Genomic DNA, 110,237 nt, shown 5'->3' with positions numbered 1-110,237 from the left:
GGGGCACAAACGGGGACCCCCAGCAGGTCACCAAGGTTTGTCCCCACACGAGCAGCAGCACGGGCAGGTGGCTTCAAGGACAGAGAAATGAATTTTCCCCGGGGCTCAGTGGATCTCAGGTGCCCTCAGCGTGGCTGTGCCCACACCGAGCCATCCCCCTGCCCAGCCTGGGTGTCCCCACTCTGCACAGGGTCCCTCGATGCTCCCAGCCTGCAGGGACACCCCGTGCAAGGGCTCAGAGCCCGTGGGGAGCTGCCAACAGCCTGCAGTGCTCAGGTGAGGGAGAGCCCTGGCCACGGGGATGCTCCTGGTGGCCACCTCGCCATGCCAGCGCTGGCCCAGGCCCTGGGGAGACAGAGGAGTTAAAAATAAGAACATTTCCTTCCTTCACCCCTACTTTAAGCCGTGTGATAAATAAAAGCTGGGAGTTTCTGCCTCCCGGAGAGGAAGCGGCTGTGAGGAGGCCGCCAGTGAGTCAGGCCAGCAGAAATCATCCCTATTCCTGAGCACAGCCTCCATCCCATCCCTGGCAGGGCCGGGAGCCACATTCCTTTCTCATGCTGAAATTGCTCCTCTGAAGGAGCTGCAGGGTCCCCTCCCTGCCCCAGGCCCCCGCCCTGCCCACGGGATGCTCCCTTGGCAAAGCTCCCCTTACCTGCCCTCCCTTCCCACGGGGAGCCTGGCAGGGAGCGTTCCCTGCAGTTCCCTGCAGTGGGACGGGGTGGGATTCCCAGAAAAGATCACCCGGGGTTGTATCCTCGCCCCCAAAGCTCCACAGGATCCCCCCTGGAGCTCAACTTTGTCCGGATGCCCTGGGAGGCAGCTGGGGGGGATGGAGCAGGTGTGGTGTGGTGGCTGGGGAGGGCAGGTGGGTGCCAGTGCCCAAACAGCTTCCCAGCACCCTGCCAGGGCCCCTCTGGCTTCTGGTCCCCTCAGGAATCCCAAATCAAGGCTGGCAACTCAAGGGTGAAACCACTTGGAAGAAGAAGAAGGAGAAAAATAACTGTGGCTGCCTTTGTTTGGGGAGCAGGGAGGGAGACACTCGGTCCCTTGTGCCAGGCAGAGCAGGCAGTGAGAGGGCTCTGCTGAGGGTCAGGCAGAGGAGGGGGGTTCTCGGGCCAGGAGGGGAATTTGTCCCCTGGTCTGGTGGCTCTGGGGGCAGCAGGGGGGTCAGGGAGCACCCAGAGGCAGCACAAAGCCTGTGTGGAGCCTTTCACGCTGCTGCCCCGTCCTCCCACCCCAGAGAGAAGCAGCATCAGGGTTGGGATGGATGAAACCAGGACTGACCCCAGGCCAAAAAAAAAAAGGGTTGTTTCAATCCCATTTCTCCTTCTGAGTGAGGATTCCAGAGCACAGAGCAGCTACCACTGAACAAAACCACTCCTTTGGCACAGAAAATCCACAGGGATGAGGGTGAGACCCCCAAATCTGAGCTGCAAACCCAAACCTCCCCCTGCAGCAGCCGCTTGAAAGGCACCCCAAGGTCTGTGGGGGAAGGGCTGAGCCCCCTCGGGTGATTTCATTAACGGAGGAGACGGGAGCAGCTCCCTCCTGCCTGTCCCACCTGTGCCCGGCCGGCTCCGGCGGCGGCTGTGCCAGGGCTCCCGCGGGAGCAGCCGCGCTCCCCTGAAATAGCTCGCAGACTGGATGACTTTGGCCCACATCCTCAAAGGTGGCGAGGCTCCGGGTTACCTCGGAGCACCCCAACACCCCCCCACACAAACCCACAGCGGGGGCAGGAGGAGGCTGGGAAGGAGGAGATGCTCGGGGCGACCTCGTGGGTCTGGGAGAGGGAAAAGCGGAGGAATTGCTAGAGGGATATGGGGTGAATTCCTCAAAACCCACACTTCTCCTTGCCCAGCTTGCTGTGCATGCCTCCAAACCCATCCTGCTCCAAGCAGGAGCTGAGAAAAAGGGAAGAACCCCCCACACACACTCCTTTCCTCCCACTCTCCCTCCTGGGAAGGGTTAAACGGCGCTGGCGTGGAAGACACTTTGTACTTGGATTTAAAAATACAGCCAAAGCCCCGGTGGCCCAGCGCCATGCAAGGCACAGGTATATTTCCACACTCGAGCCAATAACCTTCCCCGAGGGAAATTTAGGCTTTTTATGATTAAAAGGGGAAAAAATAATAGTGGGGAATTAAATATAGTACAGAGAGCGAGAACAATTAGCAGTTGCTCTTAGCGACACCGGGCCAAGTTTGGGACAAACGCCGCGGTTGTGTGGGAGCAGCGGGGTTGGGGACAGCCAGCGGGTGGCACGGGACTCGGCTGTGGCAGGGAGGGATGCTCAGAGCCTGGCAGGTGGCCCTCGGGAGCCCCCGCTCGCCCCAGACCCCTGGGAGGAGCCACACCTCGTGGGCAGGGTTTTTTTCCTCCCTTGGCTTTATCGAAAGCAAATGGAAGTGTTTGCACAGGCTTGTAACTCCCCTAATAAGCAAACACGGGTTAATTGGGGGGTGGAGCAGGGGCTGGGGCTGCCAGCTGTACCCTCAGCCCGGGCCAGGATGGCAGGATGGGTGAGGGAAGAGCCCTGTTCCTCATTTCCCATCCCTTCCGTCAGCTGCCCAAGAGGTTTTGCAGTGCCCAGCCCTCCTGGCTCACCGGCCACCCCTGCCCTGCACCTCAGGTGTCACCTGTGTGCAGCCACCTTCAAAATCCTCCACAGCTGTGCCCCAAATCCGCTGCTTTTTTTGCCCATTACAGCTGTGCCCGTGTGGGAGCAGCACTGCCGGCCTCACTGGCTCAGCCCCCCACAATTTATATCCCAGGAAAAGCCTCCTTTATTCACCCAAGGCCTCCTCCTGCACATCAGGCCACAACCCAGGCCAGACTGGTCCCATCAGGGCTTGGAGCAGCCTGGAAGGTGTCAATGGCAGGAGGTGGAATGGGATGAGCTTTGAGGTCCTTCCCACCCCAAACCAGCCTGGGATTCTGCGACAAAAGGGCAAATTTCCCAAGCAGCTCCAGCAGCCCCGGGATCAGATCCCACAGCGTGCCCAGCCCCTGAAGAACCCCAGAGGGCTCCACCACGGCCAGGCACAGCCTCTCCTCCCAGCAGCAGAGCGGTTGCCAGGCCACGCCGCGTTTCCTCTGCTCCCAAGTGGGCCACGCCGGGCCTCTCATGTGGCCTGTGGTCAGCACACAGCCGTGAATGAAGGCACATCTTATCGGAGCCTGGCAGGAAATGTGCTCCGGGCACGCAGCCCGCCGTGCCCTGCCAGCCCCAGGGCACGCTCAGCTCCGTCCCAGCCTGAGCTGGGCTTTGGGGATGCTGCGCCAGGCAGATTTGAAGCAGGGGGTACAACAGTGAAGCTCATCTTGGGGGTGGTCTGCTCTGAGAGGGCTCATGGGAATGTCACAGAGAGAAGGAGGGACAGAGCCAGCCCTGTCCTGGCTCCATTTCTCCCAGTAAAATCCCACATAAAATGGCTGAGCTGTGGTTTCTCCCCTCCTCCCCGGCATTTTGAGGCAAGTTAGTGCCAATCAGCCTAATTACAGCCCTCGCTGAGCAAACCACAGCCTTGCCTTCCTTCCTGCTGAGTGGCGGGCTGGGAAGCCAGTGGCCCATGGCCTGTGCCTCCCTGGCTGGGCCAGGCCACCACCCCTGTCACATTGGGCATGTCCCCGAGGGGCAGGGGGACAGGTAGGGGCTGCTCCCCTCGGTGCACACACCCTGCCTGGGCTCCTCCAGGTGACAACGTCAGGACCGGGAGTGCCAGCCCTGTTCCCGCTTGGATGGCAGCGGAGATGCTCAGGGCAAAGCTGGAAGGGACCCCGTGCCCTGCTGGACCCCCATCCCAGCACGGCCAGGAGTGCCCTGGGCACCCTGCTGGGATAGGATCACGGATGGGTTGGGTTGGGAGGATCTTAAATCCCATCCCATTCCAGCCTTGCCATGGGCAGGGACACCTCCCACCATCCCAGGCTGCTCCAGCCTGGCCTTGGGCACTGCCAGGGATCCAGGGGCAGCCACAGCTGCTCTGGGCACCTGTGCCAGGGCCTGCCCACCCTCACAGGTGGGAATTCCTTCCATATTATTCCTTCTGTGCACATATTCCATCACCTCAAACTGGGGGCTGGGTGTGGGGTAACAAAGCCTCATCAGACACGTTTCCACCCTCGGGGGTGGGGGTGCCCAAATCCTTCTGAAGGAAACCTCACTCCCAAGCTCAGCTGAGAAAAATCCTCACTCCCAAATTCAGCTGAGGGAAATCCTCACTTCCAAACCCAGGGAATCCTGACTCCCAAACTCAGGTGAGGAAAATCCTCACTCCCAAGCCCAGGTGAGGGAAATCCTGACTCCCAGACCCAGCGAATCCTGACTCCCAAACCCAGCTGAGGGAAATCCTCACTCCCAAACCCAGGGAATCCTGACTCCCAAACTCAGGTGAGGAAAATCCTCACTCCCAAACCCAGGGAATCCTGACTCCCAAACTCAGGTGAGGAAAATCCTCACTCCCAAACCCAGCTGAGGGAAATCCTCACTTCCAAACCCAGGGAATCCTGACTCCCAAACTCAGGTGAGGAAAATCCTCACTCCCAAACCCAGGTGAGGGAAATCCTCACTCCCAAGCCCACTGCATCGTGCTGGAGGGTGAGGACAGGCTGGATGCAAACCCCAGCAGGGTGGATAAACCCTCCCAGCGTGTCCAAACCCCCTCTGGGGAGGAAACAACCCAGGCAGCTCCGGGAGGATGGGCAATATCCAGCCTGGCATCGGATTTCAAGCACCCGCACGGGGATGCGCGATGGGGGGAGCGCAGGAGGGGCTGGCCCGGCCGAGCCCCGCTCCAGCCCCGCTCCGGCCCCGCTCCAGCCCCGCTCCAGCCCCGCTCCCGGGCAAGCAGCGCTGGAGCAGCCGGACATCGCCTCCTCGGGATGAGTCACGCTGTGCCAGGGCGGTTCTCCGGAGCTGCCAGCAGCGGAGCAGGGCGCTGAGCAAAGCCGCCATCCCTGTTTGCCGGAGAGGGAAGAGTTAGTCATGTCGGGCTGAGTCACTGCAGCCGGGACAAGGGACCGAGGGACAGCGCGGGGTGGGAGCGACTCTGCATGGACTCCGCATGTAAATCAGCCGGGAGCTTGTGGCGATGCCATAAACCAGGACAGGCACGGGCGGAGGGGGAAGAGCCAGAACTGGGCAGAATTTACAGCTGGGAAAGAAAAAAGGGAACCACACAAGTGCTTTATTTTGCGGGGGTTTAAGAATTATAGGTGACATTACAGTGTATTTCACATCCCACCAGCAGACCCCAAAGCTGTTTGTTGTGCTGAGCAGGGCTGGATGTGTGGATGAAGCAGCTGGGGATGGCCCATCCCTGGAAATTTCCAGGACAGGTTGGATAGAGCTTAGTGATCTCCCAGTTCCATCCATCCTCTGCCATGGGCCGGGACACCTTCCACCAGTCCAGCTTGCTCCAAGCCCTGTCCAACCTCCCCTGAAACACTTCCAGGGATGAAATAGGTGCATCCGGATTCTACAAAAGGGTTCAAGTCATTCCCAAATATAAAGCAGGAATGATATCTGCCTGGAAAAGCAGCCCCAGCTCTCACTGCAGCCACGGCAGAGCTGCTCAGCCCATGACAGGAGAATTTCCTACCCACGACTCCTCAGCTGCCTGCGCCAGAGCTTGAATCATTTCTGTCTTCGAGGCAGAAAGTCAGAGGATTTCCTTGAAAATAGAGCCTTTGTTTGGCAAATATTTCTCCCATCTGCTCCGGGGCTGTGAGTGCCCTTTGCTGGTTTGATGATGGTCCCTTCCTCAGGCAGGGCAGTGCCAGCAGCACAGAGGGGACCCTGTGGCCTGTCTGAGCTGTCAGGGCAGGGAAGAACTGCTGCCTGTGTCAGAGCCCAGGTTTGGTGTGTCAGAAATACCAGGCTACATCCTTAGCGGTTTGGAATTTGGGGCACAGATCGTGGAGCTGTTCTGTGCTTTTAGAGCACCTGAAAAAAAAAAGAAAAAAAAAATGGGATCTGAAGCTGGAGGCGACCGCCTGGAGCCTCCCGGCCCCATCATCCTACAAATGGGTCATAATAAAAAATAAATTAGTGTGAGTCCACAGAAGGCAGCAGAGCTCTATCGCTTTCGCAGGCTGAGGATCCCCATGAATATTTCATTTAAAATATTCTCCTCTGCTGGCTCGGATCACCGGCATATCCGAGCGGCTCACATTTGTAATGCGACTTTACAGCGGCTTCATGAGCCCCGTGAATCTCAGCCTGGACGTTATTCCAGGCCTTTCTTTCCCTCCATGTTGGTGCAGCATCCTGCACGGAGGAGGCCACGAGCGGGGATTTGTGGAGGCGCAGCAGCAGCAGGACAAGCCCGGGTGGCTCGGGGCAAGGCTGCAGCCAGGAGCAGGGTGATGGAAATGGGATGGAGCCATCCCACCAGCCCACCCACCTCCACAGCTGGGACAGCTCTCCAGCGCTGGATCCCGGCTTTCCATCGGCGCAGGGGAAGCCAGCGAGGCTGGCAGAGGCTTTCCATCACGCCGTGAGCGGCTCCCCCTGCTCGCGCAACCACTGCGCTGTTTGTAAACAGCCGCCCTAAAATACCGCCAGCAGGATGTGGCAGCATCACGTGCAGCTGCGCCAGGGTGACAAGTGACCTCAGAGGGCACAGCAGCTCAGCCCGGCCGAGGCGTGTTCGCTTCCCACGGGGACAAGCAGCACGGTGACACTGTGGAAAGGCCCGGTTGGCCCTGCCAGGCTCCTCTCAGCAGATGACACCAGCTGCTTCCCTCAGAGGTGCCCAGAACCCCGCCAGGAGCTGCCCTGCAGTGACTCAGCTGGGTCAAACCCTTCCTCCCGACACCTCCGTGGTGTTTGACACTTGCCCTGGCACAGGCACAGGCGCTAATAATAACCCCCACATTTTCTGCAGCTTCGGGAAATCTCGGGCGGTTTTGCACAGCCTGGAGTCTATTTGGAGCTCAAGGCTTCTAAGGATGTGTCAAGGACGGGGAGTTTTGGTACCTGGGAAAGCATCATGGGAAGGGGTTGTTGCCAGGACAGCTCGGCTAAACTGCAGCAGGATGAAAACAACGCTGGCTGTGTGAATTTGCCACCGCCAGGGTCCAGATTAAACACCCTGGGGGTGCCTGGGGTGTGCATTTCTCTCACAGCCCCGGTTCCAGGCTGGCCAGGGCAGTTTGGGTGCTACATCCCCGTTCTGTGACGTTCCCCAGGGATGGGCAGGAGCACGAGCCGGCTGGGAGAGCATCCAGCAGCTCACGGCGTCACCAAACGCTGTCCCCACACCTGGAGCAGGTGCCCAAGCCCCGGGCAGGTGCGGGGAGGGACCAGGAGAGGCCCCGGGACGGCTCCGGAGCAGCTCTGGGGCGCTCGGGGGGAAGCCCGGGAGCGCTGGAGCGTGGGGAGCAGCCTTTGTCCCGGCTGGGTGTGCCCTTCCTGGCATACAATTCCCAGATTAGCCTGGGCCACGCTGCCAGCGGCTCCTCGGCCCGTGACCGGGCTGGGAATGCTCTGAGGGCTGGGAATGCTCTGAGGGCTGGGAATGGCCTGGGAATGTTCTGAGGGCTGGGAATGTACTGAGGGCTGGGAATGCTCTGAGGGCTGGGAATGGCCTGGGAATGTTCTGAGGGCTGGGAATGGTCTGGGAATGCTCTGAGGGCTTGGAATGGCCTGGGAATGCTCTGAGGCCTGGGAATGTTCTGAGGGCTGGGAATGGTCTGGGAATGCTCTGAGGGCTGGGAATGGCCTCGGAATGTTCTGAGGGCTGGGAATGCTCTGAGGGCTGGGAATAGTCTGGGAATGGTCTGAGGGTTGGGAATGGTCTGAGGCCTAGGAATGGTCTGAGAGCTGGAATGCTGTGAGGCCTGGGAATGGTCTGGGGATGCTCTGAGGGCTGGGAATGCTCTCAGATCTGGGAATGCTCTGGGGTTGCTCTCAGGTCTGGGAATGCTATGAGGGCTGGGAATGCTGTGAGGGCTGGGAATGGTCTGGGAATGCTCTGAGGGCTGGGAATGGTCTGAGGCCTAGGAATGCTCTGAGGGTTGGGATTGCTCTGAGGGCTGGGAATGCTCTCAGATCTGGGAATGCTGTGAGGGCTGGGAATGCTCTGAGAGCTGGGAATGCTCTCAGGGTTGGGAATGCTGTGAGGGCTGGGATTGCTCTCAGATCTGGGAATGCCGTGAGGGCTGGGATTGCTCTCAGATCTGGGAATGCTGTGAGGGCTGGGATTGCTCTCAGATCTGGGAATGCCGTGAGGGCTGGGATTGCTCTCAGATCTGGGAATGCCGTGAGGGCTGGGATTGCTCTCAGATCTGGGAATGCCATGAGGGCTGGGATTGCTCTCAGGTCACCGCTTCCAGCGCCCGGCACTGCCCAGCCAGGGCAGGCCATGGCTGGGGATGGATGTGGGGACAGGACGCTCCTGCTGCCCCCCAGGGAAAGTGAAGGGGTGTCTCATAAAGGTTTGGATTGGGAGGGACCCCAAAAACCTCTGCCATGGGGTGGAACACCTTCCACCATCCCAGGCTGCTCCAAGCTCCGTCCAGCCTGGCCATGGACACTTCCAGGGATGAAGCAGCCACAGCTTCTCCAGCCCACAGGGACAGGAGCCAACCCCTCTCACAAACCTCTGCAAGGCTTTAACCCCATGGGGTGGAGATCACCCCCAGCCAAAATTATCCCATTGATCTTTTTGCAGTGTGGGAGGGGATAGAGGCCTCTTCTTACCATGAAATTAATGAATAAAGCCCTTAAAAGCCACAGGGAATAAATAATAAAAAAGCTGGAGGGAGGAAGGGTTGGGAAAGGAGGAAAAATAATTCAACACAGAGCTGTTTAATAAGGAAAAGGAAATAATCAAGAGGGAGAAGTGAGAATGTCTTAGTCATACTAAACGCCTCATCTTAAAAAAAAAAAAAAAAAAAAAAAATCCAGGCCGTGGCAGTCGAGATGGGGGGAGACTCAAGGGTCCTTCCCCAGGAAGGGGAAAGGGGAAAGCCAAGAGAAAAACGTGGTCTTTTCATTAAGCCGAGGGAAAAGAAGAGGCAAGAGCCGGCCGGGCCCGGGGCGGCAGCACCGATCCCAGCTCCGGCGGGGGCTGCAACGCCGGGAGCCGCTCCCCGCCTCCCCCGGGAGCGGGACCTGCGGAGGGACGGAGGGAAGGACGCGCCTCAGGGCTGGCACCGGCCGGCACCGTGCCCCCAGCCGTGCCCCAAAGCGCAGCCCAGGGATGCCCAGCTGCTGGCACCCCGCCGCCCTCCAGCCCCTTGTGCTGCCCGGGCCGAGCCGCGCTCCAGCGGTTCCCAGCGGTGCGGCTCCGGGCGCGTCCCTGCTTCTCTCTGTGAGTCGGGATCTGTTCACCACAGACACCCCCGCGGCTGAAAGGAGCCTCTGTGCGGCTCGGCGACGGAGGGTTCACGCGGAGGAGCACCCCCGCTGCTTCCCAGAGCGCTCCGAGCCTGCCCTGCCCACGCACTGCCGAGCCGGGAGGCTGCGGAGCGGGCACGGAGGGGGAGGATCGCTCGGTGAAACTCCCGGAGACCCCGGGCTCCGCTTCCCGCTGTTCCTGGGGAGCTTCCCAGCGCTGGATGCAGCTGCAGAACGCGTCTGCTCCGTGCCGGAGGGAGAAGCCGGGAGCTGAGCGAGGGCACCGAGCGCCTTCCCCAGCTCCGGGCGGCTCTTCCTGTGCACGGAGCGAAGGAAATCGCTTTTTCCTCTCTCCCGCGCTGTCCCTGCCTGCGGGAGGAGCGTGCAGCTGGCTGAGGGCAGCCAGGCTCGGGAATTCCCCGCGGGAGTGGAGGCTTTCCATAGCCAGCGGGCTGATCCTGCCCAAAGCCCCCCTCAGCCTGAAATTTAGAGGCGTTTACAAGCCCGGCAGTGACCCATGAGGTGCTTTGGAGGGGAGGATCTGCCGTGCAAGCCCTCGCCAGGAGAGGGGAAACTGAGGCAGGGTGTGGTGATCCAACCTTCTCTCAGGAGAGACTCCAAGCTGGGCTCATTCCATAAAAAAATGGACTGAAACGTGCTGGGTTTGTCTGCAGGAGGCGCCAGCTTTTCTGAAAGGGATTTATGGACCTGGCACTGCCATTTTAAGCACATTGGCCCAGGTGGTGCCACGACGAGGTGGTGGAGGAGGCAGAAATGCAGCTGTGACCAGGGCACACCGTGGTGACAAGGCAGTGCCCACAGAGATGTCCCAGGTCGCAGCTCCAGTGTTTTTTTCCCCTCCCAGACTCACCTCAGCCATTTCCAGGGGCTCCACCTGCTCCCAGCTGTGCCCAGCTTCTCCCAAAGCAGCCAAAAGCTTCTGCTGCTCCATCCACCCTCAGGAAACCTCAGGGGGGAGAGAGAGAGAGACCCATCAGAGCCAGGCAGGCTGAGGAAAAGCACGTTGGGGTGGCATTCCCAGCGTGTCCTCCCAGCTGGAATCCCCCCGGACCCTGAGGGGGCTGCTCGGCCACATCACCACACACCTACAGGACCTTCCGAGCTTGTCCCACGGATCTTTCAGGACCTTTCCCAAGGATCTGGGAGCCCTTCCAGGCTGCTGAGCCTCAGGACTCGCCCCCAGCACAGGATGCCTTGGATTTCCTACCTGAGTGGATTTTTCAGCCCTCCCACAGCCTCCTCCTCTTCCCGTGTTTGTACAGCAGATTATCAAAGGTGGATTTGTGAGGAATTTTGTCCTAAACAGCCTGGCAGCTCTTCCAGTGCCTGGGAAATGCGAGCTGGCTGTGCTGGCTGCTCTGGACTCCCAAACCCAGCGTGATTAAGCAGCTCCGGGAGCTGTTACAGGAGCCAGGCCTGGATCTGGTGGGGGTTTTAATCAATTTGATAAATCTGCTGTGCGTGAGAAGCGCTTTGCTTTGCCCGAAGCCTCACGTTCTGTGCTCCTGCAGAGCCCAGAGCCAGCACAGGGTGACACCCCGGCGTGGGGACACAGGTGGGACCAGGGAAAGGTGCCCTGTCCCCCTCGGGACCCCCAGAGGGAACCGGGAGGAAACTCTGGGACAAACCTGACCAACAACAGGGGTTTGCTGGGTGGGGTTTTTATGATTCTGGGATTTGTTGAAAGTGCAGGAGGTGAATCCACCCACCCAAAAAAAACCCTGGAAGACCCCTTTGACCCGTGCAGAGCCGGTCCCTCGCTGTCCCATCGTGCTGTCCCCGCTGTCCCCTGGCTCGGAGCCGGAGCCAGCAGTGTCTGCGTCTCCCAGCCGGGTTAGCCCGGCTCAGCTCGGCTCGCTGGGAAGTCGGAGAGTGCCACCTGGTGCTCCGAGGAGATTCAGAACCACAGAATCCTCGGATGGGTTGGGTTGGAATGGACCTTAAAGCTCATCCAGTGCCACCCCTGCCATGGGCAGGGGCACCTTCCACCATCCCAGGCTGCTCCAGCCTGGCCTTGGGCACTGCCAGGGATCCAGGGGCAGCCCCAGCTGCTCTGGGCACCCTGTGCCAGGGCCTGCCCACCCTCACAGGGGGGAATTTCTGCTAAAATCCTGCCTAGCCCTGCCCCTGGCAGTTCGTTTCTCTCCTGGCTCGCCTCCTGAGCAGCAGCACATCCCGGGGGTTTGCAGGGCCCTCTGCAGCCCCACTCAGGAGCGACTCCTGCTCCCTTCCCATCCCACTGCCCGGGGCAGGAGCCTGCAGTGGAAACAGAAGTGGGAAGAGATGATGTCAGTGCTGACAGAGTGTCTGTGCCCAGCAGCTCCCTTCTGATGGAGCTGACACCAGCAGCTGAGCTGGGAGAGAACCTTTCCCTCTGCCCCCCGGGCCATTTCATCGCCCAGAGCTCCTGGAACGTTCCGTGGCACGGGGCAGATGTCCCCTGGCACCGATGGGCCAAGCAGTCCCAAAAGCCAAGGGCTGCCCACTGCTGACCAGCAGCACCCCAAGGTTATTCCCTCCTCAGCTGGGAAGGGCCATGGAGGGATGGAAGAACCTCCAGGACACCCCTGGGGGGCCACAGCCTCTGACAGGGCAGAGCTGGGATCAGTTTTGCTCAGGGTTCTCCACCCTTTCCCAAGGCCTGGGGGCCCTGGGACCCTCCTCAGCAGCATCCCCCACTCTCCCCATCCTCTCACCCACCTCACCTGAAGCCCTTCGCTGTCTGCTCGTGTTCCAGAGCCTCTTCCCCAGGGACACCTCTGCTTTTGGGGGCCCTGCACCTTCACCTGCTGATCAAAGCAAGTCCAAAAAAAACCCCAGTGACTCCCCTGAGCTGTCACCTCTCCTCCCTCGTGTGGGAATTGAACTTAGGAGTGGCTGAGAGAGGATCCCGTGCCAGCTCCAGATATTCCAAAGCCAAGGGACCCATTCCAGGCGTGCTGGACACTGAATTTGGAGAGTGCCTCAGCCTCCCACGCCCCCTGGGTGCTTTCCATGTCCACCCACTCCTCCGGGCTCCTCCCCCCAACCACCAGGCAGCCCTCGAGTCAAGGGTGAGGGGGGATTTTTCCCTTCTCTCTGAGCCCTCCCCTCACCTTCCAGGAGCTGCTGCTTCTCCCATTCAGCATCAGAGTCCATGGAAAGCGTTGGCTCAGGGCTGGCAGCACCTTCCCCATGGGCACCCGGAGCTGGCAGGGGCCCATCCCTGTGGGAACAGCACAGCCGGGGCGGTCTGGATGAGGCCACAGCACCAGAGTGCCCATCCTGCCCCTCCATGGCACAGCTGGGCACGGTCCCACCCCCTGCCTGGAGAGGCCACAGGCTGCCAAGGGCCAGAACTGGGGGCTCTGGGAGGTTCCACAGCCCCCAGGAGCCCCCCAGGCACCTTTGGGGAGGTGGGAGCAGCACAGGCAGAGGTGGGAGTGGAGCTGCCAGCTGTGGGTACAGGCTGTCCCAAATGGGGCCTTACTGGAAACGCTGGACTCGGGTCAAAGCTTGAAGGAAATCAGGGGAAAACTGGATTTTATAACATCCAACCGAGCAGCCTCCCGCAACCCCAACTGCTCGGGATCAGCTGCAGCCCAGCAGGCTCGTCGCTGTCCCTCCAGAGCCGGGTGGGGACACACTCCCTGCACGGGGACACTGCAGCCAGCTGGCCTTGTGGCCCCGTGTCACCCCCGGCCCACTCTTACATCCGCAGGGCTCTGCCTCTGGAATATCCCGGCGTGGCAATCCCCTCCGGGCTGCCCGCTGCCTGCTGGGCTGTGTCGCTGTCCCCCTGCTCGTCCCTGTCCCCCGCTGCAGCTGAGCACCAGGCAGCCTCTGATGCTCAGCTCCTCCAGCTTCCCCAGCAGCGCCTCCGTGCTCTCCCTGCTGGCACCGTCCCAGCGCTGCCCGGGGCTGCTGCGGCTCTCAGCCGCCCCCAGCTCCTCTTCTCCGGGCTTCCGTGTCCCCCACAGGCTCCCCAGGAGCCCCCTGAGGAGCTGGAGAGGGGAAGGACAGCAGGGAGCCCAAGTGGCCACGTGGCTTTTCCCCCGGGCATCCCCCCAGTGCTCCCAGTTTGGGGGATCCCCTGGGCTGCTGCACCCCTCAGATGCTCCCAGCTCCTCCACTCTGGGCTTCTGTGTCCACCATGGGACCCTCAAGAGACCCCTGAGGAGCTGGAGCAGGGAGGGCTGGCTGGAAGCTGGGGTGGCCGCTGGGGTGGCCATTGGTGGCAGCGAGTGGCTCAAACAGACACAAGGGACACAAACTGCCCTGAGCCGCAGCCCTGGGGCAGTGACAGGGGCTGGCACAGCGCTGGGGGACAGCACGGAGGGGACAGGACCGGGAGGGGGACACAGCTGGGAGGAGAACAGAGGTGAAGCCTCTCCCCCAAGCCAACAGCGGCTCCATCCTTGCCACATCCCCACCTCTGCCAGGGCCCAGCCCTGAGGCTCCCCCAGCACGGGGGGGGTGGGAGCAAGGGGCAGGCTCAGGGAGATGAAACCCCCTCCCACCCATCCTGGCACTGCTTCCTGCCACTGCTGTCACCGCTGTGTCACCCTGCCAGGGTGAACACCAGGACCTGCTGCTCCCTCGGCCCCTCAGGCACGTTCCCAGGGCTGTTTTCCCTCGGCCAGGGCACGGTTTCCCCAAGGTGGCTGCAGTGACAGGACAAAGCTGCTCAGGACCCCTGGGAGGAAGGCAGCCCCCTCGCCGCCAGCCTGGTGGGCACAGCCCCCACTAGCTGATTCCTCGCTCCATGATGATCTTCCTTTCCCCTGAAGGACAGCCGCTGCGGGAATCCCTTTTTTTCTCCCTCCTATCTGCTTTTCACCGTCAGTGCAGCCCCACCCTCAGCAGGGTGTCCAAGGCCATGTCCCCAAACCTCCGAGGGAGCCGGAGCAGGACCCTCTGCAGCCAGGGGCCGGTTTTCCCTGGAAAAGCTCAGCCAGTAAGCCAAGAATTCCAAACCCCTGGCTGCGGTGCAGAGGAGGTCCCGTGGGGCCCTCAGAGCGCTCCTGCCGTGGAGCAGACAGGTGATGTGATAATCAGCACTCGGGCTCTGCCCAGCCCCAAAGCTCTGCTGCTTATCTGGCATTTTCCAGCCCCAGCAGCGGCCCTGGCAGCGGCCCAAGGAGCGAGCAGAGAAAAAGCAGTTGGGGCAGATTGCTGAGCCCTCCAGGGCTGAATCTCTCTCGTGCTCTCCTCGAGCTGCTGGGATTGCCCCAAAATCTCAGCGGATTTTGAATTCCCAGAGGCACTTGGTGGGAGCTGCCTCTGCCACCGGGGACTTCTTTTTTTTTTTTTTTTTTTTTTTTTTTTTCCTGTTGGATCGACACAAGTTTCCCTCTCAGGAACCAAAAACTCTCAAATCGTTCTTTTAACCGGGCTCTCAGCCGGGGAACCTGGCAGAGGGCGAATCTAAGGTGCAGCCGTAAGGAAAAGGTCCAAAAACCGCTGGAGAAGCCAGGAGGGAGCCGAGGATCTCCGGGAGAGCCCGGCAGGAGGGTGCGGGGGGCGGCACGGGCTGTGCGGTGCCAACCCCGCACCCGGCACCCCCCGATCCGCTTCAGCGCCCCCCGAGCCCCCCGAGGAGCCCCCAGAACCCCCCCAAAAAGCCCCCGGTGCTCGGCGCTGCCCCACGCCGGGGTTGGTGCCTCTAGAGGGAGCTGAACTCTGCGCGGCTCTATCTATGGTCAGTGGGGTTGGGTTTCTTCTTGATTTTTTTTTTTTTTTTTTTTTTCCTCGTCTTTTCCCTCCTCCTCCCCGGCCCCGCGCGCTTCCTTTGGCCGCGCCGCGCTCCGGGCGGGAGCAGGAAGGGAGCGGCCGGAGGGATGGAGCGGATCCCGGCAGGGATGCGGTAGCTCCCGGGGTATCCCGACCCGCTGCACCCCGCCGGGACGCGGTGAGTGACGAGAGCAGCTCCGTTTCCCCCTGCCCAGACTCTCCTGGGATGGGTTTTCCCTGTTCTCCCGGCCCGGCCGGGATGGGCAGGGACGGACCGGCAGCCGCGGGGTGCGGATGTCCGAGGGTACGGGAGGGGTGACAGGAACAAAGTGCGCGGTGGTTCCTCAGGGGGACGCTTTGGGTGCGGGAAACTCCCGGGCCAGGGCTGGAGGTCCCGCTGCGGGCGGGTCGCTGCCCCAAAGAGGGAATTTACCTGCCCCAAAAAGGGAATTTCCCCTCGTTTAACCGTATTTTCTCCAGCCGGGCTTTTTACGCCGCGGCATCAGTCGCGCAGGGCCCGAAGGGCTCAGGGGAGGGGACATCGGTGGGCAGAGCTGTCCCCGCTGGGGAGCGGGTGACACCCGGGCTGTGACCTGGACACGGGCACGGCGCGTGTGGCTGCGCTGGCCCCGCCGGGGACCCCCGGCCACGGCCGCGGCTCGGGGGGGACCTTGGCTGGGTGGGTGCTGGGGGTCGTGTGCCCACCCTGGGGCCGTGCTGGGTGGGCAGACCCCGAACTGGGCACTCCCCAAACTGGGCAACCCCCCAAACTGTGCAGCCACCGAACTGTGCAGCCACCGAACTGGGCACCCCCCAAACTGGGCACCCCCCAAACTGTGCAGCCACCGAACTGGGCACCCCCCAAACTGGCCCAACTCCCCGTTTTTGCTGCCCTGGAGCAGGGGCAGGGGCAGGAGCGGCCCTGGCCCCGCTGGTCGGGCGGGGATGGGGTCAGGAATCCCTGCGGGATCTCTGGCCCGGGAGGGATCGCTGCCAAAGGCTCGTCCCAGGGGATACCCCATCGATTATCGATTTCCTGGCATTCATAACATGTCAGGGGGTGATTCCAGAGCCCGTGGCTGGGCTTGGATATAGGATTGCAGCTGCTTTTAACCCCTTGCAGCCTCCTACAGGACCCTCGTGGGGTGGATGAGGCCGTGCAGTTCCCCTGACACCCTCCCTTGAGCCCTGACTCAAATCTTGGAGGGTTTTCATTTCCTGCAGCCCCGGGCTGTCTCTGGGTGCTTGGGTGTCATCTCCTCCTTCACACCCTTCCCTGTTCTCCAGTGTGGCGTTCCCGGAACAAAGGGGGAATGGGGAAGCTGGGAAGCAGGAGGAGCACGAGCAGCAGCTCTGGAACCCAGAGAGGATGGTCTGAGGCACTCTGCGCCCTGCAGAGACAGGGAGATTTCCGGAGAATCGGCATTTGGGGCCGGCAGAGGGTGGGGAAAGCAGTGACAGGGCTGCAGTGTCATGTGTCACAGTGAAGACAGCGAAAACGGCGCCAGGGAGCAGAAGGAAACCGAAAACAAAAGTTCCTGCGCGGTTCAAAAGGAAATTCAAATGGACTTGAATCATGAGTCATCTTCCTCTGGGTTCCTGGGCTACAAAGTCCTTGCTGCTGACAGCCCTCACTCATTCCAGGCAGGAAAAGTCCCTGTCACCCCTGGGCAGCCCTGGGTCGCTGTGGGACACAGCCCTCTGCCCCACAGGCCGAGCTGGAAAAGCTCCAGAGGCTCCTGAGCTCTTTGCTGGGTGCGCCCACACCCTGCCCCGCATCCTGTGCCACCTGAGCAGTGGCACTGTGGGGTACAGAGGAAATTCCTGCTGATTCCACAGCTCCAAGGAGCTGCCCCCAGCTTGGCAACAGCTCTGAGTCCTCCCAGTGCAGGTGGGCTCAGCCATGGCCTGGGATGGGCAGAGGATGAAGCACAGGAGGCTCCTCAGTGGAGGAGGAGATGGACACCATCCAAGGGATCTGCACCATCCCAGGGGATCTGCATCACCCCAGGACAGGGAATTCCGTGAATCTGAGAGCCAGGAGAGGCAGCTCTGCAGCTGATCTGGGCGAGTGGCCAGCAGCTCTCCCCAGGGATTTGCCCCTGGTCCCAGCTGAGGATCCTCACTGCCTTCTCAGCTCCTCCTTGGATGGGAGTGTTTGAGTTTGGGGAGGAAGGGGGAAATCTTCTCCTCCCATCCTCGGAGTGTAGGAAAAACCAGCATTTCCATCCTGGTCAGCAGGCTCAGGCCCCTGAGTGCAGCTGTGCAGGACCTCGTGGTTTTCCAAGCTTTGCACTTCCAGGCCCCATCCCTTGGAAAACAGGCTGTACTTCCTGTCTCCCATTTCTTTTTCCTTCTGAACAATCTCCAGTGTGATGCCATGAGCTCGAACCTCGTTGTGCACTTCTCCCATACCCATGGGTGGTTATTTATTCCTACACAGCACTTCCTTTATTTTTGTCCAGGATGCAATTTAAATTTCGGGGTGTCAGGAATTGTGTTTCATCCGTGAGTTCAGGCTTGGTGCAAATCAGGAAGGCCCCCAGCTCAGGCCTGCTGAAGTGTGGGCTGGGAATGTGCTCTGGAATGTCAGACAGCAGCGAGGGGCTGCCCTGATCCCGTTAATCCTGACAGGAACTTTGTGGCCTTCGAGGAGCTCTGATGAGCCCTGAACTGCAGGTTTAGGATACCTGTGAACTTCAGGGGAAAGATGAGCTTTGTGTTTAGTTCTCATTTAATTTTCTTATTTTCTGAGAGGGGAAAGGTAAAGAACAAGTGGAGTCAGAGGAAACTGGAGTCCTGGAGGAAATCAGGGCTCATCTCATGAAGGTGTTGTCATGGCAGCTCGGTGTGGTCACAGCCGGGGAGCCTCAGAGGTGCTGGAATTTTTGTTACAGCTTTTTATGAAGCTCTGTGGTGTGGGCTGAGGAGGAGCTGGGGCAGCGCACAGCTCTCTTAGAACCAGGAAGGAAGTCTATTAGCATGTGTGCCAGGCGTGCGTGAGGTCCCTTTCTGTGGCAAATGCTATCAGCAATGAGATCCTCGAAGAGGGGGAACCCAGCGAGGTGGGAGTGGAGCCAGTGCCCTCAGAGCTTGATGAGATCCTCGAAGAGGGGGAACCCAGCGAGGTGGGAGTGGAGCCCTCAGAGCTTGATGAGATCCTCAAAGAGGGGGAACCCAGCGAGGTGGGAGTGGAGCCCTCAGAGCTCTCATTGGTACAGAGTGAGTGTGTCTGGAGGGAGGAGCCGCCCTGGCAGAGATAAAAGCAGAGGGCTCTGATCCTCGGGCTGTGAGGGACCACGAGGCTCCAGCCACTCACCATCTCCATCACCCTTCCAGGTGAAGCTGCCATTCCCAAACCTCTCTGCAATGGCCTCAGGGAATGAGGGGGACCCTCCGCGGGCGCAGGGGCGCCAGGGGAGCCAAAGGCGCAGGCTCAGCTCAGGTAAAGGGTTCTGGGGTGCTCAGGGGAGGGAGCAGCTTCAAACCTTTGTTTGCTTATTCATTCCCCTGCTGTGTTCCTTTGGCAAGATGGGATTTCCTGTCTCCAGGGCTTTTTGCAAGGCTGGGATAAGGAACTGGATTGAACTGGGAGGTGCTCGGTGCTTTTGGGACATGCCGGGGGGCTTGCAGCATCCTGTCTAGAGGGAGGTGTCCCTGGGTGGAACAGGGCGAGGTTTGAGGATCTTTTCCATCCAAAATAATCAAGGATTGCGGGCTTGGCATTGGATGGTCAGGGTGGGCAGCAAGGTGGGATTGAAGGCACGGAGAGAGCAAAGTGCTGGGAGCTGCCTGCTGTCGAGTATTTCCTTCCCGGAGCACGAGAGAGTGGGAGGTGTTTGGGGTTTGAATCACAGAGGAAAACACAGCTCTCAGGCAGTCTGCGTGGCCTTGGCGTGACATCAGGTCCCGTGTGCCCTGGCAGGGCAGTGGTGGCGAGCTGGGAGCAGGGTCACTGTCCCCCTGTGAGCCCAGCCCAGCCCTGCCCTGGTCAATGGGTGAAACTGGGAATGGGGCTGACAGGAAAAACCCTCAGCTCTTCCCAGCACATGAAACGTGGGGCACGGTGACTCCTGGTGCTGCTGGCCCCGTGAGGAGGGTAAATCAGCTGAGTCAGCTCTGTCAACACCTGGGCTGGAGCTGCCCTGTGGGGTGGTGGAGCTCAGCCCAGCCCAGGGCTCTGCCCTGGCAATGGGATTTCTGCTCTGCTGCTGCCTGGGCTCCTCTCCCTCTCTCAGTGCCAGACCCTGTGGTTACACTGGAAGGAAAATACCCCATCCTTGCCATGCCAGAGTCCAGGAGGTACAAAAATCCACAAACAGGAGCAGTTTGCTGATCTCCTGTTGAGGCCAGCAAAAACCAGTAAGAAATGATGTGAAAACCAGTAAGAATTCAGGCCTTGAGCTCTGAACATGCTGAGTCACAGTTCTGCCAGTTCCTGTTTTCTTAGACTCTTACTGGCAGTCCCAGCTTCCCAAAACTCAGGGTGAAGAATTGCCCCTCTGGAATTTGGAGGTGGCAGAAGCCTCGTGGACCCCAGTGGGAGCAGGGATATGCACTGTGGGATTGAGGGGTGGAAAGAGGCGTTGTCACAGGGATTGAGCCTGGATTTCATCTGGGGGGGGGGCTCTGCTTGTTTGCCTTTGGATGCAGCAGAGATTTCTCTCCTGCTCAGGGATTTGCTTGGGCATCGTTGGGATCAAACCCAAACCCAGCTGCTCATCCCACACTCAAATTGCAGCTGCAGTGAGGTGGAGCTGGGCTTCCCTGGGGGCAGAAATCTCCAGAGGCTGCTCTTGCTTCCTGGGGCTGTCTTCCTTTTCCAGGCTGGAATCTCCCTGTGTGCAGGGAGCTGATCCCTGTCTGCTGGGCTCCAGGGGGCTGGGGCCAGGTTTCAGCAGTCCCTGTCACTGCCTGGAGTGGGTGTTTGGGTGTTTGGGGCTGATGGAGATTTTTGGGCAGAGCTGCTCCTGGGAGATGGGAGCAGTGAGAAATGAAGGATCTCAGGAAGAAATGTGAATGTTGAAGGTTTGGGGCTCTCTGGATCTGGGTGGTGCTGTGGATCCAGGGTGTGGATCCCAATGCTGAGTGAGCTGGGGATGGAGGGAGCAGACACCGAGCAGTTCCTTCCTTGCAGAGATCCTGGAGCAGCTCCAAACCTCCCCTTGGCACTGCTGGCACTGGGAACCCACCAGGCAAACCCTGATCCAAATCCCTTGGGTGGGAGAGATCCCAAGACAATCCCAGTGGGTGTGGCACCCATGGGAAGGGGGCATACATCCTCCTGTGGTGGTGTTACTAAAAATGGCTCCAGGGTTTATTTTCGTGCAGAGATTTCCTCTTGTGTCTGGCTGAGTGTTTGCCTTCCCTCTCCCTGAAACTCTGACTCAGTTGATTTCGTTTTCTGATTCTCTCTGGAGCGTCACCAACTCCAGTTCCTGGAAGGTGAAGGATTTGTTTGTCACCAAACAAACCCGTGTCTGAAAACAGAAAGCAACCCCTGGAAAGTGACAGGAGCTGTCCTTTCCCTTCAGCTCTGCTGGTGTGACCTCAGCACAGCAGGACCCGGGACAGGGGGGGGGGGAGCAGCTGGAAAAGCCTGTGAGGAGGATTTGGTGGGATCTGGGGGCTTGGGGATGGGGTTTGTGGGGCAGCACTGCTGTGCCTTCACTTCCCGGCCCTGGGCAGGAAGATCTCAGGTTGGAAATGCAGATTCTGGAGAGCTGCGTGGCCAGTCTGGATTCCTGGGATGGTGGGACAGGGTTTGGCTGCTGTGGAGCTGCTGCTGGAGGTGCTGTCCCCTGGGGACAGGGTGATCCCCCAGAAACACAGTCCTGCAGGATCCCCCACTCCTGCCCCTGCCCTGGGACCTCCCGACCCTGGACAGTGTCTGGGTGCTCCGTGAGAGGAGCTGAGCTCTGATCCTGCCCCACCGCTCCTGTTCCCAACAAATCTTTATCTTGGAAAAGAAACGGGGAAGGGCGATGCTCCCGGTCCCCGTGGGGTCACTCTGTGGGGCTGTGGGAGCCACTGTCCCTCTCCAGGTGCTTCTGGAGCTGCTGAAACTCCGGGACATCCGTGGGGACTTTCCCTGGAGCCATGGAATGTGTGATGAGGGATGACTCACCGTGGGGCTCCCTGCTGCAGGGGGCTGGTCCTGGCCGTGTCCCGTGGGGACAGGGACACGTGTGTGGGTCTGGAGAAGGTTCTGTGGGGACATGTGTGGGTCTGGAGAAGGTTCTGTGGGGACATGTGTGGGTCTGGAGAAGGTTCTGTGGGGACATGTGGGGGTCTGGAGAAGGTTCTGTGGGGACATGTGTGGGGGTCTGGAGAAGGTTCTGTGGGTCTGGAGATGTTTATGTGGGGACAGAGCCACATGTATGGGTCTGGAGAGCATTTTGTGGGGACATGTGTGGGTCTGGAGAAGGTTCTGTGGGGACACGTGTGGGTCTGGAGGTGATTCTGTGGGTCTGGAGATGTTTTATGTGGGGACAGAGCCACATGTGTGGGTCTGGAGCCTTTAGTGTGGGGACAAGGACAAATGTGTGGGGTCTGGAGAGCATTTTGTGGGGACATGTGTGGGTCTGGAGAAGGTTCTGTGGGGACACGTGTGGGTCTGGAGGTGATTCTGTGGGTCTGGAGATATTTATGTGGGGACAGAGCCACATGTGTGGGCCTGGAGCCTTTAGTGTGGGGACAAGGACAAATGTGTGGGGTCTGGAGAGCATTTTGTGGGGACATGTGTGGGTCTGGAGAAGGTTGTGTGGGAACAGGGCCAAGTGTGGATCTGGGGATGGTTCTGTGAGTGTAGGGACACCTCTGTGGGTCTGGAGAGGGTTTGTGAGGGTACAGGGGCACATGTGTGGGTCTGGAGAAGATTATATGGAGACAAGGACAAATGTGTGGGTCTGGAGAGGGTTCTGTGGGTGTAGGGACACCTGTGTAGGTCTGGAGATGATTCTGTGGGTGCAGAGACACGTGTGTGGGTCTGGAGAAGGTTGTGTGGAGACAAGGACCAGTGTGTGGTCTGGAGATGGTTCTGTGGGTGCAGGGCCACGTGTGTGGGTCTGGAGAATGTTGCGGGGAGACAAGGACAAATGTGTGGGTCTGGAGAGGGTTTCTGAGGGTGCAGAGACACGTGTGTGGTCTGGAGAGGGTTCTGTGGGGATATGTGTGGGTCTGGAGAAGGTTCTGTGGGGATATGTGTGGGTCTGGAGAAGGTTCTGTGGGGATATGTGTGGGTCTGGAGAAGGTTGTGTGGAGACAAGGACCAATGTGTGGGTCTGGAGAAGGTTCTGTGGGTGTAGGGACACCTCTGTGGGTCTGGAGAGGGTTGTGTGGGAACAGGGACATTTGTGTAGGTCTGGAGATGGTTCTGTGGGTGCAGAGACACGTGTGTGGGTCTGGAGAAGGTTCTGTGGGTCTGGAGATGTTTATGTGGGGACAGAGTCACATGTGTGGGTCTGGAGCCTTTAGTGTGGGGACAAGGACAAATGTGTGGGTCTGGAGAGGGTTTGTGAGGGTGCAGAGACACGTGTGTGGTCTGGAGAGGGTTCTGTGGTGATATGTGTGGGTCTGGAGAAGGTTGTGTGGAGACAAGGACCAATGTGTGGGTCTGGAGAGGGTTCTGTGGGGACATGTGTGGGTCTGGAGAAGGTTCTGTGGGGACATGTGTGGGTCTGGAGAGGGTTCTGTGGGGACATGTGTGGGTCTGGAGAGGGTTCTGTGGGGATATGTGTGGGTCTGGAGAAGGTTCTGTGGGGACATGTGTGGGTCTGGAGAGGGTTCTGTGGGGACACGTGTGGGTCTGGAGAAGGTTCTGTGGGAATGGCCTCTGCCAAATGTGAGAACGGAGGGAGGCGAGCGCGTGCCCTGAGCGTTGTCCCCGCTGCCTGCGCAGAAGGCCGCGTGGCGGAGGAGGCCGAGGAGGTGTTCCGGGGCTACGCCTTCTACCGCTACCAGCAGGAGCGCGAGGAGCGCGGGGCAGAGCTGCCGCCCGACCCCGAGATCGAGCAAATCCAGCAGGAGCTGCGCAGGTAAATCCCTGCTCCTGCCCCTCACCCCGAGCCAGGCCGTGCTCCGGAGCCTGGCCTGACTCCCTGCTCGCCCTGCAGCAGCGAGAGCCAGGTGGGGCAGCGCCTGGCCATCATCGGGGATGACATCTACCGGCGCTACGACGCCGAGTTCCGCACCATGCTGGAGAGCCTGCAGCCCACCCGCGAAAACGCCTACGAGCACTTCACCAAAATTGCCTCCAGGTAAAGCCTCAGGAGCTCCTGGCGTGGGCTGGGGGCTTTCCCTGGAGGGGAAGGGAAGGGAAGGGGAGGTCGGGTGTGGTCACCCACTCTGTCCGTTCGAGCTTCACTCTCCAAGCCTGGCCGAGCTCCCGGCGAGCGTCCCAGGATGATTCCTGTGTCTTCTGCCTGTCTGCTCCTCCTCCTCCTCCTGTGCACTGCTCCTGTCGTCGTCCCCTCCCAGGCCTCCCAGTCCTTGCCCAGCTGGCTGGGCTCTGTCCCTGGGACACCTGGCCCGTGCCTGTCCCAGCTCCCCCTCAGGGGCACAACCAGGTCCCGCTGTCCCCTGCTCCAGGCTGGGACATGCCAGGGAACAACCCCAGCCACAACTCCACATCTGGAGGTGGAATGGTCACAGAAAAAATGGAATCATGGAATGGTTGGGCCGGGAGGGACCCTGAAAATCATCTCAGTCCAACCCCTGCCATGGGCAGGATGCCACACACGAGACGAGGTGGCTCAGAGCCCCCACCCAACCTGGTCCTCATGGACACCTCGGCACAGGGGCTGCTCCATGGGCTGGCAGAGCCTGCAGGTGACACACAGAGCCTGCAGGTGACACACAGAGCCTGCAGGTGACACACAGAGCCTGCTGCAGGTGACACACAGAGCCTGCAGGTGACACACAGAACCTGCTGCAGGTGACACACAGAGCCTGCTGCAGGTGACACACAGAGCTGCAGGTGACACACAGAGCCTGCAGGTGACACACAGAGCCTGCTGCAGGTGACACACAGAGCCTGCTGCAGGTGACACACAGAGCTGCAGGTGACACACAGAGCCTGCAGGTGACACACAGAACCTGCTGCAGGTGACACACAGAGCCTGCTGCAGGTGACACACAGAGCTGCAGGTGACACACAGAGCCTGCAGGTGACACACAGAGCCTGCTGCAGGTGACACACAGAGCCTGCAGGTGACACACAGAGCCTGCAGGTGACACACAGAGCTGCAGGTGACACACAGAGCCTGCAGGTGACACACAGAGCTGCAGGTGACACACAGAGCCTCCTGCAGGTGACACACAGAGCCTGCTGCAGGTGACACACAGAGCCTGCAGGTGACACACAGAGCTGCAGGTGACACACAGAGCCTGCTGCAGGTGACACACAGAGCCTGCTGCAGGTGACACACAGAGCCTGCTGCAGGTGACACACAGAGCCTGCAGGTGACACACAGAGCTGCAGGTGACACACAGAGCCTGCAGGTGACACACAGAGCCTGCTGCAGGTGACACACAGAGCTGCAGGTGACACACAGAGCTTGCTGCAGGTGACACACAGAGCCTGCTGCAGGTGACACACAGAGCTGCAGGTGACACACAGAGCCTGCTGCAGGTGACACACAGAGCCTCCTGCAGGTGACACACAGAGCCTGCTGCAGGTGACACACAGAGCTGCAGGTGACACACAGAGCTGCAGGTGACACACAGAGCTTGCTGCAGGTGACACACAGAGCCTGCTGCAGGTGACACACAGAGCCTGCAGGTGACACACAGAGCCTGCTGCAGGTGACACACAGAGCCTGCAGGTGACACACAGAGCCTGCTGCAGGTGACACACAGAGCTGCAGGTGACACACAGAGCCTGCTGCAGGTGACACACAGAGCCTGCAGGTGACACACAGAGCTGCAGGTGACACACAGAGCTTCCTGCAGGTGACACACAGAGCTGCAGGTGACACACAGAGCCTGCTGCAGGTGACACACAGAGCTTCCTGCAGGTGACACACAGAGCCTGCAGGTGACACACAGAGCTGCAGGTGACACACAGAGCCTGGTGCAGGTGACACACAGAGCCTGCTGCAGGTGACACACAGAGCCTGCAGGTGACACACAGAGCCTGCTGCAGGTGACACACAGAGCCTGCTACAGGTGACACACAGAGCCTGCAGGTGACACACAGAGCCTGCTGCAGGTGACACACAGAGCCTGCTGCAGGTGACACACAGAGCCTGCAGGTGACACACAGAGCCTGCTGCAGGTGACACACAGAGCTGCAGGTGACACACAGAGCCTGCAGGTGACACACAGAGCCTGCTGCAGGTGACACACAGAGCCTGCAGGTGACACACAGAGCTGCAGGTGACACACAGAGCTGCAGGTGACACACAGAGCTTCCTGCAGGTGACACACAGAGCCTGCTGCAGGTGACACACAGAGCCTGCAGGTGACACACAGAGCCTGCTGCAGGTGACACACAGAGCTGCAGGTGACACACAGAGCCTCCTGCAGGTGACACACAGAGCTGCAGGTGACACACAGAGCCTCCTGCAGGTGACACACAGAGCCTGCAGGTGACACACAGAGCTGCAGGTGACACACAGAGCTTCCTGCAGGTGACACACAGAGCCTGCTGCAGGTGACACACAGAGCCTGCAGGTGACACACAGAGCCTGCTGCAGGTGACACACAGAGCTGCAGGTGACACACAGAGCCTCCTGCAGGTGACACACAGAGCCTGCTGCAGGTGACACACAGAGCCTGCAGGTGACACACAGAGCCTGCTGCAGGTGACACACAGAGCCTGCAGGTGACACACAGAGCCTGCAGGTGACACACAGAGCCTGCTGCAGGTGACAGCCACCCAAAGCACAGCAGCAGGTGAGGAGTGAGGGCACAGACCTGGAAAACTTCCTGCCAGGACTTCCCAGGGAAGCTTGGATGGAGGTGGGATCGAGGGGTTCTGTCTGCAGGGAAATGTCCACCCGGGCCAGGCAGCCCCGTGGCACGGGCAGGACGGGTCTCTGGGCTCCTGTCACTCCTCCAAACACCTCTGGCTGTGACAGCCCTGTCCCTGTGCCCTCTGCTCGTGTCTAATTCCTTCTTTTCTCCAGTGTTTAACTCCTTCCTTTCTGTCCTTTTCCTGCTCCCCTGTCTGGGAAGCCGCACTGGCTGAGGCGGCAACACGCAGGTAAATTAACCCCTGTCCCTGTCCCTGTCACATGTAAATTAAATTAACCCTTTCCTTGTCACACTCAGTTAAATTAAATTAACCCCTGTCCCTGTCACATGTAAATTAAATTAACCCCTTCCCTGTCACACTCAGGTAAATTATATTAACCCCTTCCCTGTCCCTGGCACACTTAGGTAAATTAAATTAAATTAACCTCTGTCCATTTCCTCAATGCTGACCCCGCTGCTCGAGCTCCCCAGGCCTGGGCAGCTCTGAGCTGGGATTTCGGGCAGGGATTCAGGGATCTCCCGGGCTTTGTTGCAGCCTGTTCGAGAGCGGCATCAACTGGGGCCGGGTGATCGCCCTGCTGGCCTTTGGCTACCGCATGGCCATGCACGTGTGGCAGCGCGGCGTCAGCGGCTTCCTGCGCCGCATCGCCCGCTACGTCGGGGACTTCATGCTGCAGAACCGCATCGCCCGCTGGATCGCCCAGCAGGGAGGATGGGTGAGCGGGGGCAGCTCGGGGGCAGATTTGAGAGCTTTGGGGGCAGATTTGGGGCAGCTTTGGGGGCAGGAGGCAGGTTTGGGGGCAGGCAGCAGGGTTTGGGGCAGAGAGCAGCTTTAGGGACAGCTTTGGGGCAGGTTTGGGGGCAGGTTTGGGGGCAGATTTGGGGCAGCTTTGGGGGCAGGAGGCAGGTTTGGGGCAGGCAGCAGGGTTTGGGGCAGAGAGCAGCTTTAGGGACAGCTTTGGGGTAGGTTTGGGGGCAGATTTGGGGCAGCTTTGGGGACAGGTTTGGGGCAGGTTTGGGGGCAGATTGGGGGCAGATTTGGGGCAGGTTTGGGGGCAGGAGGCAGGTTTGGGGGCAGGCAGCAGGGTTTGGGGCAGAGAGCAGCTTTAGGGACAAGTTTGGGGGCAGCTTTGGGGGCAGGTTTGGGGCCAGGCAGCAGGGTTTGGGGCAGAGAGCAGCTTTAGGGACAGCTTTGGGGTAGGTTTAGGGGTGGATTTGGGGCAGGGGGTGGGTTTGGGGGCAGGCAGCAGGGTTTGGGGCAGAGAGCAGCTTTAGGGACAGCTTTAGGGGCAGGTTTGGGGGCAGATTTGGGGCAGGTTTCGGGCAGGGGGCGGGTTTGGGGCAGGCAGCAGGGTTTGGGGCAGAGAGCAGCTTTAGGGACAGCTTTGGGGGCAGATTTGGAGGCAGGGGGCAGGTTTGGGGGCAGGCAGCAGAGTTTGGGGCAGAGAGTAGCTTTAGGGGCAGCTTTGGGGTAGGTTTGGGTGTGGATTTGGGGCAGGGGGCGGGTTTGGGGGCAGGCAGCAGGGTTTGGGGCAGAGAGCAGCTTTAGGAGCAGGTTTGGGGGAGGATTTGGGGGCAGGGGGTAGGTTTGGGGCAGGTTTAGGGGCAGATTTGGGGGCAGAGGGCGGGTTTGGGGACGGGACAGCTCTGGGGGCATGGGGCAGCTTTGCGGGCAGTTTGGGGACAGGGGGCAGCTTTGGGCACAGTTTTGGGGGCAGGGTTTGGGGGCAGCTTTGGGGCAGGTTTGGGGGCAGGGGGCACAGTTTGGAGGTAGGGGGTGGGTTTAGGGGCAAGGGGCAGGGTTTGGCGTTAGGGGGGCCAGGGCAGCTGGGGGAGTCAGGGTTTGGCAGTCAGAGGAGTCAGGGAAGTCAGAGTTTGGGGTTAGGGGGGCCGGGGGAACTGGGGGAGTCAGGGGTTGGGGGTCAGGGGAGTCAGGGGTTTTGGGGGTCAGGGGAGTCAGGGCTCAGGGTTTAGGGGCCAGGGGGGTTATAGTCTGGGGCCAGGGGGCAGGGTTTGGGGTCAGAGGGCAGGGTTTGGAGTTAGAGGGGTTCAGGGCAGCTGGGGGAGTCAAGGGTTGGGGGTCAGAGGAGTCAGGGGAGTCAGGGGTTGGGGGTCAGAGGAGTCAGGGGTTTTGGGGGTCAGGGGAGTCAGGGCTCAGGGTTTAGGGTTTGGGGGTCAAGGACGCTGCCAGCACTGACCCCAGCGTGTCCCCTCCCCGGCAGGAGGCCGTGCAGAACCTGGACAATGTTTACATGAAGTACATGCTGGTGGCAGCCGTGGCGGTGCTGGGGTACCTGGTGCTGCGACGCTTCTTCACCCCCTGCACCCCCTGACGGGGCACGGGGCCGGGGGGGGCACCGGGCACCCCCTCCTCTGCTCCACACCCCCAGGACAGGGGGGACCCCAGGAACTTCCAGGAGAGAGCATGGCTGGGGGCTGGGAGCCTCCTGCTGCAGGGTCTGGGGTCTCTGCAGCAGAGGTGTGGGGACAGGGGGGGCTCTGCTTTGTTGTGTTTGATGCCTCAAAAAGCTGCTGAGGAGGGGACATCTCTGGGAGGGGACATCTCTGGGACAGGGTGTCTCTAGGAGGGGACATTTCTAGGATGGGGACATCTCTGGGATGGGGAATCGTTGGGATGGGGCATCTCTGGGAGGGGACATCCCTGACCCCCCCCCTCCCCGGCTCCTCTGGAGGAGCAGAGGGGGTGTGACAATGCCCCGGTGGCAGCGTGTGACAATGACAATGTGGCACACAGTGCCCCGGTGGCAGCGTGTGACAATGCCCGTGTGTGCCCCTGCTGGCTCCTGTGCCCCTGGGGCAGGAGCAGAGCCCCCTCCCCATCGCTGACGGCTCCACCCCCGTGGCTGAGGGTGATCCCAGCCCTGGCTGCTCCAGGGTGATCCCAGGGTGATCCCAGGGTGATCCCAGGGTGATCCCAGGGTGATCCCAGCCCTGGCTGCCCCAGGGTGATCCCAGGGTGATCCCAGGGTGATCCCAGCCCTGGCTGCCCCAGGGTGATCCCAGGGTGATCCCAGGCTGCTCCACCTCTTGGAAACTCCAGCAGGGACAAACCCAACGGGGCAGCTCCACCTCCCGCTGCTCCCGAGCCCAGCACTTGAGCCTTTCCCAGCACTTGAGCCTTTCCCAGCACTTGAGCCTTTCCCAGCCTTTCCATGGACATCCCGACCCTTTTCCATGAAAACCCTCCTGCCTGGAGCCCTGCAGCTCCTGGGGGCACAGCTGGGAAGCACCAGCAGCTCTCCCATCACTAAAAGCTGCAGGTGCCAGGACAGGCAGTGGCCCTGCTCCCCTCCTGCCCCACTTGGGCTCCCTGGCTCTTACTGGGAGCACTGGAGCTGCAGCTCCATGCAGGGACCAGGCTCCTCTGGGCAGGGACTTGTCCTGGTCCTGTTGAGGGATTTTGGGGTGAGGAGGGGAGCAAACTCCTCTCTCCCATCCCAAACCTTCCTGATTTTTGCAAACCAGGGAATTCAAGCTGGGTATTCCCTGTGCTGCCCAAGCTGCAGATGAAGAATCCCTCCCTTTTCTCCCCTTGCAGCTGCCCAGGCTTAGCAGGACCAGCCTGGATTTTTTTAATGCTCCCATTTCTCCTGTCCCCGCCTCTTTTTTAACAGAATAACCAACTTTTCAGCCTGTTTCCATATCTGAGCTTGTCATTTTGCTCCTGGCTCTTCCTGCAGGATCCCTCTTCCCTGATGGGAATGCTCTGGGCTGTGCTTAAGAGAAAAGCATTAAAATATTTGCTGTATTATTCCCACCCCTGCTCGGCTGTGCTTGCCCCGTGCAGGGCAGCACAACTTGGCCATGCTCAGGTTTAGTGGCCACAACTCGGGTTTTGTGGCCCTTCCCGGCTCACCTGAGCCCCCCTGGCTGCTTTGTCCCCTTGCAGGTGCATTTCTCCACACAAAATTCCCGTTCTCATCGTGCCACCTCTTCTCCCAGCTTGGGAGAAGCTTAAACTCGAGTTTTAAATCGAGTTTAAAGCCCTTCCTCCGCTGTGAACCAGTTTAACCAGTACGATCCGTGCTCCCCTCCTCCTCCCCGGCTCCTCTTGGGTGCAAACACCACCAGATGGAGCCTTTTGGCCACGATGGCTACGAGCCACCGCTGCTTATTTCCCTTTTTTTCAGCCCCTTGACTGACAAATCATCGTCGGTTCTCTGCTTGGGTTGTGTCCAGCAGGACTTGGAAAAAAAAAAAAAAAATAAAAATCAGTGCACCAGCTTTAATTCACTACTTCAGACCCACTCCTGGAACTTCAGCAGATCAGGGAGAGCTTTTGCTGCTCATTTATTCTCATTTCCCAGCTAAAGCTTCCCCTTGCAGCTGTGAGGCCATAAAGGATATTTTTCAGATTTATGGGGAAGGATTGAGGTCCAGGACAGAGGGGAGAACTCTTCAATAGGTGCTGTACAAAGGAAAAATTCCATTTTTATGCATTTTTCTCAGGGGATTTGCAGAGGGAGGAGCCTCTCAGGATGTCAGTGCCTCTCCTCCCTCTGCTTTCAGCTCTCCCAACTTTTCTGGGTGGAAAAAAGCTTGAACTGGGGCTGTGCCCCAGCCCTGTGTGGCCACAGCCCCGCTGCCCCTGCCAGCCCAAAGCAGGGAAGGCAAAAAGGGGCCTGGGGGGATTTCCTGGTGCTCCAGGAGGGGAATGCAGGGACAGAGACAGAGGATTCCTGGGCTGGCAGGAGGAATTCACCCAGGAGGGATTTTCCAGGAGAATTCATCCAGGAGGATTCATCCAGGAGGATTCATCCAGGAGGAATCCATCCCAGAGGTCAGGGTGGTGCATGGAAAAGGGGTGAGAGCCCAAAGGAGTCTTATTTCCTCCTCTTGAGTCTGTTTTTTTCTCCTCCTGAGCCTCTTTTTACACCTTTTGAGCCTCTTTTTAACTCGGATTGAGCCGATTTTGAGGGCGGTTTTTGATCCCACCCTCTCCCTCCTGGGTGGAGGAGTCTGTCCCAGCTCCCTGAGGGTCAGAGGCACCTCTCCAGCCCTTCCCCATGCCCTGAGCCACTCCTGGCCACCCCTGGCCAGCCCAGGTGGCCCAGGGCTCTGTGTGAAGCTCCGTACCTGACCCAGGCTGGCACTGTCACCTCTGCTCCTTCCCTGCCCTGACCCCGGTGTCCCCTCCCCAGCCCTGCTGTCCCCCAGGGCAGTGAGGGACACTTTGTGGTGGCTCTGGAAGGGTGGGACAAGGACACCAACCTCGTTTTTTCCAACCTTGAAGAGGGGAAATGCACAGGTTGTCCCTGGGAGAGGGGGGAGGAGGGACCTGCGGGTCACCTTTGCACTGTGTGGGACACGCCGGGGTGGCTTTGACCTGCAAAGAACAAACAGAAAAAAACCCAAAAAACCAAAAAAAAAAACCCATTTCTTTTTACAAATAATCTGTTTTTAAATGATGTAATATATAAAAATATCTATCTATGTCAGAATAAAAATGGTACACTGAGTGTAAACTCACCTGGCTGAGTGCAGGGTTTGCTTCCAGAAGCTTCCAGGAGCTTTGCTCCTCACTCCACGAGCTCTCCAGCCTCAGCTGCCTCCTTAATTTTGGGATCCCGGGTCTCCTTTAGCTTTTATTTTCCAGCCTGAAGAGCTGAGGGAGAGAAATCTGCTTCTGCTGCAGCTTCTGGTGCCATCCCTGAGCTGCAGAGCCTCCCCAGAGAGGCTGCGGGGAGGGAGGGGGGAGATTTTGGGGATGGAAAAGGGGAAATTGGGATGGAAGATGGGAGATTTTGGGGATGAACAAGGGAGGATGTGGGGATGGAAGAGGGAAGACTGTGGGGATGGAGAGGGAGAAATTTGTGGGATGGAGAAGGGAAATTGTGGGGCTGGGGAGGGAAGGATTTGTGGGGTGGAGAGGGGAAATTGTGGGGATGGAAGATGGGAGATTTTGGGGATGAAGAAGGGAGAATGTGGGGATGGAAAAGCAAAGATTGTGGGAGTGGAGAGGGGAATTTGTGGGGATGGAGAGGGAGAGATTTTTGGGAAAGAGAAGGGAAATCTTTGGGGGATGGAGAGGGGAGATTGTTGGGATGGAAAGGAGAGGTTTTTGGGATTGAAAGGGAAGGTTTTTGGGATGGAGAAAGGAGGTTTTTGGGATTGAAAGGGAAGGTTTTTGGGATGGAGAAAGGAGGTTTTTGGGATTGAAAGGGAAGGTTTTTGGGATGGAGAAAGGAGGTTTTTGGGATTGAAAGGGAAGGTTTTTGGGATGGAGAAAGGAGGTTTTTGGGATTGAAAGGGAAGGTTTTTGGGATGGAAAGGGGAGGTTTTTGGGATGGAAAGGGGAGGTTTTTGGGATGGAAAAGGAAGGTTTTTGGGATTGAAAGGGAAGGTTTTTGGGATGGAGAAAGGAGGTTTTTGGGATGAAGACGGGAGGCCGCAGGGCTCTGCTTTCTGAGCAGCTGCTCCACCTGCCCAGAACTGAGGATCTTTGATGTGTCCACACCCCCCCAAGCAGGAAACAACAAGGATAGGAAATAACAAAGGAAAAATCCACCCCAGGGCAGGAGCAGCAGGGTTCTCAGCCAGAAAACATTCCTGGAAGTGACAGTGCCCTTGTCAGGTCCAGGAGCCAGCCTGGGGTGGGACAGCTGGGACCTGTCCCTGACCCCTGAGAGCCACCCCAGCCCTGTCCCCTCCTGCACCCCCTGCTCTGGGGGGGGGGGGTTTGGGGCTGGGCTGAAGCTCCAGTGGGGCCCAGGGTCGTGGGGAAGCCTTGGAGGATCCATCAGTGCTGCAAACGTGGAACATCTTCCATGGACCCATCTCTGGGCCACATCCTCGATCGTTTGGATTTTTGGAGGTGTCCGGCCACTCAGGGCCACAGGCCCCTGGAGACAAAGATCAGCCTTTTTATAGGGGAAAGAAAAGTGGCCAGCCCACGTTCCCGATGTCAGTTTGTAGGGTTCCCTTGGGACTGTCAGGGCAGCACAGCTTTGAGCTGGGGGCAGCTTGGGTCTGCGATGTTTATTAGGAATTTTTGGAGGTGTCCAGCCACTCAGGGCCACAGGCTCCTGGAGAAAAATATCACCCTTTTTCCATGGGAATAAAAAGTGGCCAGCGCAGGTTCCCGATGTCAGTTTGTAGGGTTCCCTTGGGACTGTCAGGGCAGCACGGCTTTGAGCTGAGGGCAGCTTGGGTCTGGGCCACATCCTTGTTTATTCGGATTTTTGGAGGTGTCTGGGCACTCAGGGCCACAGGCCCCTGGAGAGAAAGATCACCCTTTTTCCATGGGAATAAAAAGTGGCCAGCCCAGGTTCCTGATGTCAGTTTGTAGGGTTCCCTTGGGACTGTCAGGGCAGCACGGGTTTGAGCTGGGGGCAGCTTGGCTGAGAGCTGGGGCGGGATCTGGGGGCTCTGTGGGACGAGGGGGCTGCCCCGGGGGGTGGCTCTGCTGTCCCCAGGCAGGACAGCCCAGCTGTCCCCTCCCGTGTCCATGCCCGGGGCAGTGCCAGCGCCCCAGGGGTCCCCGGGCTTGGGTTTCGGGATGGCTGGAACAGGATTCCTGCCAGGATGGTCGGGAGCAGCCGGAGCCGAGCCCGTTCCTGCAGAATTAATCCCTGGGAATGTGTTGGGAGGAGAGCAGAGAGGGAGGCTCGGGGGAAATGGCTGCAGGAGGAGCCGGGGGGCTCAGGCTTTCCACAGAACCCGCCAGCAGCAGATTAAGGATCAGAATCCACAGAAATTTTTTTCCCCCCCTGGTCCCGGGGGTTATAAATAACCTCCCCCAACTCTGCCACTTCGGGATCTCCAGAGGATTCCCAGAGCCCGGAGCTGCCCCTGCGAGAGCAGAGGGTGAACTTAAAGGGAGGAGAAACGGCCCTAATTAAAGAGGCAGCTGCTCCCCTAATCCACTTTGTGCCCTGCCCCAAACCCAGATCCCAATCCTAATTAAATCACCAAAAAAAATTAATTAAGGCCACACTATCACTGCAGTGTTTGCCTTTGGCCATTCAGATTTGGGATCGACCCCAAAGCAGAACCCAGGAGCTGGTGCCAATGTAGATCTGGAGCTGGAATCTCCAAAACTGGGTCACGCCCCAAAACCCCCGAGTTTTGTGGCAATAAAGGTTTCTCAAACTCCAAGACCCCTGTGTTTTGTGGGAATAAAGCTCTTTCAAACCCTAAAACACCCAAGTTTTATGAGAATGAAGCTTTTTCAAATTCCAAAATACCCAAGTTTTGTGGCACTAAAACTCTTTCAAATCCCCAAATCCCCCAAGTTTTGTGGGAATAAAGATTTCCATACTCCAAAACTCCCAATTTTTGTGGGAATAAAGATTTCCATACTCCAAAACCCCCAGGTTTTTTGGGAATAAGGATTTTCATACTCCAAAACCCCCAAGTTTTGTGGGGATAAAGGTTTTCCTAGGTAATTTCCAGGACACAAAGTGAAAGGGAGTGGGCAGGAGCTGGGAGAACACTCCTGTTTTTATAATTCCCCCTTTTTAAACAGAATCCTTCCCCACCAGGCACGTTTCCCTCATTGGCACATGCCTGGAATCCTCAACCCCTGGCTGGGATCCCACGGCAGGATCCCCTTCCTCTGCAGGGTTTTTTTTTTCCTGTCCATCCATCCCAGGCTCTATTTCTGCCCCCAATATCTGGGATTTTCCTGCAGGGGCCCGGGAGAGCTGCAGGGAGCTGACCTTGGCCTCCCATCCTGGGGGAACACAAGGATGGGATCAGCCCCTCTGCAAGCAGCAGAACCTGGGAGAAATGGATTTGTAAAGAATTCTTGAAATCTGACAGAAACCTTGCACAGTCTTGTGTATCTTGATGCCAACACTGAAATAAGGTTTGCTGCCTGAGGAAGGCCGTGGAATAGAGATGACATTGCTGAGAGACAGACTGAACTAAAAATAAGTTTTAAAAACAAGTCAAAAAGAAGTTTTAATGAGTTCTAAAAGATGGCTTTGCACAAAAAGACCAGATGTTTTAGAGAATTAGAACTGTAAAAGATGCGTTGTAGTAGGGCTACGTGGGGTAAAGACATCGGTGATTGGTGTTAGGAGTAACAGCAGCATCGTGCAATAAAAATAAAAATAAAAATAAAATAAAATAAAAATAAAAATAAAAATAAAAATGAAATAAAAATAAAAATAAAAATAAAAATAAAAATAAAAATAAAAATAAAAATATAATTAAAAATATATACTATATAATTAAATATACAATATATTATATATATAATATATAATATATAATATATAATATATATATAAATAATATATATATATAAATATATAATTATAATATATAATTAAAAATAAAAATAAAAATAAAAAGAGCCGCGGCCGCTGGAATTCGCTCCTCCGGCCACAGAGCGGCTCCTGCGGGCAGATAAGGGCGAGTCCCGGCCCGGCGTTATCACACGAGGCAGCTCCTGCCGGCCCCTTCCTGTCCCCTCCAGCCCCTTCCTGTTCCCAGCTGTCCTCTCCAGTTCCTTCCAGCCCTCTCCAGCCTCCTTCTGCCCCTGAAGCCCCTTCCAGCCTCTTCCAGCCAGCTTCAACCCCTTTCCATCCCTCCTTTCCATCCCCCTTTTCCATCCCCCTTTTCCATCCCTTCTTTCCATCTCCCCTTTCCATCCTCCCTTTCCATCCCCCTTTTCCATCCCCCTTTTCCATCCCTTCTTTCCATCCCCCTTTTCCATCCCCCCTTTCCATCCCCCCTTTCCATCCCCCTCCCAGCCCTTTCCATTCCCTGTGCACCCCAACCCAGCCCATCCCTTAGGCAGGGTTTCACGAACACACCAAACCTGAACTTTCATCCCCAAAAATTCCCTCTAGAGGGCACAAGGTGGAGATCCAGCTCCCTGCTCATTCCACATCCAGTCTGAAGGGCTGGGGGCTCCAGCACACCTCGGCCCACATGGAAAAACTCCAACTGACCAGTTGGAAATTCCTGTATCCCTTCATATGATTCAGGATTTTTATGTCAGCATCACCCAAAAACACCCCACCCCCCCCAAAAAAAAAACAAAAAAAAAACCCCAAAAACCCAAAAAACCCAACAACAACAAAACAAAACAAAACAAAACAAAACAAAAACAAACACAAGAAAAATTAGAAAAAAAACAACCAAAAACCCCACAAAAAATCCCAAATCAAACCCAAAATAAAAGTATGGAGGTGCTTTGGTTTTGTGGTTTTTGTTTTTGTTTTTTTTTTTTTTTTTTGTTGTTTTTTGTTTTGTTTTTTTTTTTCCCAGTACAGCACAAGGAAACGTTTCGTGCCGCAGTGTCGGGGCTGGCAGGTCACAGGGATGGCCACCAGGGTCCTGCCTGTCCCCTGCCACGTCCTTGGTGGCAGCCAGGCGAGTCCCCATCCCGCCTTTATTGCCGCTGTAAATCAGGGAAGCTCCGCCGGCTTCCAGGAGCTCTGCAGATTTATGCCAGGAGCTGACCCGGCATCTCTATTTTCAAATCTGGGGCGGATTGAAATATGCTGCTTTTCAATAATATATTCAGGTTAACAGGGCCTTTCTATTTGAGCAATTAATCTTGCACGGAGCCAGCGCCTCCGGGGACGACGTGCGGGGGTTGCCAAGGAGAGGAAAACAAACAGCTCGGTTGTGTAAGCGAGCCCGGCGTGTCCCGCACGCTGCAGGGATGCAGCACAGCCCGGGCTCCCAAATCCAGAGTGTCCCCAGCCCCGGCATGGACACGGTTCCACTGCAGAGCAGCCTCAGCTCCGCCTGGGTTGCTGAGAAATCATCCAAAGCTGGAATATCGAGGCGTAAATCTGTGGGAAGAGGGGAAAGGCTGGAAAAAAAAAACTTTCCAGAGCGTTCCCAGGGCTGTTCCCTGCTCCAGCACGAGCCCAGGGCAGGAGGAACCCCAAGGGCATCACACACATCCTTTGGGGTGGCTGTGCATGGATTTGTGCCACGGGAACCCTCTCTGGCTCCAGCACTGATGGTGCCACCAAAGGCTCTTCCCAAACCCGATCCTGCTCTTTCCCCAGCCCTGGGATGGACACGGTTCCACTGCAGAGCAGCCCCAGCTCAGCCTGGGTTGCTGAGAAATCACCCAAAGCTGGAATATCGAGGAGAAAATCCATGAGAGCAGGGGAAAGGCAGGGCTGTGCTGGAGGAAACCTTTCCAGAGCATTCCCAGGGCTGTTCCCTGCCCCAGCACAGCAGGAGGGCACAGCACACATCTCTCACGGTGGCTGTGCATGGACTCGTGCCACAGGTAATTCCAGGCTGGCTCAGCCCACAAAGACTTCCCGAATCTGATCCTGCTCTTTCTGCCTCCCTCTCGCCATCTCCTGCCAAATTTCAGCTTCGTGCCCACCCAATAAACACAGAGAGAGGGGGGAGAGGCTCCAGGCCAGCCAGGTCCCACAGCCTCGTGCCCAGGAGGGAATGGGAACCTGCTGGGAGCTACCTGGGGTAAATCTCAGCCTGGTTTTTTTTTGTGCACCTCAGGTCTCCATGGGAATGAATCGGGAAGGAATTGTTCCCTGGGAGGGTGGGCAGGCCCTGGCACAGGTGCCCAGAGCAGCTGTGGCTGCCCCTGGATCCCTGGAAAAGTCCAAGGCCGGGCTGGACAGGGCTTGGAGCACCTGGGGCATGGAAGGTGTCCCTGCCATGGCAGGGGGTGGCACTGGGTGACCCTCAAGGTCCCTTCCCACCCAAACCATTCCATGACTCCCTGATCCTGTTCTTTGTCCTAAAGCTCAGCGAACACACAAATTTTAGGCCTGGAACTGCCCCTGTTATTTTTTCCCTCCTCCCATTTTCTGTTCCCCCATCACCAGCAGCATTCCCAGCGTCACACATTCACAGATCCTTGGGATCTGACCCTCAGCTTCTCCATCTTCCAGCACGTTCAATCCCAAACCAGCCTGGGCACGCTCCTGCCAAGCCAAGTGGGATTGGGCTCGTGCCCAGGGGCAGAAAAATCTCCAGCTGAAAATTGTCAAATTTTGTCTGGCTTTTTGCCAGAGGTGGTGGAGGCAGCAGGGGCTGACTGCGATGGAAACCATTCGGGCTCTTTTAGGAGCTGCATCGTTCCATGACACAAATTTCCAGGCACAAATAGCAACAGGCTCAGGGAGAAGGTGCAGGTGGCTGGGGCGTGATTAACGAGCGCTGCATCTGTCGCTGGAAGTGGGAATTCCACTGGACCAACCCACGGCAGGGCAGCATTCAGGCTGGCTGAAAATCTGCCTTTTTACAGCGTTTTTTTCTCCCCTTTCTTTCTCCTCCCATGAAATAAATAATTTCCTTGGGAGCTCAGTAAAAGAGGAGATTTTCCTGATTCCTGTTGCAGCAGCAAAATCCCAGCGTGTGAGGAGCCAGCCCTGCTCCTGCCTCCATGAAATCCAGGTAATGACCCAGAACTGCTGGGAATTAGTGTTTCATTTGGCCAGCCCTGCCAGACAGCTCCCTAATGGAAATTGATTTCTGGCTTTTCCCTCTGCCATTTCACACACCCGTGGAACAGCTTCGTTTTACCTGCCAGGGAAATTTCGGCCAAAGGGCCGCACGGGTGGCCCCGGGAAGCCCCTGGTTAATTAGTGGGGTGTTAATGAGTGCCTGGAGGAGGGTGGGACAGGCCAGGAGTGTGGCAGGGACACCCCATGAGTGTGACAGGGACACCCCATGAGGGACAGCCTGTAACGGTGGCAGGGACACCCCATGAGTGTGACAAGGACACCCTATACATGCAGAAGGGACACCCATGAGTGTGACAGGGGTGAATGTCCCCGTGAATGTGACAGTGACACCCCGTGAGGTGCCAGGGACACCCCCTGAAGGTGACAGTGACACCCTGTGAGGTGCCAGGGACACCCCTGAAGGTGACAGGGACACCCCGTGAGGGTGGCAGGGACACCCTGTGAGTGTGGCAGGGACACTCCAGAATGTGACAGTGACATCCCATGAGTGTGGCAGGGACACCCTGTACGTGCAGCTGGGATACCTCTGAGTGTGATAGGGGTGAATGTCCCCGTGAATGTGACAGTGACACCCCGTGAGGTGCCAGGGACACCCCTGAAGGTGACAGTGACACCCCATGAGGTGCCAGGGACACCCCTGAAGGTGACAGGGACACCCCGTGAGGTGCCAGGGACACCCCTGGCAGCAGCTCCTGCCCTGTGCCCACAGCAGGGACCAGCTCTGGGATGTGCCCTGTGGATCTGGGTCCATCCCCGTGGTGACAGCCCCAAAGCCACCGTGCCCTTGCCGGGCCCCAGAACCCCAAACTTCTGGCAATTGTCCCTGAGCTCCACCATCCCGAATTCCCAGCGATTGTCCCCGGGCTCCACCATCCTGAATTCCTAATGATTGTCCCCAGGTTCCAGCACCAGAAATTCCTGATGATTGCCCCTGGGCCCACCCCAAACTCCCAGCGATTGTCCCGGGGCTCCAGCACCCCAAATTCCAGGCTCCAATATCCTGAATTCCCAACAATTGTCCCCGGGTTCCAGCACTCCAAACTCCTCGCAATTGTCCCCAGGCTCCACCACCCCAAATTCCCAGCGATTGCCCCTGGGTTCCACCATCCCAAACTCCCAGTGATTGTCCCCAGGTTCCAGCACCCCAAATTCCCAGCAACTGTCCCCAGGCTCCACCATCCTGAATTCCCAATGATTGTCCCCAGGCTCCACCATCCCAAATTCCCAATGATTTTCCCGGGTTCCAGCACCCCAAATTCCTGGCAATTGCCCCTGGGTTCCACCATCCCAAATTCCCAGTGGTTGTCCCCAGGTTCCACCATCCCAAATTCCCAGTGGTTGTCCCCGGGCTCCAGCATCCCAAATTCCCAGTGATTGTTCCCAAATTCCCAGTGGTTGTCCCCAAGCTCCAGCACCCCAAACTCCCGGCGATTGTCCCCAGAGGGAGCTCCCGGTTTAATCTGATGCAGCCCCACGGCACCGCCCAGTTTGGGGCTATTTGGGTAAAACCCGGCTGCCAGCTGCGGCACTCGGGGTCCTGGATGTCCCAGCCCTTCCCTCGGCCAGGTGGAGCGAGGCACTGACCCAGGTAAGGCTCAGGCAGCTCCAGGGGTGGCAGCTGAGAGGCAAAAGAAGCTTTTTCAACCCTCCTTCACCTCTGCAGCCCCAAAGGAATTGGGGAAAATCCCATATTTTCCCACATTCCGTTCCCGCGGTGTGTGTGGGGAGCAGAGCTCGGCAGGGCTGGGTCACATTTAAAGCAGAACTGAATTTGTCTCAGTTTTCAGTTGTTTCCTGCTTCTGGGGGGGACTTTGAGAGTGCCATAAATTGTCAGGTGAAGGAATTGTTGGTTGAGGTGGTGTCCGGGGTGTTTGTTCCCTGGTGAGGCGGGAATTTGGCATTCCCAACCACGCCGCGGTGTGGTGACAGCAATAACAATTAGCTGAGCGTGCAGCAGAGTGTTAATTGTGAACTGAAATCCCAAGCAGAGCCTGCGGAGCTCAGTCCCACCCCCTATTCCCGGTTTCCCTGGGCTCCGGGACATTTCCCTGGCTCAGGGACTGCTCCGTGCCCGCTGTGCTCCTCCTGCCTTCCTGAATCCCAAAATTTCCCAGGTGCATTTTGTGCCCGTGCTGACAGCTCAGAGCTGCGCCGCTGGCGGCTCCTGCGTGCCTTTCCTGACGAATGCTAATGGGGGTTTCACTCCTGCATGGATCCGGAGGGAAGGGGAATTTGGGCAGGATGGAAGAGAGGCAGGTTTGGAGCTCTGCAGGGGAAGATGCAGGACAGACACTGAATTCGGGATGTGTCCTGGTGTTAACCCTGCATTGTGTGGGAACATTTTTATTGTTAAAGACATTTCCCCTTGGTTTTATACAAAAGGAAGTCCGTGAACAAATTCAGAACCTCCCCCCCGTGCAAAGGGTGAGAGTTCTCTCTGCTGTGGGTTCCTGGGGCGCTTCAAGCTGCTGGAAGGACTTTTCTCTCGCAGACCTCTTTTAAAATAGAAATTAAAATAGAAATCCACGTTGAAAAATCATGGATGGAGTTTGGGTTTTCATCCTCAGGGCAGCAGAGAAGGGGGAGCAGCTCCAGGAGGCACCTCAGAGCCTGCCAGCCCCAGGAGCAGGGATGGGGACAGCCCTGCCAGCCCTCCCACCTCACCAGAATACTGCAGGGAGCTGTCAAAGAGGGGGGAAATCAGGGAGGGAAACATCCCCGACAGGAATAATCCCCATTTCAGAGAGGGGCAGAGGGGGCTGAACACATTCAACCCTTTCCATCTGCCTCAGGGGCTGAAGTGAAACACGGAATTAGAGGATGGAAGCAGGGGGGAAAAAACCATCCTTTAAAAAGCGCCGCTGTGACTTTGCTTTTAACTTAGAGCAGGAAAAAAGCGATTTCAAGCCCCTGAGGGAGGATGTGGGCTTACACCGTGGGCTTCACCGTCCTGCCCCACGTCGGAGGGTTCCTTGGCTGGTTCCTGAACAGGAAGGAAATCCCAGCGTGGTACGAGAAGCTGAAAAAACCTTCCTGGTGCCCATCCCGCAGAGTGTTCCCTGTGGCCTGGACCATGCTGTACACGGGCATGGGGTGAGTGCTGCTGGCCCTGGCACAGCCAGAGCAGCCCTGCCAGGCTCTGCCCCGGCCCCTGGGGGCTCCTGGCCCTGCCAGCTGTGAGCCTGGCACGCTGCTGGCAGGGACACAGCCTGGGGGGGAATGCCACCACCAGCCATGGCACTGGGCAGGGGCCAGGAGCCACTTTGGTGGGACAGGGGAGGTTTGGGAGGAGTGAGGGACAGGGAACCGTGGAATAGCCCGAGCTGCAAGGGGATCATCCAGAGCAGCTCCTGACCCTGCGCAGACACCCCAAAATGCCACCCTGGGCATCCCTGGGATCCCAAAATGCCATCCTGGGCATCCCAAAATGCCATCCTGGGCATCCCTGAGATCCCAAAATGCCACCCTGGGCATCCCTGGGATCCCTAAATGCCACCCTGAGCATCCCAAAATGCCACCCTGGGCATCCCTGGGATCCCAAAATGCCACCCTGGGCATCCCAAAATGCCACCCTGGGCATCCCTGAGCATCCCAAAATGCCACCCTGGGCATCCCTGGGATCCCAAAATGCCACCCTGGGCATCCCTGGGATCCCAAAATGCCACCCTGGGTATCCCTGGGATCCCAAAATGCCATCCTGAGTATCCCAAAATGCCACCCTGGGCATCCCTGGGATCCCAAAATGCCATCCTGAGTATCCCAAAATGCCACCCTGGGCATCCCTGGGCATCCCAAAATGCCACCCTGGGCATCCCAAAATGCCACCCTGGGCATCCCTGGGATCCCAAAATGCCACCCTGAGCATCCCAAAATGCCACCCTGGGCATCCCTGGGATCCCAAAATGCCACCCTGGGCATCCCAAAATGCCACCCTGGGCATCCCTGGGATCCCAAAATGCCACCCTGGGCATCCCAAAATGCCACCCTGGGCATCCCTGGGGAGCTCTGGCAGCCCTGGGGCTGTGCCCATTCCCTGAGGGAAGAACTTTCCCCGATCTCCAACCGAACCCTCCCCAGAGCTGTTCCCTGCTCCCAGCGAGCAGCTCAGTGCCTGACGTGGATCCTGCTGTGGTGCAAATCTCTGGTGGGGAAAACACTCGTGCAGGAGGGACTCTGTCCCTGCCGAGGGTGGCTGCGGGCACTGACAGGAGTCCCTCCTCCTCACAGCTACGCCTCCTACCTGGTGTGGAACGACCTGGGTGGCTGCAGCAGCAAGGCCATCGTGCCCCTGGGGCTCTACGGGGCTCAGCTGGTGCTCAACTGGGCATGGCCACCCTTGTTCTTCGGTGCCCGCAACCTGAACATGGTAATGGGGCTTCCCTGCCGGCTTTGGGGCTGCGCTGAGGGCAATTATGGGGCTGTGCAAGGGGGTTTAGCCCAGCTGCAGCCGCTCCTGCCCACGGACAATGGTATCAGCCCCCTCCAGCCTCGCCCCGCTCCGATAGCCGGGGTGGGGGATCGGGATCAGTGCCAGGGCTGCACCCCCCAGTTAAGGGTCCGGGCTGGGAGATAAAGTCCTTTGTGGGGTCACACCCTGAGTGACAACAGCTCTGTGGCATCCCTGCGGGGAGCAGCTCCCGGGGGCTTATCGGGCACAGCCAGGGCGGGGCTGGGGCACCGCCACACCCGGGCTGGGCCACCGCCTCTGCCTCAGGTGCCAAGGCCTGAGGTGACAGAGGCACAGCTGGGGATTCGCGTTTCCACCTGGATTTTGTCACTCTGGGGGTGACAGGAGAGTTGGAGAGTGTTCAGTGGCCACCAGCACAAACAGGTTGTGACAGCACAGGTGACACTGGCCATGGGCAGGGGGTTCACCTGCAGGATTCCATAATGAGCAGAGATGAGCACATTAATTACTCGTGGTGTGACAGCTCAGGTGTGCTGATCAGAGCCCAAGGACAGCATCCTGGGGGTCTCTCCAGTGCCAACCCCTCATCCCTGTCCCACTTCCCCACCTGTACCTGGATATTTTGGCCATTGGAGAGTTTGTTCAGCGGCCACCAGCACAAGCAGGTTGTGTCAGGTTGGCCATGGGCAGGGGGTTCACCTGTGGGATTCCCTCATGAGCAGAGAAGAGCACATTAATTTTTCATGGTGTGACACACTCAGGTGTGATCAGAGCCCAGGGAGAGCATCCTGGGGGTCTCTCCAGTGCCAACCCCTCATCCCTGTCCCACTTCCCCACCCGTACCTGGATATTCTGGCCATTGGAGAGTTTGTTCAGTGGCCACCAGCCACCAGCACGAGCAGGTTGTGTCAGCACAGGTGACACTGGCCATGGGCAGGGGGTTCACCTGCGGGATTCCATCATGAGCAGAGATGAGCACATTAATTTTTCATGGTGTGACACACTCAGATGTGCTGATCAGAGCCCAGGGAGAGCATCCTGGGGGTCTCTCCAGTGCCAGCCCCACCCTGCCCCAGCTCCTGGCCCCGGGATATTTTGGCAGCGCGGGGCGGGGCCGTGCCGCGTTCCGAGCCGGGACTCAGCTCTCTCTCTCTCTCTGTGTGTGTGTGTGTGCCGCAGGCTGTGATCGATGTGCTGTGCCTGGACGGGCTGGCCCTGGGCACGCTGTGCTCCTGGTACCGCATCAACCGGCTGGCAGCGCTGCTGCTGCTGCCCTACCTGGGCTGGCTGGCCATGGCCACCTGCCTCACCATCCGCATCTGGAGGGACAACCCCGAGCAGCAGTCGGGCAAGAGCGAATAAAAGCCCCGCTTTGTGTCGCTGAACCGTGCCCAGGTGAACCGAGGTGTAACGATTTCGGGGGGTTCATTTTGGGATTTGCCTCCTCCTCCTCCTCCCAGCTCCGTGGTGAGAGGTTTGCACCATTCCTTCCATTAATAGTTTTTTTTTTTTTTTCCAGCAGGTTTGGGGGCTCCAGCTGTTCCCCGTCCTTAATGCCACCAGGTCAAATTCCAGCAGTCAAACCAGCTGGAATAATTCAGCCACTGCCACCATCCCCCGGGGGCAGAGCCTGGGCACGCACGTGGCAAATCCCATCTCCTCTGCTGGGACCAAACCAAAACGGCCTTCACCTCTGCACACCCATTTTTTAAAGAACTTACTTGATTTGGTTTTATTTTTTTTAATAAATGGATCTTTTTTAAAGAAATTACTTGATTTTTTAAAAAGAAATGACTTGATTTTAAAAAGAACACATATTACTTGATTTTTTAAAAGATATTACTTGTTTTTTTTTTAAAAAGTCACTTGATTTTTAAAAGAAAACACTTTTTTTTAAGAAATTGATTTTTTTAATGACTTGATTTTTTAAGAAAATACTTGATTATTAAAAAGAAATTTCTCCTTTTTTTTTTTTTTTTTGCTCTTTGTGCTGTTGCTCCGTGTTCCTGTATGCCCTAGTTTGTGCTTCAGCTCTTTATCTGCCAGCAGGGATGGGTCTTGCTCTGCTGCTGGATGGAGATTGGGCTCTGCCTCCTGTTTGGGGAGCATCCCACTCCTTCCCCTCCCTGCTGAGCAGCACCCAAATGCTTCTCCCAGGAGGAAATTCCTCTCTTCCCCCTCGGTGTGCCTCAGCAGAACTGAAAAGCTCACACCAGTGCCTTTGAAGAAAACACTTCATTTTGTCTTTTTTTCCAAGTACAGACACATGAGAGGATGTAAAATTTGTGAGCCCGCTCCCAGTGCCTCGAAGGTTGTAATTAATGAAATAATTGGCAAAAAAAAAAAAACCCCAGGCAGAATCTGTCAGGTGCAGTGCAAGTGCCTCATCCTGGAGCATTTCCGTGCCATTATTAATCAGGAAAGGTTAAAATACCAGGAATTCCAGAGGATTGGGATGGAATCAGACACAAGGAGTGCATGGACTCATCCTTGCCTATCCCTTTCCCTAGAAACCTGAGCCCTGCTGTCTCCAGACAGAACTCACATCGTTTTTAATTGCTAAAAGCACTAAATGTAACGAGAAGGGGCACCTGGCTCTTCTTCCTGGCACTGGCTGTAATTGGGGCTGTAATTAATTGGGGTTGTGATTGGGGCTGTAATTGGGGGTGGAGGGGTGGGAGGGCTCAGCTGGGGCTGTAACATAAATTGTATTTGCTTTGAATAAAACAAGCTGATGTTTATTTTTTTTGTTTTGTTTTTTTTTTTTTGGAGAATAAATAAATAAATCCGAGTTATTCTCACTGGACTGGTTTGGGGTGAGGCTCCCAGAAGCTCGAGGGATCAGGGAAGGGATTCCAGTTTTTCCTCCTCCCAGCCCACCTGTAAGTGCAGAAGGAGCTTTTCTTTGCCTCCTGCCTCTTCTCACAGGCAGCAAAAATAGCAAATATTCCTCCCTGTGCTATCCAGAGCAACTTGAAATCAATTGGGAAAATTAAATTCAGTGAGACACCATCCTGTATTAATATTTAAAGCATCATTTGGTGCATTTGCTGTTTAAACAGATACACAGAACCCCCTTGCATAAAAATAACTTTAATGACATTTCAAAGTCATCTGGAGGGTTTCTTGCCCAGACCGTGCAGCACAGCCCCAAACCAGCCTTGGTTTCACAGAATCCTGGAATGGTTTGGGATGGAAGGGAACTCAAGGATCATCTCATCCCCACCCCTGCCAGGGGCAGGGACACCTCCCACTGTCCCAGGTTGGTTCAAGCCCTGTCCAAGCTCATGTTTGTCCAGCCCCATCCCCAGATTTGCCTTTGGAATGGGCAAATCGCCCTTTCTTTTCCTTTTCCTTTCTTTTTCCTTTCTCCTTTCTTTTCCTTTTTCCTTTCTCCTTTCCTTTTCCTTTCCTTTCTCCTTTCTTTTCCTTTCTCTTTTCTTTTCCTTTTTCCTTTCCTTTTCCCTTTCTCCTTTCCTTTCCTTTTTCCTTTCTCCTTTCCTTTCCTTTCCCTTTCTCCTTTCCTTTCCTTTCCCTTTCTCCTTTCCTTTCCTTTCCTTTCCTTTCCCTTTCCCTTTCCCTTTCTCCTTTCTTTTCCTTTTTCCTTTCCTTTCCCCTTTCCCCTTTTCCTCCTCTCACCCCCCAACCCACAGCTGTCCCAGCACTCTGCTGCAGCTCTCCCTGATTTTCTGCTGCCTGGGGCTGTGTCAAAGCACCCACCGAGGTGCCAGCCAGGGTTTGTCACCTCCGTGCAGGTGACACAGCCGCTCTGCCGGGCCCTGCCGCAGCCCTGCTGCTGCAGGACACAAATTCCTGTGCTTGGAGCTCCCTTTCCACCAGAGCTGCTCGCAGGAAACTGCAGCAGGAGCTGCAGCCCTGCTGGGAGCTGTCATTAACTCCCAGCTGGGCTTTAATTAATTGGGGAGGCAGCAGCACCTGCCAAGGCTCCTCATGTGCCAGGCTGGGAATGGAGAGCCAGGGAGGGTCTGGATGGGAGGGTGAGGCGGTACCCAGGTGAGAGCATCCCCCACCCGGGGCTCAGCACTGCTGGGGCATCTCTCAGCAGGATTTGGGCAATCCCAGGTCAATCCCGTGGGACAGGAGGGTTTCCAGCCCTCCTGGAAACCTTTTTGGTCCTGAGGCAGGAGGAGAAGGTCAGGTGAGAACCCCAAAGGGAGGGAGGGATGGAGGAAGGAATGGAGGAAGGAAGGAAGGAAGGGAAGCTGTCGGTGTTTATTTATTTATTTACAGCTGTCCCGTAGTTACAGCTGGAAAAAGCAGGAGGGGGCTGGCTGCCAGACAATGTCTCCAGGGAGACGTTTGTTAGTGCCACCAGCTGTCCCCTCGGCATGGAGAGCACGGCTGAGCCGTGACTCACCCGGCCAGGCTCCTATTTCACTCTCCCATCTATCCCAAAATGTTCCTCCGGGCCCACAATGCCATAAAAGCTCCCTTTTCCTGGCACGGGCTGTGGCAGGCAGGTGATGGGGACAGGGAACAGCCAGGTGAACTCCAGGAATTGCTGCTGCAAGGAGAGGGACAGCAGCGAGCTGCAGGGGACACGGGCATACAGAGATCCCTGCTGGGGGATAAAAGCCATCAGAGCCCTCTAAAGCTGCTGAAGAGGCTGCTCTGGACTTGGATGGATGCAGGATCCTCAATTTCCAAACCTCCAGCAGAGCCTGGAAGCTTCTCCCAGTACAGGCTGTCCCTTAGGCCTGTCCTGAGTGTCCCCCGTGGCTGAGCCGTGATCCCCCGGCTGAGGGAGCTGGGAAGGGTTTGGAAAATCCTGAGGGAGCTGGGAAGGGTTTGGAGAGTCCTGAGGGAGCTGGGAAGGGCCTGGAGAGTCCTGAGGGAGCTGGGAAGGGTTTGGAGAGTCCTGAGGGAGCTGGGAAGGGTCTGGAGAGTCCTGAGGGAGCTGGGAAGGGGCTCAGCCTGGAGAAAAGGAGGCTCAGGGGGAATTTCTGGCTCTGCACAACTCCCTGCCAGGAGGGGACAGCCAGGGGGGATTTGGGATCTTATTCCAGGGAACAGGGACAGGAGGAGAGGGAACGGCCTCGGGCTGTGCTGGGGAGGCTCAGGGTGGACACCAGCAGGAATTTCCTCATGGAAAGGGCTGGAAGGGGCTGCCCAGGGGGGTTTGGAGTGCCCATCCCTGGAGGTGGCACCTGGAGGTGGCACTGAGTGCTCAGGGTGGGGATTGGGCACAGCCTGGACTCGCTGATCCCACAGGGATTTTCCAACCTCAACGATCCTGGGATTTTATGAACAAATTCAGAGGCAACCGGATAAAACAAGAAATCAGGAGGGACAGGTGGAGAGGAACCTCAACACAAACTCTGGCTGGCAGGGGCACAATTTGGGGTCCCCTGAGTGCTGCTGGGAGGCCCCTCCTGAGCCCCTGGGGACACATTTGGGGTCACAAGCAGCCAGCAGAGCCCTCACCCACCGCAGCTCCGACGCAGCAGCTCCGTGGTGCCCTTTTATATTTTTGGCTGTGGTGGGGGGGGAGGATCGTGGCTGGTCCAAGCACTGCCCTAGAAGGAGCTGGGGAGCAGCTGGGAAAGGCGTGAGAGAGGGGGAGCCTCGGTGCCACATTCCCCAGATTAGATTAGAGCTCAGCCCTCGGAGGGGCCAGGCTAGAGCTCCAGCAAAACTGGGACCCCAGCCATGAAGAGCTTCCAAAAATAAAAGCAGAGTGGGTCAGAGGGACTGGAGAGGGGCTGAGATGCTGCTTGAAAATATCAGGATTAGGAGGAAATGAGCTGTCAGTCATTGGGAGAGGATTCCCACCCTAAAAGCAGCCCCTGAAATGTCAGAGGTGACAGCAATTGGACAGGGGAGGTGGAATGTGAGCGTTGTCACCACACAGGAGGCAAAACACCACCCCTGCCCTGCAGGAAAGTATTTTAGGCTTAAAAATAAATAAAATCCTGCGCCGTGGAAGATATATGTTCCATGGATAGGATGTCTTGAAATCTGTCAAATCCTCGGTTGGGCTGTCACCACTGCCAGCTCTGTCACCTAAACAACACCACCTAAACAACACCTCATCAAAGGGGTGCTCTGTCCCCAAGAGCTGCATCCATGGTGGCACTGGGGAAAAAAGCTCCAAAGGATATCCAGCCCAGCAAAGGCAGGGTGGTGGCAAGGGGGCTGGGAAGAGCAGCCAGAATTAATTATCTGCGATAATTTGCTATTAATTTTCTCTGATAATAAATGACCTGCCTGATGGTGTGGATTTATTTCACTTTGTGATTGTGCAGCCTCCTCCCAAGGCTCTAAAGAGCAGAAATTAACAGGACCACAAAGGTTGACTTGGCTCCGAAGCAGATATTCCCATTGATTTGATTTTTATGGAATATCTCTTCTCTTCCTCAAACTAAGAGCAGGTTTTTCCACTAATACTGACTGAATACTCCATCAAATACAGCTGAATATTCCATATTTACTCAAAGTTTGCTGCTGGTGGGTTCTGAGCTAAGTGCTGAGCCCACATTGATTTCCAGTGTGCATTGATTCCAAAATCCTGCACAGCCACACTTTTCCCACTTCCTTTGCCCCGTGGCATGGCCAGGATTGGTCCCTGGGAAAACCTCATCCAGGTTTTTAATTAAACTCAGCTCAGGCAGGATTGATACAAACTGCAAATGATTGAAATTGAGAGTGAGATGCTGGGATAGTTTCATATAATCCTGAAGGGGACAAAAAAGAGAGGGAAAAACCCCTGGAAAAACCCCAGACATATCCCAGTGCACTGGGAACTTCTGGAACACTCAGGCAGAAGGATGGGAGAAGCAGCACTGCTGCCCACTGGGAATTCCAGCTGGACTTTCAAACATCTGGGAGAAGGTTCTGGCTTGGATTTACAGCTCCGACCAGGAGATTTCCCCCTCAGAGTCCTGCACGAGCAGGGTGGGAGGAACCACAGGATTCCAGGTGGTCCAGGAAGCCAAAACCCACCAAAACCAGAGATTTTCCAGCAAAACGGCCACGACCCCTTCCCCTCTTGCCTGAGCCAGGCCAGGCTGAGCTGGTCCTTCAAGGTCAGCCGTGGAATCCCCTGGCAGAGGAGGGAGAGGGCTGTGAGAGCTGGGAGTGCCCCGTGCCAGCCCTCCGTCACCCCACAGGATAAATACACGCCCGAGCTTCCAGGATTTTCCATCAGGGAAAATTATGGGCTCATCCCGCCCACTGAGAAGTTGTCACTTGGTTTGAAATTAAAAGGGGAGCAAAAGGGGCTGCTGAAAGGAGCTGGAGAGAGCAGGGGAAGGAGGTGACACCTGAGAGCCCTGGGTCACCCAACCCTGTCCAGCCCCTGCCGCCGCCGCCGCTTTGTTCCATATTTAGCTCCTGACAACTGTGCCTGGGGCAGGAACTCCCAGCTCTGTTTTCCCTCCTCCCTCGGCTCCCAGAGCTCTCAGAAATTGCTCTTTCTCTCTCCCAGTGGCCACAGCTCGGTCCCGGTGTCCTGGGGAAGATGGCAGAGAAGCAGGAGGAGCCCAGCAATGCCCAGAACGGGGAACCCGACAACGCCGAGGAGGGCGAGGGGAAGAAGAAGAAGGTGAAGAGGGAGGACCTGCCACCCTTTGAGATTGTGACAGGGTAAGAGATTGGGATCTAAACACGAAACTGGGGGAGCTCAGTGAGCTCCGTCCCAGCTTTTAGGTCTGGCAACACAAGCAGCATCTTCTGCCAGTGCGTTTCTGAGGAGTCTGAAACGGTTTGGATTTGTTGGGGGATTTTGTTCTAAGTTTTGCTGACTTTTAGAGGATGGACTCCCACCAGGCAGGCACAGAAGTGCGCTGGTTTTATAGGAACAGCTCTGTTTCTGCAGTGCTGATGGGATGGGGATGGAGGTGTTGGCTTTGATGAGAGCTTGGTATTGATTTCTTGCTGTGATCAATGGCTCTTGTCTGAGAGTTTCTCCACCTGTGGATCAGGAAAAACACCCCTGCTATGGCTGATTGGCTTGATGGGCCTGAGGGACAGATTTTTCAAGAGACCTAAAGGTTCACATTTTCAAGAGCTCCACAGCCACAGCTGGAACCTGACTTTCATAAAGAAACCAAAAAGCCCAACTTGCAGAAAGGCTCCAAAACAAGAGGCAGTTTTGAAGGCAGCAGGGCAGCAGGGAGCCTGGCCTTTGGAAAAGCAAGATATCACTGGTGGAAGCTGAACTCTCAGCCATAATTGACAGCTGCAAGTAGGAAAAGCCCTGGGTGTCTGCTCCCTCCAAATGCTCCCTGGAGGAGCAGCAGGATGAGTCCTTCTCCCCTCGTATTTCCCTTATCAGTCACCAAAGGAGTGTCCCTGCAAATAAATAAACCCCTGGATTTCTTCCAGCTGCTTAAAACTAAAGCTCAGGCCTCCAAAATATCCCCTGGAATCCTTCTGCCTGTGCCACGGGCTCTGCAGGTGAAATTTGGCTGCCTGTTCTGACCAGGATGAGTGAGACAGGACAGCACCCCTGCCACAAAACTGGGTTCCATTCCTGCTCAGGGGAGGGAAAATCTCCATTCTCTCCTCAAAATGTGACTGCTGTGAAAAAAAAAAAAAAATCCCTTCTTGGGGTGGTCTCTGTCACACATAATCATAGAAATAAATTATTAGCAGTGGCTTTTAAGGAAAGAACATCCCTCTGCTAGGAATGGAGCTAAGGCACCAAAAATTGTGGCTATAAACCACTGGGCCAAGTTCTGAACACTTAAGACACGTCCTAAAATGAATTTTAATGAGGAAATTGGGCTTTCCAGCCTTGGAGGACTCAGCCTGCAGTTAGAAATGCTGAGGGACTGAGCAGGATGTCCAAACTTCCCTGCTAAGCCCAAGGCCCTGGAACAACCATGGCTGGAAAACTTCCTTAGCACCATCCTGCAATTAAATCCTTTCTTGGAATGCCACGGGTGTTGCAGGATTTGACAGGATTTTCCACCCTGCAAAGGGGAGAGTGAGGAAGTGAAGCAGAAATCCTAAAGGACCCCCAAAGAGGTCGAGGAACCCCAGGGATTTTTTAGTTTCATTTCAAGGAGGACACCAGGAGATCAGGCCAGGCCTTGACCTGGGATCACCACGAGGGTTTTCCCAACGATTTACAAATTCCCAGCCAATCGAGGCAGTTATGGGAGAGATGTGGAAACACAAGTGCAGCCAGGGAAGAAGCACTTAAACCCAATTATGTTGCATTTCAGCTTCAGCCCTCGGATTAGGGCACCTCAGGACTCCCAGCCAAGTTCTCACTCTGCTGCTCACAGCTCCAGGAGGAGTCTGGCTTCCAGGAATCACTGGCAAGCCAATTACTCTCTTTAAGAATATTATCCCATATTTTTTTTTGGCTGAACACAGCCTGTAATCCCAATCTGGGAGCATTTCCTGCCACATTTATTTCCCCAGGTGTAAATGAGGCTTCTTATAGGAATAATTCCTTGTTAGCCTTTTAGATAATCCACATTTTTATTTCCTCATTAGATGTTTTCCTTCTCTCCTGTGTGACAGTGCCAGCATCACACTGGGTAGCTGCTCCTTCCTCCAGCCCACCCGATTTCAGCAACTTCAATCCCAGATTGAAGATTCTGCCTCAAAATTCAATTTTTCTTGGTCTCAATATGATCTATCACTTTCCTACCCAGGGGAAACTGATAAAATAAGTTGGAGCATTTAGAAATCTCTTAAAAATGTCTTTTAATGATGCTTTTTTCAGGGGAGGTTTCAATTTTGACCTTTCCTATCCTCAGGTGAGCTGTGCCACCCCAGCCTGGTGTCAGAGCAGGGGTTTATATTGAGAATATGAGGGAATTCAATGCCTTTAAACAGTTTTAAAATTATTTCCATGAACATTTTCACTTTCCACAACCCCCTGACAGGAGGCTGGAGCGAGGTGGGGATCAGCCTCTTCTCCCAGACAACAGGATGAGGGGAAATGGCCTCAAATTGTGCCAGGGGAGGACATCAGGGGGAATTTCTTCACAGCAAGGCTTGCCAGGCATTGGAATGGGCTCTGAGTGTTGTTTCTGTTCCTTATTGGAGCGTTATTAATGGAACTAATGCAGATTCCAAACTGCTGGGAGCAGAATCGAGGTGAACATCCCAGCTAAGCCCAGGCACACGCCGAGATAAGCAATAAAATCCATCAGGAAGGGCTGGCTAAATGCAGCTCCCAGTCAATCCAGCCTGAGTCAATCCATCCTGGAGCAGGTTGCTGCTGCTTCAGCTGTTCCATGAAAACCCAGAGCCAACCTCGTCACTGCTGTGACTCCTTTGCTGTCTCAGAGAGTTAAATCAGGGATGAAATTCCCTGTGCCTTTGATGTATTTAAAAACCTGATGTTATTGTGAAACCACTCATTGCAGACATTGCTCTGGAATGGGTGTCTCGTGTCTGCCCTTCAAAAAATCATTAATTAAAGAATCCTTAGCCAAAGAAGCACCCATTATCCAGGATACCAAGCAGGAAATGTGCTATTCTTGGAAGCACGTGCATTTTTGCTCACTTTTCCATCCCTTTTCCTTCCCATCTCCAGAGCCATCCCATGAGATGTTCCAACCACGGGGTGATCTTGGAGTCACAAGAGGGAAGATGTGAACAATAAATTAAAAGAGTAGGTCAAGTTTATCAGTAGGGACCCTAGCAGGAAATCCACATTTTCACAGCAAAGTTGGATTTGATCCTGGATATTTTACAGCCTAAACCTTGGAACACAGAAATCAGGGGTGACGCAGTGATTTGTCCACGGGATTTGGGTCATGGGTAGAGGTGACCCAAAAGTGTGACCCTTCCCTAAATCTGCCTCTGAGCCTCCTCTCTGCTCTGCTCTCCTCTCCCAGGGAACGCCTCCCAGCCATCTTCTTCAAATTCCAGTTCAGGAACGTGGAGTACAGCTCGGGCAGGAACAAAACCTTCCTGTGCTACGTGGTGGAGACGCAGGGCAAGGAGCCGGTGACCAGCCGGGGGTACCTGGAGGACGAGCACGCGGCCGCCCACGCCGAGATGGCTTTCTTCAACACCATCCTGCCCACGTGCCAGGCGGGTGCCCGCCACGATGTCACCTGGTACGTGTCCTCCAGCCCCTGCGTCACCTGCGCCCAGAGGATCTGCGAGGCCCTGCGCAAGAACAAGGGGCTGCGCCTCACCATCATGGTGGGCAGGCTCTTCATGTGGGAAGAGCCCGAGATGCAGGCGGCCCTCAGGAGCATGAAGGAGGCCGGCTGCAAGCTGAGGATTATGAAGCCTCAAGACTTTGAGTATGTCTGGAAGAACTTTGTGGAGCAGGAGGAAGGGGAGGAGGCCAAGTCCTTTGTGCCCTGGGAGGATATTCAGGAGAACTTCCAGTACTACGAGGAGAAGCTGGCGGAGATCTTGCACTGAGGCTCAGGTGAGTGAGGGGGGTCACTCATTAACTCTCTTTAATTTGGGTTCCAATTTCTCTTACTGTCAGCTGAATATTGCTAATAATCCCAAGCAGTGGGCTTCCCCTTCCAGGGGCTCCCCCACAGCACATTCCCAAGGGATTTAGTGCTTTTCTGTCTTCTCCTCCAGGAAAAAAGAATAAAATGTTCCAGGGCCACCAGAACACCTCCCTGTTCCCCACAGGGATGATGTTCAGGACAACAGGGAGAGGAATGGAGATTGAAGGGGATTTAACTCACACCCCAAAGTCTACAAAACACCAATAAAGGAAATCCCAGTGGTTGCAGAATTCCCTTTTCTATGGGGTACTCAAGAGTCACCTCTGAGTCTCTAGGACGTCTCTGTTTCCCTCCCCAGGATCAGAAAGGATCCATGAAGAGATGTGACAGACCTGGACCCCCGGGACAGTCCTGCTTCCCAAAGCTTTGATTCCAGCAGGATGGAGAACCAGCCTCTGGGAGACAAGGCCCTGTGGGACTCCAAACACACACACACACACACAACACAGGCCTCTGGTGTTTGGGATTTTTTGGGTGTTTTTTGTTCCTCCCCCTCCCTGCCCCAACCAAACCCATGCTGTGGTGAATGGGATGGCAGCGATCCACAGGCAGGCTGTGGGATCATATTCTGGGAATATTTCATGGGAAGAGACCTTAGAACAAAGCTGCTGGTTAGATAAATGCATTAGAAAGGGGAAAAGAAAGGGATTTAAGGTGAAAAAGAAGTTTTCTCCCTCTGTTCTCCTCAATAGTCAGAGCTGTGATTTAATTCAGGGCCAACAGCTCTCTTCCAAATCATGACAGAGCCCAAGAACTCGATATCAAACAATATTGTTTGGGATATAAACGTGGGAAAAGCAGAGAGAAATAAAATGGGAAGCCACTGCAAAAGCCAAAGCACTGTTTATTCCTTCTTCTCTACTTGCAAGAAGTCCTAAATTGAACCTGACAAGTCTGAGTTCAAGGACATCCCGGGACAGCCACACAGGGAATATTTTGTAGCTGGGAAGGGAGAACTAAATGCCAAAAAAATTTCCAGAGTACACACAAGTGTTGGAGAGCAGGATCATTTTCCATGTAAAACAAAGCTCACGGGGATGCCATGAGTAAGGAACCAGAACAAAAACCCAGACACAAATAAGGGGAAAGACTGAATCCATGAGCAGCCTCAGTGCCTGTTCTGGATCAGCTCATTGCTCCAAATTCCTCTTTGTTATTTTTCCCAGCTACAGCAATTCCCCCCCAAACAGGTTTACAAAATATGGGCAAGGAAGAAGGAGAGTAAGGATAGGGAGATCTTACAAACAGGATTTGAAGCAGCAAAAAGCCCCACAGAACTGAGTAACCCAGTCCCAGTTCCCAACTGGGAACCCTGTCATGGTACAAAATTCCAGCTCTTATATCCCATTTTTATATTTCTTCTACACACCTGGCATTTTTCTGGGTATTCAGAATGACAGAAATCCAAAAGATTTGTTATTGTGAGAGGGTTTAAAAACCAAACACGAAGGGAAAGTGTGTGGCAGTTCCTCAGTTCTGGAACAAACTCTTCCAAATCAGGAGTTTTCCATGGATCTCAGGAAGCAGGGGTGGTATTGATTTGCTTTTGTTTTGGGTGACAAAGACCAACCTTCGTGTAACACCTGAACTACAAATGCAACAAAGAAAGAAATGTGAAAATCCCACCTTCAACTCCATCCTGTGAGTTTTCAGAGCATATCAGCCTGTTTGGATCCTCACCAAGCAGAGCTCTGCAGACTATAAACCATAGAGCTGCTGAATAAACCACACCCAGCAGGTGTATTTACTCCCCTCCAGCAATCCCAGCCTGTCCCCAGAACAGCCACAGGTACCAATCCAACAGCAGGGCACTGTTTATTTCACATCACAGCATGATCCTGAGCGAGCACGTTCTCAGCAAACCGAATTTGTGGTCGGAAGGGAGAAATGAAACCATTCCACCAGTGAGGAGAGGTGAGTGACCCCAGTGCCAGGCAGGGCATCGCGAACAGAGCAAAGCAGAGGTGCCAGCGCTGCCTGGGGCAGCTCATCAGCACCAAGCCAAAGAGAAACCCACGAGGCAGCGGCTCCGTTTCACTGCGTGGAGCCCCAGTGACACCTGGTGGCTGCAGGGACACACCGGGAGCTCCCCGAGGGTTTCCACAGCGCCGCTGCCTCCTGCTAATTAACAGCCCAAATGAACTTCTCCGGAGCTCGTTGCTGCTGGAGGCGCCTGTCACTGTCACACGAGTGGGTGACACCCGAATGCAGAACGTGCTCCACACACAGGTCCCCCTTGTCAGTTCACAGGTTCTGCTCCCAAAATTGGGGGAAATGGGGATCTCTGACTGTTCTGCTCACAGGCTGTAAACTGTGATCTTGATGTCAGTGTTCTCAAACACTTCCTCAAGGATGGCTGACACCTTTTCCCACTGCAGGCCATCGAGTCCACATCCAATCCTGGAAGACAAAGCACCAAGAGAGCTTTGTTGGGCCTTGTGCTGTGCCCAACCAGCCCTGGGAGCAGCTGCAGTTTGAGGTGGCCCTGCCACAGCTCCCCATAAACCCACAGGACGTGGGGGGAACAAGGAAACAAATGCACAGGGAAATGCAAATTAGGTTTGCCCAACTGAAAAGAGGAGTTGGATAGAGGTGGATGCTTGAATTCTTATTTCACAGCAGGGGATCATCCCTCAGATATTCTTTTAGAAATTAAAAACCCAAGCATTGGCATCCAGCTCCTGAGCCCCCCACCTGGGCATGGAGATGTCGGTGACTCCGTTGTTCAGGCAGTGAGCTTTCATGGCTTCCAAACTCTTCTGCATGCTCTCATACGTGGGCTTGTGAGAAACCTTCTGCTTTGTAATCTACAGAAAAATAGAAAAGCTCAGCTGGGCCTTGGGCATGACCCCTGCAAACTTCTGTGTGTTATAAATATCGTTACAAAACACACATTCCCTGAGATCCCAAAACTCCACACCCAGACTTGCCTCTGTGCAGAGACCTGAGCAAAGAACATTTCACAGCTTAAAACACTAATTCAGCAGCCAGTTCTGTCCATGCAGATGCACACAACAGCTTGGCTGCTCCTCACAGGCAATGGTTAAGGACACATCTCTTATTGAGGGGAACATTCCAGAAACTCCCTTCCCTTGCCCGGAGGGAGCCAACAAGACAGAGACTATTTATTTTCACGGGTGTGGAGTGACAGGACAACAGGAATGGCTTCACACTGCCAGAGGGCAGGATTAGATGGGATATTAGGAAGGAATTATTCCCTGTGAGGGTGGTGAAGCCCTGGCACTGGGTGCCCAGAGCAGTTGTGGTGGTCTCATCCCTCAAGTCCAAGGCCAGGCTGGACAGGGCTTGGAGCACCCTGGGATAGGGGAAGGTGTTCCTGCTCAGGATGAGATTTAAGGTCCCTTCCCACCCCAACTATTCTGTGATTCCCCGATTCCATGAACACGACTAAAACCCCCACAGCTATCAATGCCTGCTATGTGGCACAGTTTAGCTCCAGGGAGGTGTCCCAGTGCCACCCCAGCCCTTACCAGGTAGTAAATGTACCGCTCGTCCCTCTGCAGAACCGCCACCTCCCCTGTCTTCTTCTCTAAAGCACAAAAACCAAGGTGCTTTTAGAACAGACACACTCCACAACCCCAAGCAGCTCCAACACCCTCCCTGCTGGAAATCAGGAGCTCCTCCAGGCAGCACTCACTTTGATCCAGGAGCTCCTGGACGCCTCCAAACTTCTTCTTGAAGAGCACGGCGATGCCGGCGCCCATGCGGCAATCCTCGCTGATGCAGTGAGCCAGGGCGTCCGTGGCTGGGCACGAGAACAGGTCCCCCTTCACACACCTGATCTGCAGGGCAGGGCCAACAAAACCTCCTCAGAGAGCACACAGGGCTCTGCTGAGCTGGGACTGGGCAGCGAGAGGGGCAGGGTTTGTGTTTGCTGTGCACGGTGGAAGTGTTTGAGCTGGCACGGGCTACAAACCCAAGGGAGGGAATTACAAACCTCACGTGTGGAAATTACAAACCCCACAGGCAGAACTACAAACCAAATTCACAGCATTACAACCCCAACCCAGAGAATAACAAACCCAATATAGAGAATTACAAACCCACTACAGAGAATTGCAAACCCACTACAGAGAATGACACACCCCATACACAGAATTACAAACCCACTACACCTTCTCAACAAGATCATTTATGAGCATCACGTGCCAGCTCAGCAGGTAATCTTACAAAATCAAAGCTTAAAAGGGTAATTATGTGACAGGGAGCACAGCTGGATTAGTGAAACCCCTCCAGCAGTACCAGTCTCGAGGTGCTCAGGCAGGTGAGCTCTGTGCTGCTGCACAGCATCTGCCCCACTGACATTACAGACAAAAAGCACATTGAATTCAGCACTGGCAGCCACTTTGCTCTCAAAAGCTGCAGGATGCAGCCAGTGCCGTGCTGTAATGAGGGGAAGGCCTTTTTGCACAGACAATAATATCCCATGTAACCCGTTTCCTACGCACTCTCTCCTCCTGATCCTTGGAGAAGTGGGTGGCCATGGTAACGTGGGGTATGGAGAAGGCTCCTGCGGCTGGAAAGATGAGAGAAAAACAATTAGGAACCTCAAGCTAGGCACAAAGAGTGTGTTAGAGGGGGCAAAGCTGAGCCTAACTGATCTGTGACAGCGGGACAACCACGACACCCCTGAAGATGCCGGTGCCCCCGACCCGGTCCCGCTGTGCCTACAGCTCGGGCCCGGGAGGAGGCCCCAGCCCTGGGTCACGGCACAGTGAGCACCCCCAGGCTGCCGCCCTCCTCCTCATCACCACTATCACCCTCCTCATCCTCCTCCTCCTCCTCCTCCCCCTCCCACCCCTCAGGGCCGCTCGGCCGCCGCACCCGCGGGGCGCACAGCGATCAACCGGGCCGGGCCCACGGCCTGCGCCACGCCGAGCCTGCCCAGCGCCGCCCACATCGCTCCGGCCGAGCCGCAAGGGCGGCCCCGCCTCACGGCCGCACCGCGCCGCCTCAGCGGGCACGGCGGCTCCGCCTCAGGGGGACATGGGCGATACCGCCTCAGCCTCAGCGGCTCCGCCTCGCGGCGAAATGGCGGATCCGCTTCGCGGGGAGTTGGCGGATCGTGCTCTGCCCACACGGCGGTGTCGCCTCACACAGCACGGCGGTATCGCCTCACACAGCACGGCGGTGCGGCCGCACACAACATGGCGGTATCGCCTCACACAGCACGGCGGTGCGGCCGCACACAACATGGCGGCCGCGCCCCACACGACATGGCGGCCGCGCCCCACACGACATGGCGGCCGCGCCGCTCCGCCCGCGCGGGCGGACCCTCTCCATGGTCCCGGCCCAGAACATTCCGGGCAGGGGGCGGAGCCTATGGCTGGGCGGGGCCCGGCCGCGCGTGCGCCGCGCGCCCCCCGCGCAGGCGCAGCGGCGCCGGGCAGGGCGAGGCGCGCGGTTGGGCGGCCGCGGCCGGGCGGGGCCCCGCCCCTCGCCCCCTTTGTCCGCGGTTGGGCGCCATTTTGCGCGGCGGGCGAGTGCGGGCGCTGATTGGGCTTCGGGGCCCCGCGGCGGAGCCAATCAGCGCGGGGCGCGGACCGGGCAGCGCGGCACGGTGAGCGCGAGCGGCCAATATGGAGCCCCCGCGCGCCGGGATTGGCGGGGCCGCGGCCACTCAGGGGCTGAGGGGGGAACCGGGGCCGGGCCGGGCTCGGCCGCGCCGGGGCCGCGGGGCGAGCGGGGCCGCGAGCAGCGGGGTGGGGTACTCCGCGGCCGGGCATGGGCGAGGGTGGGCGCGGGGCCGAGCGCCGCAGCGGGGCCAGGCCTCTTCCCCCGGCGAGCCCGCAGCGCCCCGCCCTCCCCGGGAGCCTCCGCGCTGGCATGAGGGGCCCGGGCTGCCCTCCGCCCGCTCCCGGTGTGCGCGGTGCAGCTCCGCAGATGTGTCCGGCCACGCGGTGCTGCGGCGGCAGGGCCGGCCGGCACACCGAGAGACCCCCGGGCCGGGGCTTCCCGCTCTGGCACAACGGCCCCGGCTCGCCGCTGGCTTCCACGGCGAGTCAGGAGCTGAGCCTGGGCTCCGCGCGTGGCGCTCCGGCCGCCCCCGTGCTAAATCCCGCTCCGGGTGTGGGCGTGCGGCTCCGCCGTGTCCCTGGAGCGGCGGGGTCCGGCGGAGCGCAGCGGGCTCTGCCCGTTCGGGAGCTCCGGGACGCGGTCCGAGCGATGCCATGGAGCTCTCGGACTGCTGGCGGTACTGGTTTGCTCTTGGTGTGGGTTGCTGGGTGAGGAAACCGTTCCTGGCGCAGCTGCATTTGTATAAATATAAATTATGTGTATTTTGCATGTATATGTTTAAATATTTGTGTATATTTTTGGAGCTATCCTGTGCAGGGCCAGGAGTTTGATGATCCTAGTAAGTCCCATACAACTCAGGGTATATATATATTTCCTTTTATATATTTTTTTTTATATATATATATTTATATATATATATTTATATATATATATATATATATAAATATCTGCTGCTGGGACTAGAACACAATTCCCAGAGCATTCCCGGTGAGGAGGAGCTGCCCATGAGCTCACTGAGAGAGGAGCTGTCATCCTCTGCCATTGATTGCTCCCTGATCTTTAATATTTAACTTGGCTACTCTGTGTCTAACAAAAGGGATGAGATAATCCCTTGGAGTGAGGATCCAGCACTGGCAGAACTTCGGGCAGCTGCTGCAGAGTGTTGGGATTACAGCGCTGTTAATGTTTTACTTAAAATTTTTAATTTAAAGCAAAAATTAAGTGCCCAGTGTGAAATTGAAATGAGAACCTGACAGCAGCATTTTCAGAAAGATTATTTATCTTCTTTTATTCTGGCTGTGAAAAAGTCTCAGGAAATGGGCAAAGGATGGAACTCAAACAGCAGCAGTAACCACAGCAACGGGTACAGAGAGTCTGTGACTTAATCCTGTCAGCATTCCTTGAAAAAATGAGGGAGCCAGAGGTTTTGTTGCTTTAGGCTTGGAAAATTAAAGTTCCAGGCTGTGTTTTCATTCAGCAGTGCAGCAGGAACTTGTTTCAGTCGTGGCATAAATCAAACACCTCACTAAAGCAGGAATTCTGCTGTTGTAGGGCCAGTGAGGAGAGAAGCAGTGGCAGGGAAAAGATGTTTTTATTTCAGCACAGTGGGGTTGAGGTGTCCAGGGAAGGGGTCAAGGAATGAGGGGCAGTGAGAGGATGGAGGTGCTGGGAAAGCTGCTGGTGCTTCCCAAAATACATGAAAGCTGTATTTGAGTATAGAAATACTTCTTTAGGGAAGAAATTCCTCCCTGGGAGGTTTGGGAGGCCTTGGTTTAGGAGCTGTGGCTGCCCCTGGATCCCTGGAAGTGTCCAAGGGCAGGTTGGAGCAACCTGGGGTGGTGGAAGGTGTCCCTGCCCACGGCAGGGGGTGGCACTGGGTGATCCTTAATGTCCCTTCCCACCCAAACCATTCCACGAGAGCCGGAGGAGAGGGAAGGAAAATGAGAGAAGCCTTCACAGCTCTGCTGAATTCTTGAAGTGCAGTTCAATTTCACGCCTAAAGGTTGCATTTCCCGAGGTTTTCCAGCAGTGACACTCCCCTGTGGGGGCACCTGGCTGGAGCCCAGATGTGCAGCCTCACAGAACTGGTGCAGCCCATGAAGCTGGGGCAGAATTGGGGTGGTTTTGCTGCTCACTCAGCTTGGAGAAGCCTGAAGTGCCACCTCTGTTCTATTACCCAGATGGAGCAGCCCTGGGAGAGCCCTGCCCTGGGGCAGCTCCTGCTTTGCTTGGCTTGGCAGCTGCTGGGGGACAGTGGGGGTGGCCAGGCCTGGGGACAGCACAGCAGGTCCCCTGATTCTTGCTTGTCTTGCAGGGGCTGAGGCACCATGGAGCAGTACACGGCCAACAGCAGCAGCTCCACGGAGCAGATCGTGGTGCAGGCGGGGCAGATCCAGCAGCAGGTACGGAATGGGGGAGCCCTTTGCACCCCTCAGAGGGGCACAGCTGGGATAAACCCCAAAGATTTCCTGGAATTCCAAGGAAATGAGGCTTCTGAGCTCTTCCCTGAGGAGAGGTGGTGCCACAGCCTGAGCTTGGACAGTGGAACCTTCTCAGCTGGGACTGAAAAGGCACCTGGGGACAAGATTGGCCTCTGTGGCACTGAGAGATCCAATTTCTTATTTAGCTGTGAGCAGCACAGGGAAACCCAGGAGCCACGTGGATCCAAACAGCAATACATCCCAGTGTGGAAAGAAATTGGTTTCAGCAGCACAATCCTGGTTCACCTGACTTCTGTCTCCTGGGCACTGATGGCAGCTGCCTGGAAGTCAGAGTAAACGTGGTTTTTAGAATATACTTATTATATTTTTTAAATGAAATTAAATTTATAAGATTTTCTATAAATATAAAAAATTATATAAAATTGAAATGAAAATACGGGTGTACATGTTACCAAATTTCAGTGCAGCATGGATTTTGCAAAATGGTAGTGACATGGGGAAAGTAAAATATAAAGACATCTAAAATATATTAACACCTCTCTAAAAATGGAGGAAACAGAATATTAACAGAAACAATCAATTGTCCACAAGAAAAATTCCTCCAAAGTTGAAATAGGTTTTATTCAAGCCCACAGAGGTTTCCTCCAGTTTTATCAAATGAACATTTGTAGAGATTCTTTGTTTCAGAACAACAGGTGGAGCAAAACAAACACACAGAACAGGAATTCAACCAACCATGTAGCTTTGGATGAACTCATCCATCCCACAAAGAAGTTCATGTTTCAATGTGCAAAATACCAGGGCTGAGTTTAGAGGGCTTATTGATTTTGGCTGTTCAGCTTTCCATATCCAGATTTGGGGATGTGTTTTCAGCTGCTGCTGAATTTTTGTTGCGTCTTCTGCTCTAGTTTGAGGGGTTTGGTGGTTTGCCATGCAAAGGGCTGAGCCACTGGATGATGTTTTTAGGGAGATCTGCTTTGCTTTGGCCTCAGGAGGGACCAGATCCTTCCACTGGGTTTAGCTGGCGTTGACTTTTTCAGCCAGAACAAGATTGCACTTGAGATTAAAACATTTTATATTAAGGATTATCCGAAATACCTGTTTGCAGCAGATAGCCTAAGATGTAGTTGGTTTATTGACATTTTCTAGGTGAAAAGGAGATAAAACCAACTCTTGGCTCTTATTTTCAGCACAACTTCTTAAAGCCTGAAACATTTTGCTAAAATAAGTTGTTTTACCAGGCTGTTGCAGCACTTGGGAGGGAGCTGTCCTTCATCTCCCCATGCTAACACAGTTACTGGGAGTATTTTGGGACTCTTAGCAAAGAGGCTAAAGATAGAAAAGGCTTTTAGCTCTGACTGCTCCTGCAGCCTCTCCAGACTGTCCCTCAGGGTCACTGGTGGGCAGACACCGACACAGGGGCAGCAGAGATGAGCTCAGACTGTGCTGCAGGAGGGGCTTTGTTGGGACAAACCAGTGTGCCCAAAATCTGGAACCCTTCACAGTGCCAAACCTGGGCAGTGAGCAGTCTAAAACCCTGAAACTGAGCTTGAAATCCTCCAAAATGACCCATCCTGTTCCCTGTGGGTTGGAATATTGAAGCCTGAAGCTTCAAAACTAAAACCCTGAAACTGAGCTTCAAAACTAAAACCCTGAAACTGAGCATGAAATCCTCCAAAAAGAACCCGTCCTGTTCCCTGTGAGTTGGAATATTGAAGCCTAAAACTTCAAAACTAAAACCCTGAAACTGAGCTTGAAATCCTGCAAAATGACCCATCCTGTTCCCTGTGAGTTGGAATATTGAAGCCTGGCAGTGCCACGTGCAGTTCAAGGGAACTCCATCCTTAGGTTTGCTAAAATTCCCATTCCTCGTGTTCCTGGAGCAGTGTGTATGACCCCCACCCCCTGTCCCAGCAGTGTGTTGTGCATTTCCATGTTTCAAGCTCTCCCTGTTCCTGTTCCCAGCAGCAGGGAGGTGTCACAGCTGTCCAGCTGCAGACTGAGGCCCAGGTGGCATCGGCCTCAGGCCAGCAAGTCCAGACCCTCCAGGTAGTGGTGACCTCTCTGATTGTGTTTCTGAGCACTGCATGACCCTCCCCAGCACCACATATCTAATGCTGTGTTTTCCCAGGGTTTCCAGGAGGAGCAGGGGGATGTGGAGCAGGAATCTCTGCTGGCTGCTGCCTCTAGGGTTTGCCATGGCGTTGGAGCTGTTCCCAAGCTGCATGCCAGGAACTCTGGAAGGGAATTGTGGTTCAGTGTGACTTTAAAGTTATAAACACCAAAATGAGGAAGTAACAGTTGGGATAAACCCCAAAGATTTCCTGGAATTCCAAGGAAATGAAGGTTCTGAGCTCTTCCCTGGGGAGGGCTCTGCCTTCACTGCATGAGGCAGCCAGAGGTGGTGCCAGAGCCTGAGCTTGGACAGTGGAACCTTCTCAGCTGGGACTGAAAGAGCACCTGGGGACAAGATTGGCCTCTGTGGCACTGAGAGATCCAATTTCTTATTTCCCTGTGAGCAGCACAGGGAAACCCAGGAGCTATGTGGATCCAAACAGCAATACATCCCACATCCCAGTACTACACAGTGTAGAAAGAAATGGGTTTCAGTGTGAAGTATTTCCTGTCTTGCAGCCTCCACTTCCTTAACTCACCCAGGCTTTCCAGGAGCCCTTTGTAGAGCAGTTGACAGACCCTGGGCAGCCGTGGCAGTTTTACACTCAGCATTGTGGTTTTGTTTGGTTTGTAGTTCTTCAGAGCAGGGTGGTTCCAAGGGGCTGGACTGGCCCTGCCAGCTGCAGAATCAACACAGCATTTTTTATGTTCAGAGTTCACATCTCAGATGCTGCCTGACTTGGATTGCTGGGCTCACTGGGGCCTCTGGTTGTTGTTATGTTCTCCCCACCGTTTTTTTTTTTTTTCCTTTTCTATTTTGCCTTGCTGTGATTCATTAACAAAAATCCTGGAATGTCTTGTTTTCCTTTCTGCTTCTTGGATATTGTGCTGCTGCCTGTGCTTCTCTGTGCTGACCTGAGCATGCTCCTCCCTGTGTGACCCAGCCCAGGGGCTGAGGGCTTTGGATGGGACATGGACAGGCTGAGGGACACAGTGGGGACCTGGAAACTCAAATTCCCAGGGCAGGATTTGGCTCCTCACCCCCTGGGGTGTGAAACCCAGGAACTGGGTGACTTTACCACATCGTGATGTTCTTGTTCCTAAACAAATCAGGTTTTGTGAGCCCGAGTTCATGAGACTGATTTTGCATTTAGGCTGTGGAGGTAGAGTATTTTTCAAGATGTGTTTTGGGAATCTGGGGACTTGGCAGGTGAAGGGGTTCAAAAAGAGAGATTTTCCTCTTGTTTTTCTTTTCATGGCCCTTTTTCCCAGTGATCAGAGAAATACCAGGTCCAAGAGTCCAGAGATTCTCAGGCCAAAGTTACCTCAGAATCCCAGACTGGTTTGAGTGGGAAGGGACCTTAAAGCTCACCCAGTTCCAACCCCAACACCTTCCCCTTTCCCAGAGTGTTCCAAGCACTGTCCAGCTTGTCCTTGGACACTTCCAGGGATCCAGGGGCAGCCACAGCTTCTCTGAGCAGCCTGTGCCAGGGCCTCCCCACCCTCACACTTTATATTTATATTTATATTTATATTTATATTTATATTTATATTTATATTTATATTTATATTTATATATCCAGTCTAAGCCTTTTTGGGCCCAGAAGTGGCTGCTGCTCATCCACTTCGACTTTTCCTCCCTGAACTCCATTTTGTGTTGCTCCAGTTACAATTTCCCTCGATAACCATGGAGAGTTTCTCTCAGCACACCCCATGCTCCGTGTCAGTTTGGAAATGGGAATGTTGCAGGCATGAAATTGGAGAGAGCTGAAGCCACCTCAGAACCTCCCTGTCAGAACAGAGCTCTCTCAATAGGAACCTCATTTAAAAAATCAGTAATTGCGAGGTGAATAATGAAGTGTTTTATCCCACTTTGCTCTTGGGCTGTGCATGAGGGTAGTTCTTGTGGCTGGCAAATGTGGTTTTCATGCTTTATAACAGCTAGACTGCAGGAGAAGCAGATAACTCACTAAAATCCATAGCACATGCTGGAACCCAGAAGCAGCTCAGTGCCTGTTCCCCACCTCCCCTGCCCCCACGTGCACACGGGTGAGCTCTGGGGCTGCTCTGGCGGGGTTTTCATTGTTGCCTTCTCGTTGCAGGTGCAGGGGCAGCCGCTGATGGTGCAGGTGAGCGGGGGGCAGCTCATCACCTCCACGGGCCAGCCCATCATGGTGCAGGCCGTGCCCGGGGGCCAGGGCCAGACCATCATGCAGGTGCCCGTGTCCGGCACGCAGGGGCTGCAGCAGGTGAGACACCCCGGGGGCACTGCACGGCCTGGGCACGCCGCCGCTGCCACGCAGGGCTCTGCTCAGCACCCCAAAACCAGGCTGAGGTGGTGCTCGGTGGCTCTGGCACGGTGGGGATGAGTGGAAGTTCTTTATGAGCGGAGTTTTTACGTTTTATGGCCTGGTGTGAACCTTATAGGTCAGTGCTAAAACACAGCTGGGTTGGTTTGGGGTTTTTCATCGTGGAATGATTTGGGTTGGATGAAATCTTAAAGCTCATCCAGTTGCACCCCTCCCCTGCCATAGGCAGGGATACCTTCCCACAGAGCAGGATTTTTGTTTGTTGGGATATTTTACGTGGCCCTTGCAATGTAGTTGGGAATCTGGTGCCTGTTCAATTTATGGCTCAGAAGGAGGATTAAAAAAAAAATTATTTAAGAAAGCTTCTTGCAAGAAACTTGTGCTTGAACCCCTCTAATACATGATGGCTGAAGGGGGATTTAAAGATTCGTATTGCACAGAAGGCAATAGTGAAGGAGGTGTAGAAGATGGATTTTTTTGGAAGTAATTACCTGTTTAAAAGACAGTTGGTAAATGTAAGGAGGTGGTCGAAGTGTTCCTGAAAAGGGAAGGGAAGAACTATAAGCATGGCATAATGAAAGTGTCCTGATGGTTTAGGATGGGATTTAGGAACCCAGCACAGTCCAGGAAGGCAAACGATGTCTTGGTGTTTTGAGAGGTTTATTTAATATTTTCTTTGTTGAAAACCACTGTAATTTGTATGAGGTTCTTCTCGGTCTGGTTGGTGGAGGAAAATCCATAACTGTGTTTTTAAACACAAACTTCAAACCGTATTCCAGCTCTTCTTTTTTAATCTAAGAATGTTCCACAGTGGTGGAAAGACTCTGCAAAGCTGAGGACAACTTTATATATCCCAGAAGTACATCTGAGTGCTGGATAATTAACACCCCACAGATGTCTTAAATCTTAGTCTTCCTCTTCCACCTGACTATTTGTTCCCAGTGGATGTGAATAATTGATTTCTCCTGAGTGATTTATTGTGTAAGCAGTGCAGAACTGCTGGAGCACGGTGACACAGCACGCTGCTCCCTCTGCCCTGTGTGGCTGTGTCTCATTAAAAACTCCTCATTCTCAGCTGGAAAAAGAGAAGACTCCCTGCTTCCTTTTTCTGTGCAACAGTAAATCACCCTCAGAGATGACTTGGTCATGCTGAGGCCGAGGAGGGAGAAATCAGAGGCATAGTTAATGTTCCTTTCTGACTCTTTCTTCCACAGATTCAGTTGGTCCAGCCAGGTCAGATTCAGATTCAAGGTGGGCAGGCTGTGCAGGTACAGGGGCAGCAGGGCCAGACCCAGCAGATCATTATACAGCAGCCCCAGACTGCAGTTACTGCTGGCCAGACACAGGTAACTGCACCAGCATGAAAGGCTTTTCTGCAGAGGAACAGCAAGAGAAACTTGACAAATTACTTAAGATGTGGTCAAGTTAAAAAAAAAAAAAAGAAAAAGAATTATTAATATTGAGGAGAACTTGAGAATAAGTGTCATGTTTTTGTAGTGTTTCATACATGACTCTGGGGCAAAAAAATTAGGTTGCATGTTTTTCTCCATCGTGTTTCTGTATTTTATTGGTTCGTGGTTGTTTTTGTCTCTTTGTTGAATTTTGAAAACATGAAGCATTGCTAATTCCATACTTGGGCCATTGTGTGCAGTAGTCCAGTCACACCTGGGGTTTCTGCTGATGCTTTTGGTTAGGGCTAAAATTAAATTTTGGAGCAGAACAGTTCTTCCTTTCACATCTTCATAGAGAGACAGGAAACTTAGAATTTGTTTCTTTTTTTTTTTCATTGTTGAACTGTTGAAAAATGCATCTTACATGTGCTTCAGGTGTTTGATCTCCAGGTATTTGCTCTGTGCTCCAGCCTGTTTCTTACTGCTGCTAATGAGGCAGCAGGAATAGACACCTGGAACACCTCAAGCACCATGTGTTCATTCAGGAATTGTAAACACTGGGGGGAAAAGAGGCAATTTGTAACGTTTTTGTGCTCTTTGTTCTGTTCAGACCCAGCAGCAGATAGCAGTGCAAGGCCAGCAGGTTGCCCAGGCTGCTGAGGGCCAGACCATCGTGTACCAGCCTGTGAATGCTGATGGCACCATCCTGCAGCAAGGTAGGAGGGCTGGGAGGAGCCAGGGCACCTCTCTGAGGGGCTTTTTATTTATTGAGGTGTTTGTGTGCTCTGCAGGAATTCACTGCAGGGTTCTTTCCCCAGGAACAGAAAATCTCCTTGTCTCCGGCAAGGGCTGGTAGAATAAAACCCCTTAAATTTGCTTTTCCATCTCAAGAGTACGTGGTTACTCACAGTGAGGTTACAAATGCAAAAAACAGGAATTCTGATGGAATTTAATCCCTCACTTCAACCCTTTCCTGCCTCTCTGCATGTTTTGGAAGGATGAATGAGTAAAACACAGAAGTGGGACTAATGCTGTTCCCTTCTTTTTGTGTGCGTGTTTTTGTTCCTTTTTTTTTTTCTCTTTTTTTTCTTCTTCTTGTTTTTTTTCTTTTTTTTTTTTTTTTTTTTTTTTCTTTCCTTTTTGTGTTCTACTTCTTAAAGTTACAGTCCCTGTTACAGGCATGATCACCATTCCTGCAGCCAGCCTGGCTGGAGCCCAGATTGTCCAAACAGGAGCCAACACCAACACCACCAGCAGTGGCCAGGGGACGGTCACAGTGACACTGCCAGTGGCTGGGAACGTGGTCAATTCAGGGGGAATGGTCATGGTAGGTGTGAAATTCCCACTGCTGCCTCTGGAGGCTGAGCTTTGAGGTGTTTGTACTCAAACCTAGCAGGATTTTCACAAGGGTGGGGATGGCTTTAAGTCGAAGGAGGGCAGGGTTGGGTGGGATATTGGGAAGGATTTTCTCCCTGGAGGGTGGGGAGGCCCTGGCACAGGGACCCCAGAGAAGCTGTGTCTTCTCCATCCCAGGCTGGAGCACCTTGGGATAGTGGAAGGTGTCCCTGCCCATGGCAGAAGGTTGGAATTGGGTGATCCTTAAGATCCCTTCCACCCCAAACCATCCTGTGATTCCCTGCTTCTCTGATAAACTCTTGTCTGACATTGAGATACCATGGTCGGTCCTCTCTCTAAGTTCCATTAGTTTAAAGTTTAAACAATACAAACTTCCAGCTTCAAAGGCCTGGATCCTGCTGTGATCTTTGCTCTGGACTTTCTCTCTCCCACAGCAGCTCAGAAATGTAGAAACTGAAATGCAAACTGAGCTGTGAGCTGATGAGCAAAGGTTTAAATAGATTGAGTCACTTCTGGTTTTCCTGAGGGTCCCTTAGGATTTGTTTCCATCATTTATAGAGGTTTTTCCTGCCAATTCCTGTTTCTTTCTGGTGTGAGCCTCTTGAATGTTGCTGGTCCCCACTAGATGTCAGCAGCTCTGCAGTGTTGCCTTAGAGGTGCCCTGAAATGAAATAATTGAAGTAAGAGATAACCCAAAAGAAAGGGTTAAACAGCCATGTCCTGTTTGTTTAAATGTCCAAGAAGCAACAACACAGTCAAGGAATTGGAATGTTACTTTTATCAGGAAAATCCAGCAGGACTGATAAGGAATTGATTTGTTTAGATTGGTTTTGCAGTTTGAGAGCAGCTTCATTGCTCCTTTTCATTTAAGCAGCTGCATTACCTGAGCAAAACCCACTTTCCGTTTCACTGCTGGGGTTTTTAATGACGTTTGTGTGCTGAGCTGCAAGGACTAAACCCCCCTGTCTGTACAGATGGTGCCTGGGGCTGGCTCAGTCCCAGCCATCCAGAGGATCCCTTTGCCTGGAGCAGAGATGCTGGAAGAGGAGCCCCTCTACGTCAATGCCAAGCAGTACCACCGCATCCTGAAGAGGAGGCAGGCACGGGCCAAGCTGGAAGCAGAGGGGAAAATCCCCAAAGAGAGAAGGGTGAGAGTAAAACTCAGATCTAACACGGGGTTGCTCTGTGACAAAGGCACAGAATCCCACCTGGGCTGGAAAATGAGGATTAGAATCTTGGTGTTCCTCAACAATGATTTTGTTGTTGATGAGCTACATCAGAGTAAAATTTTTAAGTCCCTTGAGGATAATTCTGCTTATTTTGGGTGGTTTTGGGAGTGTCTGGAGCTGTGTGTGAGCATGCACTGACTGTCAGCACAGTGTCTGTGGGGCAGGAGGATGGATGGGGACTGGGAATTTCCTCTGGGGAAGCAGTGACTGGAAATCTATGGGGCAAAGTTGATGGGGACTTGGAAATTCCCTTGGGAAAGCAGTGACTGGGAATCTGTGGGGCAGGAGGATGGATGGGGACTGGGAATTTCCTCTGGGAAAATGGTGCCTGGGAATCTGTGGGGCAGGAGGATGGATGGGGACTGGGAATTTCCTCTGGGAAAGGAGTGACTGGGAATCTATGGGGCAGAGGATGGATGGGACTGGGAATTTCCTCTGGGGAAGCAGTGACTGGAAATCTATGGGGCAAAGTTGATGGGGACTTGGAAATTCCCTTGGGAAAGCAGTGACTGGGAATCTGTGGTGCAGGGGATGGATGGGGACTGGGAATTTCCCCTGGGAAAGCAGTGACTGGGAATTTTGGGGTAGGGGATGGATGGGGACTGGGAATTTCCTTTGGGAAAGGAGTGACTGGGAATCTGTGGTGCAGGGGATGGATGGGACTGGGAATTCCCCCTGGGAAAGCAGTGGCTGCTCCCTCACCTGCTCCTTCCCTCACTGCAGAAATACCTGCACGAGTCCCGGCACCGGCACGCCATGGCCAGGAAACGGGGAGAGGGGGGCCGCTTCTTCTCCCCCAAGGAAAAGGACAGCCCTCACATGCAGGTGAGTGGGGTTTGGGGCAAATCCCCTTCAACCCTTCAGGACACACACCAGAGGTGTCTGTGCTGCTTTGTTTGGGTTTTTGGGCTTGGCTGCCGACCCTTGTCCCTCCCTGCCTCTGAATTTTTCATCTGCTGCCCCTTGGCCTTCTCTGCCTTTAGATTTATTCCAAGCATTGGGAATAAAACCTCTTGCCACTGCTTGTGGAGAGCAAGGGATGATTGCCCTGAGGAATTAAATGATAATAATGTGGATAGAAATGTGTTCACTTTGTAGTTCTTAGGATAAATGCACACAAACATTCTGTGTTTGTAAAACAGCCTTTCTGGTTGGGTACTGGGGTGTTCTTCCAGGATATGAATTAAAGGTAGAGACTCCTTATCTTTACATCTGATGCAAAATTAAAAAATGGGAATACCTGATTCTTAGCTGCATCTTGATTTGCATAAAAGGTGCAAGGCATTTTTCAAAGGAAGGGACATAATGGAGTGGAATGAACAGGTTCTGAGGTTGCTCAGTGCTTTAGAACAGTCCTTTGCCTTTAGGGAGTGTTTCTTATCTTGAACTAAAATCATTCCTAAATATCCGTCCAGTCCTAAATCTTCCTAAATACCAGAAACAACAAATTCCTGGGAGGTATTAGGATTTTTGTGTCCCTGGTCTGTAAAAACCAGGAAAACCAGGACAGTTTTGGAGATGAAGGGAAGTGCAGGAGTGTGTCCTCCTGATGGCTGTGTGTGGTTCTCTCTGCTTCATGGAAAAATGTGCAATTTCCACCCTTTTGTGTCTGCAGGATCCAACTCAAAGCAACGAAGAAGCAATGACACAGATGATCAGGGTCTCCTAACCCCTGCTTCCAGGAAAAAACACCTGAAGGGAATTCCCGTCCCTCCTGCCAGCCTGTCCTGCCTGCCCAGAGTGTCCAGTGAACCCTGGAGTGGGACAATCTCCATGTCACAGCCTGTCCTTTTCCACAGAGCAAGCACCACGTGTTGAGGACGTGCTTGAGGTTTCAACTCTACAGACAGAACCTTTCAGACTTCCTTGGTGCCCTCTCCTGATCCAGCACAGGGAATTCGGAGTCTGAGCGCTCGTCTCCTTGGTTTTCCTTCATTTTCCCACCTCAATCCCTGTGGCTGGTGCAGCTCAGCCCTGTCCAGGGGCAGATTCCAGCTCCTCCAGCCAGCACTGAATGGGTTTCAGTGCAGAGATTTGTTATTCCATCCACTCCTCACCCCTTTGGACTTGGTTTTCCCTGAGCTGGGCCCTGCTGTTGCACTTCTGACCCTGGCAGAAACTGAAGGGGATTCTTTTCAATTCCACCTTGTAAATGTGTAAAGAAGCTCTTCTCTGGGAAAGGTTCAGCCATCCAATCAATGCTAGAAATAGTCACAATTACTGCAGGACTTGATGTGTTGTGTCTCTGTTGCAAGTGGGGTGGGAGAGGGAGATGTGGGGGGGATTGGGTCAGTAAATCAGTCTCTGGGTGGGTTTGGATGTTCACTGCCAGTACTTGTTGCTTTGGAAGAAAACTGGATGCGAGTATAGAAAGGATTGAAACTTTTCAGTGAGTCTCTTCCAAAGGATTTTTTTTTTTTTTCAATCTCCTTTCTCACCTGCCAATGAAGTCCATGGTTCCTCCAAGAGAGGTGGAACCCTCAGTGTCACAGTGGTGGCACCTGGCCATGGCTGGGATGGAGTTTCTGGTGCCTAAATCATTTCTACAATTCCAGAGTGAGGGATGATTCAGGACAGCAGCAGCTGGGGCAGCTCAGCCTGACGTACCTGAAGGACTCAGCAGATACTGATGAACCTTCCATGCTTTCTATAAATTAAGCTCTTAAAACAAAAGTGGCACTTAGCAAAGGAGCAATACTTACATTATTAAAAAATAGGATTTTTTCCATGACCTACAGCTGGCTTTGGGCTGAGCACCTCCGCAGAGCAGTTTTCATTTCGTTTCTAAGCTTGCTCTGTTTAATTTGAATTTTGGTGGTGTGAGCAGTAGATAAAAGCATTTAACAGGTGATTTCTCACCATTGCACTCCTGTCCCCTCTCACCTTGGTGAGTTACACAGCTGCTCTGGGGATCATCTGCCTGCTGGAGTCCCAGAATTGCCAGGTTTTGTGTCCTGTAGCTCAAACTGGATCGCAGCAGTGAAGTTTGGGGTTGGGAATGTTGCTGTGTGAACCTGGCCAGGTGAAGCTGAAGAGAGAGGAGTTTTTGAGGAAATGCTGCCAAGAATGAGACTGGGTTAAATCCAGTGAATGCTGATTTCAAGTGACAAGGGAATGCAGCTTGGAAATTATATTTCCTCCCTCCCATCTTTCCCCATTTACTGGCAGCTTATGGCTAAAGACAAATCAGTTGTAGAAGACTGGGAGGAAACAAAAGAACAGAGCCTGGAAAATTCTATTTCCTTTGGATGAAAGAGAAATACTAAACCTGAGAGTATCAGAGGGAGAGGAGGGAGGAGAAATGTTGGATCCTTGCTGTGAGCAGGCAATCCTGGAGGAAGAGGGAGCCTGTTGAGGCGTAAGGATGCCCTGTGCAGGCAGTGGAAGGACAAGGAGGAGCTGCAGAGGGGTTTGGAATTGGCAGCTGGATCTCTAAATGCAGCTCAGCCCCTTGGTGTCAATCCTGGCTCCGTGTCCCTCCCCACAGCTGGAGCTGGGAACGACCCTCGGGGACACCTGCGGCTGCAGGAGGAGCTGGCCTGGCTCCTGGCAGGCAAAGAAATCTTCTTTTCTTTCAATTTTTGTCCCAAGTTAGATGAGTAATCTGACACTCTGCTCACAACCCTTAATTAGGATTTATTTCTAATAATTTCAAGGGCGTTTTTAACATTGATGCATCGTCAGGGCCTCTGGTTGCTTCTGCCTTAAATCCTTGTCCAGTTCCAGCACTGGTTTTCCTCAGCTGGCACCTGAAGTTCACACAGCATTTCCTGGGCTCTCCCCATCCAGGAACATGCAGCTCTCCTTAAGGGATTTTAGTTGAATTTGCAGCGTTACTGTAAATATTTTTTTTTTTTTGGAGCATCTGTACATTTTGTAGGTGGAATATTTGTGTGCTGGGGTAAGAGCTTCTCCATGATATTTTTTTGCTCTTCAGTTGATGGTAAATCTGTCCTGAAACACCTTTTTGAGAGCTGGAAGTTCGAGAAGCAAGATTATTGCTCTGACATAGATTTTGTTTCTTTTATTTTTTAACGAGTAATTACTTTCCTTAAAGAATTTGTAAACTTTTCCCCAATATCCCTTCATATCTAGGTTCTCTGATCTGCTGTTTTAGGTTGTGTGTGAAGAAATATGGATTTGTGTTCTAGGAAGTCTTACTGTTAATATTTTAAATAGTGGTGTGAAAGCCCCAGTGCTCCTATCATTTTTTAAATTTGTTTTCTGTGTATCACTGCTGAAAGTTGTGTTTATTTGGTGAGGTTGGAGCCAGCAGTCAGCACCACGGTACCAAAAATATCTGCTTTCTTTTCCAGGCACATCTGTTAGAACTGGAGACGTGTCCAGTTCAAACCTCCCCAGTAATTAAATTGGAATTCTTTGTAGATTGGCTACACTTGAGCAAAAAACTTCACTTCAGGAGCGAGTTAAGAGTGGGTGAGGATGAGAGAAGAGGTTTGGGAAGAAATGTCTTTGATTGACCCAGAGCAGTGAAGCATCAAACCCATCAAAACCCAGATTTATAGGAGTGTAAAGATCAGGATTTGGAAAAAAAATGATCCTCAAGTGATGCTAAATGGCTTTAAGGCCCTGCATGTTTAAAAGAGGGGAAAAAAAATAAACTTTTCTTTGTGAAGGGGCGTGGGAGGGTCCTGAGCTTAACGTAATGTCAGGCAAAGTTTGTACATAGTTCAAAGTTTTTAATTTTTTTTATATGATGCATTTTTTCAAGTGTATTTTGGTCTTTAATAGATGCAATTGTAAGTACTGTGTACACTCTCTAGCTAATAAAATTTATAAACTGAGAAGCTTCTGCTCTGTGTTGGGAATTTTGTGGTGGGGTGTGGGGAGGGCAGGGGGGGTCACTGCAATATCAGAAATAGTTCATGCTACAAACTCCACACCAACATTTCACCATCCCAAAACCCTCAGAGCACAAAGCTGGCAGTCAGGAATTCTTTCCAGAATTGGTCAATACAGTGATGATCACCAAAAAAAAAAAAAAAAACCCTAATGCAAACAAACAAAAAAATAAAGGAAATGACAGTGAGTAAGATCAGAGAGTGGGAAGCTGGGACAGGAAATGAGAACAATCATGCAAGCCTGCTTAGGAAGTCAGAAATCAGTTTCTTTTGCTATTACGTTATTTTCTAGCTTTTTTTTGCAGTAAAATAATAAAATCATCTCAGATATAATGGTAAAAAAAAACCCTGGTATTGTGTAGCCAGATCAAAGCAGTCAACAGAATTCACTTTTCTCTCTCACCCTCACCTTCAGAACTGCATCATCACTCCCAGAGTTTTTCCAACCCATGGATGTATTCCCTGCCTTTCCACCTTCCTTCCCTCCCCTGCCAGCCAGTATCCAGGCTGGAGTCTTCCTGCAATCTTGATATCCAAAAATTAAACCCATTTTTGTGTCCTGTTCAGCATCCTCGGTCTGTAGCTCACGGAATTAAGAGGAAAATCTCAGTCAGCTGAATTTGGTGGATTTATCCATAATCCCTGAGGGATGTTTGCTCGCATCACCACAATAACAGGATTCTGCAGCTGGATCAACAGGGGTGTAATTTGTAATAAAGTCAAGCTGGATTTATCCTGGAGGACAGGTGTGTGTTAATAAACAACAAACAGGGAAATACAGAATCATTTCTTTGTAAAACAAATCAATACGTTGGAGTGTAAATTCCACCCCAGGAGCTCAAGCTGATGGCAGTTTATACTATAAAGCAGACAAATATTTTCCAAAAAACCCATTGTTTGTTAGAACATGTCAAATGCATTGCTTCTCTCTCTGAAGCCCAGGAAAAAATCTCATAGGTTTAAAATCAAGCAGATTTTTTTACCACTTTGCTGAATTTCACCAGATTGGGCAGTAATTAATAGTTGTTTTTTTTTTTTTTTTGGTGAATATTTAAGTCCAGAGGAAGCAGCTCGCTTGGCCTGGCTGTGCTGCTGTATCAGCTGCTGCCAGACACAAGCAGTTTCCTGTATTTGGCTTTATAGCTCCCTGCTATTTAAAAATAGAGTAATTTGGAAAAGCAAATGCACCACAGCTTTCCTCTGGGTTTGTGCTGTTAGAAAAATGCAGTTATTTTCCAGGGAAATGTGCACCCAGGTCTTTCTGGTACAGCTACAGGTTGGATATTAGGAAGAAATTTTTCACCAAAAATAATAAAGGTCTGGAATTGTCTTCCCAGGGAGGTGGTGGAAGTTAAAAAAAGCCTGGACGTGGCACTTGGTGCTGTAGTCGAGTTGAGGTGTCAGGGCATGGGTTGGACTGGATGATCTTGGAGGTCTCTTCCAGCCTCATTATTCTGTGATTTTCCCTCACCCCATCACCACCCTCAGCAGCTGGCTACAAACCGAGCTGGGTGGTTTGAAGTGGTTTTGGCTGCTGAATATCAGCCTTGGTTCAATCTACAGCCACAAATATTTCCTCCTTGTCTCATGCACTTGGGGAAGAGCAGAGGGGGATGTGTGGTGAAAGGGAACGTGAGCTTTAATGAGACTTTGATCAGAGTTACCTTGAATTTGGGACAGCATTTTGCACCAAACACGGGGTTGGAGTTTCATGTTGGCTCCCACAGGATGAGAGCACTGAGGGACAGGGAGTTCCTTTTTTTTTTCTTTTTTTTTTTGTGTTTTTTTTTTTTTTTTTTTTGTTGTTGTTTTTTTTGCAAACAGCCCCAAAAGTTCTGATGAACCTCGAGTTGTGATTCATCGGGGTGGGGGAAGACAGGAAAAAACAACCCCCATGGAGTGTCCAGGTCACCCAGCACAGGAACAGAGCCAACGTCAGCACAGAGGGAACAGGGAAGGACAGAACCAGCCCCAGAAGCGTTTCTGCCCCAAGCCCATTTGGTTTTGATTAATACAATCCTACCAAATGACATTCATTGTTTTTGATGGTAGCCAGTAAGTTATTGATTAATTTCTTTTTATTTCCTTGGAGATATTTTTATTTCAGATGGCAAATTTCTCTCTGTGGATGCAGTCATGCAGCAAGTCACTGCCTACACCAGGAGAGAGCAACAAACAGATTTTCTTCCCCAGAAGTTGCTCATTTAAGACTGAGAACCTCACAGTGGTAGGAAGGAAAGGCTTCAGAAGGACAAAGGTTGCCAGGTGTCCCCCCATAAATTTCAATTTCTGGACAAAACAGAGAAATACTCTAAAAAATGAGAACTGAAAAGTGGAATTAAAATAAGCAAATTTCAGTCATTGCTTCTGTGGGCAATGAGAGGTTGGGCTCTGAGCTGCTGTTCCTGCACAGAGCTGGCTCTGGATGTTCCAGCCTGTCCTGCTGGCTCTGAGTGGGCCTGGAATGTTCTAAACACTCCAGGACGTTCCAAGCATCACCTCTGCTCTGGGACACGACTGTGACCTGGTGTCCTGCAGGAATCCACACCGAGCCAGAGAATCAGATGGATTTTATTTAGTTTTGCAGGGAAAAAGGGTTTGGAGCCTGGGAGAGCTGAGTGCAGCTCAGTGGGGAGGGATGAGCAACCACCACATGGGAGAGAAAACACGGGGAGAAGAACAGAGAGACAGTTCCTGTGCTCACAAAGTCCCTTCAGAGAGGAGAGGCCGGCTCGGAAATTCAAGGACACCACGTCCCTTTCCTGGTGTGTCCTGCAGTTCCTTTCCACAGGGATTTTCTCCAAGCATCCCCACTGTCCAAAGCAGCTTTTGGGAGCTGCTCCTCCTCACCTTGGAAAGACAGAATCTGTCACCTGAGGTGACGGGAAGTTGATGGGTGTCAGTTCAGACCGTGATGGAATGGTCCTGGGAATGAAGTCTGGAATAACTGCCTGGGGATGAGGTCAAGGGAAGAGGTGATGAGGAAGATGGGGACGTTCCCTCTCCAGAGTGACAGGCTCTTCCAGACCTGTGGTTAGTAGTGATCCTTTTCTTATGGCAGACGGCAAACCCCTGATTTGCCTTTCCCGTGGATTCCCTTTGGCTTGGCTCATGCAGAGCTCTCCCAGGGGAGGCCAATTCCATCATGTCCAAGGTCGGCAGGGAGCGGGAGCACCTGCTGCTCACCCAGGCCTGGGTTCTGCCCCCTCTCCCTGTTCTTCCTGCTGCGGACAACAGCACAGACCAGCACAGCCACCATGAACTTGGCCACCAGGAATCCAGCCAGGATGTAGAAAACAGTGAAATCCACATCAGGAAGGGACCTGTGGGGAACAAGAAACGCAACCATGAAGGGGATGGTCCGACCTTAGAAAAAATCTCTTGTAGTGCTGCCTTAGTCCCAGGAAGATTAGAGATCTCAGCACGAGGAGTTTTGGGCTCACCTGGAGATGCCCTGCACAGCTCTGGGCTCCTCTGGCACATGGGTCACCAGGTCAGCTGCTGATGGAAACACAACAGTTTAGTCTGCAGGCGTTTCTGGGTGATGTTCAGCTGGGCAGGTAACCCAGGTGAGACGGGGCACTGGGAGCAATAAGGAGGTGATATGTCAGATCCCCTCTAACAGTGAGCAGCTGTAAATCGGGAATAAAAGGAGGCAGTGAAACACAGAACCTCCTTAGAGCGAGACAAAAGTAGATGTTGACTCAAGTGGGCCCTGGGCAGCTGCAGACACCCATGGAATTCCAATAGGAAATTCCAGTAGGAACCTGTGAAATTCTAATAGGGACCAGTGAAATTCCAGTAGGAACCCATGAAATTCCAGTAGGGACATGAGAAATTCCAGTAGGAACCCATGAAATTCCAGTAGGGACATGTGAAATTCCAGTAGGGACATGAGAAATTCCAATAGGAACCTGTGAAATTCCAATAGGGACATGTGAAATTCCAGTAGGAACCCATGAAATTCCAGTAGGGACATGTGAAATTCCAGTAGGAACATGTGAAATTCCAGTAGGAACCCGTGAAATTCCAATAGGGACACATGAAATTCTAATAAGAACATGTGAAATTCCAGTAGGAACCCGTGAAATTCCAATAGGGACATGTGAAATTCCAGTAGGAACCCATGAAATTCTAATAGGAACATGTGAAATTTCAGTAGGAACCCATGAAATTCCAATAGGGACATGTGAAATTCCAGTAGGAACCCGTGAAATTCCAATAGGGACATGTGAAATTCCAGTAGGAACCCATGAAATTCTAATAAGAACATGTGAAATTCCAGTAGGAACCCATGAAATTCCAGTAGGAACCTGTGAAATTCCAGTAGGGACACATGAAATTCCAGTAAGGACATGTGAAATTCCAGTAGGGACACATGAAATTCCAGTATGAACCCATGAAATTCCAGTAGGGACACATGAAATTCCAGTAGGAACCCATGAAATTCCAGTAGGGACACATGAAATTCCAGTATGAACCCATGAAATTCCAGTAGGGACACATGAAATTCCAGTAGGAACCCATGAAATTCCAGTAGGGACACATGAAATTCCAATAGGAACCTGTGAAATTCCAGTAGGAACCCATGAAATTCCAGTAGGGACACATGAATTTCCACTAGGAACCCGTGAAACTCCAGCAGGAATACTGTGAAATCCCAGTAGGAACCCCCCAAACTCGGCGCCCCAGGACGTACCTGCCAGCACTTCCACCTGCACCTTCCTCAGGCTCCTGGTTTCGCCCAGGAAATCCGTTCTGCACTGGTAGAGCCCCGCGTCCTCCCTGCGGAGGCGCCTCATGGTGACGGTCAGGAGCCCGGCGCGGGCGTTGTCCCTGATGGAGGTGGCGCCTCTCCTGCTGCCGGGGAAGGGCAGCCACAGGAGCCACACGGGCGGGGCGCTCACCACGCGCTGGCACCGGCTCTGGTCCAGCTGCCTGCACCAGCTCTTCTCCCGCCACCACTGCCGCGCGTCGTAGGAGCAGTTGACAGAAATGGTGTCCCCCTCCCAGGCGGCCACCACGGTGACGTTCTCGGCAGCACAGGACGCTGCGAGGGACAGAGGGACAGAGGGACAGAGGGACAGAGGGAGGGCTGAGCCAAGGCTCTTCCGGGTCTATCCCTCATCGTGGGGATGCTGAACGTCGTTTTCATCCTCTGGTGATGTCACCCATAGGGCTGTCACCCATAGGGCTGTCACCCATAGGGATGTCACCCATAGGGATGTCACCCATAGGGCTGTCACCCATTGGGATGTCACCCCTAGTGATGTCACCCATAGGGCTGTCACCCATAGGGATATCACCCCTAGTGATGTCACCCATAGGGATGTCACCCATAGGGATGTCACCCATAGGGATGTCACCCCTAGTGATGTCACCCATAGGGATGTCACCCATAGTGGTGTCACCCGTTGGGCTGTCACCCGTTGGGCTGTCACCCATAGTGATGTCACCCATAGGGATGTCACCCATAGGGATGTCACCCGTTGGGCTGTCACCCCTAGGGATATCACCCCTAGTGATGTCACCCATAGGGATGTCACCCATAGGGATGTCACCCGTTGGGCTGTCACCCGTTGGGCTGTCACCCATAGGGATGTCACCCATAGGGATGTCACCCCTAGTGATATCACCTGTTGGGATGTCACCCATTGGGCTGTCACCCATAGGGATGTCACCCATAGGGATGTCACCAGCAGAGTTGACACCCACAGGGCTGACACCTGTCACCCATAGGCATGTCACCTATAGGGCTGTCACCTGTAGGACTGTCACCTGTCGGGTGTCACCTGTGGGGTTGTCACCTGTGGGGCTGTCACCCATAGGCTGTCACCCAAAGGGCTGTCGCTTATGAGGCTGTCACCCTCAGGGCTGTCACCTGTAGGGTGTCACCCATCCACTTTCCATGAGCAACCCACTGTACTCAGATTTGGCTCAGAGATTCTGGAATTTGTCCCAGTGACACCTCCAAACCAGTGCCCTGCTCACTGGTTCCTTCTGAACCCCACTCTCAGTTTTCAAATCCAGTTTAACATCCTTTTCCATCCTATCTTTTAATATCTTGCTAATTTAAACCGTGTTGACAACTGGTCTTTGTCTGCTTGGCTTTTTTTATTTTATTGTCTTGGTTCCTCATTTCGAATTTCCATTCCTCTTTGTGACAGGCAGAGAGGACAGTCTGAGCTATTAATACTTCCAGAGAGAAGTGCAGTGTGGTATTTGTGGAAATCTATTTCCACAAAAAATTAAAAAAATCACAGGCAAATGCTTCTGTGAGACCATACGTAATGGTAAAACAGAAGTAAATTTAAAAATAGGCTCTTGTGAGGACTTTGTGCTGGCTGAGGCTTTTAGTAACACTTCTTACAATAATTTCAGCAATTCTAAGTGAATTGTAAACTAAAAAATACGAAGTTCTTTCAACTTGACTTGAAGAATACCTAAAGTGGATCTGTGCTCTGCAATCCAACACCTACAGGGCTCTATCCAGATGTGTTGCTCCCCTTGGTTGTTCCAGTCAGGGTTTACCTCATGGAATATCCAGTCCAGTCCTGTCCAATCCCTCCAAAACTCTTTAACTGCTTCTCCTCTTTCCCCTTCCCTCCTCCAGCTCTGCCCCTTCAGTCCCGGAATTCCCACAGCACTGCAAAACATCTCTCAAACAGAATCACTGAAAGATTCCCTGACGTCCCTCTGGAAAATGTTGTGTCATTCCCTTTTCAATTTTGCTGACAGGTCATAAACTATTGGTGCTCCTCCTCTCTTCCTGGGTGCCACCGGTCAAAGCACAGTGAACTTTTCCCAAACTCTTCCCAATTTTTGGGACAGGTTCCTGTGCTCCCACAGCCCGAGTCTGTTGCCTTTCCCTGCACTGCTGTGAGGATCTGGGGTCCCCAGAGTGCTGCAGAGAGCCCCAGCTGGGCCCTGTCCCTCCTTTCAGATGGGCATTCCTTTCCAAGCTGGAAAACCCGGGTGTCTGGGGTTTCAGAGCTCTGCCCTTCACTGGGTTTTGTTTCCCCTCCCCCTGAGCCCCACCTGTGATCATTTGCATCGATGTAAATCCCACTTGCTAATGCAAACAACCCAGGATTTTGCAATTTCACATTGCACACAAGACTTCTCTCATCAGTGGTTCCTGTTCTGACTCAAAAGGATCCCTGTGAGGAAATCTGGGAGCACTGGGATCACCCCTTGATGGGTGGTCCTTTGCTAAATAAAGGGAAAACTCCGGGATGGAGCCTTCAGACAGAGACAAAACTTTGCCCCAATCCTTCCCCCTTCACCTGACCCCAGAGTGTGGTTCTTACCTGCCAGGAAGGCCAAGGTGAGGTGCAGGAGCTTCTCCATGGGGCTGAGCAGAGAAGGGACGGGAGAGGAGCTGGAGAGGAGCAACGCTGGCTCTGCCCATGGGCAGCTCCTCTCCCCCTCCTTGCTGTGCCGGAAGGAAGGAGCACAGGAACTTGGCATCTTTTTCATCCTGCACATTGAGCAATTCTCCAGGGACGGGCATTGCTCTCGTGGGCTCAAAATTCAGGCATCAGCATTGCCCAGTCCCAGCCACAGCTCAGGCAGCCTGGAAGGGAGCAGCACGTGGCGGCCTGAAGCCACAGGCTGGGTGGCTGCTCCCACTGGAGCAGGATTTCATGGAATCATGGAATGGTTTGGGTTGGAGGGACATTAAAGCTCAACCAGCTCCACCCCTGCCATGGTAGGGACACCTTCCACTGTCCCAAGCTGCTCCAAGCCCTCTCCAGCCTGGCCTTGGGCACTGCCAGGGATCCAGAGGCAGCCACAGCTGCTCTGGGCACCCTGTGCCAGGGCCTGCCCGCCCTCACAGGGAAGAATTCCTTCCCAAAATCCCTGTGGTAGTAGAGAAGCCATCCCCTTGAGCTGGCACTCCAAGCACGATGGTGATAAATCACAATAAATGATTTACAGGAGCTGTGCCCATGGGGGGCATTTCTGGGAAGCTGAAAGGGAGGCTCTCCTGGTAGCTCTGGCAGCATCCTGAGGCTGAAGGGGGACAAGGACACCATCCCCTGGGTTTTCAGGAGAAGGAAGAGCCTGTGCACGGAGCATCCTTGTCTGAAATCCAACCACGCACAGCAGGGCGGGGGCACTGCTCCGGGAGATGCTGTGGGTGTGTTAAACAAGCCCAGCACCCACCTGTGCTCTGCCCCAGGCACAAAGGGCACAGGATCCCTGCTGGGGCTACTGATTCTGAGCCAGCCAATGCCACAGTGCTGGAGGGGCCCAGGAATGCAGCCACGGAGCCCCCAGAATATCAGCAGACTGATGAGGGTGGGCTGCTGGTTTTTAATTTTTCAGGTGATTTATTTCCTTGGAGGTCTTCCATGAAAGTACAAATAGACCCTGGCTTCGAAACTGGTGTGGTGCTAAACCTGCAGGCCTGGCCATTCCTAAATGTGCCTTTCCTCGAGTTGGTGGTTAAGAAAATGGTCCCTCACAGTGACCAGAAATTCTTTGTCAGGTGACTGACTGCAGCTTTTGTTCCTTCTCGTTCCAGTGAGCACAAATCTGGATTCTCTTCAAGAATCTTCCCAAAAATGCCTCTCTTCCGCTCCACTGTTTTTTGCTATTACTCTTCCACAGCTTGACCCAGTGCAACTGCATGAAGAGCAAATTGTTAGGGGAATGTTGGGCTGAATGAACCATTTCCAGAACCATTTTCTTTTTCTTTCTGCCAGGTCAACTCTGAAAAATCTCAAAGAATTTCCATCAGCCTCCCTGCTGCAGCCCTGGCAAGAGAGGCCTGTTGGATGTGACTGGCCTGGGAATGAGGGCTGGTTCAGGCCCCTTTGGTCTGCCACCTCCAGCAGGGCTTGGGGCAGGGAAATCAGGAGCCAGAGCTCCTGGAGAAATGGAACTGAGCCCCATGAAGTCATTTCATCTTGCTCCCCACGTGACTGCTAAATAAAATGTGTCATTTGGAGCGTTTCCAGCAGAGACAGGGAAGTGCAGGAGCTGGTTCTGCTTATTCTTAGAATCCAGCACTTGCATCCCCATTCCATGAAAAATGAACCCAGCCCCAGCAAGGTTTGAGTTTGATCCCTGCAGCACTGCAATGACTCTGCTTGGCCACAGCAGCTGAATTCTTGGGATTGGGGCAGGGTTTGTACCGGGACACAGCTGGGATATCCCACCCAGCCATGCCCACACTGCTCCTTTTCACAAGGCCAGGCCTCCACACCTGCCTCTCCAAGACTCTGCACTTTAATGGAATTGGAAAAGCAGATGTTCCAAGAGATCCTGGGAATTCCCCCACAGCTCTGCCTGACCCGAGGCAATCTGCCACAAGCGTGGCAAAACCCCTGCCCGGCCTAAAACAGGAGGGAGAGCTGAAAACGCTCAGGCAACACCACACACAGAGCAGCAAAACTCAGCTGGTCCATCCACACACCTCCTACTCCTCATTCCCACTCTGTATTCCAGCTCCTTCCCCCCATTTCTGGCTCGTTTGGGATTCTGTGCTTCATTCCCTGCTGGTCCTTGGGGGCTGGTTGAAGGCGATGACGGCGTATTCCATCTCCTGGGGGTTCCTGGGAGCCTGGCTCAGTTTCACGTTGCAGTAAAGGGGATCCTCGGGGCTGGGGTGGGATTGCACATCCAGGTTGATGTATGCTGGCCCTTTGCTGTCATCCTGAGAACCTTCCCTCCTCCCAGTGCTGCCAGCCTGGGAAAAGAAAGGGAAAACACTCGTTAGCATGAGTCAGTGCCAGGCCACAGCTGCTGCCAGGAGAAGGAGATTTTCCCACAAGGAAAGGAGAAGTTGTGTCAATTTTTACCTCTGGTCGTGACAGAGGGGAAGGAACAGAGAGCTCTTTTCTTCAGCACCTCTCCTGGATACAGGTGGAGCCTCATGCTCTGACCCTGCTTGTTGCCCCTTGAGTCCCTCCTCAAGGGTTACTAGAATTTGCTCCACTGGGTTTGTTCCTACTGGAGTTTCCTTGCATTAATTACCCCCCTCTCTCACCAGCTAGGCATATTCCTCTCTCTGCTGCCATTAAATTCAATTTCCCTCCTGTTTATGACCAAACTGAGCTCCAAGCTCCTCGCCAGGTGGGTCTGACAGCTCCTCCCAGACTGCTGGTCAGGGTTTTTGCACCGTGTGGGAAATGTTTCATTTTCCTTACCCGTGCTGTGCCCTCTGGTCTGTCACTGGTGTCCTCTGCTTCTCTGTTACCTTTGGAATGAGGCAAAATCAGAGGGTTTAGATGTGGAGAAATGCATGAAAAGCTCTGCCTGAGGAGGTCTGGGAGGGCTGTGGGATTGCCCAGTGATGGGATGTGCCTCTGCCCTGGGCCTGGGGAGCCCTTTGCTCTCTTTACTCCTCCTCTAAGGCGTTTGCAGGCTCTGGAGGAACCTGGGTTTGATTTTTTTTTTTTTTTTTTTTTCCTGAGGGCAGGCAGGAAGGAGCCTGCCTTGAGGCCTCCCAGCCTGACCTCAGGGCACTGAGCTCCCCTGGGGTGCAGGGAGGGAAGGGGACAATCCCAGCTCCACGTACCTGTTCTCAGCAGCAGCCTGTAGTACCTGACACCCAGGGCTGCGGAGGTGAGGAGGGCCAGGAGGAGCAGGAGGAGCAGCACCACGGACAGGATGAGGAAGGTGTTCCCACTGCAGCTGGAGCAGAGGGAGGCAGTTACCAGGGTGGGATGGTTTAACAGCCCATCACCAAACAGGGTCCAAAAGAGGGACAGGGACAGGTTTTATGTGCTCAGTTCAAGCACATAAAGGAGGGTCTGGCTCTCCTGCAAGATCTCCAGCAGATCCTGCAGGATCCCATCTATGAGCCCAGGCGAGTCCCTGCTGATCCAGAAGGGAATAAGAGGCACTGGGACCTTCCCTGGTTCCTGATTCTTGATTTTTCTACTTGGCTGTGTCTTCTGAGCTTTTCCTAAACCATTCTCCAGGCTTTAGAAACGAGCCGCTGTTCAAAGCTCCGAGCACAATTCCAGGCTCTCTGGAGCAGGGATGATTCTGCTCTTAGGTGCTGCTGTAGCATTGATGACAGCAGATGTACAAAGGGAGAAAAATCCTTTCCATTTAACTGGTAAATGGAATAATAACAGCCAAGGACTGTCCCATTGTTAAATAGTCAGACAGGAGGGTGCAAAGTGGAGGCTGAGGGGCAGAATCTGGGGGTTCTGTTCATGTGAAGTGCAGAGCCCAAAGAGAGAAGGATAAAGAAGCAGAGAGGCTCCTGCAGAAGGCTGTGATATGATTTTACCAATCTGCCTCTTCCTTTGGAATTAGGGTTAGGGCAGGAGCTGGAGGAGGAGAGGCCACCTTTGGTGAGGATCCTGTCATATCCAATTCCTCTACAAGCCCAGGGCCTGCCTGGCCCAGGTGTACAACACGAGTAACTTGTGTGTGCTCAGGCTCAGAGATTCTTAGGCCTTACCTGTCGCCCAAAAGAATTTCTTCGCTTTGGCTTTCAGAGTCTGGAAAACCTCCCGGAGGCAACGCTGCAATCACAGACACGAGGAGAGGGATGGTCACTGTGGGGCTGCTCTGCATTCAGCAGTGCAACCTCTGCCCCTGCTGCTCCCATGGCCAGGGCCCTGATCCCGTGAGTTTGTCCAGAGCATCCCAATGTCCCCTCTCATCATCTGCACTGCTTGTTCTTAGTGCTGCAGCCTGGTGCTGCTCTGCCATGACCAGGGGCCTCAGGGCCTTCCCTTACCATTAAAACCTTGTCTGAAAGAGAACCCACGAGTCACAGATCTGTAAAATCCGAGTCTAAAGTTGTTCCCCTGACAACCCAACAGAAGGTCTTTGAAAGCCAAAGGATGAATCACTCTAAAGGGGCTAGAAAGTCACTCTAAAGAACTGATATCAAACACTGAGTGACAGAAGCCCCTCTCAGGACAGCTGAAGCTGCTCCCAGGTTAAGGAGCGATGTGGATCTGCTCCCATCCCTGTTGCTGTTCCACAGGGTGGTGGCCACGAGGAGACCCAAAGCTGCAGGGTTTGGGCAGGCAAACACTGGCAAGGTGGGAGGTGGGGTGAGCTGGGCAGCACAGGAGAGAGCCGGGCAGGGAGTCTGGAATCTACAAACGTGTCCTGACAGCTCCATACCCACCCTTGGAAACGCTGAGCGTGACCTCCTCCATGCGGAGCAGACCGGAGCCGTCCTGGAGCGCGCACCAGTACACGCCCGAGTCCTGCACCTGCAGCTGCTCCATGGTGATGGTGACAAAGCCCTGCTGGGTGTCATCCTGGATCCTGACACCTTCCCGAGCCGTGCTGTTTCCTGCTGGGGACTCTGATCTGGTGGTGACCAGCACGTTACACATTCCCCCCTCTTTCTTTTTGCACCAGGCTTTGCTGACAGTCCTGTAGTCTGCGATCTTGTAGTGACACTGGACAGAGACGTTGCCTGACTCCTTGGCTGTGTGCTGCTGAGTCCCTGCAGAACACCCAGGATGTGTGCTGAGACCCCAGAGTGGGACCCCCCAGCGGCACCCAACACCTGGAGCTGCACCCACCTCCACATCCACCTCCCCTAAGCAAAGGGGACTGCACCCGGATTCCCCACGCACAGGTGTCATAAATTTGGGGGTCCTGTCCCCCTCCTCTGGTTCCCTCAGAGCGGCACACTCAGCCCATAGGGTCTGGAAGGGTTGGTGGCTGTGGGGTCAGAGCAAGAGCAGTGCCTGGCATGGGGGAGGGTCCCAGCAGCACCCAGTGGGAACCAGTGCTGGAGCCGCCAGTCTGGCGCCGTGGGAAGCACTTTTGGGATGAGCATCCCCATCTGTGGGACCCACGGGAACCTCCCCTGAGCCTCTGCTGGGAGCAGGCAGAGCATGAAGGGCCAGGCCTGAGCTTTGGCTCAGAAGTGCCAGGGATCAGTGTGTGGTGCAGGGACAGGCAGCGGGAGAGACGGGCGTCACCTGGGCTGAGACCTGCCCACATCCACAGCCGGCTGCCAGGAGGGGGGGGCTCACTCTTGGGCAGTGAGAGTGCAGCAGGAACTCACTCTTTGGAGCCCGAGTGCAGGAAGAACCCACCCTTGGGCACGGAGAACACGGCAGGTACTCACTCTTGAGCACAGAGAGCACGACCTCCATTTTCCGGCTGTGCTCAGAGCCCAGTGCACACCAGTACACACCAGAGTCCCGGGCCTGCAGATTCTTCATGGTGACAACCAGAGCCCTTTGAGCGTTATACTCCACTGATGCTCTGTCTTGCAGGGATTTCATTTCACTCTGTTTTGAAGATGTTTGTCTCCTCAGCGGGGCTGTGCAGTCAGTCTGCCCTCCTCGGCACCAGACCATGCCGTACCCCTCTGGGCACTGCACTGTCAGGGTGTCCAGCTCCCACTTGAGCAGCTCTGTGAAACACCAGAGGTGGGCACTGCCCAGTCAGTGCTGGGCACCCAGGACAGACCATGCCCTCCCTCAGGAGAGCCCCTCCTCGGGGCAGCAGGACCAGGCAGGGGCTGTGGGGCTCCTTCTCTCCCTGTGTGGGAGGAAAAGCAGCGAGCGAGGCTGGGGAGGGGGCTGGGGGGACCAGGAGAAGCTGCTCAGCTGTGGGGGAGAGGGGGGGTAGAGCAGGGGAAGGAATGTTGTTGCTTCCTGACAAGGCTTGGCTTTGGGTGGGGTACAGGTACTCACCCCTGAAAACATTCAGTGAGATCGCCCTCAGCTGCGTGTATGCACCTGTGACACGATTGTAAGCAGAACAGAAATATGTGTCTGAGTCCTCTGCCTTGAGGTCAGTCATGGTGACAGACACAGCCTTACTAGCTGTGTTATCCTTGATTTCAATTCTCCTGTCCCTGGACTGCACGCTGTCTTCGTAGTATGTGCGCAGGACTTCTTGACAGTCTCCATGTCTCAGGAGGCACCAGTATTTTGTCTGCTGTTTCGTAGTCCACGCTGCATAAGGACACAGCATGTAAAGAGTGCCCCCTTCCCGTCGTCTCTGCACTTGTGGGGTTTGGCCTTGGAGACCTGGAAGGATCAGATGTGGTGAGGGAGAGGGGAGCTGATCACAGAACCACAGAGTCACAGAATCACAGAATTACAGAATCACAGAATTGCAGCACAACAGAATCACAGAACCACAGAATTACAGAATCACAGAATTACAGAATCACAGAATCACAGAATTACAGAATCACAAATCACAGATCACAGAATCACAGAACCACAGAATTACAGAATCACAGAATTACAGAATCACAGAATCACAGAATCACAGAATCACAGAATCTCAGAATCACAGAATCACAGAATCACAGAATCTCAGAATCACAGAATTACAGAATCGCAGCACGACAGAATCACAGAATCAACAAAGTTGGAAAAGACCTCTGAGATCACCAGGCCCAACCCATGTCCTAACACCCCCCTGCCACCCAGACCACGGCACTCAGTGCCACATCCAGCCTGCTCTTGAACACCTCCAGGGATGGTGACTCCACCACCTCCCCGGGCTGCCCTTCCCGATGCCCAATTGCCCTTTCTGTGAAGGAAACGCAGGGAAACTCTGCCCCCAACCTCCCCCCGTGGACACCGGTGGCTGGAAGAGCTCCAAAACCCAAAATCCCTTCCCCATGCTGAGTTCACCTGCTTGGAAATGGGAAGGGCAGCGCTGAGATTTGAGCTGGGGCTGCGGCTGTGGATTAAAAGCCCACAGAGAAGCTCGGGGCACTCGAGGTGCTGGGCCTTCGGGCCATGTGTGGCACAGTGTCTGCAGCTGTCCCCTCGTCCCTGCTCCTCCCTGCAGGCAAATGGGGACATCCCCTGCCCACACCACCCTGGGGCCTCTGTTTGGGGTGGTGGGAAGGAGCAGAGGGAAGCAGCTCCCCCGTGCCACATGCCAGGGATGTGGCTGTGAGGCTGTGCTGGCTGCAGGTGCCGTGTGCTGGGAGCTCCGTGCTCTCTGCGGGGCTGCTGAGGCACGGGAGCTGCCCTGGACACTGCCCTGAGCCGGGACTGCCCCCAGAGGAGCTGAGCAGGGCCAGCGTGGTGGGAAAGGCCGGCTGGGAGAGGCTCTGTGCTCCCAGCACGGATCATCCTGGAAACCTGGAGGAGCCAGGAATCCGGGGCTGCCCTTCCCTCCCAGCCCTGCGGCACCGCCCAGCTCGGAGCCCGGCAGGTGCTGGAGGAGCTCCGGGGGCAGCAGGAAGAGGGGAAGGCTGTCCCTGTCCCCAGGGACACGCCGAGCCCTTCTCCTACCTGGGAAGCAGAGTGGCAGCAGGAACAGGGCTCTCAGCTCCACGGCCATCCTCAGGCCCGGGGAAGGGGCATCACCGGGGGCTGCCCGGCGTGTCCCGTGCCAGAGTGGGCTCCCTTGGCCTCTCCTGCCTGGCAGTGACACAGCTGGGGTGGGGGGGAAGTGCCGAGTTCTCGCCTCAAGCGGAAACACCTCCCCGTGTTTTGTTACAAAATTAATATGCCAGTAACCTCAGGGAGCTTTTGGGGAAGTGGCTGAGCCCAGAGCACAGCCTGTCCTGGTGCCAAAGGTTGTTGCTGCTCTTGCCTGGCTGGTGGCATTTGTTTTGTCACCCTCCTGTCCCCCCAGCCTGTGGTGAGGTCGACCCACCTGGCTCCTCTTCCTCCCTGGCAGGAGAGGAACGTTCCAGATTTTCGTGTCGCCTAAATTCCCTGTAGCTGATTCTGCTCCCAGGTGCTTTGCAGGCCTGGGCTCAGCCAGGGCTAACGGAGGAGCTCTTCCCCTCCCTCCCCTCAGCCTCTCTGAGGAACTTTGCTCCTGGCCTGGCACCCTGCACTGCTCCAGCTCAGTCCTGGCGCTGCTGCGGGCACAGCACAGCCACAGCCCCCTTTGGTGGCAGCTGCCCCAGCTCTGGGGGGCTCCCTCATGATCTTCCACACCTGGTTCTGTGCCTGACAGCTGCTTTGGGAAGCAGGAGCCGTGTCAGGTTTTATCTGCCTCGAGGCCGAGCTCCGCTGGCCTTTCTCTCTCTGGTGCTGTGAGGATGCTGGAGCAGGCCTGTGCTTCGCTCTGCTCCCGGACACCCCGTCCTTGCACACAGGAATGTGTCCTGCTGTGAACACAGGTGAGCCTGGTGGGAGGAGATGCTGATGTGTGACTCCAGCTCAGAAGGCTGGACGATTTCTTTATGGTAACTCTACTATAATACATTAATATATTATTTAAATGAGACACTAAAACTACAAACCTACTTTTCTAACTACCATATCTAACTAACTCACAACTCATGGCCCTCTCTGAGAGCCCAGCCACAGGTGGGTTGGATTGGATTGGGTTGGGTTGGGTTGGATTGGGTTGGATTGGGTTGGGTTGGATCGGGGTGGGTTGGGTTGGATTGGGTTGGGTTGGATTGGATTGGGTTGGATTGGGTTGGGTTGGATTGGGTTGGATTGGGTTGGGTTGGATCGGGGTGGGTTGGGTTGGATTGGGTTGGGTTGGATTGGATTGGGTTGGATTGGGTTGGGTTGGATTGGATGGGATTGGATGGGATGGGATTGGATTGGATGGGATTGGGTTGGATTGGATTGGGTTGGATTGGACTAGATTGGGTTGGATTGGGTTGGATTGGATTGGGTTGGATTGGACTGGATTGGGTTGGATTGGGTTGGGTTGGATTGGATGGGATTGGATTGGATTGGATTGGGTTGGATTGGGTTGGATTGGGTTGGGTTGGATTGGGTTGGATTGGGTTGGATTGGGTTGGATTGGATGGGATTGGATTGGATGGGATTGGATTGGATTGGGTTGGATTGGATTGGGTTGGATTGGATTGGGTTGGATTGGACTGGATTGGGTTGGATTGGGTTGGATTGGGTTGGATTGGATTGGGTTGGATTGGACTGGATTGGGTTGGATTGGGTTGGGTTGGGTTGGATTGGGTTGGATTGGGTTGGGTTGGGTTGGATTGGGTTGGATTGGACTGGATTGGGTTGGATTGGGTTGGATTGGGTTGGATTGGATTGGGTTGGATTGGACTGGATTGGGTTGGATTGGGTTGGGTTGGGTTGGATTGGGTTGGATTGGGTTGGGTTGGGTTGGGTTGGATTGGGTTGGGTTGGGTTGGATTGGATTGGGTTGGGTTGGATTGGGTTGGATTGGATTGGATTGGATTGGATTGGGTTGGATTGGCCACCAGCCCCAAACAATCCTCACCAGACTCCAACCAAGCAACCACCCCAGGTAAACAATCCTCCAAACACATTCCACGTGCGAAAAACAAGGAGCAGAAATAGAAATTGTTTTCCCTTTCTTCTCTCTGTGCTCTTCCATAAAAAAATCCTGAGAGAAACAGAACGTGCCTACCGCACGTCCCTCATCAGCAGGGCTTGGCTGAGCCTTTCTGCCTCCCTCTCACCTCCCTGTGTCCTTCCCTGCCCTTGAAGGCAGCGGGAGCAGAGCAGGGAGCTGCTGTGCCTGCACAGCGTCCCCTGGGCCCGTACCTGCCCCGCTCCAGCAGAGCAGCACACGCAGGCTCCGCCGACACCCCGGCTGCAAAGAATTTCCAATTATATGAATAAGCAGCTTATTAACAATACGTTCTGGCTAATCATTTTGTGCTAGATAGCTCTGCATTGTCTTGTCCCCAAATCCCTCTCTCATCAGGCACTTGATGCTCGGTAACGAGAAGGGGGAACACGCTCGGGCTCGGGTGAACAAATCCCGGGAGTCTGCAATTAGTTCGGTTGCTGCAAGTGGTTGCCTCCAAACTGAGCCAAGAGCTGTTCCTCAGCCCTTCCCACGGTGTTTGCTGCATCCATGGGAGGTCCTGGCCGAGGGGAGAGGCTCCGTGGGGCAGGACAGGTCGTGAGGAGATGCCCATCCAGGGCCTGGCATCTTGGAGCAGTGGGAACGTAATGAAGTTGGGCCTTTTGCTGCGTCTCTGGCCGAGGATCAATATGATTTTAATTATGGAATCACAGGGAAGAAGATGAATGTTATCTCGGGAGGTCACTTCATCCAGCCCGGTGACACGGCAGGATCAGGCCTGTCCGTGGCATTTCTAAAGATCTCTTCAAGCAGTTGAGGTTGCAGCGTTTTCCTGTTCCAGTGCTGCACCAGCCCCATCTGCACACTCCTCCCAGCTCCGCCTCTCCCTGCTCCTTGAGGCCTTGCTCCACTTCAATGCCTCTGTACCCACTGTGACCTCGGAGATCAGATCATTCCCATTCCTCCCCTCAGTCCTTCCACTCCAGACTGACTCCAGATGGTTGCATCCCAAATATTTTCATTTTCCCTCCTCAGCTAACTTCCTGACAACTCAGATATTTTTTTTCCCCCTTTCTCTGAACTCTGTTACCAATCCACCTCTTCCCTGACTGCTTTGATTCTCCAAAGTGCCTTTGGAGCTTAAGGATGGAGCCATCCCCTTTCTGCTGCCTTCCAGGAAACGCTGGAACTGCAGCTGATTGCAGTTGATTCACTCTGGTTGCTCTCACACCCACAGAACCTTCTCTGGGTTAGACTTTTCTGAAAATATCGGGGATTTTTGGAGTTTCTGGGTTTTTTGGGGGTTTTTGGAGCAGAGGGGGCTGCAGTGGCGGAGCGCGGCCGCCAGGGGGCGGGAGAGGCTCAGGAATGAGCCCCGGTGACCCCCGCGAGCCCCCCCGGGCCGGGGACAGCACCGAGCGCCCCCCCAGTGCCACCCTGGGACCCCCAAAACAACCCCCAGTGCCACCCTGTGACCCCTGACACCCCCCCAGTGCCACCCTGGGACTCCCGACACCCCCCCAGTGCCACCCTGGGACCCCCGACACCCCCCCAGTGCCACCCTGGGACCCCTGACACCCCCAGTGCCACCCTGGGACAGCACCGAGCCCCCCGTGCCACCCTGGGACCTCTGACACCCCCCCAGTGCCACCCTGGGACCCCCGACACCCCCCCAGTGCCACCCTGGGAGCCCTGACACACCCCCTAGTGCCACCCTGGGACCCCCGACACCCCCCCAGTGCCACCCTGGGACCCCTGACACACCCCCAGTGCCACCCTGGGACCCCCGACACCCCCTCCCAGTGCCACCCTGGGACCCCTGACACAACCCCAGTGCCACCCTGGGACCCCTGACACCCCCCCAGTGCCACCCTGGGACCCCTGACACAAGCCCAGTGCCACCCTGGGACCCCGACACCCCCCCAGTGCCACCCTGGGACTCCTGACACCCCCCCAGTGCCACTCTGGGACCCCCGACACAACCCCCCGTGCCACCCTGCCATGACAGGGACCCCTGCCCCAGCCCAGGTGGCTCCACGCCCCATCCAGCCTGGCCTGGGACACCCGCAGCGACCCAGGGGAGCCACAGCCCCTGTCATGGTGTCACAGAGTCGCAGTGTCCCAGTGTCACAGTGTCCCAGTGTCCCAGTGTCACAGTGTCACAGTGTCACAGTGTCCCAATGTCACAGTGTCCCAGTGTCCCAGTGTCCCAGTGTCACAGTGTCCCAGTGTCCCAGTGTCACAGTGTCCCAGTGTCACAGTGTCGCAGTGTCCCAGTGTCACAGTGTCGCAGTGTCCCAGTGTCACAGTGTCCCAATGTCACAGTGTCCCAGTGTCACAGTGTCCCAATGTCACAGTGTCGCAGTGTCCCAGTGTCCCAGTGTCACAGTGTCACAGTGTCACAGTGTCCCAGTGTCCCAGTGTCACAGTGTCCCAGTGTCACAGTGTCACAGTGTCCCAGTGTCACAGTGTCACAGTGTCGCAGTGTCCCAGTGTCACAGTGTCCCAGTGTCCCAGTGTCCCAGTGTCACAGCGTCACAGCGTCACAGCGTCCCAGTGTCACAGTGTCGCAGTGTCACAGTGTCACAGTGTCCCAGTGTCACAGTGTCACAGTGTCACAGTGTCACAGCGTCACAGTGTCACAGTGTCACAGTGTCACAGTGTCACAGTGTCTGTGACACTCACGTGCCTTTGCGACATTCCCCGTGCATCACCTGAGGACAAGTGGCACAGGGACTGTCCCTGTCACCTGCTCGCTGCAGGCAGTCCCCAAACACGGCAGTCTGTCCCCAGTTTGTCCCCCCTGAGCCTGGCTTATCCACGCTGCAAGGTTTGCAGAGGAGGTGGATGGAAGTTCCTGTGAGACACCAGAGCAGCTGGGGCTGCCCCTGGAGCCCTGGCAGTGCCCGAGGCCAGGCTGGACGGGGCTTGGAGCACCCTGGGATGGTGGAAATTGTCCCTGCCACGGCAGGGGGTGGCACTGGGCGATCTTTCACATCCCTTCCAACCCAAACCAATCCACAATTCAAAGATATTCTTGCCTCACCTGCAGTGGGCTTTAAAAACGCTTCATCCCAAAACTCTGAGCTGATTGCAGACTCAACACCTGACTGCTCAGCTGGTGGAGCCCCCCAGGCCCTCCCTGGGACATAACCACGAGCTGCATCCTCAGCACACCAACACAGAGCAGCCCCTCAGCCTCACCCGGCTCTGCAGGGGCTGGGGGGGGATCGACCCCAGACAATCCTGGGAAAGGAAATCCTGGGATGAGGCAGAACGGGGCGACTCTGAGAATCAAGTGGGAAAAGATGGCTCGGGAGAGAGCAGAGGCAGTGAGAGGGGAGCAGGGCAGGGGGAAAGCTGGGACCTCCAGGCTGGGCGGGGAGGGGCTGCCGGACACGCCGGACCCTGCTCGGAGAGCCGGACACGGGCTGAGGGCTCGGCTCGGGAGGAGGAGAGGCCCCACAGCAGCAGCTTAGTGAGGGGCCCGGTGTTTGGTCTGTTCCACATCAATGGGGCGTCCAGCTGTGGCTGAGGATGAAAGCGAGCGAGGGAGAGAGGATTAAAGGCTCCCAGGGTCTCCTCTAACCCGCCTAAGACTCGCCAAGAGGGCAGTGTGAGGCTTCAGGAAGGGCTTCTTCATATGGAAAATATTATGGGAGGGAGAGAAAGAGGAGGGGGAAGGGAGCAGGGAGAGAGGGAGACTCTGTCCAGAGAGTGCTGGGGGAGGACTGACCACTAAAAGGCTTTTGGAGGCTCGGCCCGAGCCGCGGGAGAAAGTGCTGAGCTCTGCTGATGGGGCACAGGTGAGATGAGTTTGGGAGGCCTGGAGACCACGGCAAGAGGAGAAGAAAGGGATGAAAGGAAAGTGGAGAACGGGAGCAAAAGGGAGGAGAGAGGGGAGAGGTGGCAGGGGAGGTGGTGAAAGGCGGGCTGGGGGCTGGCAGGGGATGACAGGCAGCTCTCCCTGCTGGGGTGGCCAGGTGGGAGCCCCCGCCTGCTGCTCTGCTCCCAGCAACCTTCCAGGGGTGGGGAACAAATTTCTACCCGGAGCGAGACATTCTGCGCCGAGCAGCAGCGAGTTTCCTGTCAGAGGTGTGGAGCCCTCCTGCCTCCGGGGCAGGATAATCCCGGGAGTTAACACCCAGCCCTGGTTATGGGACCTTTCCTGCCTCCTGTTCTGGCTGCCACCGTTTCCCTGCTTCCATTCCTGGGATTTTCTGCTCCCCCACATGTGGCATTCCCAGTCTCATCAGCCGTTCCTCCCCCATCACCTCCCACTGCTGAGAGCTCCCTGGCATCCACAGGCTCCCACTCCACTTCCCTCCTCGATTTATCCCGAATGACCTTCCTCGCCCTCATTTCCAGCAGTGTGAGCACGCAGGGCACTGGGGGAGGGCAGGTTTTCCTTCCCTCGCTGTCCTCTGGTGCTCTCACACCAGGGTGGGTGTCCAGCACCCAAATCTGCACCCTGGGGTCAGGCGTATCGGAAGATTTGGGCTGAAAAACACGGATTTTCCACTCCCACCCCGTGCCATGGGCAGGGGCACCTCCAACCATCCCAGGCTGCTCCAGCCTGGCCTTGGGCACTGCCAGGGATCCAGGGGCAGCCACAGCTGCTCTGGGCACCTGTGCCAGGGCCTGCCCACCCTCACAGGGACAAATGTCCCACCTGGCCTGGGCTGCTGTGTTCTTGGCCATCGCTGCAGCAGCTGAAGGCACTCCAGATAGTCCAGAAATTCAAAATGCAGAGCTGGGAGATGTGCCCTGACCCCCCCCAGTATGGACACACCTGCCAGGTGAGGGGATTTCTATGACCACGAATGTCCTGGTGCCTTGTGACTCCTCACAGAATGAGTGGATTTTACCAGGAGAGAGATCACTTCTCCCTCCTCCCTAGAAAACACTCCTGAGTCTCTGCTCCAGGGTCTGAGGAATTTCAGATGAAAGTCTCAGGGTCTGAAGTGTCAGAGGAGCAGCCACCCCAAAGGTGCTGCTGGCTTTTGGGACAGCAGCTCAGCTCTGATCCTGTTGGGCTGGACCCCACCCCGGCTCCCCTGACACCCCAAAGCTGAGTCTCTTCCACGCGTCTCCTAAATAGCTGGCAAAGCCTTTTGCCCCCTTTCCCTCGCCCAGCAGGGCACAAATCCCTTTGCCCCCAGTCTGGAAATCTGCCTTCCTGTCCCTCCCTTCCCTGCCTTCCTGGGGAGCCGGCGTGGATGCGGTGCTGCCGGCTTGCCTGTCTGAGCTGCTTAGTTAAGAATAATAAACAAATTCCTAAATGGAAGGATATTCTTTAAACCTGCCTTGTGCTGCCTGCCAGGGAATGCAGAGCCCACCTCCTGTCCCCCTGCAGCCCCGGCTCCAGGCTCTCCTGAAACCTGAGCTGCTTTGCTGAGGAGCTGCACCGTGGCCTCTGCGTGCACCTTCCCCCCTGACCCCGTCTGGATTCTCCTGTCCTTTTCCTGACACGCTCCCAGCGAGCTCCTGGCTCACACTCAGCCCAGCCAGGGGCTGGCAGTGGTGGCACTGCCACAGAGCTCGCTGTGCCCGCCCCACAGCTGGGCACACCGTGGGTTTACACAGGGAGTCAATCGTGGAATCGTGGAATGGTTTGGGTTGGGGGGGACCTTAAAGATCACCCAGTGCCACCCCCTGCCTCGGCAGAGACACCTTCCACCATCCCAGGGTGCTCCAAACCCTCTCCAGCCTGGCCTTGGGCACTTCCAGGCAGCCACAGCTTCTCTGGGAATTCTGTGCCACCCTCACACACTATTCCTTCCCAATATCCCACGTGACCCTGCCCTCTGTCCCACTGTCCCATTGTCCTTTTCCCTTGTCAGAAGTCCCTCTGAGCACAGCCCTTCCTGAGCTCACCTGTTCTCCTTCCCCACTCCTCTCTCTGACACAGGGATGCCTTTCCCTTCCTCCCCATGTTGCTCCTGCACGTTTTACTGAGATCCTTTCCCACCTTGTCCTGCTCGTTCCCCGCTCCCAGCTCTCCCAGCTTCCCCCCTTTCCTTCTCGGTGGCCCATTTTCCCCATCCCAGCACTCCCAGCCCTCAGGAAGCCGATGTCAGTTGGAGGCTGAGCAGTCCCTGGGACCCTCTGGCCCTGCCACACTTTTCAACCCACTTCTCATTTTTCTTCTTCTCCTCCTGTAATTTATTGTTTTCGGCTCTCCTCCTCCTCAGCTCCTGCCGAAGGGAGCTCATCCCCTGCCTCTTCCCTCTGTTTTCATCTTGAGAAACAGGGAAAAACCCATTTTGCTCTTTCCCCAGCTCCAATTCCCCTTCCACCCCCACACCCTCCCACCTCCCTTCCCAACCCTGGAACCTTTCCCTGGTAGTGTTGCTGTAACTGTTCAATTAAAGGAGCAATTACAAAATCAATCAAACCAAACCAGAGCTGAGCACCGAGGGGGGCTCAGGACAGGGACGGTGCCAGAGCCCAGCCCAGCCCGGGGGCAGTGGTGGGGACACCGAGGACAGGGTGGCACTGCCACCACCAGCCTCACACCCCCCGCAGAATCCCCCTCCTGAGAAAACCCTGGAAAAGCTGCTGGAGGTAGCCATGGTTTGGATCAGCCATCCCGTGATTTTAACAGGATAAATCCACAACGTGGATGGGTTTGTCTGTGATTCCTTGGGGTTTCTCCTGCTGATTCCCTTTCCCCTTTGGATGGGTGTTCCTGGAATCACTGTGTCCCTTTTGTCACACGCTGTCACACACCGGGTGACACTCGCAGGGTCTCACTCCCCACCCTCCCTGTCTCCTTGGAGCTACATCCATGATTTTCACTGCTGGAATTCCCTTCCAACACCTGCAGGCCTCTCGGTGCTGTCACAGCCAGCCTGTCCCTGGCAGAGAGGGACAAATCCTTCCAAACTCATCCCGAACAAGGCAAGATGAGCTGGAAAATGAGTTGGATTAAGAGGAAGTTGTACAAAGCAGATGAGTTTGGGCTCATCTGTGGGCAGAATGCCGGCAGCTTTCCACAAGGAATTTGGCTTTGGCACAAGGATTTCTCCAAGGAGACCCAGACCCTGCTCCTGGTTACACCAGGGAAACCCCCAGCACCACGAGGCAAAACGAGGAGAATTTGGGATGGAAAGGATGGGAAGGGCTTTGTTGTCTTCTCGGGAAGACATCCATGAAAGGAACAGCTCCTGGGAGCCCTCTGCCTTGGGATGACCCTCCAGGAGCACGCCTTGGTCTCAGTGCTGGGCTCTGGGCCCGCTCCTCAGGGAAAACCCCTCTGGATGGAAGGGAAGAGGGACTGGAGCCATTTGATGAGGAGCTCCGATCGCAGCCTCGCCCCTGATTCTGCACAGTCAGAGAAGCAGCATCCCAAAGGTTTATCATTCCTTTCAGAGCAGGAATCTGGCGGCATTCCTGGGGCAGGAGTCCAGTTTGGCTTTCATTCTCAGTGAGTAATCCCAAAAGCCCGGTCACCCTGCGGCAGTCAGGGCTGTGACACTTCCCAGTGTGGCACGAGGGACAAATCCATTCGCCAGGATGCTTTAAGGAGGTCCCCATCCCTGGGGTTTTGTAGTTTTATTTTTCAGTTTGGTCACCCCCAGCTCACCAGAGGTTGATATCTATTAAATATTGAAGATAAGCACACAACTTCCCCCTGTTCCCAAGCTGCTCCCATGTCTGATGTTCAGTGCTGCTGCAAAGCTCCTCCATTTCCCCACCCACCTGGAAACACAGGATGAGGAGGGCTGGAAAGGCAGGAATTTGGCACAGGGGTGGGTTGATTTTCCTGCCCCTTATCAGGCTGGTGCCAGGTTATCTTGGACTGTGCTGATACCATTCAGGGTGGGTTTACTGGGTGTGCCCACGGCCTTGGTGTTTGTATAAATCCAAGGCAATCAGGGGCTGTTTCCAAGCACTTTAAAGCCTGAAACATCAGCCCAGCTGTGCAGCCCCTGTGCAGGTGATGCAAGTCTGCAGGTGCTCCTGGATTGGGACTATTTGATCTTCAATAATTTGGGAGAATCCCCCAGGTTTTGTCCTTTGGCTCTCAGTCCTAAATAGATTTTAACTTGTGACTTTCACACAGGTCCCCTCCCCGGCAGCCTTTGGTTGGAAGGATCAGCTCAGAGCCTGGATGAGATTCCCATTTTTCCTGGTGGGTTTGGGGCCTGGGAGAGGAACCATTATGGGAATGACCTGAAATCCCAGGTGGGACGGGGAGGGATGTTATTCCACAAGCCTTTTGTCCCAAAGCCACCAATCTGTCACCCACCCCTGGCTGTGCATCCATCCATCAAGGCATGGCTGGCAAGGAGCAGATCCCGGTTTAGGAGGGAGGAAAAACCACCTGGCTCCTTGGACAGGCAGCAGATAAAGACTCCAAATACTGGGCTGAGAGATCCCAGTTCCAATTCCCAGTTTGCTGGGGTGGGATGGAGATGGATAATGGACCGGGACACGCTCCCACTTGCTTTCTGTCAGGTGGGGAATCACAGTCCCCTGGGAACTGACTCATGATCTGTGGGGCTCTCGCTCCTGACGTGCAGCAGGATGAATAATGGGATTTTTTTTACAGCCAGGCCCTGGCACAGCTTGTCCATGGAAGCTGGGGCTGCCCCTGGATCCCTGGAGTGCCCAAGGCCAGGCTGGACGGGGCTTGGAGCACCCTGGGATGGTGGAAGTGTCCCTGCCCATGGCAGGGGCTGGGATAAAATTACTTTTAAAGTCCCCCCCCAGCCCAACCCAACCCATCCTGTGATTCCACAAGCACCCAAATCCTCTGCTCCCAGACCCCAGCCTGGCATTCCCGCAGCTCCCAGGCTTTGCTCCCAGCCCCTGTGTCCCTGTGCAGTGCCAGGGGGTGTGTGGGGACACTGCCACGTGCCCGGGTGGTGGCACCATGGACGAGCCTCTGGCCATGCCCAGCTGCCCGTTTGCCATCTATATTTGGTCAAAAAAAAAAAAAAAAAAAGGCTGGGAATTGTTTGTTTGTGGCTCCTTGGAAACATCCCCCCCCCCCCATGGAAATGGCTCCTTTTGTTTGGTTACTTGGGAAAACAATTTTCCTCCCCTTCTTTCCCTATTTTGAAACACGAAAAAAGCCAAGGTTTCTAAAGGCCAGGAATATCCTGGAGTGTCACCAGGCTCCAGCTCTGCCCGTGGCTCCGTGGGCTCCGTCTCTCCCTGACACTCTGCTCCACCTTCCTGCACATCCTGACAATGGAAACACCATTTAAATGTCCTCCAAGTTTCTCTTCCCACTGAAAGAGGGGATTTATTCTTTTTTTTTCTTTTTTTTTTTTTAAATCAGAATTAATGTGATTCTAATGTGTTCCTTTTGATCTTCAGGGGATTTTTTACACTGATGATCCCTAATTTCAAAATTTTTTTTCTCCCTCTCCTTTTTTTTTTTTTTTCTTTTGGTTTTAATTGTTTTAAAAAGCTTTATCAAAAAGGGGGAGAGAGAAAAAAAAAATCCATCCTCCTTCTTTGGCACATCTTTAACCTTTAAGTACCTCTGGAAAAAAAATGTTTAAAATATATTATACATTTTTAAAGAGGGTGCGTTTGACAGGTCAGTCTCAAACCTCTCTCTCTTTCCTTGTGCTGTGTTGGAATAAGACAATTCTGCAGCTTGGATTTTTTTGACAGTTAAATTGCAATGTAGGCAGAGGGTGGAATAGGGATCCTGTCTCTTTAACTCTCGAACTAGACAAAGACTTTTCCCCTCTGAGAGCTGAGCCCGGGATCAGAACTGTCAGATGATCTCGTAGCACTTGGGAGAGTTTGCAAAGTCATAATTATATCTTTTAACCTGTCTTGCTCTTTGCAAAAGAAAGGTCCTATTATATTGAAATGAGATTATTAGCCATCAAATACTTTCTTTCTTGGGATTCTTCTTTCCTTAAAAAAAAAAAAAAATATATATATATATATATAAAATTCAAATACCTTAACTACTTTGCAATTGAATTTTTATAAAATTTACTTTTCGCTAAATAAATGTTCGGGAGCAGCTGGGGTGTTTTTTTGAAAGTGTTTTTAAAAGGGTGTGTTCAATATGCAGATGCAAAAAAAAAAAAAAAATCAGACTAAATGTCTGAAATGTCACCTGGATAATTAAAGGAAGGTAAAGTTTCAGAGCTCAGTTCAGGTTTTTTCCCTAACCCTGGTGCTTTTCCTCATTTCAATACCAAAAATATATTTTCTCCCCAAACCCAAACATTTTCAACCTTCCATTTTCTCTTTATTATTTTTTTTTCCTGTCTTTTCTTCCTGAGAAAATGAACATGAAACCCCAAATAACTGGAAAGGTTGGGGTTTTTTTTTTTGGTTTTTTTTTTTTTTAATCCCCACAATTAAAATCCCCACACTGCAGTGTCAGTGTGGGCTGGAACAAAAGGGGATGAGTGCTTTAAAGGAATTAAGGTGTCACCAAAATCACAGGAAAATCCCATCCCAAATTCAAGGAAGAGCCTCTTCAAGGAGCTCATCCAGTAGCAGTTGGCACAACAGTTAACACCCAGGCAAAATTTGGAATTTGAGATTAGGAAACGGCAGATATTCAGCATATTTTCAAATATCTGGCTGGATAAGGATTGAAAGGATATAAAATAGTGGAAATCCATAGAAAATCTGGGCTTGATCCCAAGATCTCTGAAATCAATGAGGATCCTCCCACCTGGCCAGAGGCTCCAGCAGCCTTTGCTGGGAGGGACTGGTGGCTTCAGTGGGGTGATTAAAGTGCTGCCATTCATGGCCCTATAAATCAGATTGTCCTTTATAAACTCCCTTTTTTTCAGGGCTGCCTGATGTCGTGGCCATAAAATTCCAGCCCGAGATTAAATTCAGATCTAACAAAGGGCTGGTCCAAACTCCCAGGGGGACAGGAGCTCACCACTGGTTTGTGGGGATTTTTAAGACATTAAAAATTAATTTTTTAAAAAAAATAATTTTTTGAATGCTCTGTAGGGTCCTGCAGGAGTCTCCATCACTTCACCACTGCGAAGTTTAAGACAAGGGGAATTGTTACCATGAGTAAAGTTACTCCCAGGTTAAGTCTGGTGTGTGTTTGGTGCACACCTCAGCTTGTGTTTTCTTTTTCTGTTGACCAAATTCTGGATTTTTTTTTTTTTTTTTTTTTAAATTCCAAAGCCTAAGAACGAAGTCCATTCTTTAACCCCTGATTAACCACAGAGATGTCTCCTCACACACAACCAGGTGAGTGACAGACCAACCCCACCCACCCCGTGTCGCTGATTCGGAACCAAACCACCTCGGGAAAGGTTGTTTTGATGGAAAGAACATTTTTCAGGACAGGAAAGTTCAGGATTCGCTGAGCTGCACATCAGCACCTGCTGAATGTTCCAGAAACCCAGGCAGCTGCTCAGGGGTTCTGTGTCTCCAGAGCTCCCTCGTGCTCCTTTGCTGCTGAAACCTCTCCCTGCCTTACCTGCTTTTAAAACCCACAAACTAAACCTACTTGAGCCTCTTTCAAACTAAACCCACATATTTCCCCCTGCTTTATGGAACAAAACATTCAAGGAAATTACTGGACACTCTCAGCAGGTGCTCTGTGTCCCTCCAGCTTTTGGTTTTCCTGCTGAAGCTGTAGCTCCGAGTTCAAGGTGGCTGCTTTCACCTCCTGCATTTCTGCCCTTCTAGTTCTTTTCCAAGGGGATGACTTCAGAGCAGAGAGTGGCAGATATTCCTGGAGTGCCTGCCTGAGCTGCCTTTAATTGTCCCTGCGTGCTGGGAGCCAGGAGATAAGAGCAGAGAGCCACTTCAACCTGTGTGAATTGGCAGTGGCCCCCTGACTCACTGGAGCAGCCTCAGTTTACACCACCGAGGATCTGACTTGGAATTTCAAGGCTTTCCAGTTGCTATCATAAATATCTCTTCTTTTTCTTGGCAATGAAGTAATCTAGAGAGTGGTTCCAAAAAATTAAAAGAAGCTGTTGGCAGATGTGTCTATTAGTTTGAGCTGGAGGGTTTTGGCTTTTTTGGAGGCTTGAGCTCAGACGTGGTGTAGCCTGGAGGCTTCTGGACGTCCACAGTAGCTTTACCTTTGGCTGGGCTGTTGTTCCTGGAGGAATGTGCTTTGTTGAGGTGTAGGAGAGGTTTAAATGAGAGGTCAGGGAGATGGGGAAGGGGAAGAATTCCAAAGCTGCCCCTCATCTCACTGATGGCCCCAGCGAATCCCTGAGTCCCAGGGGTGAACGTGTGTTAGGCCACGTGAGGTGATACCCAACTTTGCCTGTTTAAAACACAAACCCAGCACCTTTCCCAAGGGCAGACTCCTTTTATTTTTTGTTTTTGCCCTGTAGAAAACCCTCCCAGCCTCCTGGGAGCAGAATTCCCCGGCGGGGCTGTGCTGGGGAAGGCCGGCAGAGCCAGGCCTGCCGTGGCCGGGGCGCGGGGCTGGCGCCGCTCTGGGTGTGGGTGTAAACACGAGCCAGGAATGCCAAAACCAGCCAGGTGTGCCAAGCCCAGCGTGCCCCAGGTGTGCCAAGCCCGGTGTGCCCCGGGTGTGCCAAGCCCAGCGTGCCCTGGCTGTGCTGGGCTGGGGCCTCCGCAGTCTCTCCGGAGCCATCCATGCCCCGCTCCCAGCTCCAGGGGATGTGGAATTTGCCTCTCCTTTGGCAGCCCCTGGAGCTTCATTAAAGCTGAGAGTGGCTTTGCAGAGTAGGGCTGGGAAAAAAAAAAAAAAAAAACGAAGCTGTGTTTTGGAGAAACGAGGTCTTGGTTGGTGGAGCTCACCCCAGAGGGACCCACGTGTGTCCTGCTGGTCCTGTCTCCGGCCACCTACACAAATCCAGGTGAAACTCTCTGCAAATTCCCAGCTGGGGCTGAAATTGCCTGGATTTTATAATTTGGCCCTGGGGCTCACTCAGAAAAAGCATCAATGCCTTCTGCCCCATCACTGGGTTAAACTGGGGGCTCAGCTGCCCACAGTCCCCGGCGAGCAGAGCAGTGCACGAATGCCCACGTGCTGCTCCCTTGGGTGGTGCCAGCCAGGAACCAAAGCCACCGGGAGCTGCAATCCCATTGCTCCCCGTGGTGCCCCCCCTCCTGATGGGAATCACTGCGTCTGTGGGAGCAGCAGCCCCCGGGAGGGGAGGAAGCACTTGCTGTGGGCATCGTTCACCTTGGCAGGTCTCTGTGGTGGCCAGGGGGAGTTGGCGTGGGCCCAGAGAGCTGGATTTGTGTTGGTGTGGCCTTTTTGGGCAATACCAGCTCCCCAAACTTTTCTAAGTGGAGTATTTTTCCTAGAACAGTCCACTTCTTGCTGCCAAGACAGTCCTATCACCTCCAGATACTCAGCACTTTCCAGGCTGGATCAATGGGCAATTGTTCCAGAAACACGTGGAACTCCCCAGCCTGCCTCTCTCCTTCTGTTGTCTTGTGTTTTCATTGGGGTTTTTTTTTTTTTTGGTTTTTTTTTTTTTTTTTTTTTTTGAAAATTTTATTTCAACCTTTAACAAAACCCCCAAGAGATCCGAGCAAAAATAGCACGAATAAGAAAACAAATTCTATCATAATTTTTCTCCAGGCCAGGGAAATAATTGCCCGGCGTGCTCTGCTCCTCCTTCCCAGCCCCAGGAAGGTTTTACGAGCTGGAGCAGCCGCTCTCTCAGGAGGTGCCAGAGAGGAAAAGGAGCCCACGAAGCCAGGGCCGTGTTTTCCATCTGCTGTTTCCCCATGGAAGCCAGGCCCAGGCGGTGACAAACCCCTCAGATCCTCGGCGGGGAGCTGAGCTGACACCTGGTCTGGGTGCAGTGACCATTCCAGGGCACAGGACGCAGCTCGAGCCCACATTTTGGGTTTACAGGCCCCTCACAATAATCACCTCTTAACTCCCCCTCCCTCCTCGGCTCTGGGCGCTGAGCAACAGCAGACGGGAGATTTCATGTGCCATAAATATTTAGATTGTGCCTGTGTGTTTATAACACTTGCTCGGGGTGGGACTGGAGCGGCTCACACTCACACCTGATGCCGGGGAAAGTTTTCCATCACCTCACGGGGACCACGGTTTGAGTTGTGAGCCGGCCCTGTTGGGGACTGGAATCTGGGTTGTCCTTCCCTGTCCTCCCACAGGAACAACGTGAGGGGGGTTTCATGGAGCTGCTGCTCCTGAGGATCAGGGAAAAAAAAAAAAAAAAAAAAAAAAAAAGAAGTTGTGGTTGGGATGCAATGGGAAATTTTTGCGGAGTCACCAGGGGAAACAGGTCCCCTGTGTGCCCCAGAGGTTCCAGGCCTCTCCAACACGGAATCCCAGCCTGGTTTGGGTTGGAAGGGTCCTTATAATCCACATAAAATTGAGTTTATGTTTCCTTTCCATCTGCTGATTCTAAAACAAGATGAGGAAGGGTTTTCTCGCTCTTTTTCTCTTTTTTTGTTCCCCTTTTTCACTCCAGTCTCGCATCAAACTCAAAATTTAAAGAGGAACCAACAATCTCCAAACTGGGCCTTATTATCCATCATTGGTGATGCCTTATCTCTGACCATGATAAGCATTAAAGGCTCCAAACAAAAGGTTGGAGCAAAGACAAATATCAAACCTCCTGCCCAGGGAGGTAAAACCCTTCCCAGAATGAGGTGGGATTTAAGGTCATCCTGCCATGGACAGGGACACCTTCCACTATCCCAGCCTGCTCCAAGCCCCATCCAACCTGTCCCTGGGCATGGTTCCCCTTACAAAGCTGGAGTAACTAAAGCAGAGGATTTAAGGGCAGGGTTAGACCACAGGAAGGGCGTTCAAGGGGATTTTTGGGAGCACAGGAAAAGCCCAGCTGAGGTTCTAGGCCCTCTTCCACAAGGATCAGGCCAAGCTGTGCTGTGCTGGTGGCCCTGGCTGGGTTGGACTGGGCAGACTGGGAGGCTCTGCAGGGCAGGCCCCGTGCTCAGCCCAGCACCCTCCAGAGCAGGGGGGCTCTGAAGTGTTATGGAATTTTTGGGGCTTTAATAAACGTGTTTTTACGAATGTTTCTTTAGGGGAAAATATTTTTCTTTTGTTTCTCTGCGTAGCCTCTTTAGGACTTGCTGTGGAAGTGCAGCCAATACTTTGAGCTCTGGCTTGTTTTTTCCCTGTCCTGTGCTTCTTTTTCCTCTCCTTTTGGTTTTTTTGGTTTTTTTTTTTTTGTTTTTTTTCCTTTTTTTGAGAAGAAATAAATCTCGGGTTTTAGTCCCTTCCCTTGCTCCTATTCCATCTACCTGCCAGGTTCTGTTATGTGGATTTAGAAAAAGGAAAAATGACTCCATGGCAAACTTGGGAAGGGTTTTACCTCCCTGGGCAGGAGGTTTGATATTTGTCTTTGCTCCAACCTTTTGTCTGGAGCCTTTAATGCTTATCATGGTCAGAGATAAGGCATCACCAAAGATGGATAATAAAGGATGCCCAGTTTGGAGATTGTTGGTTCCTCTTTAAATTTTGAGTTTGATGCAGGGCTGGAGCGAAGAAGGGGAAAAAAAAAAGAAAAAAAGAGTGAGAAAACCCTTCCTCATCTTGTTTTAGAATCAGCAGATGGAAAGGAAACATAAACTCAATTTTATGTGGATTATAAGGCACCTATAAAGAGTCATATGAACTGAGACACTTGGCTCTGGCACCCTAATGATACCTATGGAACAATATGTGAAACCTATTACACTCTCCTGGCTGTGTGTGCGTGTATATATTTATATATATGGACAGAGAATGAGCGAGGGGGACGAAATATGGGGCCTTTATTTTTATTGGCTTCTGCGAAGAATAAATTACACAGCGAGGGCAAGGTTAAATTATTGTAAATGTCTGTATGAAAGGCATCACTTAATTATTAACAGTCTGCTACAAATAAAAGGTACAGATGCTAAAATGGCCTGACCTGCTGGACTGGGGGGTTGTTTAAAGTTGGTGCTGAGGCCCACAGCTGACTTGTTCTGTCAGACAGGCTGGAAAAAGAGGCAGGGTAAGGTTTCATGGCAGGGTGGCTTCGAGCCCTCTTTCCCAGATGGCAAAGGAAAGCTTGGAAAATGGGGCAGGGGAAGGTGGGAGCATTCTGAAACCAAGGGGATTTGATTTCCACTGCGAGGAGAGACCATGCTTAGAACCACCTGGATGGGGAAAAGATGGGAACTCCAAGAGTTTAACTCCCTGTAAATTTTGTCTCTCAGTCTCTCTCCCTCATGCCTTGCCCACAAAGGGCAAATCCACAGTGGATGTGAGTTTCTTGAAGTGGGATTAGGAAACTCAGCCCTGTCCCAGGTAGGAAAAGGTCAGAACCCCTTTAAAGAGGGGGCTCACAGACAAAACCATCCCAGCACGGAATTTTCAAAGGGAAACTTGGAGGCTGCACCAAGTTGTGAGGGGAAAAAAAAAAAAAAAATCTGAAACTCCACCAGTCTATAGGAATGAAAGAACTCTGTGGAAAGCTCTCCTTTGCACTCACTCACCAAATTAAAGCTGCTTTTGGCAGGGAAGGGGCCGTGTCTGTGATTTCATGTTCAGCCTCGGGGCCAGATGGAATCCCCTGGAGCAGCTGGGCTCACCCCCTGCCCACTCCCACCCTCCATGCCCCAGGCACTCCCTGGTGGAGCCAGAGCATTGTCTCCTAGGGAGAGACATCCAGCCTTGTTTTAAGATCCCAAAATCTCTGAGAATTTGCTGCCTCCCCCCTCGCTAAGCCCTTCCAAAGGCTCGATGTGCCAAGACCACCGTTTGCTCACGTGGAAAAACGGGATGGAGAAGGAAACACTTGGTGTGAGCTTGATCCTGGTGGATTTTAAAGCAGTTAGACGCCTGAGGGGATGGGACAAAGAGCAGGAACCCAGATAATCACCCTCCAGTGCTCCCTTCATCCATGTTTAGGTGCAGAGCATCCCCAGCCCTGCCTTTGGCACAAGAGTTGTGTAAAGCCACATCACGTTACTGCCCTCAGCTTTCACCTCCTGATTTCCATGGCACACAGAGTCAACCAAAACACTGCCAGCTTCACCTCCCATCTCACTGAAATTCCCATCAGTGGTTGTGTCTCTGCTTCCTCTTCGTCCCCTTGGCTCTGGCTGCTCCCTGCAGGAACGGGCCTGGGGGCTCCTCAGTGGGAGCGGGATGCCCTCGCCCTTGTTCCAAGGCTCAGGTTTGTGCAGAAGATGTTGAAGAAATTACCCCAAAAAAAGGAATTTTGGTGTGGTTTCCCGCCACCTCAGACGTCTGCATGAAGGTTTGGAAATATGAGCCTTGAGCTGGGGAAATTTGAAGTCCAGGTGGAGACTGGGTGGATGGAATTAGTGACAGGTAAATTCTCTGCTCCACAGGATCCCTCCCATCTCTGTGTTCTACCTTTGTGGGAGTCTGATGCTTTCCCACAAAGCCCTCGATGACAGCAGAGCAGGAAAGCACTTAACCCACTGCTGCTTTGAGTTCTGGTGCTGTAGGAAAGAGGAGCAGAGGCTTTTCCCTGCTCCTGGCAGACA

The 110,237-nt window shown here is 54.1% G+C and overlaps 6 protein-coding genes across 25 annotated transcripts; 3 read left to right on the top strand and 3 right to left on the bottom strand.

Annotated features, from left to right (window-relative positions):
* Positions 1 to 15,170: 15,170 nt before the first annotated feature.
* BAK1 (BCL2 antagonist/killer 1) lies at positions 15,171 to 31,532 on the top strand. 3 transcript variants are annotated; one of them, XM_053963687.1, is made up of 7 exons: positions 15,171 to 15,257; positions 18,419 to 18,524; positions 22,980 to 23,115; positions 23,194 to 23,337; positions 26,258 to 26,285; positions 26,592 to 26,772; positions 28,279 to 31,532. In XM_053963687.1, the coding sequence occupies exons 2-7, from the start codon at positions 18,462 to 18,464 to the stop codon at positions 28,387 to 28,389; spliced, it is 663 nt and encodes a 220-aa protein (XP_053819662.1). In that variant the 5' UTR covers positions 15,171 to 15,257; positions 18,419 to 18,461; the 3' UTR covers positions 28,390 to 31,532. The 3 variants fall into 3 exon arrangements, with proteins under 3 accessions (XP_053819662.1, XP_053819664.1, XP_053819663.1); XM_053963689.1 differs by lacking the exon at positions 26,258 to 26,285 and having other exon boundaries at positions 22,983 to 23,115; XM_053963688.1 differs by lacking the exon at positions 26,258 to 26,285.
* An 8,463-nt stretch (positions 31,533 to 39,995) lies between these two features.
* On the top strand, positions 39,996 to 55,224 carry APOBEC2 (apolipoprotein B mRNA editing enzyme catalytic subunit 2). Its single transcript, XM_053963697.1, has 6 exons — positions 39,996 to 40,081; positions 41,379 to 41,587; positions 42,722 to 42,860; positions 50,350 to 50,507; positions 53,726 to 54,273; positions 54,666 to 55,224. Exons 2-5 carry the CDS (start codon positions 41,415 to 41,417, stop codon positions 54,264 to 54,266), a joined length of 1,011 nt encoding a protein of 336 aa, XP_053819672.1. The 5' UTR covers positions 39,996 to 40,081; positions 41,379 to 41,414; the 3' UTR covers positions 54,267 to 54,273; positions 54,666 to 55,224.
* A 939-nt stretch (positions 55,225 to 56,163) lies between these two features.
* On the bottom strand, positions 56,164 to 59,675 carry OARD1 (O-acyl-ADP-ribose deacylase 1). 4 transcript variants are annotated; one of them, XM_053963693.1, is made up of 6 exons: positions 59,508 to 59,675; positions 58,837 to 58,904; positions 58,026 to 58,170; positions 57,859 to 57,917; positions 57,062 to 57,174; positions 56,164 to 56,767 (listed from the first exon to the last, which is right to left on the bottom strand). In XM_053963693.1, the coding sequence occupies exons 1-6, from the start codon at positions 59,581 to 59,583 to the stop codon at positions 56,665 to 56,667; spliced, it is 564 nt and encodes a 187-aa protein (XP_053819668.1). In that variant the 5' UTR covers positions 59,584 to 59,675; the 3' UTR covers positions 56,164 to 56,664. The 4 variants fall into 4 exon arrangements, with proteins under 4 accessions (XP_053819668.1, XP_053819669.1, XP_053819670.1 ...); XM_053963694.1 differs by having other exon boundaries at positions 59,485 to 59,611; XM_053963695.1 differs by lacking the exon at positions 59,508 to 59,675 and adding an exon at positions 59,386 to 59,467.
* Positions 59,676 to 59,844: 169 nt separating this feature from the next.
* NFYA (nuclear transcription factor Y subunit alpha) lies at positions 59,845 to 75,554 on the top strand. Of its 14 annotated transcripts, none has more exons than XM_053963675.1 (10): positions 59,845 to 59,948; positions 62,220 to 62,307; positions 64,315 to 64,398; positions 66,564 to 66,710; positions 67,985 to 68,116; positions 68,772 to 68,877; positions 69,322 to 69,488; positions 70,492 to 70,665; positions 71,470 to 71,571; positions 72,362 to 75,554. In XM_053963675.1, exons 2-10 carry the CDS (start codon positions 62,233 to 62,235, stop codon positions 72,413 to 72,415), a joined length of 1,041 nt encoding a protein of 346 aa, XP_053819650.1. In that variant the 5' UTR covers positions 59,845 to 59,948; positions 62,220 to 62,232; the 3' UTR covers positions 72,416 to 75,554. The 14 variants fall into 14 exon arrangements, with proteins under 14 accessions (XP_053819650.1, XP_053819651.1, XP_053819653.1 ...); XM_053963676.1 differs by having other exon boundaries at positions 64,312 to 64,395; XM_053963678.1 differs by having other exon boundaries at positions 64,312 to 64,398; positions 69,340 to 69,488.
* Positions 75,555 to 78,175: 2,621 nt separating this feature from the next.
* Positions 78,176 to 83,096, bottom strand: TREM2 (triggering receptor expressed on myeloid cells 2). Of its 2 annotated transcripts, none has more exons than XM_053963685.1 (4): positions 82,919 to 83,096; positions 80,308 to 80,658; positions 79,052 to 79,109; positions 78,176 to 78,931 (listed from the first exon to the last, which is right to left on the bottom strand). In XM_053963685.1, the coding sequence occupies exons 1-4, from the start codon at positions 83,094 to 83,096 to the stop codon at positions 78,718 to 78,720; spliced, it is 801 nt and encodes a 266-aa protein (XP_053819660.1). In that variant the 3' UTR covers positions 78,176 to 78,717. The 2 variants fall into 2 exon arrangements, with proteins under 2 accessions (XP_053819660.1, XP_053819661.1); XM_053963686.1 differs by having other exon boundaries at positions 79,052 to 79,106; positions 82,919 to 83,078.
* A 1,733-nt stretch (positions 83,097 to 84,829) lies between these two features.
* LOC128799342 (polymeric immunoglobulin receptor-like) lies at positions 84,830 to 90,943 on the bottom strand. The gene is made up of 8 exons (XM_053963667.1): positions 90,818 to 90,943; positions 89,249 to 89,587; positions 88,675 to 88,965; positions 87,715 to 88,041; positions 87,034 to 87,097; positions 86,137 to 86,252; positions 85,766 to 85,815; positions 84,830 to 85,305 (listed from the first exon to the last, which is right to left on the bottom strand). The coding sequence occupies exons 1-8, from the start codon at positions 90,864 to 90,866 to the stop codon at positions 85,105 to 85,107; spliced, it is 1,437 nt and encodes a 478-aa protein (XP_053819642.1). The 5' UTR covers positions 90,867 to 90,943; the 3' UTR covers positions 84,830 to 85,104.
* Between the last annotated feature and the right edge of the window lie 19,294 nt (positions 90,944 to 110,237).

This window comes from Vidua chalybeata, chromosome 24, assembly GCF_026979565.1.
Source record: "Vidua chalybeata isolate OUT-0048 chromosome 24, bVidCha1 merged haplotype, whole genome shotgun sequence".
Lineage (NCBI taxonomy): Eukaryota > Metazoa > Chordata > Aves > Passeriformes > Viduidae > Vidua > Vidua chalybeata.
Note: the sequence above shows the minus strand (reverse complement) of the source record. Positions and strands in the feature narration are given on the sequence as shown.

What these genes read in the sequence shown, in the direction of transcription:
- BAK1 (XM_053963687.1), top strand. Translation starts at nt 18,462, where the DNA reads ATGAGGGGGACCCTCCGCGGGCGCAGGGGCGCCAGGGGAGCCAAAGGC. An exon ending in AAGGCGCAGGCTCAGCTCAG is followed by an intron (nt 18,525 to 22,979) that starts GTAAAGGGTTCT and finishes CTGCCTGCGCAG; the next exon opens with AAGGCCGCGTGGCGGAGGAG. An exon ending in TCGCCCAGCAGGGAGGATGG is followed by an intron (nt 26,773 to 28,278) that starts GTGAGCGGGGGC and finishes CCTCCCCGGCAG; the next exon opens with GAGGCCGTGCAGAACCTGGA.
- APOBEC2 (XM_053963697.1), top strand. Translation starts at nt 41,415, where the DNA reads ATGTGGGCTTACACCGTGGGCTTCACCGTCCTGCCCCACGTCGGAGGG. An exon ending in ATGCTGTACACGGGCATGGG is followed by an intron (nt 41,588 to 42,721) that starts GTGAGTGCTGCT and finishes TCCTCCTCACAG; the next exon opens with CTACGCCTCCTACCTGGTGT. An exon ending in CCCTTTGAGATTGTGACAGG is followed by an intron (nt 50,508 to 53,725) that starts GTAAGAGATTGG and finishes CTCCTCTCCCAG; the next exon opens with GGAACGCCTCCCAGCCATCT.
- OARD1 (XM_053963693.1), bottom strand. Translation starts at nt 59,583, where the DNA reads ATGTTGTGTGCGGCCGCACCGCCGTGCTGTGTGAGGCGATACCGCCAT. An exon ending in CCAAGGATCAGGAGGAGAGA is followed by an intron (nt 58,171 to 58,836) that starts GTGCGTAGGAAA and finishes CCTGCCCTGCAG; the next exon opens with ATCAGGTGTGTGAAGGGGGA. An exon ending in ACCGACATCTCCATGCCCAG is followed by an intron (nt 56,768 to 57,061) that starts GTGGGGGGCTCA and finishes TTTGTCTTCCAG; the next exon opens with GATTGGATGTGGACTCGATG.
- NFYA (XM_053963670.1), top strand. Translation starts at nt 62,233, where the DNA reads ATGGAGCAGTACACGGCCAACAGCAGCAGCTCCACGGAGCAGATCGTG. An exon ending in AAGTCCAGACCCTCCAGGTA is followed by an intron (nt 64,399 to 66,563) that starts GTGGTGACCTCT and finishes TTCTCGTTGCAG; the next exon opens with GTGCAGGGGCAGCCGCTGAT. An exon ending in TTACTGCTGGCCAGACACAG is followed by an intron (nt 68,117 to 68,771) that starts GTAACTGCACCA and finishes TGTTCTGTTCAG; the next exon opens with ACCCAGCAGCAGATAGCAGT.
- TREM2 (XM_053963685.1), bottom strand. Translation starts at nt 83,096, where the DNA reads ATGTGCAGGATGAAAAAGATGCCAAGTTCCTGTGCTCCTTCCTTCCGG. An exon ending in GCAGGTGGAAGTGCTGGCAG is followed by an intron (nt 79,110 to 80,307) that starts GTACGTCCTGGG and finishes TGTTTCCATCAG; the next exon opens with CAGCTGACCTGGTGACCCAT. An exon ending in GCTGTGCAGGGCATCTCCAG is followed by an intron (nt 78,932 to 79,051) that starts GTGAGCCCAAAA and finishes TGTTCCCCACAG; the next exon opens with GTCCCTTCCTGATGTGGATT.
- LOC128799342 (XM_053963667.1), bottom strand. Translation starts at nt 90,866, where the DNA reads ATGGCCGTGGAGCTGAGAGCCCTGTTCCTGCTGCCACTCTGCTTCCCA. An exon ending in GCTGCCACTCTGCTTCCCAG is followed by an intron (nt 89,588 to 90,817) that starts GTAGGAGAAGGG and finishes TGATCCTTCCAG; the next exon opens with GTCTCCAAGGCCAAACCCCA. An exon ending in GACCAGAGGGCACAGCACGG is followed by an intron (nt 85,306 to 85,765) that starts GTAAGGAAAATG and finishes TTCTTTTCCCAG; the next exon opens with GCTGGCAGCACTGGGAGGAG.